The 139,375-nt window shown below is 37.1% G+C and overlaps 19 protein-coding genes across 33 annotated transcripts; 8 read left to right on the top strand and 11 right to left on the bottom strand.

Annotated features, from left to right (window-relative positions):
• Positions 1-4,922: 4,922 nt before the first annotated feature.
• LOC121770838 (queuosine salvage protein-like) lies at positions 4,923-7,779 on the bottom strand. Its single transcript, XM_042167615.1, has 7 exons — positions 7,624-7,779; positions 7,288-7,431; positions 6,985-7,083; positions 6,367-6,443; positions 6,149-6,257; positions 5,692-6,020; positions 4,923-5,354 (listed from the first exon to the last, which is right to left on the bottom strand). Exons 1-7 carry the CDS (start codon positions 7,691-7,693, stop codon positions 5,262-5,264), a joined length of 921 nt encoding a protein of 306 aa, XP_042023549.1. The 5' UTR covers positions 7,694-7,779; the 3' UTR covers positions 4,923-5,261.
• Positions 7,780-11,482: 3,703 nt separating this feature from the next.
• On the bottom strand, positions 11,483-14,884 carry LOC121770916 (actin-related protein 3-like). The gene is made up of 9 exons (XM_042167693.1): positions 14,649-14,884; positions 14,104-14,566; positions 13,604-13,750; positions 13,241-13,333; positions 12,873-12,992; positions 12,436-12,546; positions 12,243-12,368; positions 12,054-12,152; positions 11,483-11,930 (listed from the first exon to the last, which is right to left on the bottom strand). The coding sequence occupies exons 1-9, from the start codon at positions 14,696-14,698 to the stop codon at positions 11,853-11,855; spliced, it is 1,287 nt and encodes a 428-aa protein (XP_042023627.1). The 5' UTR covers positions 14,699-14,884; the 3' UTR covers positions 11,483-11,852.
• A 13,889-nt stretch (positions 14,885-28,773) lies between these two features.
• LOC121769950 (probable N-acetyltransferase HLS1) lies at positions 28,774-30,693 on the top strand. Its single transcript, XM_042166731.1, has 2 exons — positions 28,774-29,256; positions 29,360-30,693. Exons 1-2 carry the CDS (start codon positions 29,062-29,064, stop codon positions 30,398-30,400), a joined length of 1,236 nt encoding a protein of 411 aa, XP_042022665.1. The 5' UTR covers positions 28,774-29,061; the 3' UTR covers positions 30,401-30,693.
• A 1,027-nt stretch (positions 30,694-31,720) lies between these two features.
• Positions 31,721-34,467, bottom strand: LOC121772616 (zinc finger BED domain-containing protein RICESLEEPER 2-like). 2 transcript variants are annotated; one of them, XM_042169789.1, is made up of 2 exons: positions 34,036-34,467; positions 31,721-33,696 (listed from the first exon to the last, which is right to left on the bottom strand). In XM_042169789.1, the coding sequence occupies exon 2, from the start codon at positions 33,687-33,689 to the stop codon at positions 31,896-31,898; it is 1,794 nt and encodes a 597-aa protein (XP_042025723.1). In that variant the 5' UTR covers positions 33,690-33,696; positions 34,036-34,467; the 3' UTR covers positions 31,721-31,895. The 2 variants fall into 2 exon arrangements, with proteins under 2 accessions (XP_042025723.1, XP_042025722.1); XM_042169788.1 differs by having other exon boundaries at positions 34,074-34,467.
• Positions 34,468-35,702: 1,235 nt separating this feature from the next.
• Positions 35,703-39,345, bottom strand: LOC121769822 (BTB/POZ domain-containing protein NPY5-like). 2 transcript variants are annotated; one of them, XM_042166584.1, is made up of 5 exons: positions 39,298-39,345; positions 38,745-38,830; positions 38,297-38,366; positions 36,436-37,599; positions 35,703-36,320 (listed from the first exon to the last, which is right to left on the bottom strand). In XM_042166584.1, exons 1-5 carry the CDS (start codon positions 39,298-39,300, stop codon positions 35,841-35,843), a joined length of 1,803 nt encoding a protein of 600 aa, XP_042022518.1. In that variant the 5' UTR covers positions 39,301-39,345; the 3' UTR covers positions 35,703-35,840. The 2 variants fall into 2 exon arrangements, with proteins under 2 accessions (XP_042022518.1, XP_042022519.1); XM_042166585.1 differs by lacking the exon at positions 39,298-39,345 and adding an exon at positions 39,086-39,211.
• A 12,294-nt stretch (positions 39,346-51,639) lies between these two features.
• On the top strand, positions 51,640-55,240 carry LOC121769698 (formin-like protein 6). The gene is made up of 4 exons (XM_042166433.1): positions 51,640-53,022; positions 53,092-53,282; positions 53,754-53,995; positions 54,082-55,240. Exons 1-4 carry the CDS (start codon positions 51,899-51,901, stop codon positions 54,850-54,852), a joined length of 2,328 nt encoding a protein of 775 aa, XP_042022367.1. The 5' UTR covers positions 51,640-51,898; the 3' UTR covers positions 54,853-55,240.
• A 577-nt stretch (positions 55,241-55,817) lies between these two features.
• LOC121772671 (BTB/POZ and TAZ domain-containing protein 4-like) lies at positions 55,818-58,423 on the bottom strand. Its single transcript, XM_042169860.1, has 6 exons — positions 58,184-58,423; positions 57,617-57,851; positions 57,399-57,535; positions 56,739-57,045; positions 56,346-56,659; positions 55,818-56,189 (listed from the first exon to the last, which is right to left on the bottom strand). Exons 2-6 carry the CDS (start codon positions 57,842-57,844, stop codon positions 56,063-56,065), a joined length of 1,113 nt encoding a protein of 370 aa, XP_042025794.1. The 5' UTR covers positions 57,845-57,851; positions 58,184-58,423; the 3' UTR covers positions 55,818-56,062.
• A 1,297-nt stretch (positions 58,424-59,720) lies between these two features.
• LOC121772670 (putative pentatricopeptide repeat-containing protein At1g16830) lies at positions 59,721-63,110 on the bottom strand. Of its 2 annotated transcripts, none has more exons than XM_042169858.1 (3): positions 60,818-63,110; positions 60,456-60,615; positions 59,721-60,377 (listed from the first exon to the last, which is right to left on the bottom strand). In XM_042169858.1, exon 1 carries the CDS (start codon positions 62,819-62,821, stop codon positions 60,890-60,892), a length of 1,932 nt encoding a protein of 643 aa, XP_042025792.1. In that variant the 5' UTR covers positions 62,822-63,110; the 3' UTR covers positions 59,721-60,377; positions 60,456-60,615; positions 60,818-60,889. The 2 variants fall into 2 exon arrangements, with proteins under 2 accessions (XP_042025792.1, XP_042025793.1); XM_042169859.1 differs by having other exon boundaries at positions 60,463-60,615.
• Positions 63,111-65,586: 2,476 nt separating this feature from the next.
• LOC121772244 (phospholipase A I-like) lies at positions 65,587-73,794 on the bottom strand. 4 transcript variants are annotated; one of them, XM_042169267.1, is made up of 18 exons: positions 72,739-73,794; positions 72,047-72,194; positions 71,818-71,896; positions 71,212-71,365; positions 70,911-71,120; positions 70,588-70,833; positions 70,338-70,500; positions 69,996-70,256; positions 69,760-69,881; positions 69,272-69,433; positions 68,974-69,166; positions 68,722-68,858; positions 68,365-68,503; positions 67,659-67,844; positions 67,099-67,564; positions 66,789-67,005; positions 66,608-66,697; positions 65,587-66,144 (listed from the first exon to the last, which is right to left on the bottom strand). In XM_042169267.1, exons 1-18 carry the CDS (start codon positions 73,357-73,359, stop codon positions 65,701-65,703), a joined length of 4,038 nt encoding a protein of 1,345 aa, XP_042025201.1. In that variant the 5' UTR covers positions 73,360-73,794; the 3' UTR covers positions 65,587-65,700. The 4 variants fall into 4 exon arrangements, with proteins under 4 accessions (XP_042025201.1, XP_042025198.1, XP_042025200.1 ...); XM_042169264.1 differs by having other exon boundaries at positions 69,760-70,256; XM_042169265.1 differs by having other exon boundaries at positions 65,932-66,144; positions 66,613-66,697; positions 69,760-70,256.
• Positions 73,795-78,874: 5,080 nt separating this feature from the next.
• LOC121770990 (cyclin-D5-1-like) lies at positions 78,875-80,345 on the top strand. 4 transcript variants are annotated; one of them, XM_042167785.1, is made up of 5 exons: positions 78,875-79,182; positions 79,253-79,339; positions 79,417-79,696; positions 79,783-79,904; positions 79,968-80,345. In XM_042167785.1, exons 1-5 carry the CDS (start codon positions 78,943-78,945, stop codon positions 80,121-80,123), a joined length of 885 nt encoding a protein of 294 aa, XP_042023719.1. In that variant the 5' UTR covers positions 78,875-78,942; the 3' UTR covers positions 80,124-80,345. The 4 variants fall into 4 exon arrangements, with proteins under 4 accessions (XP_042023719.1, XP_042023720.1, XP_042023718.1 ...); XM_042167786.1 differs by having other exon boundaries at positions 79,768-79,904; positions 79,994-80,345; XM_042167784.1 differs by having other exon boundaries at positions 79,768-79,904; positions 79,971-80,345.
• Positions 80,346-81,055: 710 nt separating this feature from the next.
• LOC121771243 lies at positions 81,056-86,397 on the top strand. 3 transcript variants are annotated; one of them, XM_042168021.1, is made up of 6 exons: positions 81,056-82,121; positions 82,787-83,251; positions 83,333-84,247; positions 84,347-84,373; positions 84,756-84,918; positions 85,239-86,397. In XM_042168021.1, exons 1-6 carry the CDS (start codon positions 81,072-81,074, stop codon positions 86,201-86,203), a joined length of 3,585 nt encoding a protein of 1,194 aa, XP_042023955.1. In that variant the 5' UTR covers positions 81,056-81,071; the 3' UTR covers positions 86,204-86,397. The 3 variants fall into 3 exon arrangements, with proteins under 3 accessions (XP_042023955.1, XP_042023957.1, XP_042023954.1); XM_042168023.1 differs by lacking the exon at positions 84,347-84,373; XM_042168020.1 differs by having other exon boundaries at positions 83,333-84,373.
• Positions 86,398-93,030: 6,633 nt separating this feature from the next.
• On the top strand, positions 93,031-95,900 carry LOC121772575 (mitochondrial outer membrane protein porin 2-like). Its single transcript, XM_042169721.1, has 6 exons — positions 93,031-93,216; positions 93,315-93,382; positions 94,650-94,760; positions 94,848-94,934; positions 95,015-95,223; positions 95,339-95,900. Exons 1-6 carry the CDS (start codon positions 93,168-93,170, stop codon positions 95,643-95,645), a joined length of 831 nt encoding a protein of 276 aa, XP_042025655.1. The 5' UTR covers positions 93,031-93,167; the 3' UTR covers positions 95,646-95,900.
• Positions 95,901-96,709: 809 nt separating this feature from the next.
• LOC121770011 (60S ribosomal protein L26-1) lies at positions 96,710-97,326 on the bottom strand. Its single transcript, XM_042166803.1, has one exon. It carries the CDS (start codon positions 97,274-97,276, stop codon positions 96,836-96,838), a length of 441 nt encoding a protein of 146 aa, XP_042022737.1. The 5' UTR covers positions 97,277-97,326; the 3' UTR covers positions 96,710-96,835.
• Positions 97,327-97,978: 652 nt separating this feature from the next.
• Positions 97,979-100,029, bottom strand: LOC121770004. Its single transcript, XM_042166796.1, has 4 exons — positions 99,774-100,029; positions 98,861-99,008; positions 98,643-98,713; positions 97,979-98,559 (listed from the first exon to the last, which is right to left on the bottom strand). Exons 1-4 carry the CDS (start codon positions 99,951-99,953, stop codon positions 98,332-98,334), a joined length of 627 nt encoding a protein of 208 aa, XP_042022730.1. The 5' UTR covers positions 99,954-100,029; the 3' UTR covers positions 97,979-98,331.
• A 1,313-nt stretch (positions 100,030-101,342) lies between these two features.
• LOC121772030 (peptidyl-prolyl cis-trans isomerase CYP65-like) lies at positions 101,343-105,840 on the top strand. 2 transcript variants are annotated; one of them, XM_042168955.1, is made up of 11 exons: positions 101,343-101,734; positions 101,813-101,875; positions 101,962-102,065; positions 102,839-102,930; positions 103,006-103,095; positions 103,198-103,273; positions 103,364-103,728; positions 104,366-104,622; positions 104,717-105,005; positions 105,208-105,321; positions 105,433-105,840. In XM_042168955.1, exons 1-11 carry the CDS (start codon positions 101,610-101,612, stop codon positions 105,637-105,639), a joined length of 1,782 nt encoding a protein of 593 aa, XP_042024889.1. In that variant the 5' UTR covers positions 101,343-101,609; the 3' UTR covers positions 105,640-105,840. The 2 variants fall into 2 exon arrangements, with proteins under 2 accessions (XP_042024889.1, XP_042024888.1); XM_042168954.1 differs by having other exon boundaries at positions 102,839-103,095.
• A 4,482-nt stretch (positions 105,841-110,322) lies between these two features.
• LOC121772544 (protein SHORT-ROOT-like) lies at positions 110,323-112,366 on the top strand. Its single transcript, XM_042169681.1, has one exon. It carries the CDS (start codon positions 110,688-110,690, stop codon positions 112,074-112,076), a length of 1,389 nt encoding a protein of 462 aa, XP_042025615.1. The 5' UTR covers positions 110,323-110,687; the 3' UTR covers positions 112,077-112,366.
• A 1,197-nt stretch (positions 112,367-113,563) lies between these two features.
• On the bottom strand, positions 113,564-117,707 carry LOC121770525. Of its 3 annotated transcripts, none has more exons than XM_042167239.1 (3): positions 117,429-117,707; positions 116,442-117,076; positions 113,564-114,685 (listed from the first exon to the last, which is right to left on the bottom strand). In XM_042167239.1, exons 2-3 carry the CDS (start codon positions 116,994-116,996, stop codon positions 113,840-113,842), a joined length of 1,401 nt encoding a protein of 466 aa, XP_042023173.1. In that variant the 5' UTR covers positions 116,997-117,076; positions 117,429-117,707; the 3' UTR covers positions 113,564-113,839. The 3 variants fall into 3 exon arrangements, with proteins under 3 accessions (XP_042023173.1, XP_042023175.1, XP_042023176.1); XM_042167241.1 differs by having other exon boundaries at positions 116,442-117,022; XM_042167242.1 differs by having other exon boundaries at positions 116,442-116,944.
• Positions 117,708-123,482: 5,775 nt separating this feature from the next.
• LOC121771899 (pentatricopeptide repeat-containing protein At5g67570, chloroplastic) lies at positions 123,483-130,461 on the top strand. The gene is made up of 15 exons (XM_042168796.1): positions 123,483-123,728; positions 124,734-124,815; positions 124,914-124,946; positions 125,051-125,172; positions 125,641-125,802; positions 125,878-125,968; positions 126,743-127,140; positions 127,397-127,588; positions 127,680-127,761; positions 127,843-128,031; positions 128,102-128,215; positions 128,582-128,675; positions 128,756-128,913; positions 129,138-129,563; positions 129,659-130,461. The coding sequence occupies exons 1-15, from the start codon at positions 123,691-123,693 to the stop codon at positions 130,289-130,291; spliced, it is 2,814 nt and encodes a 937-aa protein (XP_042024730.1). The 5' UTR covers positions 123,483-123,690; the 3' UTR covers positions 130,292-130,461.
• Positions 130,462-130,937: 476 nt separating this feature from the next.
• On the bottom strand, positions 130,938-137,135 carry LOC121772509 (AP-4 complex subunit mu-like). Its single transcript, XM_042169639.1, has 13 exons — positions 136,981-137,135; positions 136,329-136,423; positions 135,701-135,904; positions 134,841-134,957; positions 134,582-134,710; positions 133,983-134,109; positions 133,703-133,806; positions 133,497-133,601; positions 133,310-133,404; positions 132,345-132,432; positions 132,179-132,239; positions 132,006-132,079; positions 130,938-131,250 (listed from the first exon to the last, which is right to left on the bottom strand). Exons 1-13 carry the CDS (start codon positions 137,036-137,038, stop codon positions 131,152-131,154), a joined length of 1,356 nt encoding a protein of 451 aa, XP_042025573.1. The 5' UTR covers positions 137,039-137,135; the 3' UTR covers positions 130,938-131,151.
• Between the last annotated feature and the right edge of the window lie 2,240 nt (positions 137,136-139,375).

Raw genomic sequence — 139,375 nt, 5'->3', positions numbered from 1 at the left:
CATCCATTAGATCTCGGTAAGATCTAATGCTGCCTTGGGGGAGGCTATCGAACCACCTTCTTGCGTTCCCGATAAGCAGCTCGGGAAACAGCTTGCACATATGGACCTCATTGAGACCCTGGTTCGCCATGTTATACTGATAGCGTCCCAAGAAATCATGAGGATCCACTAACCCGTCATAAGTCATCGACGGAGTTCGGTAGTTCTGTGGCAAGGGAGTTCGGGTGATATCGTCCGAGAACGGAGTCTTCAATGCTCCGTACATGGCGAACCCGACATCTCTTCGGTATGGAGGAGATGGAGATCTCCTGTGATTCCGGTACCGAGGAGGAACAGGAACATGTCGGGGTTGAGGATTCTTCTTCCTGGAAGACACGGCACTACTGCGGTAGTGACTTTCATGTCTGGATGAGGAAGGAGAATCCACCGTTTTCGTCTTCGGCTCTTGGCTCTTTTGCAGGAAGGCTAAGAACTCATCCTGCTTCTCAGCCAAGAACAGCTTGACAGCCTCATTCAAATCAGGCTGCTGGGAAGACTCGGTGTGTGGACCTTTTGAGCGGCTTGTTCCTTCATCGTGAAAACTGGAAGTAGATGTCTCCCGAGGCTGTTTTCCGGACCTGCGGGCTGGACTAGCTTCCTCATGGTTTTCACGAACGGTATTACGGGTAGTATGTGATCTGGTATGCATTTTTTTGGGGTGGAAAAAGGGTCAAAAATTCGCTTTATCACAAATTTGGTTCTCTGTTTCCCACAGACGGCGCCAGTGATGGTTTGGCGAATTTTTGATGGTGATGAATGCAGGAAAATACAGATCACGACACAGAGATTTACGTGGTTCGATTTACTGAGGTAAATCTACGTCCACGGGAAGAAAAGAGGGCAGAGTTGTATTGCTTGATCTGTTTTCTACAGCTTACAATACAGACTTGCTATTTGATATTTTATCTCTAGAGAGCTTAACCCTTCTTTATCTGATCTGAGTTCTATTTATACATTGAACTAAGATCGTGGCTTGCATCACCACTAATGATGGTTGTGAATGTCGTGGAGGTCATGGAGATCCTGCATGGGTCCACTATCCTGCATGAGATCCTGCATGAGTCCACTATCTCTGTGCTTGATCCACTATCCTGCATGTGATCCTGCATGAGTTGACTATCTTCCAGTTCGGTCGAATACTGAGACCGAACTTCTGAACTATTGCCGAGCAGCTTTCGCCGATCTGAGAGTAGAGCTTGATTGGTCGGCTTTTACCGAGCTGTAGGCTGGGGCCGAACTCTTTGGTAATGCCGAACTGATACTCTTCCTTGGGCTTTGGGCTGATGGGCCGTCACTGCTATTGGGCTTGTTTAGTACGTACCCCATCAGGCATCTATGTCAAATTAAATAACGTTAATGGTCAATTTGTAGGCACGTCAACGGTTCATTTACGATCAACAAAAACTATTAACGGTTCTATTAGTGAAAAAATTTGGATAGAGGTTATATTATAATAAAATTTTAATAGGTAGTAGTTAAATGTTCTCTGATTTAAAATTCAAAACTGCAAACGTGTGGGCTATTGGTTTGGTTTATTGGTCAAGATGAGTTTGAAGACACTTTAACCTTAAGATAAATTGTACATGCAATTTCTTAAAAGATGAGAAATTAGAAATAAGGCTGTCAATTTTCCTAAGTCTAAGATAAAATTAATTACCGTTCATTTATCTAGAATTAAGTTGTGAAATTCACTTATAAACTAAACATAATATATAATCAATCATATGTCAGATTCATTTTCAATATACGGGCATTTTATCTTATCGTATAGTGTCGCGTCGTGATTGCACAATAGGCAAGAGCAGTACAAAATGAACTAAATTGAGGGGCAAGAAGGTAATTACGCGGTGGTTAGGCGTGATCACGAATTACGGGTGTGTCTAAAATGAAACTATTGACAGTGACTAAGTAGTCAGTTTACAGCGTTAATTAGTCTAACCTAGGATAATGCCACTAATGATGATAATTAGTGGAATCTCTAATCCATCCAAATAAACTACCATTTCGCTTTATGCCATTTAAAAGGACAACTCATACCAAACAATTATTTGTGCCTTTTACTTTACTTTATTGCTTCTCTTATACTACTAATATATTTACATCTAATCATGAATGGTGAATAATCATGGTAGTATAATATTAAAATATATGTTAGAAGTATTTTTCATTATTTAATTATTTGCATTTTTTTGGCTTGGTTTTGTGTTTTGCATTTGTGGGAATTGTTTTCCCCCAACTTGTTTGACTAGTGGATGCTTTGGTGCAGTTTATGATCGTTGGTTGAAACTTCTTTCTTTACTTCGATTTGGTGGGAGAACGATTCCCTTCGATGGATATGATTAGCCGATAACACCATGACGTGACTTTTCTTCTTAAAAAGTTTTGGGTATAATGTTTTTTTATTTGTTGATTTTGTTAATCATTGCTCGTAATGACAAACTTGGAAAATCAAACATAACTGAAATTATTTGAATTAATGAAAAATATAAAATTAATTAAGATCTAAAAAAAATGGTTGTTAAGCTCAAACTTATAATTGGTTACTCATATTAATTAGTTAGAGTTTCGATGATTATGCCTAAGAAATAAATGAAAAAAAAGTGGAGACAAGTTTTTTTTTTTTGCTTTCGCAGTATATAAAAATTCAATTTAGGCAGAAGCATGCATGACTGCAAGTCTGCAACACAGATATTTGTGTGCTCTTACATTTCGAGAACAATGCCTTCTATTCTTTCTTGATTTCCATGAAATTAAATGTTAAAATAATCGAAGGATTCATGCAAAATGTTTTTATAGTAGAAGAACCCAAGACTCAGCTGAAATTAATTAAAAGAGAAAAAAAAAAGTTGAAAAAAAGTTTTGATTGCACGTAGTGCCTGGAGTATGTGATCACTTGTCTTGTTAGTCTTGAGCATTGAAATTTAAATTATTAATTTTATAAGATTTCGATAATGTTGGACAATTACTGACACTTTTACCATGCTTTCTTGAGACTATTACAAAGTTAATTAGTTAGCTTATTACTCTTAACGAAGATTCAAAACCATATGTTTGTTATGATGTACTATTCATCACAAAATTGTTACCAAAGAGAATCTCGAAAAAGGATGATAAATAAATAGTGACCTCACATTAGCAAATCCAAATTATTTAAAAATTAAACAAATAATTGTTTATACAGAATACAAATGAGCTATATTAGCTAATCCACATTATTTAAAGTAGAAGGGTAGAGAAAAAGATTGATAATATATGACATCCACTATATAAAATGTCCCACAATGTCTCTCTATTGAAACATTGGCTGTCCAATCAATCTTTCATAACTTCGAAGTTAATATTGTAAAGTACAAATCTGTGTGTTCAATTATTTTAGAAGCCCATTATCTTCAAAATATTTTTACGTGAATTTCATTATTTTAAACAATTTACCAAAATTAGTCTATTTTTTTCTATTTATCTCTTCTACTTTACCTCCCTATTCACTTTCTTTATCTTACTTTATCATTTGAGAATTAAAACTAGTGCTAGCTTAAACTATCTTCCGTGAACAGGGAGTACCATTTAGCTAGTCGATATATTTAGTTTGTTTCCAAGATTGTGTTTATTGGACATGAAAAATCATGTTCAATCCAAACATTGTGAAAAAATAAAGCATGCATGGACTCTTCTTCGTTTCATTCATTCTTCCATTAACATGTGAGTTTTTTCACATGTTGAGTCCGGAATGTCGTGAAAACATAGTCTAATATGTATGATTTTTAATCTTGACCGTCATTTTTTCCCCATCCAATAAATAAAATATGTATAGTTCTAGGTTCTACACTTAAGAATGGTTCTATCTTTAACACAACCCTATATATATATATATATATATATATAGAGAGAGAGAGAGAGAGAGAGGGGTTTGTGTTAAAATGACATCTCTTAAAGTAATACTGTGACACCACGTATCCTGCAATATTATAAACGCTACACTGCAATAGTATAAACACTAGACAGATTGCTGTCTAGCGTATTGGATATTGCTGGCCGAGAAAAAATTGTTGTCTAGCGTTTTGGATATTGCTGGCCGAGAAATTTACCCTCGAGCATTTTTTATGATTGTCACATGACAGCTGATTATTCGTCCATGTGTACAAATGATTGGCTAGGAATGGTAGTATAATGTTACTTTAAGAGGTGTTGTCATTTTAACGCACCCTGTATCGATATATATATAGAGCGAGAAATCAAGCCCATAAAGTTGAGTTGGAGTCGTGTCTGTTAGTTATTTGTTCATTTTTGTTTTTGATTTTTACAAAAAGAAATATGCATATGCTTAACTTCAAGGCCCGCATAAATTTGGTTTGGGCCGACTCAGCATAATAATATTAAGCCCAACTTTAGTTTCAAATTATTTAAGTCCATAAATGATGCACCATTACTTTTTGAGAACATTCAAGCATACATCGCAATATAACCTCAAAAGCATATTCATGGTATTATGTATCTATACAAATCTTATAGGAGGTACTCAAAATTTTTTTTTTTAAAAATCAGTATTATTGTGAAAGCAGAGAATGTTTTTCAATCTTTCGATTATAAGAACTATGATAGACACAAGATACTCAAATTATGCAAATCTATCATCCATCCATTGTCAAATTCTCAGTATTTTGTGTGAATTATCGCAAGTCTAGAATCACTCATATAAGTGAGGCCAGGTCCGTAGTCACATAGTGCAACAGACTGACTCGACCGAGTAGGTTAGCCGCCAACATGATTTTATAGATTTTCTTATCTTTTTCAAGTTCAATCTTTCCCCATCTCATTTGATAAATTGGATTTTATAAATTGGTTTCGAATTAGGTAAAAGAAAAACAAAACCTGACAAAAAATTCTAACATCAAACAGAAAACGAGATTTGAACAACTATCATTCCAAACCTTTTTAAGTGCTTCCAAGTGATAAACTAAACAATGTTTGTATCATAAACTCACTAAACAGTATTCCCTAAACAAAATTTAAAAGAAAACTAGAGCAAAATGTAACATAATTGCTTGTGTTGTGCTAAAGTTGATGGAACGATAATAATATGGCAAAACCATTTAACATTATTCCACTTTCATCTTTTTAGTACTGTGACAATAATAGACTATGCTGCAAAATTCAAGTACTATAACAGTAACCTCTAATTACGAAGCTACCTCTTAAAACTCCAGCAAACTTCCCTTCAAAACTCAATAGTAAATGGAAAGTGTTCGATGATGTTGAAGAGAAGGACAGGCAATGCCGTATGCCCATAGCCATAGGTCCAACTCTGCACTTAGCACCTGCATCAAAACCTCGTCTCAGACATCTTTTTTCGAATAAACAAAAGTATTCAGAAATTAAATTTACAGTGTGGTTAACTATTGAGCTTTAAAGCAAGAAGATTAACTATTGAGAGCCCAAATACAGCATTACATAAATCAGACTTAGACAAGTCCAACTACTACTTGAGGGTGAAGAGACAAACAACTGTTTCTAAAACGTGGAACAAAATTTTCTTAGCATTAGCTTCCTCGTTCTAAAATTATTTAGAATCAAGATTCACTGTGAACCACTGATTGAGTTGTCGTTTCAATGGAAGAACATGAGAATAGAAAGGAATTGCCTACAAGAACTAACCTGGTTCCCAGTTTTTCTCTGGATCGAATCCTTTATTTCCTCTACGGCATGGATTGTGCATGCTCTAAGTTCAATTTCCTCCTCAGTTCCTGAAGTTATCTCTCTATTGGACTCGATTATATCAGACAAGGAAGGACTATATCGTAAAATTCCAAGCTGCTGAAGAACTGCAGGCACGATATAGTCAGCAAACATTGTCACTGATTCTATGTCCTTGAGTTCACCGTATCCTTGACCCTTAAATGCGCCCCATAAATCGGCAACAAATATCTGAGCCCTCTTATACAAGAAAATCTGGTGACCTTTGTACACCGAGTGATCCCTGAAACCTGCAATACAAAATTATTGTAGCATCAATGATTCAATAGTTACAAATCCAACGTAAACAGGCTTTTGATAAGTTTTTATGAAATACATTATCTTGAATTAGTTTAAGCTTTAAATAATGACTAAGTACCAGGAAAGTGACTTGTGATGAGCTCCACAAGCTTTACAGCTGATTTATCACAGGCTTTCACAAGGTTTTCTGCTTTCCCATCAAAAGACTTCTCGAGCTCAAAGCCCACCTAGCAAAACATGCGAGACATTGTTGTTTAACAAGAAACTACTCAGAAGTAATTAAGTAAAGTAATCACGACAACCAAGTATTTTGAACCACATTAATCAAAGCTATACCTCGTGCAGTAAGCGCACACGTTCATCCTCCAAAGGTAGTGGCCTAGGCCATTTTAGCATTTTGCGTAGTTCGGGACCTGCCATCATCCATAATATCACCATGTTTAGCCCATGACAGATAACGCATAATCACATGTACTACAATATATAGATAGGTAGTTCCCAGAACTGTCTTCAGTCTAATCAAGAGAGAACCATCTCTATATTGCTTATGTACCTTAGTGAATATAAAATCGAATGCTATTCAGAAAGTTACAGATATTCACCTAGTTCAAACTAACATTACTACTCAGCACAAGGATGTAACTTGAACATACAAAAAATCAAACATTAACAGGACAAAACAAGCAAAAATCAAGTCTTCACTATAAACTTTGAATCTCCTAGCTATTAGCTAATGTTGTGTTGTCTAAATATATTTTTATCCAGGATTAAATTAGTCACTTGGGGGTGGATAATCGTGAGACACAATGTCATCTTGGCATTATGGAGACGGGCCAAGATACATAGACACATGGCAGTTTTTTTAGAAAAAGGCAACCAAACAAGAGATAAAAATAAACATGTCATCCATCTAAGTCATTAACAATAGTGGGAACCGGTGGATGAGTTGTATACCAGTGTACTTCTGCAACCGGTCTGCATTAAAAGCAGAGCTATCATTTTGAAGAGCTTCCTTTAGTCCCACAGCTAAATGGTCATAATTCAATTCATCATCTGCCATATTAAAAGTGACATTGTATTCATATTCTAGAGATATGTAAAACAAGTAGTACTATCAACATACTCAACATAGTAATATTAAAAAGGAACAAAAAAAGGGCCTATTTGCAGCTTGAGACAAGCAATCCTTTTTGGCATTCCTAATTCAAAATGCAAATTTTTTTCAAAAAAAGACACCAAAAGAGTAAAATAAAGTACCAGGCCAAAAGCAGAAATTGAGTGCATCCAACACAAGCAGATACTGAACAGTAAGAGGGCCATTGTCGAAATAATGAGTTCCTTCGAAATTCCACTCCACCTTTGGTATCGAATCCTTTATTCTTTCCGCAAATTTCTCGATTCCTGCATACACCAATCACCGTTTAGCTCCACGCACACAGCAATCACAAACCACCACCCAAGAAAGAGGAAAAAACAGTTCAAATTCAAACAATACAATTCAAAGCCATGCAATCATTTGTAGTGTCGTAAAAAACAAAAATTGATAAAATTGTGATGAAGAAATAAGCGGCGGCGGCGGCAATGTGGTGTGACCTGAGGAGTCGAGGGTGACGTGGGATGAGCGGGAGGCGACCCAAGCGGCGGTAGCCTTGACTGCTTCCATCTGCAGAAATGGGCGATTTGATGGTATATTTAAGGGATTGATTGATTCAATGAAATTAAACCCTAGGATTTTATGGTATTAGCGGCAGTGGCGATTGCACGTATATTTATATGGAGATTCGAAGTTCCCGCTTTCGAGGGTGTTTTGGTTTCTTTTTTACTTTTCTTTTTGTGTTGCCCTTTTCAACCACGTGATGTGTCTACGACTTTCCTTTCATTCTTTTCTATTTAAAATAATGTTTTAACCATATTTGTAGAGTTGTGATAAGCCCACGTTTTAACCAAATTTGTAAAGTAGTTGTCAAATGGACCACGTTTTAACCATATTTGTAGAGTTGTCAAAATGGACCACATTCATCAAAGACCGTCAGGTTGACCTTAATGACCAATGCCATACTTAAAGTTATTTTATTTTTTTCTTTTTTTGTTTTCATCAAAATTTTATAAAATAATTTTGTTACGGACTCAATTCCCACATCAGTTGTGAGAACAACTAATGTGGGGTATATAGACTAAATAGACTCTCTCTCCTAACAGGCTAGTCTTTTGGGATGAGTTCTCCTGTTTGGTCTGTATCAATTGGCTCTCTTATTGAGAGCCCAAACGGCTCGGAGTGGTGGCCGGGCAACGAACTCGTCGTGACCAACGAGTGCGTTTGGGACCGCTCGGAGTGATGACCCACGGAGTGGTGGCCGGACAAAGAATCCGCCGTGACCAACGTAGCCGTGACCAACGAGAACTCGGAGTGGTGGCCTAGCAAAGAACCAACCGTGACCAACGTGGTCGTGACCAATTAGGACGTTGGCCCTTAAAGGAGGGTTGAATGTTACAGACTCAATTCCCACATCGGTTGTGAGAACAACTGATGTGGGGTATATAGACTAAATGGGCATGTGGGTCATATAGACTAAATGAGCTCTCTCTCCTAAAGGGCTAGTCTTTTGGGATGAGTTATCCTGTTTGGTCTGTATCAAATTCATAGTCTAATCCAATCCAAAGAGGGGAGCGCCTCAACCCCCGAACCCAATTTTATTTTCTATTTATAAGCTTTTGAAATTTGGAAATTAAATTAAGCTCATACCAAATTGATGAAATTAATTGAATATTAGATATCTACATCCGCCCATGTGATTGCCCTCGAGACAGCCCAACAGCCCAACTCATTCGGTATAAAAGATACTTGTACAATGCAAAACATGATAAGAACACCAATTTAGATAAGATACACTCAAGATAGAAAGAGTTATCTATTCTACTAAATAAATCCTAAATATTGTACCAATGCATGATAATCGAGTTGCAACTTGCAAGCATTTTGCTAGGCACTATTACAATTGGTAATTGTGAAATCAAACAAAACAATTTACTACTACCACATATTCAAAAAGTTAACAAATGTTTATGTATTTAAAAGTTTGATGGAAACCACGGGGTAGCATATGCCATTAGAAAGCAAATGTGGAACTACTTAGATAAACAGAATTAAATGTGCATATGTTAGAAAACTAAAGTAGAGATTTCTCTAATGAAAAATGAATGGATCATAATGAGGCATCCTCCTTGGCATAGCCCTACCATACCCAAACTGTGGTGGTGGCTGTTGCCATCCATACATCCCTCCGTTCCCCATCGGATATTGGTAAGAATAAAACGGCGCCATGCCAAAGAAGCTGCTCGTATTCTCTGCTGGCACGCGGTCAGTAATCAAGCGGCCTCGTGGATGGACTTTGCAGTAATAATCTCTACACACTATAGGACTAATCTCGGGGGGAACATAGGGTTCGCATTTGTGCTCCTCTTCCTCTTCCGCTTTCTTATGGCTGCTGCTGCTGTGGTGACGCCCGTCTCCACAGCAGCAGTTGCTGTGTTGTTTCCCCTTTTCGCCATGAGGTTCGAATTTGTTGTTGTTGCTGCTGTTGTGGTTTGAATCAGCATGGTTCGTGGGGTACTTGTCTGCGGATAGAAGCTGGACCGGTTTGCCTAGCTTCGCGACCTTTCTCAGCAACGTCTGGCCGTCGATTTTGCCAAAGACGTACACAAGATTTTCTTTTTCATCAATCGCAACGCTGTCCACCCCTTAAATTACTCCAAAGGAAAATTAAGAGGGTTAGTCAGTTAACCGATAACCGAATTCAGTTTAGTGTACCATTTCAAATGTTTAATCCAATTTGTATAATTTTTATGTACAGATGCATAAGTGTGTGTGTTTGCCTAAATTGATCAATTAACTTCATGATAGGGAATGATTAACAAAATGCATAATTTAATCTAAAAGTGGCGGAAAACAAATAGTAGTTCTCCGTATTAAGGATTATTCAATTCTTTATAGCTAAACATATAGCCTAACTGAAAAAGTAATTGATGACATCGAAAATCCTAAATTCAAATATTTTATCTTAATGATCAAGCACAATAAATAAAAACTACTTATTCAATTAAGAATTTAGATTAGTATAATAGATAAAAACTCCTTATTCAATTAAGAATTTATCGATAACCAACATTTTTCGGTTCGATTATAGGTTATACTAACACCCTATCAACTATCGAAACCAAAAATTGAGTTGAAAATGTTGAAAAAGAAATACCAGGCAATTTCCTAACTTTGTTCTGGACACCGTTGCGGCATTTGTCACAGCAATTGATCTCGATGAATAAAACCTTTGTCTGCATTTCGAAGAAAAAGAGTTTAACAACTTCACGAAAAATCAAGTAAATAAATAAAGTTTAACTATTAGAAAATATCATGTTATAGTATATGAAAGATACGAACAAAATCTCATCATTTATATAGAAAAAGGTTATTAAAAGGAAGATTATTTTATTTCCTTATATAACTGGCGTGATTGTAGGTTCAATATTTCATAAAAAATTCTCTAGCGTGATTGTATGTGTATATAATGAAACTTTAATATAATTGGCAAAAAATCGTTGTTCAAATAATTTTGTTAGTTTTAATTTTTCATTGATTGTGGAAATATTATGTTCCACGCATAACTTACCTGATCAGTAGACATTGGATGGCTGTGATGACTGCACTATTTGTGAATCTCAAACTAACTGCAAAGCATATGTGAATCAGTCAATTAGATCAATATTACTATGACAAAATAGTACTCCATGAAACACATCTAATTCAAGTCATGAATTCTAAGTTTGAGCATCCAATTACTATGAAATACTGCCAATTCAAGTAAGAAAACTCTCTTCTCTTTCATTACAATTCAATTTAATGTTAGAAAAAAAATAAGATAAATAAAAATTCTTACCAAATTTTCGCAATGGGTGTGAAGTTTGAAGCTTTTAAATTCGGACAGAGTGATACCTAGAAAGAAGGGAAAATAGTGAATCATAATTTATAACTGAAGGAAAATAAAAGAGTAGACAAATAGGTGGGCTTATTTGAGGCGGAGTTTCTAATTTGGGCTTTTTACTTTATTGGGCTTCAAATTAACATATATACTAATAAGTTTACATTAGACGAAAAAACTATGGAAATATATAAGTTTAGTTGCTGGGGTATTTTTGTTATCATTTTTAAAATAAATTTAATTAATAAACAGGAATAAATTAATACGGAATATAAATAATGCAATTGGAGTGTTTTCTTCTTGAGACAACATTTAATTCCGGAGTAGATTGTTTGTAAATTACTATTTCATAAATTGTTTGGATTGCTTAAAAATAAAATACATCTACATAATAATGAAATTTTGATGAATATTAAATTATATTTTAGAGGATGAAAATAATATTTTACTTACAATAAAATATAATGAGTCACATTCTACTAAGCTACGAGTCATTTCACGACACCAACCCGCACGTATACCTAACGGTATCAGAAATATCATGTTAAAAAGAACAATTTTTTTTTGTCATCAGATTGAGACTTCCATTCTGAGCTGCATATATGACATGTAATTACTACTCTAACTTCAACTAAAACAGATTAATTTTCTAACCTGATTTTGTTACTCTTCTACCAACCAAACAATGCTGTAAGCCTACCTGAAAATAAATTTAATGATTCAGAAGACAAAAACCATATTTCACCTAAATCACTTAAACTTTTATGGAAAAAAATATCGATATATCCAGCAAACGCGATCGAGAAGTGTAGCCTAGCCTTCATCGCTTGTCTTCACTTTGTTTTGTCTTCAAATCCCTTTGAATAATGGGTTGGTTCGGCATATGCTTGCTCCATATTCCTCGTACTCAGCTTTTGTGTGGCATGCCTGAATCGAAAATAAAACAAATGCAACATTCATATATTTGTCTACTGATGCTAGCCAATGTTAACATTCACAATAAGGATATATTACGACTCTTGGATAAGCCAAAACGATAACAACATATACCGTGTAAAACTCAGGTGTAGATGCAAGTATAGAGCCGCCAAACCAAACTGCATATCTCTGGATAGGATGGCTAACTACATTTACTTCCAAGAGCTGGGCCTGGAGAAGAACATTGGCCAAAAATCAAGATTGGTGAAAGGCCTCAATTGTCGTCAATATTGTAAATATAGAAGTAGCCTAATAGCCGACCTGTACTCGTCCACCATGCTGATGATCTGATGCAAGTACTCGAACATCAACAATCTTTTTTACATCTCGTTGCAACCTTTTCTGGAAGCCTTTGAACATGGCTGACCCTCCAGATAATACAATATTCTACAATACACCAGATGATTCAACAAATCATGAATCAAAGAGGCAATCAAGAACAAAACAGAATCACCTTGTACAAGGCTCTTCTTGTATCTATCGGGGAGGCCTGGATACATTTGTCTATCACATCAGGTAAAGGGGTTGTGAATTTACTACTATAAATTTCAGGATTGAAGAAGACCTGCACAAGAAAGACTAACAACCTTCAACAACATTTCTCATAATGAAAACTCTTTCATGACTTGACCACAATCATTATTTGAATACACATTAGGTTTATAATAGACTTTTGATCTGTCCCCCTTTTTGTTTAATGAGATGTAGAATCAAAACTTATTCTCATTTGCTTGAAAGTATCTTAAACTCGATAATGAGCAGATTTGTAAAAAAAAAGTGAACCAGATAATCACCCAAGCAGGTCCACAAAAATAGTGATTTTTTGCAAGATAATCATGGAGAAAAAATGCTGCTTGGAGAGCTAGCTTAAAGATGGTTAGGAAAGCAAACCTCCGGGCCAAGGAACCGTTCATAGCCAATATCACAAGAATATGGCGCCCCTGTTTTTGGCTTAGTACCACTCCACTGCTTGACGTATTTAGCAGGTTCTTTATCATGCTTATTGAACTCCTGCACTTGACAATTGATATTAGCTCATTAGAAAATTTTGTACTCAAATTACCGTATATCCAGATTCTGCATATCTTAAGAATGTTCAACTACCATCACATAGATGAAAAGGAAACAAGCATATATGATATTATTCTGTCACGAATTTAGCAAGTATTGGAGTAGCAATAACCAATTCCAATCCGAGAGGGTTAGAGGGGGAGGGGACACGAAACCCAGTCCTCAAATCGGCAATCTATAAGATATACCTTGACAATGTCAGAACAAGTATAGCAATACATCTCCTTCACTTTTCGGGTTACTTCAAAGGAATCCTCAAGTGGAAGATTCTCTCCTCTTTCCTAAACAAAACAATATCAGCAAAACTAAATGTCAAAAACAAGAGCCCTTCAAAAAAGTGAAAACAAAAAAAAAACAGTGGTGGTGAACAAATAATAATAAGAGGATATATCTAAACACTATTTTTGCGAAGAATTATTTATCATCTGCCAGAGAGCTTGAGATTTATGACATTTAACAACCAAATCTAATCGAATTGACGCCATCATAGACTATCTTGAACGTGAAGCAAAAAACTACTTTTCTACAGATGGATATACAAGAAACCATACCTTCATGAGCTGTTGGACAAACATAGTTACATCTTCCCCTGTGATTGGAATTGACCTAATGCTACCTCCAATGACATAACCATCAGCAACAGGCACGACATGAGTAGCCCCATCCCCAATATCCACAACCACTCCTGTCATCTCACGCTAAAAAGTGTTGCAGATACAAAAGAGAAAAATTAATCAACTAATCGAGATACAAACACACAGATAATGGTGCAGTGTCTGTCATGTGATACTGCATTCGCACCAAATTAATGAAAGTTTTCCTTCCATATTGGTACATTACCATACCAGGATTTACTAATAAATTTTCAATCCAATGCATATCTTTTCATATGGCCAAACAAAATGCAATTTGATAGCAGATAAAAGCAAAACACTATCTCTAATGAAAAAAAATTAAGCAAGTAATAATTCAACTCCACAAACAATTAGTGATCACAACTCTCAAGTTAGTAGCAAATCACTTGATATCAACACCCAATACGAATACCAACCTTGGTGTCTGTGTATCCAGCAGCCAAAGCAAGCACGGGCTGCACGCCAATAAAGAGCCCGGGGACGTTAAAAGTCTCAAACATGATCTCACCAGTATACTCCCGATTCTCCGGTGCTGTCAAGGGGCTCTCGGTCAACAAAAAGTAATGATCCTCCGGATCACAACGCAAGTAATTGAATATACACTGCTGCCAGAACCTCTCCATCGCATCCCAATTATCAACCTGGCCATGTCTAATCGGATTAATCAGGTTATAAGAGCCACTAACCCTAGCTTTAGACAATGCCTCTTCCCCAATATAAAAGTCCATATCGGCCATCACCCCCGCACTATGCTGCACCATCCAATTCCCCTTGCCGGTGGTGGTTCGTGCCGGATTGGTGATCGAATCGCTTAGGGCTACCACAGACGGGATTGTGAAACACGGCTCTGCATTCCCAGCAAAACCTAATTTCGTGAACCTAAAAATGAAATTGAAAATTCATTGAGGCATTTCGTCGAGCAGTTTGATCGGAATAGAAAAGAGCGAGAATGATTAATTACCCGGTGCCGTTGTCGATGACTACAGCTGGATTAGAGGTGTAATTGTCCATGAGAGTGAATGGAGACAACAGGAAGCTGAGATTTTTGGGGGGTTTTGATTTTAAGAGGAAAGGTGGTCAATGCAGGTTGATGGTGGCGCGAACGAGCGCATGCATGGCGGTGGAGAAGGGTTTGATTTCACCCACATCATCGGTAACTCGTCGGAATCTTCGCCGTTGGAGTTTGAGAAATTGTGATTTTGATCCTATTTGTGGGGGTGAAGCAACAGTACTGAATCAATATCTATATTTACATGCAGTATATATTTTATTTTAGATATTTATTTAATTCTAAAGAATTAATTAAGTAAATTGAGCTTTAATATTTATAAAATTTATAGATATTTATAATATTTGTAAATTTAATATTAATATCTATAGCTATAAGTAAAAGGCATTGAAATCAAACTAAACGTACAGAATAAAATAAATAATAGTACTATTAAATGTAGTGATTATATAGAAATGATGGTTAATATATATTTGCATATAATCTCTTTGTCCCCACTCAAAGTAACACATATTTTTAAATGAAAACATCACTCATTTTACTTTATTTTGGGTCACAGCTCAAATAACATTACATAAAAGTTTATGCCAAAAAATATTTTACTTTGAATGGGAGAAAAGGAGTATATCAAGAAACACGGTTTTCTGACAGCATTGTTTCATCCAAAATTTCTCTTTCTTCAATTTTAAAATTTGTGAAATTTGTTCCATAAAAGAAGTAGGTCGTATTAAATCACTATTGAAGCCTATATGATGTGTAATGGCCCGCCCAATTTCAGAAACGAGCCCACTAGGCCCAAAGCACGATATTATGAAGGTACTATAAATTCTCAATACACTGTTGTTCATATACATGCCCACGGTTCTTAAACCGGCGGTTCCGAGCCTATATGATGTGTAATGGCCCGCCCAATTTCAGAAACGAGCCCACTAGGCCCAAAGCACGATATTATGAAGGTACTATAAATTCTCAATACACTGTTGTTCATATACATGCCCACGATTCTTAAACCGGCGGTTCCGGCTCGGAACCGCCTGTTTCGGTTTTGAGAAATGTGGAACCAGAACTGAACCGTGAGGCTATTTCACGGTTCCGGTTTTGAACCGCCGATTTTCCAGCGGTTTTTCACGATTTTTCACGGCTCTGAACCGCCGGTTTCCGGCGAAAAATCGCCGTTCAGGCTAGATTTCACGGTTTTCACGGTTTCGGTTTGGAACCGTCCAGAACCGGCGGTTCCGGCACGGTTTCGGTTCATAAATTTTGGAACCGGAATCGGCCCGCGGTTCAAAATATGGAGGTTCCGGTTCAAGAAAAAAGTCACGGTTCCGCGGTTAACCGCCGGAACCGAAAACCTTGGGCATCTCTAGCTGTTCATACTAAATTATTAGCAAATTATTTTATTTATAAAAAAGTTACTCTAATAAAATTCATAGCTGTAGGGATCTAAGTAATTAGCACCGTAAAAAAATTGCAATTTGTCATCTCCCTTTCCAATTTCAATCCCAACTCCATATTTCCAACTTTTAACAAAATAATAAAAGTAATTTTATTTATAAATCACTTTATTTAGGCAACAAGCTACGTATCTTTTACATGCAGTACATTTTTTTCATATTACAGTAAAAAGACAGTGAATTGAAAATGATGAACACCACGATAAACTTTGGAACATAAATATTTAAGTGTCAATTTAGTATCTCGATCGATCATTCAAATTTATTTAAATACAATATCACATCAAAATCCATCAACCTGAATATGACGTTGCATAAATTTATCTGTATAAATGTACATCGCATGTTTGATTCCTGTGATCGGAGATTCGCATTCATCTTTAATTAGTTGTCGGTACGTATGTTGAATTTGAAACAATACATAAGCTTTTAAGTACTTTCAAAATGAAAACTTTCAGAAGTGGCAACAATTTATAAAATCATTAAATGAACCCTTATATTTGTAATTTTGTATGTTGAACTAAATTATTCAAATATTAATTGAAGAAATAGAGAAGACGCATTTACTTATAGGGTGATGAGGCCACATATTTAATTCTTGTCTAGAGCTTAATTACTTTTACGTGAGTATTCCATTTATACCAATTTTTTAAAATAATATAATAAAATAAAATATATCAGTCGAACTTTTGCAGACTGAGTTAAGGATCATTGTCTGAACACTTGCATGTACTGTACACATAGCAAAAAGGGCAAAAATAATAAAAAAAGAGTAAAAGCTCAAAAGGAGTAACAAAACAAAAGTAAATACTATTTGGAAAAAAGAATGGAAAGATGGATTTTGATGGTGGGGATATTGATAGAGATATATCACTGAGCATGCTTCCCCCACTCTCTCAAATCAAACATTTACCTACATACCCTATTTATGTCATATATATACATGCATGAAGACATGTATGTATATACGTGTAGATAGCTTAGTCTAGCTTCAGATTACGTGGGGTTCTTTTCATTCTACAGCTTCTTCGTCTTTTCATCACCAGTTCGTCTTGTCTCACAACTCTTGTTGATACTACCGACGGATCCAGAATACGAAACTCGTCCGAAAATATTAAGATTAGTTTGAATAAAGTAAGATGCTGAGTAAGAAAAATCACAATTTCGATAAATAACAATAGAAATAGCTCTTTCGAGTGAAAGAATCAAGTATATAAAATAAAATTTGAAATTTGAAAAGATAAAATATGTCATTTGTTATGAGAAGCCCTAATAAAGAATATGCATAACTTTGTGACATTAAGTACTCCCTCCGCCCCAAGTTACTTGAGTTGTATTCCTTTTTAGGTTGTCCCAAGTTACTTGAGTCATTTCTCTTTTTGGCTAAAAACAAAACATATAATCTCACCTACTTTATTCTTTCTTTTACTTTACTCTCTCTTCTTTCTCTTACTTTATTCTGTTATCTACTTTATTTAACTCACTAAATACAACTTTCTTAAATCTCGTGCCGAAAAGAAACGCCTCAAGTAACGTGGGACGGAGGGAGTATCAACTATCAAGTAAGAATAAAGGTAGGAATTAAGCATGCGTTTAGCAATTATGAATGATATTGAAGGATGATGGTGGATATGGAAATGCCCAAAATTAAGAGATGGGATTTAAAGAATTTGTTCTTATCCCTAAGGAACAACTCATATCCCATGCTTTTTCTTTGAATCACACCATTTTTGTCTTTTTCGATACTCTAATATTGTGATATGTAATGATCTTGACACCACTTTCCACCTCTCCAACAAATGTTTATTTATGTATGCAAATGTGTGTAGTAATGCTTTTTATAGAGTATTTAATTATATACTGCATAATGCTCCTTTAGTCTTTTTTATCATAATTTTACTAAACTGGGCATGAGAGTTTATGAACAGATACTCTTAAAACTCTCATGCCCAGTTTAATAAAATTATGATGCTCCTTTAAAATAATTATTTTAAAACTCTCATGCCCAGTTTAGTAAAATTATGAAATAAAACTAAGAGTTTTGTGTTTTATTAAATGAAGAAAATAAAATAAAAGATGAAATATAACTAAGAGTTTTGTGTTTTATTTTTGTTGTTTTGAGTGGACGAGAAAGTATATACACTTGAAACATCAATATTTAAATTTATCTTTTATTAATAAATGGGTTAAATTTATTTGATCATTTATATTGTGTATATACACAATGTTAAATTTTAAAGCCACATTTTAGATGATGTGTTTTTCAAAGTTGATTATGCTTGTTAGTCGCAACTTCCAGGCTAACTAATCAAAGTTCGTAAAATAAAGTCCTATTTCGCCTTTTCTTTTTAAGAAAATGAGCAATGCGTTTACTACATCATTTCACTTAACTTTATTATAAAATTAATATGATTTATAGATGGACATAATATCTATCTACTAAAAAAAGGTCAAATAGAAAGTTTACACACCATTTTAATAAAAAGGAAAAGTTGACAAGCCATATTTATCTGATGGACCCAGCTGGAAGGGTCATAAAAATATGATTTGATTAAACAAACTATTAGCACCTCTCTAGCTCCTTCAATTGTCAACATACTTTTTATTTTTTAAACTTTTGTATCGCATTATGTATATAGTAATATTTTGAGTTCCTTCTTCCTATTTATATGGGCCATAGTTGTTAAAATAATTTAAGCACCAATAATCACAATGAAGAGTCGAATATATATAGAATTACATATTCATGCATGGAACATTTATTCCAGTAACCCTTATTCCACCTATAATCACACAAAAACCACTATCGAAAAATTAAATACATATAGTAGAAAAAGAACTACGATTCTCTTAGATTTCGACTTCACTTGTTAACTAATATGTAAAATGCATTAATTAACTCCAACAAAATTCCAAATTACCAAAGACAACATTGAGATGAGGTTTTACAGACAGCTGAAAGCGCAGAAGAGAACTTGGACGACTCCAAGCCCCAAGAATTTATTTTACAAAATTATAATTAAAACAAGTTGTTGTTAATTGACCAAAATAAGGACCCATGGCACATGCATTCAAGCCTAACAATATGAACAAAATGGTCCCTTAATGTCTCCTCTTTGATTTTAGTTTATCATCGCAGTCAGTAGGGACCATGTCTTATTAGGGTTTGGTAGAACCCTAAAGGGACACGTTTGCACAAGAGATCCTCTATTTTGTACATTGCTAATCTTACTAACATATATTTGAAACTCGAATATCATTTGTAACTTAAGAATATATACGGCTGCGATATGGAAATATTTCGGATCTCTGTTACATAAATAGCAAATAGGAGAATTCATCTCAAAAGGCTAGATCTCTGTTATAGGCTTAAAATTGGATCTATATTACAAGGTTAACTCATCCCAAAAAACTAGCATGAATATAAAAATCTACATCTCTTTTATAGACATCTTTGTTATAGTTCAAACATGAGAACTCATCTCTTAAAACTATATCTCTATTACAAGTCAAACATAAGTAACTCATCCTAAAAGACTAGTCTAGACCAGATCTATGTTACAGACCATACATGATAACTTATCCCAAAAGAGTAGTCTGAATATTATGAAAGTATTTTGAATCTTTGTTATAGATCAAACAAGAAAATACATCCTAAAACAATAGTCAATTATGAGAAAGAGCTGATTATAATTTCTTAATATGAGTTGGCAAGAATCTCTGTTACACCAAATATGAGAACATATCCCAAAAGACTAGTATTTTAGGATAAAGAACACATTCGGTTTATAAACCTCACACTAGGCCACCACCACTATGAGTCCACTCCCAAAAGTATGCATTGGTCACAACCATCTTCCGTAGACCACCACTCTAAGTTGTTACGACTATCAATGAAAACACTAACATTACACACCAAATCGGGGAACTCTTCCTAAAAAGTTAGTCCTATAGACTTCATACCAATTGTCTTTCCCGTCACAATCGACGTGAGACATCAGAATCTGTCACGATCTCTCTCAAAGAGAGAGATACTAGATAATGGTTGAACATGTTCAGTGTAGTGCATCCATTTGCGTTTATGCTTGGAGCATTAATTAGAAATATATCTAAAAAAATCAATCTATGGTGAGAAAAATATAAAATGTGACCATGAAATGTGACTTGTAAAGAAGGCGACAGGGAGCATAATAATAGGGATTCGACTAAACGAGGAATGCACCCTAATGTCGGATACTTAGGCTACAAACTGCCCTAAACACACAAAAATACAAAATTATATTCATATATATAGATATATCCAGAAATGACAGCTCCAAATACTCCCCCCCTGCTTCATTTCTCAGACACAATAACTGCATTTATTATCTAAAATATTATTTTTACAACTGTTGTTTTCACTCTGTGAACAGCATGCGAAGCTGTATATATATCCTTCTGGGAATACGAATTGAACATGACGACTAATTACTGAATTATATAAAGTTGGCATTGATGATTTGGTCGAGCAATATGTTAGTAAGTAGATTCGAGATTAGTGAAGTTGATTACGTTGTTGGTTGGGTTATTGCTTGTGCATGCATGTGACAGACCAACTAATCGTGTTTACCAGTTTAATCACTCGATTACTGTGTTTATTTCTACCCTATATATGTCTACTACTATAGGAGAAAATTAAACAATACTACTTAAATAAATAGCCTATGGTAACAAAAATCATAATACAAGGAAACATCAAACTTCAACAATTGATATCATGGAAACCCTCAAACTCTCAATAATAGAAATCTTATGTGTGGTATTTGTTTGTTTCATTTTGAAGCCTAGATATACTGATTGGTCAGTATTTTTTGTTATGGCCCAATTATATTGATGGATTAGTTAAAGTTTCAGCTTCATAGTCGGTGGCATGATCTAATATTAAGATAAAATTGCATGAGATTCGATCTTAAAACCAATTGATAAGTGGAGTAGTTCATTAAATTTGTGTAACTCATTTCCATAATGCGATTGGTTTTCTATGTTGCTTTTGGTTTTCTAGATAGCTAGGGCGTCTTGTTGGTTGGTTTGTTGGTGTTTTGTTATTGAGTTATGGTTATCTTTTGTGGATCGTATAGTCCTAGTATATTTCTGCTATGTTGCTCTAATAGCTCACTCCCGTAGTCCCACTCTAAGTGAACAATTTCCCTTTTTGGGATGTCTCACTCTAAATTACATATTTCTAAAAACAGAATCACCTCACTCTCTACTTTTTTTCCTTTCTCTTATCTTATTCTCTCCACTTAACTCACAAAATCACCCCTTCTTTTGGCTCCAACTATGATTGTCTTTAATTAATATTTATTTGAATTTTTTATTTTACATAGGCCCCATAAAGGATATAAATAGTAATGCTTGTCGCCCAAAGTGGACATATTGCTACACTGTAGCTACGATATCTGAATTCACTATTGTCAAAAAATATCCCTAATAAGAAAATCTAAATAATACAACGAAAGTATGCAAAAATAATTAATAAAAAAAACAATGCTCATGTTCTTGAGTAGTCAATTTTCTAATATGGGGAGACCAGTTTTTGCCGGTCAAAATGATATTCCTGACAATATTCAAGCAACTAGCTAGGTAGAGAATCGACCAAATTCCAGCAACCATATACTTTTGTAATAATTTTTCAAAGCACTAAGAATTAAATAATGTAATCTTTGTGGATTAATTAGATTAGTTTATTAATGTTAATTCCCACATCCCTATAATTAACTAACTGTAATGAGCTCACGCATCATTCATCGAGCCACACCCCCTTCAATATTTGGGGTCGACACGAGATCATTTTCTTAAACAAAGCCTTGTTTCCTGCTAAATTCTTGTCCATTTTAATCATAGACAAGATCCTTTTCTAAATTAAACAAGAAATATTTGATTCTAAATTCTTGTCTACCGTAATTAACATAATCATGAACAATCTCATGGGCCATTATCGAGGAAGGAATTCTGACTGGAGTCATTAGAGCTCTACTTCCAGTTCCATTTATTCAATTTATAAAACATGAAAATAAGATGAAATTTGAAACAATAAAATATTAAACTGGGTCTGTATATTTTTAAATGCAAAAGTTTGATCAAACGGTATTAATAAGTAAAGAAGTTAATTAATACTCCATCCGTCCCAAAATATTAGACTCATTTCTTTTGGCACAAGAATTTATGAGGTGTTGTTTAGTGGTGTAAGTGAGGCTGGTAATAAAGCATATTTTTACTATAAATAGAAATGACTCAAATATGTTGGGACACCCCAAAATGGTATACGAGTCTAATATCTTAGAACGGAGGGAGTACAATATAAGTGTGCGTGCTTTCAGTTTGTTACACAATTTCGTATGAAATGTTATCTTTAATATAAAAAAAATCAATATTCTATTTTTTTTTATTTTTAATAAAAATTATCCCTATGAAAATATACATGGTCTTTTTCCACTACACATGAATACAACATGCAGACGAGACCACTACACCACCGCATAAGATGAAAAATATACTACACCATCAAGCAAATAAGATTTAAACCCAAGACCTCCCACTAAGAACTGAAGAGTCTCATGGTGCCTCATATTTTCCATGTGAACTAGACCTCATTTACACCTCTTTCCACCTTAAAGTAGGAATAAACACTTGACAAAAACTATAAGTATCTTTTATTATGAAAACTAAATATATTGCACTTGAAATGGTTTTTTGTTTACCATTCTATGTTATTATAAGATCGAGAACTATTTTCAGTCATTCAATCGTAAGGATATGCAATGGATGCATATGTTTTACCGGATGAATGCAGACCTGAATTCGAATTCTGAATATAACAATAATATATGTATGTATTTTTTTGTTAAACAAGTTCATGTGAGGGAGAATAATAAATAGGTGACATAGGAATTGCATGATATGAGTGGGCCTACAAATGTTTTGGTGTTTATTAGTTGGAATATGATTGGATCCGTTAGTAATCCATTTTGTAAGGGAACAATATCCCCTCCATTATCAAACCGAGGCTTTTGTCTACCTATTTGTCCCTAATTCTAGCCTTCTTCATATATATGTTTCATATTTAATCCTTTTTATGTGGTCCCTAACCCCTTATCATATTACTATTATTATTTTCCCAACATTTTTTTTTAATTCGGATCATAGCAAATCCTTTTTTGGTGGGTTCACACTTTAAATAGTGTTTCTAATTCTGATGAAAGATTGAAGCCACTCTATACCTCGAGACCATTAATTCCAACTTTTTTGTTAAACATGTACAAACACCATTACCTTTTTTGAGGAACAAAGCCATTATTGATTGTATAAAGAAACATAATTACTCATGATTTCTAGAGGTATCTGTTTATGATATCATCCTCTGCATATTATATATTGTCAAGAACAAATTGACTTGTTTCCTATCTATTAAAGTTTGAAATAATTGTGTAGTAAAAAAAGTTCGAAGTTTAAATATGAATAATACATTTTAAACATCATTAATACTTCACTAGCTTATTCAAATATAAACAAAACATAATCTATATTTTTTTAAATTTAAAATTTCATATTGCAGTAAAATTAAACAATGCAAAAATATAATATCTTTACAAGAATATATCATTGTAAGTAGTATACTTATCAATTATTACTATGTTGGATTAAATAAATAATGTTTTAGATTTTCAAGCTGGCTCTTGATTTTTAATGTAATTATTAGGCTACACGAAAACCAAACAGTTTTATTATATGAACTTGTTACATAAACATAATAAAATTGGACAATAATCTATTGAAGTTTGATGATATAGTATATTATTATATATGTCGTGCTTGTGTTGCATAAAAAATTACTCCGTATAAGATAATGTCTATTGTGAGATTAGTTTTGAATTTAAATTAGTTTATCAGAAAATGCTAATATAAGATAATTAAAAGTGAATCGTTAATCATATCAAACTCCTTTTGGAATCATTATATCCCCCACTTCAATTTCTAATCGATCTATTATGATGGATCGAACACACACGCATCATGCACCTAAAAAATAAATTTATTTATATGAAATAATAAAAAAATGAGTACTATTTCAAAGAGCATTATGTTAGAAAATACAATGCGAAAAATAAAAGATTATTGCGGAAAGTAAAAGACGGGAGAACTTTAAAGACTACATTGTGAATGACTTGAATTGATTATCTCAATGGTTATACAACCTTTTATAGGCTCTAATTCTAGCTATACATGGAAAATATATTCTAATTATACTAATATCCTTTGTATTTGATTTTCCATAATCTTTAATTGCTTTCCTTCTTTATTCTTGTCATATCTTCATCCATTGCCTTCTTGTTCTCCAATTAATTAATTTCCTTATTCCAACACATTAAAAAGTTTTGAGACAGAATCATGATAAAGAAGAAATTTTGGGTGAGAACAAGTGAAGTTGATATTAACCCTCACCATTGAAGAAGTTGCAATCATTGTCAAGAACTAATACAAAGATTAATGGTGGTCAATTATGGTAATTATTGTATTCTTTCGGCATCTTATAAGGGTCGTTTTCGTTTCTTTTTATGGTGTTAGGTCAATTACTATAATCTAATCAATTGCAACAAGAAGGTGTCATGTATATATTTAATAGGAAATGCAATATTGCACAATAGAGAAGTGGGATGGAAATTTCATTAGTCTATATTGGTTATGGATTATTTTGAAGATTCATTAATCTTGTCAAATAGTAGAATTCATTTACCTCTAATTAGTGCGAGCACTACTTAGTACTTTTGAATTATGTTCACCACCATATTAGAAGGGGAGATGCTTCTAGTGTGCATATATAATTATTTCTAATCACGAAATTTAGGCCATTATCTGTTACAAATTTCAATTTTATTGATATCTACGATATCGTAATTAAATCAAAGTCGTTGTGACAATCAACAATTTTATGAATGTATCATATGTTGCGCCAATCAATAATTACTACTGTATTTACTGAGTGTTTAAAACACTCTGTATAAAAAGTAGAAAAGGTTTTTAAAAAAAACAAAAAAAACAATGCTCATGGAACAATAAGTGATGTCCCATTAGGAAACTCCACAATAAACATATAATGGGGTGGACAAGTAGTGTAAAATATAATGATCACACATATACACATCTAATTTCTTAGAAACCTAAAGGCATTAATCATTGAATAGTTTTTGACAATGATTGGGAATTTTAGGAAGTGTCCACGTCACCATTAAATTATAAACTCAACTAATAAAATCCCTAGTTGGAAAATTGACAATTTATTAGTATTTCTTTTTCAAAACTTAGTTCAGTTGCACACTCATTATAGTGACTGATGAGTGGCTGTGGGGGCTATAGTATTATAATTGTTGTTAATTATGTATTTAATTATATATGACGACGACTAAATTAATTATTTATTGTACGATCACTAATGAAATTTATGTAGTCCTTCACTGAAGATGAAAGGAAGCATCTCGATGTGTATAATATATTAGTGTGAAAATAACTGTTTGATTTATTAATTTTATAATACGACTTGATAAAAAAGAGATGCAATTATTGATTGATCGATCGTTGCTTAGCTTATTAAAAAAATATTATGAAACTTTCTAGGAAAATATCTGGAAGTGTCGATCGCAATCTAGGAACTAACTTTTTGTCTGTACTATAATTTTGGACTAGTAGAATTTATTTATCAAATTACAAGCAAAGCTTTTGCGACGTTAAAATAAAATAATCTTAAACTGATTGAGACAAATAGAATATTTAAATTGTTTACGATGTTAATGGATAGATTAACTGGTCGAATAAAAATTACTAGTACTAATTTATACTCCCATGTATACACATAACAATAAACTATATATATCTACGTGAAAGAAAGGAGAAAACTACTAAGTTATTTGTAGTTGCTCAATTATTTGTTTTATTTTTAAATAAATAAAATAGGTGATCCCACCACCACTTTGTAGCGGATGAAATCATAAAAGAAGTTGTCAGTAAAGATAAACAAAAAATCAGATATAATTGAATTACATTTTTTTTCTTGACGTACATAATAATTGTTGTATAATCGTCTACATTTATATTGTAGTACTACAAGACTTTCTTTGATTGAAAATTTAAGAAATTACTTCAAGATGCAGAGAAAAATATTACTTGGTACAATCTCTCATTCTATTTACTTATATGTTTGGAAATTATATTGTAATTGTTATATTAGCTAGTAATTATCAATTAGAGACTTAGTAGTACCGGAATTTATTCTTATTAGAATTCATTATTATATCACTAATCTATAAGACTATTATCTCATGATCAGGCGATTGAATTAAATCCAGTAATAATTACAATGAGAAATTAATAACACCAAATGAAACAAGACAAGCTCCGAAATAAAAAATAATTTATTTTGAACGATAAGAAAAATAGATAAAAATAATCCAAATTAATTTATTTGTCACTTAATAACTTTGATATTTATTTCATATTTGCACACCTAATCCTTTCAATATATTTTATGAATTTATGTCTAGATTAATATAAGAAAATTGAATTTAGATATTGGTAGGATTTGGGGTCCGACAATTTTTGTGCGAGTGGATATTCACATCCACGTTGCTGTTGTTATTGTTGTATTTCCCATCAAATTATGTGATAGTTCTTAGTGGGGTAACGCTGATGTTAACGTCATGGAATATCTATTTTAATCACACCCACATCTCATATACATCAAAAGTCTATCCATATATTTAAATTTGTACATACATATATTATAAATTTATAGATGGCCAACCTTAACTTCTAATATATAAAGTCAGCAATTTGTTTGAACTGCTGTCGTGTCGTGGTCTAATTGTAATAACAACAACAATAATGTCATACTAATATTAAATAAGTCGAAATTTTAAACTAAGATGAAGCTGTAATTTAGAGAATTAACTTATTAAATGAATATGACATTTTAAATACTAATGTGAAGGGATCGAAAATTTTAATTAAGCTCTTTTTAGATATGTAATTAGAATTAAAATTAGTGGAGGGACCCTGGGTAAACGACACTCACAAACAACTGAACAAGTAGTAGTAGTATTTTGGGGCCCAATTGTTTTAGTGTTTGTCTAGAATATGTTTCTTATTTTTCGTTTCTGTTTTTTTTTTCCTATAAAAAATGCGTCCGCTATTTCACAAATATGTTTTCGTCTTAAATAGGACTCAAATATGTTTCATTCACCAAGTAAAAATAAAATAAAACAATACTATTAAAAATTGACGAAATTTTTAAAACTAAAATAAATTGCATTAATAATTGACCAAAATTCATACTCCGTCAATAATAATTTAATTTTACCATAACAGGAAATTAAAGACGACTTCATCACTTAATTACCAAATGAAATCATACGAATCAGATGCAACCTAATTCCGTACACGAGGACAACGATAGAATGGATAATCGAGTTATTACAATCTTGAATTTGCCTAAGAAGATTATTGAGAAATTGTAATATTCTAAGTTTCCCATAATTATAAAGCGATTTATTAGAATCTCGAATTTGCTTCATAAAATTATTGAGAAATTGTAATAATCTAAATTTGCCATATTATAAATCAAGTTACTAAAATCTCAAATTTGCCTCATAAAGTTTTCCATCATTATAAAGTTACTTTAAACACTAAATAAAAAAAGTAGAAATTATGTGAATGAGATTGGGGTGGGGAACACGTGGAACAAGCATAGATATGAGCAGTTTGAAATTTCAAGAATAGCGAAAATCATATGACATGGCCGTTACATAATAAAATCATCATTGATATATATGTATATATGGAAATTGTATTCACATAAAGTAGAGATGCAATCATTCAAATGGGGTCGTGAATCGTGATAGTAACCCTTAATCTCAAGTTTATACACACGCGCACGCACTTAAAATAAGAGAGAGATGGCGCAGCGCAGCCACAGCCGCCATTTGTTTCTACCACTATTTTCTGTAATGATTATCAATAATTAATAGAGGAGTAATTTATTAGATATTATTGCTATCTTGATGAGAAAGTGGGGAAAGGACATGCCCAAAAGAATAGACAGTGACTATATGAGTAAATAAAGCAATGTTAAGAGAAGAAATTTAAGCTGGCTTTGGATTTTTCTCCCAAATCGTCCTAACCAAATTAAAAACCCATATTTCACTTTATTTTTGGATCATTGGATGTATGCAACTAACCAAACAATTTCTGTGATTAAATTCATACTCTCCCCGTATTCCTCCCCTCTTTCTTTCTAATTAGGCACTCAATACACCACATAATGTTTTATTTTTTATCATTTTAAAATATTAACGGATTTCAAATTTTGTTTACTTTTTTCTACTTTATATATATACATTATGAAAATATTGTAAATAGACCATAAATTATTACATTACAAAATTACTGTTATACTATAAAAGTTAAATTCAAATTCCAGTAAATTATTTTTTCAAATAAGCTTCACATTCTTAAAATCCGTAAGAAATGAAAATGAAACATTGAATCGTGATACATTGTGGAGTAATACTCTGTATTTGAGGGGCAGTCCCAGTCACAAATTGAAATATATTTGTATATTCGAGGGGCAGTCCCAAATTCAGGTATAAAAAGTGCAGCAAATGAATCACTTTCCCCACGAAAAAGAGAGGGGGTGATGATCAGTATCGCAATAACAACGCCGCCGCCGCCCTTTTCATCCCGCTTCATCTCCTCTTTTACCTTAAAATCATACGGATTTCCCTCCTTCACCCACACGTTATCCCACCCTCGATTTTAACAACCTTTTCCCTACAACGCCTCTATAAATCCTCATTCCCCATCACACACGTAAACACAAAAAAATGGTGGCAGCAGCCGAAGGAGAAGTGGTTGCCGTCGTCGTCGTCCGGGAATACGACGAGAAGAAAGACTCCTCCGCCGTCGAGCAAATGGAGAACCGCTGCGAGGTGGGCCCCAGCGGCAAGCTCTCCCTCTACACCGACCTCTTAGGCGACCCCATCTGCCGCGTCCGCAACTCCCCCGCTTATCTCATGCTCGTACGTATCTGTACCTGACTTGGCTTAGTAGTAGAGTGGTTAATGTCTGAGACAAATTATTTCCAATTTAAGTACGATCTTTGAATTTATATTCATTTACCAGGTGGCGGAACTGGTGGTGGTGGGCGGCGGCCAGGATAAGGAGCGCCGCGAGATCGTGGGCGCGATACGTGGCTGCATCAAGACAGTCACGTGCGGCACCAAGCTGTCGAGGTCGGCCAACAAATCCATCCCCATCTACGCCAAACTCGCCTACGTGCTGGGCCTCCGAGTCTCCCCATCCCACCGCCGGATGGGGATCGGGCTGAAGCTGGTGCGGCGGATCGAGGAGTGGTTCGGTGAGAACGGCGCCGAGTATTCTTACATGGCGACGGAGAACGACAACCATGCATCCGTCGCCCTCTTCACCGCCAAATGCGGCTACTCCAAATTCCGCACCCCTTCCATCCTAGTCCACCCCGTCTTCGCCCACCGCCTCCGCCCCGACCCCCGCGTCGCCGTCGTCAAAATCTCCACCGCCGACGCAGAAACCCTCTACCGCTGCCGCTTCTCCTCCACCGAATTCTTCCCCCGCGACATCGACGCTGTCTTAAACAACAAGCTCAATCTCGGCACCTTCCTCGCCTTCCCCGGCGGCGCCGCCGCCTTCACCTCCGCAGCCGATTTTCTCGCCCACCCGCCGGAGTCATGGGCGGTGATGAGCGCGTGGAATTGCAAGGATGTTTACAAGCTGGAGGTCCGCGGCGCCTCGCGCGTGAAGCGGGCCTTGTTTAAAACGACGCGGGCCATTGACCGGGCCTTTCCGTGGCTTGGGCTGCCGTCAGTGCCGCAGGTTTTCAGCCCATTCGGGTTTTATTTTCTGTACGGGCTGGGCGGCGAGGGCCCGGACGCGGTTAGGATGATGCGGGCCCTATGCGGGTGGGCCCACAACTTAGCGAAAGACGGCGGATGCGGTGTGGTGGCGACGGAGGTGGCGGATAGCGAGCCGCTCAGGGTAGGAATTCCGCACTGGGAAAGCTTATCGTGCGCCGAGGATTTGTGGTGCATTAAGCGGTTAGGGGAAGACTACAGTGACGGCTCTGTCGGTGACTGGACAAAGTCGCCACCTGGCACTTCCATTTTTGTCGATCCGAGGGAGTTCTGACCTTTTTAGTTCGGATACATCTAATTAGACAATAATAGTAATGATATGTTAATTTTGATAATTATCAGTATTGTGGTGGATTAGTGGTAGTGGTGGAGGAGATGGGATAGGGGGGATATGAATCAAACTTTTTCTTGTCTAGTTGCTGTTGTTGTAAAAAGGGAATATCCCAATCTTTTTCTGTAAATGAATGTAGTTCTTGATATATTAGTAATTTAGTGATGTGGGATTTTGTTGTGGTGTGGCAATCTTTTCGTAATATATTCGAAAGTGCGACGTATCATGGAGATAAATTTGGGCAATATTTATGTATCTCTTGAAAAGTGTCTTTGTTAGTGACATGTTGTTTTTGGATAGTCGCTAGTGACAATTATGCAATGGCGCAATTTGTATTTAAATGAGACAATTAAATAATTATTATCCAAATATACCTATATTTACTGAAATATCATTTATGCCCAGCCACATTATGGCTACGTAACTTTACCATTCTTTCAATACCTATTCAATGGGCATTGAATAATTCGCAGAAGTTTTCTCATGACTAATAAAAATTTTAACATTCTATAGAATTTTTTTTGGATGATTTCATGTCATATGATGTGACATCATCACATACTACAAGCACACTCATGTAAGTAGATTTGTATTAGTATTATTTTTATTATTTGGTTGTTCGTTTTATACTATTCTCTCTCTTACTTTACTTTTTCTCCATTTTAACTATTTATTATTATCTTCGCAAAACAACCGCTAGAAAGAAACGCCTCACTTGTAATGAGATAGAAGGAAGTATAAAATTTGTGGAGTTGACTGGGCCGAATAAATAATTAGAAGCCCCATATCAAAAATTGAACTAGCTCAATCTTTTTTGTTTGAGTAATTACTTTATTTATTTAGTTTGAACTGGAGCAATCTTCAATCTTACGTTACTAATACAAGAAGTCTATTGCTTGAACATCTCCAAAAGAATGAATTCGAGCAGGATGTATATGTTTGCGCGAGTTAAAATCAATGGTAATATGATGATGGGAAGGCGAAATGCATACATCATTAGTCATGTAAATCAATTTATAAACTGAGATAACACACACAAAATGCTTCAATATTTGTGGGTCAAATAATCATAAAATCTTAGAAGCTTCTAAATAATTTGTAAGTGACTCACTGAGGTGTGCCTAGCCCATATTTGATGGCCAAAACTATAGTCTATTTTGGATAGAAAAAAGAGTGTCTATGTCATAGGTGTACTACCATAATCAAATCTCAAAAAAACAGTATTTGATATCAAATCTCATCTCATAAACATAAACATAAACATAAACATAAACATAAACATAAACATAAACATAAACATAAACAGTAATTGACATTCAGAAATTTGAAAAGCAACTTAGATCAAATTCGAATTAAAACATAATGAAATTGAGTTTAACATGCCAATCAAAGTCAAGCTATGACACTGGCTTGATAATAACAGATTAAAATCAACTACTCACTCACCATCTTCATCGTCACTGTCACTGGAACTAGACAACCAATTTTTAGCACATATCAAAGCTTCGATATACCTCGGAGGCAAAGAGCTTCTAAATTCGGATAGAACACGACCCTCCGTGTTAAACGCAACCTTAGAAGCAACACTAGATACTGGAATAGCCATGATATCTCTTGCCATAGCAGACAAAACGGGAAAGCACGAGCCATAACTCGACCACCACTGAAGAATATCAAAATGATTAACCTCACTAGCCCTTGTCTCGTATAGCTCTTCCGCAAAGTATCGAGTGATCTCTGACCCATTGGAGTCATCGTCATCAGGAACATGTATATCAGACATTGGTGTTGCCGGTGTTGGTGTTTGACCCAAAATCAGAGTCATATCTTTCTGGTACAACTCAAACAAGTCATTGATTGACTTGGTCAACTCTTCCATCAACTCATTTGCCCGATTATCACCATACACGGTCTTCAGACATAACTGCACATGTTTCATCTTCTGTCTAGGATCTAACAATGCAGCGATGTAAAGAATCTTGTTCATTTTTGGGTTCAACTCCTTTTCCTCGGACCAATACTTCCCAAGCCTTGTCTTCATCTCCGTTGCCAGACTTCTTTTGGCATCATCTTCATCCCTCTCCAACCGCTTAATCATACTGAAGATAGTGCACATTTCCTTAAAAAATAAATGCGCAGTGACATTTTTGGCATCAGAGACGAGACGGATAAACTGGTGGAACTTTTGGAGGTAACCACTCATCCTCTTAATCGCAAGCCAATCTTCAACTCTAGGCACCCCGATAGTAGTAAGATCATCGTCTTGCATCTCATCGTCCTGCATCTCATTGTCTTGCATCTCACTCAAATCACGGACAAACTCGGGGCTCAACAACTTAAATCCTTCCATGACCCGCTCGTATGGCAAAGCTGCCTCTAGCATTAAGTAAGTTGAGCTCCACTTAGTCGGGATATCCACACACAAATCTCTCTCAGTATCAACCTTATACAATTTTGCAAGATCTTTGAATTGATTAGATCTGCTGCTATAAGCCGTTATCCATTTCATGGCTTCTCTGACTCGTCTCACAGACATGTCTATCTCCGCTAATCCCTCACACACAACCGAAGTGACTATGTTTGCAACACATCGCACATGAAAATATTTCCCATCAGCAATAACCACCATATTCCTCTCATCAAAAACCGACTTCATGTGCCTTATCGCTACATCATTTTCCGGTTTCATGGTGAAGCAGAGAACCCTCTGCAACCCCCACTCCTCCACCGCAGCAGTAACAACCGCAGCAACATCCTCTCCACTGTGAGATTGCAGCTGCGAAAAACTGATTATTTTCCTATGCAGTTTCCATTCCTTGTCGATGCAATGTGCTGTGACAGAGATGAAATCCAAGCCTTCCGTTGAAGCCCAGCATTCTGTGGTGATTGACACTCTTCCCATGCCTTGTGAACTGAAAAACTTCCGCATCTGCTCCTTCTGCAGCAGGAACACCTTCACGCAGTCGGATCCTAGTTCGCGTATAGTCGGGATCTTGAAATATGGATTAATTTCTGTCATCAACATCTGGAATCCTTGTTGCTGTATGGAGCTGAATGGAAGCTCTTGGAGGATAATCATCCTAGCTAAAGCCATTCTACAAGATTTTTGTACCTCAATGTCTTCAAACCTCTCCTTCACTTCTTGTGAATACTTCAGACATTCTTCTTCTGACATCTCAACATCTGAATCATAGTCGTTGCTAGCTTGGGAAAGACATTCAGAATTCTCCATGGAAACACTACAATGGTAAACAATTTAATGAAACCAACTAGGTAATTGAGTAGGAAAGTAAACATTAATCAAGGCAAAATACAAAGGTGGATAATATTACTAGACAATTTTGACATGAAACATCAAAATTCTTGCAGTATATAAAGTAAAAAAACAGAGCAAAAAATAACAGAGTAGTGACAAGAATGTTAAAACTTGTCTTAATTGATTATAATCAAGAACAATTGTCAAAACTTGCAAAGGAATGGAATAAAAATCTGAACTTAAAACTACACCAAGGACTCCATAGAATCTGAGTAGTATTAGGTTTAATTGAGGCTAATTAAATCGAGTATTGAAAACATACACGGAGACTGCGAAATGGGGGAAGGAGAAAAGAGATACCGTTGCAGGCTGAAACAAAGACGGCGGCGGCGAGAGAGGCGAGAGTGATTAGAGGAGGCGAGGGAGGTATTAGTAACGGCGCAGGGTATAAGTAGGGTTTAGGCCTTTAGGGTATGGGTATCGATAATACAATTTGAGGCTGCCAAAATCGGTTATCGGTATCGGTATCGGTATCGGTATCGGTATATCGGTATATCGGTATAGGTATATCGGCATATCGATATTGGAACCTGAACCTGAACCTGAACCGGAACTCGAACCGATAAGCGAAGGTTAGTTCCGTTGTTGTGATTGTGTTCTTGGCATTTGCAGGAAAGTTGGCAGCTACAAAATGTTTGTCTGAAACTTGATTTCATTCACCGTGTTGTCTCAATTTTGTGGTGCAACTCTATTATTAATTTTTATATTGAGTGATTGTTAATCTCTTCCCTCTCGAGTAGTTTATATTGTTCCAGTTATCATTTGTTCACCATTGACATTGTAGTATTATTTTATTAGTGGACTTAGTTCCAGTGTTGGACAAGCTGATATATGCCCAATTGAAGGCCCAAAACTATAGTAAGGCCCAATGGGTAAAATAATCACATGATGTTCAAATTAATGGAGTAGCATACTCTGATAGATAAATAGATGTTGTCTTCTCTTAATTCGTGTCTGGTTGGGATCTTGAAAAGTGGATTAGCTGCTCTCATAAACCGGTTGAATGCTTCTTCCTCTACGAAACTAAACGGAAGCTCCTCATGGATAATCATCTTAGCTAATGACATCCTAGTAGCTTTTTGCACCTCTTCATCTTGAAACATCTCCTCGATATCTATACACATCTCATTATCTTCTTCTGATAACTCAACATCGGAATCTTGATTGATGCTAGAATCGGAATGACATTCACAATACTCCATGGAACACTACAATCAGAATATTCAAAAAATGTAAAAATGGTTAACATTCCAATCACCAACCAACTAGGAAATTCACATGCAATCCAAAAAACATTAGAAGGAAACACTAAACATTAATCAAGACAAAATACACAATATTATCAAAGGTAGCTGATATGTACTGATATTACTAGACAATTTAAACTATAACACCAAAATTCTTGCAGTATAGAGAGGAAATATTAAGAGAGCAATGGCAAGGTTAGATGAAGAAGAATGTTAAACTTGTTTCAATTAACTAAGAACACTTGACAAAAACTTGCTAAGAAATCTCGACATTGAACAAAAACTGCAACTTGAAACTACACTAAGTAGAATTAGATTGTTGGAACAGACAGCAGTATTAGGTTTAAATTAATAGAGACAAATTCAATCGAGTATTGAAAGTGTAGCATACCATCTAGAAGTGTTATTAAAGTGTTATTAGTGAAAATGACTCATCTAATTAGAAATTAAAAAAAAACTTTCTATAAATATATAAAGACTATCTTTAGTGTAGATGACCCAAATTGGTAAAACGTGATTTTTTTAGACGGAAGTAGTATTTATTTTGAAATAATTACAAATACAGTACAAACTCAATAAATCAAGTACATTTGACCTTGATATTAGTTGCCTTAATTTAACCACATTGCTGCCCCAATATTATACTAGTAGTAATCACAATAGAAGCATTATACTCCCAAAATAAGCCATTCATTATTTTCAAGTGTAATTTTTTGTAGAGAGAATTAGGACAAGTTCACCTCTATCTCTACATATGTAACAACATCATCAACCAAAGCCAAAAACTCAAAACACAATACATCCAAGTTTGATAGCAATTCTATGACAAAGGGCGTCTCCTACTACTCCTTGAAGGCGTAGATCTACTCTCCTCCAAGCTCCCCGACGTGTCCGAGCCGCTGTTCTCGTTCGACCACATCTTCGCCACCATCTTCGCTCCTCTGGCCCCGCCCTTCTCTGCTCCGCCTCCTCCGTTTTTCAGCCTCAACGAAGCCAGCTCGGCCTTCAACGACTTAATCTCCTCGGACGTCTGCTCGCCCTCCCAGTCGTCATCAGTGTTGGTCGTGCCAGACCTCGAGCTCCCATACGACCCACCGGGAAGCAAGGCCTTAATAGACATTGTGTGATCACTGCCTCCTCCAGCTGCCCGGCTATGCTCGAAGAAGAGAACCTGCATAACAACCCGCAACGGGAGCCTCTCGTTTTGCACAACATGCGCACACGCCTCGCCCGATAGCTTCCTGCAATCCATCAACCGGCACATCTTCTTCTTGTCGCTCTTACTAATCTCCGGGTGCTCCTGCAACAATCGAGTACAGCTCGTTTTAGCTACAACGGAACGAACAGAAGAGGCAAAATTCTTGAAGTAGTCGTGTTTGGAAAATTGTGTCCCTAAATGGTATGCAGAGACAAACCTTGAGAAACATGTCAATGGCGCGGTAGATTCTGTCGTGCGTCTGTCTTGGAAAGCTCGAGACCATCGCTGCTAGGTCGAGAAATCTGGACAGAGGCAACGAGGCGTCTCGTGCAGCTTCAGCCAGATAACTATCCACAAAGGTAGCGACGTTTTCCTTGGCAGCATCGGAGGGGAATCCCGGGTACATGTCGTTAAACTTGGGATCGAGAGAGCAGTCGCTGTGTTCTTGCATCACAAACTGCTCAACCAAGTCATACACTATGTCTATGTTATATAAGGCCATCTCACCATTAGGCGAACGGATCAGAAAATCAGCTACGGTTGCTTCCCCGAGCTGCAGGGCGATTTTCTGCATCAGCTCCCGTCTCCCAAGCTCTCCACATCCCAACACGAACGAAGCTTGCAGTAACTTGAGCAGGAAACTACACGGTGCAGAGTTCATCTCCGTTGGCAGCAACTCCGTGATGGTTTCAACCAAGTATCGGTACTTGAGTGTGTCTCCGCCTCGTATAGTGCCTTTGCTGAAGCCAGGGAGCCTTCTTGAGACATAAGCTTGCAACGAATCTCCGATCACATCAGCAGAAACTCTCCCTTTAGCACGTATCGTTGAAATCACGCGTTTGTACAGATCAATCTGAAGCTCACAAAGCTCCTCAACCCACCAGTCTTTAGGCACGGTTTGCTGCTGCCTCACACCGTTCCAGAGAGGATCCTGTTCGTTCCCGGACATGAGCTTCTTCCGGTTATAGGTATACGACCAATCCACTCTGGAAGGCTCGATGGAAGCCTTGGAAGCTATGGAATCGAGGCAGTGGCTGACGATCTTCAGCTCCTCGGACCAGGGGAGATGAGACCGTGTAATCTGGAGAAGGATTATGGAATCTTTCCAGCTTCGGAAGATGCTGGAGGTGAGGAAGACGTCAATCTTGTATATGAGGTTTCCTTTCTCGACAGCCTCGTGCATTTCAAGATACTCCGCTGCACAGCGTGCTGCAACAACGTTGTAGGCGTTGAGCGTGGCGACCATGCCATAGCAGAACTTGGCACATATTTCAAGCGCAGTAGGTCCTCCCGGGATGTCGTCTATGCGAATTTCATCGTTTTCTTCATTCGCGTTGCCAACGAGCTTCTGAAGGTGAGAGCTCTTGGAGAGAAGAGGAAACTGCAACAAGAAACAAGCATAAATATTGATGGTTTGTTACATCAAACCACCGGCGGATCCGGGGGGCGACCGCCCCTTCCCGGCCGTTCGGAGAGCCTAAATATCCCTTATAATCGATCCGGAAATAGCAAAAATCGCCCCCTCCATGAATAAAAAAACATGAGTTTTCAATGAATGTTGTATTACAGTTAGTAGCCTAGTGGTTATGTTTTTGGACTTTTAACCAAGAGATCCATGGATCTAGCCTCAATAAGATCATTTTCTATTTTTTTGACCTTTCTTTCTTTATTTTATCAATTCATATAACTTCTTATTACTAAATTTAACCATTGAAATACTTTATGAATATATATTTTTATTAGTTTACACATATTATTTTGTTATACTATTAATTTTTTAGTTAAATATTTTTTATACTATATTTTACTATTTATTATTAAAAAATACTTATTTTATGTAATTTTTATTGCATCTTATTAGTATATCAAAATAAACATTTGAAATATTTATGGAGTTTAAATATTTGCTATTTAATGTAGTATTATTTTTTTATTTTTAATTAAATATATTATTTAATTTTATTCTTAAAATTATATTAATTTTTTAAAATTTAATTCCGCCCCCTCCGTATTGAGTTCTGGATCCGCCACTGCATCAAACTGTATTAGCAATATGTTAAGCAAGAAAATGGATATACCTTGTGGAGATAGAACTTGACATCACCAACATTAATGATCAAATCAGTGGCCAACTCTGTTGCTACATATCTGAAAGAAAATTTTGGGGCAGTCCCATTTTTAGTAACTTTATACATTGATATAGAAAACCAGCAAACTTACCATCTCATCTTCTAATGATGATGGTTTTTGTGTTACAGAATACTAGTAATTGATAGCATTAAAGTAGATAGGAGAAGATAAATTGGGACAAATAGGATACTGTGTTACCAACTTTGGAGAAACATCAAAACTATTTGATAATCTATATCCAATTCAATCAGTAGATTTAGTACACAAAATCCAAACTAAAAACTCAAGATTTCCATGATTTAGGTGGCCATTTATTGACAATATAAGCTATAGAACATAAACAGCATATGCTAATCAAACTAGAACTAAAACAGATCATAAAAGTGAATGGTTAACCTGATATTGTCCCCATCATTCTGAAACTGATCAGGTTTGGAGCCCAGCTTCATAAACTTCATTTTCTTGATGTATATGATATCTTGCTGCAGATTTGTTTAAACAAAAACAACTTATTAGTACTTGTTACTTGAGAGATAAAATGGAAGTAGCAAGTGCAAGCTGTGGAAGAAGATAAAGCTCTCCCAAGTCCAGCCTTAAAAACAGAGGATGACTAATTGTTGCTCTCACTCATATCTCAAACTTATAAATTTACTACTACCAACTTCAATAAAATAAAATAAAAAAAAAGTCAAAACCCCCCAAAATCCACATTCCCCAAATAAAGATTTTCTAACAACCAATCAAGTTTTGAAGCATCAGTCAAAGCCAGCAGAAATCTTGGTAGACAAAAGGCATCAACTAGATTTGGAGGGTAATGGGAACATATCCACCTAAATCACTCCAACCAACAAATTTTGTTCCCATTGCTACATAAAACTACAATTTCCCAAAACAAATTAGTATTATACTCAACTAGTGATAGTAGCAAAAACCAAGATCACATTTTTACCATTGTCACATCACAAAAAAAGCACAACAAAGTTCAACCAAAACCAACCAGAATCATTACAAGAAAAAGAAAGAAACTATAATGATGAATCCGCGAATTTCTGATGTTAGTAAATGCTGGTAGAGAATAAAGACTACGACACAATGAATTTACGTGGTTCGATTTACTGAAGTAAATCTACGTCCACGGGAAGAAGGGAGGGCAAGATTGTATTGCTTGATCTGGGATTACAGCTTACAACACAGACTTGCTATATGCTATTTTATCTCTAGAGAGCTCAAAGGAACTTAACCCTTTTCTATCTGATCTAAGTTCTATTTATACATTGAACCAAGATCGTGGCATGCAGCACCATTTACTAGGCAGTGGATGTCGTGGAGATCGTGGCGATCTTGCATGGGTCCACTATCCTGCATGAGTTAATGACTGCTTGACACCACTAAATAGATCGTGGGTGTAGTGGAGGTGGAAATCCTGCATGAGTCCACTATCTCCTAGTTCGGTCGAATACTGAGACCGAACTGCCGAATTATTGCCGAGCAGCTTTTGCCGATCTGAGAGTAGAGCTTGATGCCGACCTGAGAGCAGAGTTTGATTGGTTGGCTTTTACCGAGCTGTAGGGCTTGTTTAGTACGTACTCCATCACTACCCCCCCCGAAAAGCGAAGTGAATCACTTCGGCATTCTGGATAAAGGTACGGGGTAAGTTGATGTTTGTCCTCGGTCTGATGAAGTGAACTCTTCTTTGACCGGACTTGGTTTGTGTCCTAATTTGGCGAGTTTTATCGCTCGGATCGGACTTTCCGTTGTCCTAATTTGGGGATCGGACTTTCCCTTGTCCTAATTCGGCGAGTTTTATCGCGTGGATCGGACTTTCCCTTGTCCTAATTCAGGCAAGTTTTATCGCGTGAATCGGACTTTTGTTGCAGTTCGTTTCAGACGAAGTGCTTGATTTTTAAGCCGAATTGTGGTCTTGTATCCTCTTTAGAAGCTTGGACTTCACAATCGTTGGCTTATTGCAGTTCGTTTCAGACGAAGTGCTTGTTTAAGCTGAATTGTGGTCTTGTATCCTCTTTAGAAGCTTTGACTCACAATCGTTGGCTTGTATATGTTCTAAGAAGGGGATCAGCCTTCGAAGAACAAGATACCTCAGTAACATTTGTAAGAGACGACACGCACAGAGACAGACAAAACACATAGACAAAACGCACAGAGACAAACAAAGACCAAGCAAACCAAAGAAAGCACAAAGACCAAGCAAACCAAAGAAAGCACATTGACCGAACAGGACTCAAGACTGACTGACCGGACTGTCTCTTACAAATGGAACTTCTTGAGGTTGGAAATGTGCCATGTTCGGGGTACCTGTTCTCCTGACATGTGAGCCAATTTGTAAGACCCTTTGCCGAGGACTTCTGACACCCGATACGGACCTTCCCATGTGGGTTCGAGCTTGCCCAGCTTTTCTGCTCGGCTTACTTCGTTGTTTCTCAAGACGAGATCTCCCACTTGAAATTGCAGCTTCTTCACCCTTTGGTTGTAATACCGGGCTACTTGCTCCTTGTACTTGGCTGCTTTTATGCATGCCAATTCTCTTCTTTCTTCGGCAAGATCTAGCTCGGCTTTCAGTCCGTCGTCATTCATTTCTGCTGAGAAATTTAGAGTTCGGGGACTGGGTATGCCGATCTCCACCGGAATCACGGCTTCAGTGCCGTACACAAGACTGTACGGAGTTTCACCGTTGGAGGTTGTGGGTGTAGTTCGGTAGGACCATAGGACTTGAGGGAGATTTTCTACCCATTGTCCTTTGGCTTGTTCTAACCGAGCTTTTAACCCTTTCACCAGGATACGATTTGTTACCTCCGTTTGTCCGTTTGCTTGTGGATGAGAGACCGAAGTGAACCGCTGTTGAATATTCAGCTCTTGGCACCAATTCTTGAACGTCTTGTCGGTGAACTGAGTCCCGTTATCCGAGATGAGGATGTGGGGTATGCCAAATCGGCACACTATGTTCTTCCAGACGAAGTCCAATGCCTTTGAGCTCGTTATCGTAGCTAATGGTTCAGCCTCCACCCACTTCGTGAAGTAGTCCACGGCAACGATAAGGAATTTCATTTGCCGAGGAGCTTGAGGAAGTGGTCCCACTATGTCTATGCCCCATTGCATGAAAGGCCAAGGGCTTTGCATAGTGTATAGATCGGTCTGCGGCATCCTTGGGACATTTGCATGAATTTGGCACTTCGTACACTTCTTGACGAGCTGCACTGCCTCTTGTACCATGGTTGGCCAATAATATCCCCATCTCAGAACTTTTTTAGCTAAAGCTCTGGCTCCGATGTGGCTACCGCACGATCCTTCATGAACTTCTCTGAGGATGTAGTCCGTCTCTTCTGGTCCTACGCACCGCAATAACGGCTGGAGGTAAGACTTTCTAAAGAGGACTCCTTCATGAAGTTCGTACCGAAGTGCTCGGCACGTGATCTTCCGAGCTTCTCTCTTATCCTCGGGCAATTGTCCTTGATCCAGATACTGCAAGATCGGCGTCATCCAGTTCGGCGAGCTGGATACTGAATGTACCTCGGCTTCATCAATGCTTCGATGCATTAATTCTTCCGCTTTTGAGCTCGGATCTGAGGCCAACTTACTTAAGGTATCTGCTCGGCTATTTTCCGCTCTGGGAATGCGGATTATCCGAAAATAGGAGAAACTTCGGCTGATGCTTTGCGCTTTGTCCAAATACTTCTTCATTCTCTCGTCACGAGCTTCACTTGTACCCAACATGTGATTTACTATGACTTGTGAATCACAATGGACTTTGAGAGATTTGACGAGCAGACTTTGCGCTAACTGGAGTCCGGCCAGGAGGGCTTCGTACTCGGCTTCATTATTAGTAGTGGGGAATAGGAACCGAAGTGAGTAGGTTACCTCGTGTCCGTCGGGAGCGACAAGTAAAATACCAGCTCCACTTCCCATCTTGTTTGAAGCTCCATCTACGAATCCGCTCCAGCAGTCCGGCGGCTCTACTTCGGATTCCAAGGGCTGTGCTAGTTCGGCATTGGCAGAATTCTTCTGTTCGGCAATAACAGGAATTGCTTGATCGAACTTTGCTTCTGCAAGAAAATCTGCCAAGGCTTGTCCCTTGATGGCTTTCCGAGGTAGATACTCGATTGAGTGTTCTCCCAGCTCTATGGCCCATTTAGCGATTCTGCCTGATGCTTCTGGCTTGGTCAAAACTTGCCGAAGAGGCAGATCGGTTAAGACGCATACCTTGTGAGCATAGAAGTATGGCCGCAGTCTCCTTGCTGCATTTACTAACGCCAGAGCAATTTTTTCCAGAGGTTGATACCTTGTTTCTGGACCTCTTAATGCTCGGCTCGTAAAGTAGATGGGAAACTGCTTTAGGCCTTCTTCTCGTACAAGCACCGCGCTAATGGTTTGATCGGATGCCGCTAAGTATAAGAAAATCACTTCGGCATCTGTTGGAGCAGAGAGAATTGGAAGCTCGGCTAAATAACTTTTGAGCTCGTCAAAAGCCTTTTTCTGCTCGGCTCCCCACTCAAACTTTGGTGCCTTTTTTAACACTTTGAAGAACGGTAGTTGCTTTTCGGCTGCTTGGGAAAGGAATCTATTCAATGCGGCTAGACATCCAGTTAGTCTTTGCACATCGTGTATGGACTTCGGCATCGCCATGTTCTGAATAACTTGAACTTTTGAGGGATTTGCCTTGAGTCCGTCCTTTGAAACCCAACAACCCAGAAATTTTCCCGAATCTACCAAAAAGGTACATTTTTGGGGGTTGAGTTTGAGGTTGGCTTTTCGGAGCACGTCGAGAGTGGATTTGAGGTTGTCTTCGTACTCCGAAGTGCTTTTGCTTTTGACAACTATGTCGTCGACATACACTTCAACCTGTTTTCCGATTAGGTGCCGAAAAAGCTTGTCTACCATCCTTTGATAAGTGGCTCCGGCATTCTTTAACCCGAATGGCATCTTTTTATAAGCGAAAATGCCGAAATCGGTAATGAAAGCTGTTTTCGGAGCGTCACTCTCATCCATCAACACTTGGTGATATCCTTTGTATAAATCAAGAAAACAGAAAATTTCGAAGCCGATCAAAGCTTCTACTTTTTTATCTATATTCGGAAGGGGATAGCAATCTTTAGGACAGTGCTTGTTTAGATCGGTAAAATCTATGCACATCCGCCATCCTCCTTCTTTTTTCTTGATCATCACAGGATTGGCCACCCAAGAAGGATATTTCACCTCGAATAGTACATCCGCTTTCAGTAATTGGCGGACTTCGTCATGGATGACTTGGCTTCTTTCTGCCGCAAAGAGTCTTTGCTTCTGTTTTACTGGCCGGATTGAAGGATCAATATTTAACCGATGAGTGATTACCTCGGGGGGCACTCCGGTCATGTCCAACGGAGACCATGCAAAGACATCTTTGTACTCCTTGAGGAGCTGAATGGTCTTTTCCCGGAGTAGAGGCGTTCCTGCGAAGCCGATCTTGACCGTTCTGGATGGATCATCTTCGTATAACTGAACGGTCATTGAGTTCGGCTCTGAAGTGACTTCGGTCATCTCGCTTGCCTCTGACTCCGGTTGCTGTGATTGCTATGCTTGATGGTGCCGAACTGATTGTTCGGCACTTTTAAGCGCAATCTGCAGACATTCTTTTGCTCTCTTTTGATCACCTCGGATGACCGCTATCCCACCTTTAGTGGGGATCTTGATGGTAAGGTGATAAGTAGAGCAAACGGCCCGAACTGTGTTGAGCCAGTCTCTCCCCAGGATGATGTTGTACGGGGACCGAGCTTTCACCACAAAGAACTCGATCATCGTATTGGAGCTTGTAGGCGCTTTTCCCACCGTGATCGGAAGGCTGATAATACCTTCAGGGCGGGTGTCCTCCTGGGCGAAACTTTTCAGAGGAAGTAGAGCCGGACTGAGCCGAGCTGGATCCACTTCCATTTTATCGAAACATTCTTTAAAAAGAATGCTGACTGACGCTCCTGTATCCACAAATACTCTGTGGATCAGTTTGTTTGCCACTCCGGCTTGAATGACAATAGCGTCTTGGTGAGGAGAGATGGCTGGGACGGGATCGGCATCTGAAAATGTAATCACTTCGTCTTTCTTCAGCCTTTTATGTGTTGGCTCCTCTTGATTGGAACCTCTGCGTTCTGCTTTTAGGGACGACTTAGTCTTCCCGGCAGGGAGAGCATCAATAGTCTGGATTACTCCATCATATTGCGGCTCGTCGTCGTCTTCGGGATCCTCATGCCTTTTCGGATCCTGAGGATTGCAGTTCGCACCTCTCTGCCTTTTGTTCTTTTTCGGCTGCTTGCTTTGGTATTTTTTTAACGTTCCTGTTTTCACAAGAACATCAATACCTGCAGCCAAATTTCGGCACTCCTCGGTATCGTGACCGTGGGCTTGATGGAAGGAGCAATATTGATCCTGAGGTCGCCGCGCGGCTGATTTCGTCATCCGCTTTGGTTTTTCGAACATATCGGAATGTAGTTCGAAAATTTCCGCTCTTGACTTGTTTAATGGTACGAACTGAGCGGGCGGCTTCTCAGGATTGAGACGTGGCCCCAATCTGCCTTGTACCGGTGCCCTTTGAATTCTTTCAAAAGGAGTTCGGCGAGGAAGCACCTGGCCGCTTTGATCGGGCTTCTTTTTCTCTTCTCGGGATGAGCTGTCTAAAGACCGTTTTCGACGGTCTGCCTCATCCGCACGGGAAAACTGGTCCGCAATGTCCCACATTTCTTGAGCTGTTTGCGGACCGCACTCCACGAGCTTTCTGTAGAGAGCTCCGGGCAGGATTCCATTTTGGAATGCCGAAATGACAAGTAGATCGTTGAGATCATCTACTTGTAGGCATTCCTTGTGGAATCTCGTCATGAAGTCGCTGATCTTTTCGTCGCGACCTTGACGTATAGAAAGCAGCTGAGCCGAAGTGATCCGGGCTTCCGCTTTCTGAAAGAACCTCCTGTGGAAAGCATCCATTAGATCTCGGTAGGATCTAATGCTGCCTTGAGGAAGGCTGTCGAACCACCTTCTGGCGTTCCCGATGAGCAGCTCGGGGAACAGCTTGCACATATGGACCTCATTGAGACCCTGGTTCGCCATATTATACTGATAGCGTCCCAGGAAGTCATGAGGATCCACTAGCCCGTCATAAGTCATTGACGGTGTCCGGTAGTTCCGCGGCAAAGGAGTTCGGGTGATATCGTCCGAGAACGGAGTCTTTAATGCTCCGTACATGGCGAACCCGATATTTCTTCGGTACGGAGGAGATGGAGTTCTCCTGTGGTTCCGGTACCGAGGAGGAACAGGAACATGTCGGGGTTGAGGATTCTTTCTCCTGGAAGACACGTCACTACTGCGGTAGTGACTTTCATGTCTGGATGAGGAGGGAGAATCCGCCGTTGTCTTCTCCGGCTGTTGGCTCTTCTGCAGGAAGGTTAAGAACTCCTCCTGCTTCTCGGCCAAGAACAGCTTGACAGCTTCATTTAAATCGGGCTGCTGGGAAGACTCGGTGCGATGACTCCTGGAGTGGCTTGTTCCTTCTTCGTGAGAACCGGAGGTAGATGTCTCCCGAGGCCGTTTTTCAGACCTGCGAGCTGGACTAGCTTCCTCACGGTTATCACGAACGGTATTATGGGTGTTATGTGATCTGGTATGCATTTTTTTGGGGTGGAAAAAGGGTCAAAAATTCGCTTTATCACAAATTTGGTTCTCTGTTTCCCACAGACGGCGCCAGTGATGAATCCGCGAATTTCTGATGTTAGTAAATGCTGGTAGAGAATAAAGACTACGACACAATGAATTTACGTGGTTCGATTTACTGAAGTAAATCTACGTCCACGGGAAGAAGGGAGGGCAAGATTGTATTGCTTGATCTGGGATTACAGCTTACAACACAGACTTGCTATATGCTATTTTATCTCTAGAGAGCTCAAAGGAACTTAACCCTTTTCTATCTGATCTAAGTTCTATTTATACATTGAACCAAGATCGTGGCATGCAGCACCATTTACTAGGCAGTGGATGTCGTGGAGATCGTGGCGATCTTGCATGGGTCCACTATCCTGCATGAGTTAATGACTGCTTGACACCACTAAATAGATCGTGGGTGTAGTGGAGGTGGAAATCCTGCATGAGTCCACTATCTCCTAGTTCGGTCGAATACTGAGACCGAACTGCCGAATTATTGCCGAGCAGCTTTTGCCGATCTGAGAGTAGAGCTTGATGCCGACCTGAGAGCAGAGTTTGATTGGTTGGCTTTTACCGAGCTGTAGGGCTTGTTTAGTACGTACTCCATCATATAACAAATGAGCAAGACTCACCTAATCAAGAAAGGTTGAATGAGTGAATGCTGAAAGTGGCTACCAAAATCCCAAGAGTTTTGAGGAAGAAAAGGGAAATGAAGAAATGAAAAAAGATGAGTAGCTGCTAATTTTTGCCAGCCACCATGGTAACATAATGTTCTCACAAAAAGCCAAGCTCAGAATGTTCCCACACTCATCTATCCCTTGAGAATCAGCACCACTGCCCCCACCACTGCTGCCCTCTTTCTCCCCTCCCAAAAATTTATTTCCCTTTTTCCCCACATATTTATGCAAAAATATCAAATTTATTTTTCACTTCCCTTTGAATCAGTAATAAAGATTTTAACTTTTTAATTCAATGAATAAAGAAATAAAAAAGTGCACAGTGCTAGGCACGCCAAACTGACACTGTGGTTGCACCCCATTCATCACATTGCTACATTTTTTACTTTCTCTCTGTTTTGGAGTTTAGTCAAATGTTTTTAGTATATTTTGTTTTGGAATGGAAAACGACTTGCCTTCTTTTATCTCACGTACTTTGATAATAATGGCATCCAACTCCATCCATGTTATTTACGTGAAAGAGAAATATGATAATTTAGTTGATTACAGTCAAAAAAGTTTAAAAAAAAAGAGTGATGCTAAATGGCCATAATATGGCCGGCCATAAAAAGTTAATTTAGTCCATTTACATGTATAAAAAAATTAGAATTATCGATACAAACTTATACGTGTGTGAATGGACTTGTGAGTTGATACTTATCTTTGAATTTCATTACGTAAAACACATTAATATCACGAATTAGTGTATACGTTGAGAAACAATCAAGAAATGACGGTAGTAATAAGTTGAGCAAAAACTACGAAAAAGTAACACTAACATGTTGAGCAACAAATAATGAAGATGATATAAAAGTAAAATCAAGTTGTATTAAACCAAAAATTCAAAAAAATTCAATTTTTTATGTTATTTAATTAATTTATGGCCGGCTATAATGTGGCCGCATAGCTTTATTCAAAAAAAAAATGGTGGTCGGATTTCTCAACAAAATATATGAAAGAGTCATCAATGGAGGGCACGTGGTGTACTCATCACTTATTTTGGAGTTACAAGTTGGATGTCCAATTAAAACACAACCCCAACACTTTTTTTTGTGATTTTTTAAAATATTATATTTAATTCAATTGATAATCAAGGTGGTTTGCTAAAAATTTCTATTGAGATAAAAATTGGTCCATGGTGTAGTAAACATTTAATTCACCTAAGAATATAATTTTACTTTAGATTATCACCGATGCACTAAAAATGTTTAAATAAATAAAGTCTGACATTCATTACTATTTGTAATCTGAAGATCTGTACAAGATATACCTGCGAAATAAATTGTACAATTATTACAGTCTCTGAAATATAATTATACCGGTCACGAGTATATGTCGGTTTAGATATACTTAATTTAGAGAAATAATTCCACCACATGTTAAATGAGTTTAAATTGGTTATCTGTGAAGCCGAAAGTTAAAAATTTACAGGAAAATTTAGGTTACGTTAAGAATATTTGAATTAATAGTTTGTAATTTATGGATATGCATCCGTTAGGATCTGAATCATTGTCTAGCTTTATTCAAAGCAAAATGTCATCATTAATTAATAATAATAATACCTCCGTCCCGCATTAACCGTCACATTTACTTTTTGCACTCATTTTATAAAAATGATAATAAATAGTTAAAGTCTAGAAATAGTAAAATAAAAGAGAGAATAAGGTAGAGAAGAATCTTTTTTACATTATTCTCTCTCTTACTTTTTTTATTTTCCATTTTAACTATTTATTATTATTTTAATAAAACGAGTGTAAAAAAGTAAATGTGGTAATAACAATTACTATGATATGAGAAAATTTGAAATTTGACGTGGACAAAATCTTGATGAATGATTAATTGTGATTGATGATAATACTTAATTAATTGAAGTGATGAGCAGAAAATGTCGTTTGGGATTGTCCGAAATAAAGCATATCTAGAGATGCTCTGCACTCTAAACTCAACCGTGACAGCACGTGCAAAATGAACCAACATATATAGATTCCTTTCTAATTTCTGCGTATTTACATTATAAAACTTTTTATTTATTAAATGGGCCTATAGAAGAACACTGAGGAATCTTTTATTCATTGTTAAAATGACAAGTAGCCCCTCTCACTCTATCAACTACGTCATCTCTTACGACAAAAACCTTAAAAATGTAGGTTTATTCAGACATTGTTCGTCCTCGAATAATGAGAAGAACAATTGAACAGATACAAGTCAAACACAAACAGGTTTATTCATTTAACCGTCCCGGATAATTTGTCTCATTTTTCTATTTCGGTCCGTCCCACATAATTTGTCTCATTTCACTTTTACCATTTTTGGTAGTGGACCTCATATTCCACTAACTCATTCCTACTCACATTTTATTCTAAAACTAATATATAAAAATAAGACCCACATTCCACTAACTTTTTCAACTCACTAGTCATTACATTTCTTAAAACCCGTGCCCGGTCAAAGTGAGACGAATTATCCGGGACGGAGGGAGTAGTTTGTAATGTAGGAGGAGAATTGGGCTAACTCACTCAACTCAAATAGGCGAATTTGAGGTTTAAATTCTGCTTGCAGATGGCTAGGAAACTTTTCTAGCTCGAGTAGGTTAGAAAATTGTACTCCATATATCATAACTAAAAATGTGAGTGATGTAAATGTATATTAATGTGACGACTAAACGACGTAACTTTGAACTGGAAACTTAAAATATATAGCATAAATTTGATCAAATGAAGACAATTGAGAATTTTTTAATCTTCATTATCATTTAAGTTTTGAAAGATTGGATAGCAACTAATTAACCCTTCTTAATTGAGTAGGGATGTAACAATTGGGTTCCAAAATGGGCTTTCTGCAGAAAACTAAGTATTATGATAGAAGACTTATTCGGGAATTGGCCCATTAATCTATTCAAAATGTAACTCTCCTCTCTAACCCAAAAACATCAATCAATATGAAAAATATACTCCACGAGTTTGGTAACTCCTTTTGAAAGTCAAATTCTTTGGACTTAGAAAATATGAGCAAATTAATGTGATTGATGATTGTGAAGGTCACTAATACGTGCTTTGTGATTATGATTAGGACTCTAACTCTTCTATGTGAAGTGTCGATTTTGAAAATTCAAAAAATTAAGTTCTTAAATTAAGTTTCTGCTTTTGGCACCAAGGACATTTCGAGCAGCATAAATTTTGTCTTTTCTATGCTTTTATTTCAACTATAAGCAGAGTATTTTCGTGACCTATACTTCACTTATAGTACTGATTTGATTTGGGATTATTGTCTGATTTCCACTTCTTTTACTTCAGGATTTAATGTGTATGTGTATCCATATTATTATATTGTATGGAGTAGAAATTACGTGTAGACTTTCGAATTATGATTATTCTTCTATAATGGTACGTAGCTAACAAGCAATTATTGTTGCCTAACCCAATTATGTAATTATAATTGGACTTATTTGTTTGCTTTTACCTAATAATCACTATTTACTATCCTTATGAGATGGGACTCTAGCAAATCTCAGCCAATATTAAAAAAAATGACTATCTACACTAATTTAGTGTTTCTTTGAGAGAGCAAATTGAATAAATGGATAAACAGAATCTACACTAATTTAGTACGGAGTAGTATTATTTTGGTGAATAATCTGAATTTTTAAAAATTTAATGGGTCATATAATCCTTCAAACACTCATCATATATTTCATAAATCTAATTTACCTCACAAAAGTGTTAATAATTTCGGACCACATCTTTTATTTCTACTTCGACTTTTTGCTGGAGTAAACTTTACTTTTCTATCCTCTCTTATTTTCTTTTCATTGTATAGTAATGTACAGCATGAGTTGTTGCCATCGTGTAAATAATTTGTTTTTTAAGTGAGATGATATTTTTTTATTTAAATGGTCAAGAAAAACGAAAAAGGTATCGTCTGAGAAATGAGAAATTCATCATTCAACGGTGAAATAAGGCATTGAAAAGGATATATATCGCCTCATGTCGCCATCACTCACTGATTGGCATATCATTTAATTTATTTAGACAAAAATAAGAATGAGCAATCGGTTTCAATTAGAATTTCTTGTGTAAGAAAAATAGATCCACCCTATATATAAAAACAATAAAAAGAATTAATATGTAATTATTAAATATGCCCGAGATTTATACAAAAGCATTCATACTTTAAAATTGGAAATGAATTATTAATTTTGTTATTGTTATCGTTTATTATGTGTAGGATGAGCATCATTACTGCAGCAATAGGAGCTGGATGTGAATATGAATTTAAAAAGTAGGAGAATATTAAAACTATAAAAAAAGAGGAAAATGAAATGTGATAAAAAGGGAATCAACAGGGAAAAAGAATCAAAATGGCGATAACATAACAACAATATATTTTAGACAAGAAAAAAAAGTAAGAGGTGGTCCATTTGGCACTAGGGTTGTGAGGTTTTATCCGGAACGTCGGCGTAGCCTCAAATTGGACTTTCGGTTTTGGTTTCGAAATCGTAATCGGTGTGTTAGATTTAATCAAAACCATCTTATCAGTTTTGTCGATCTAGTTTCAATTTTGATTCCAATATTTTTAAACCGCGAAATGACATTTACTCAGTGGTCGAAACACAATTGAATCGAAAAAAAATATGCGACTTTGGTAATATTGGTTTGGTTTCGAAAACGCAATCAGTGTTTCCGACTAATCAAAACTGTCATAACAATTTTATCAATTCAGTTTCAGTTTTGGTTCCTACACTTTCAAACCGTGAAATAGCGTTAATCGGCGATTTCGGTCGATACCCTGCTCAATAAAAAAAACATGCTGGCTTATATCTAAATTTGAGAAATTTCGTTAAAAATTTGTGAAAATTGACAAGACGCAAGATCCAAAACTGTAACCACGAAAAAGATAGTCGATCGGGTTAGACTTCCAGTCTTCCACTCCCCTTTAGAACCAAAATAGGCAGAGTGTACAAACCATTATTCTACTTGTCAATACCTAAACACACCAAAAACTGTAAAATACTGGGAATATGTATACAAAAAAGTGGTGACTTAAATAGCATTCAGATGTTGCAGCACTCCGAAGCTTCTCCTTCACAGCCTCCTTCTCTCTCTCTCTCTCTCAAGAGATGAATAAGGTGGGAGAAAACAACACAAGAGGAAGAGAGATCACAAGATGAAAGCTCATTGTATCATCACCATTTTCTTCATCCTCTCATTTGCTGCACACTCCAAACTCATCAATGAAGAGAAACACAACAAGAGGAAGAGAATTAGGATTCTGCACCACCCATTCTTCCCATACACTCCCTCTCCGCCGCCTCCTCCCGACCAAGACCGCCCATTCTTCCACTCACTTCCAGCGGATCAGAGCCACCAAACTCCACCCGCACCACCGCGGCAGAGCAATTCGATCAAGAAGCTCGCCATCGCAGTCTCCTCCGCGATGCTGGTGCTGGCGATGGTGTCGGCCGTGGCGTTCGTCGTCTACAGCCGCCGCAGCAAGCAACGCCACGAATCGCAGAAGCTCGTTGGTGGGAACGAGGAGCCGGCATTGCCGCCGCCCTCCAACTTCCTCTACATCGGCACGGTGGAGCCATCCGCCGCGAGCGTGCTCAGCGAGGGCGGGGACGATGCCTCGGCCTCGCCCTACAGGAAGCTGAACTCGGCCAAGCGATTCAGCCGCTACAGGCCGAGTCCGGACCTGCAGCCTCTGCCGCCGCTGACTAAGCCGCCCCCTCCTCCTCCGGCCATCAGCTCGCCGCCGCCGATGCCGTCCTCCGACGACGAGAGCCACGACACCATCTTCTACACGCCACAAGGCTCGTCGGTGAGCCACGAGTCGCCTAGCTCGCGCCACAACCACACCAACAGAGTAGCTCATTCCAAGAGAAGTTCACCTAAATCACGCCTCTCAGCATCATCTCAGGATACAAAGCCGGTCACCATACCCTCCATTAAGCCGCCTTCTCCGCCACCGCCGCCGAATTCTCAAAAAAGGAACAAACTTGCACGTCCGCCACCGCCTCCTCCTCCTCTGCTGCCACCGTTATCATCAATCGCAATTAAATATGGAGATGTACAACATTCCAAACCACCACCATTTTCCAATAAAGTGATAAAACAAGAGACAAAGAGTCCTAGTCCCAAATCAACTTTCACTGACAGTTCAACAGTGAAAGTAGATGTAGAGGACAGTGGTGGATCCAAACCAAAACTGAAGCCTCTGCATTGGGACAAAGTACGAGCCACCTCGGACCGAGTCACAGTTTGGGACCAGTTGAACTCCAGCTCCTTCCAGTAAGTAGACAGATGCTTTCTTTGTAGGTGTGGAAGCCAATCCATACTTATAGATCATGTACTTTGCAGGTTAAATGAGGATGCTATGGAATCCCTTTTCGGGTTCAATTCTGCGAATTCGGTTCCAAAAGATGCAACTAAAAAGTCAGCCACGGAGCAGGAGATCAGAGTGTTGGATCCGAAGAAGTCCCAGAACATCGCCATCCTGTTACGTGCGTTGAATGTCACCAGAGAAGAGGTTGCTCAAGCACTTCTAGATGGTATGTTACACTTCTGTGTACCTATTTATAGCTGTCTCAGTATGAAGTTATAAATGGTTAGGTGAGAAATAAAAGTTTCATAAATTGAATGCATATCCAGTCATAAAAGAGAGATATCAGCAAGAAAAACTAGTCTCCCATTAGTGCCAGAAAATTCAAATTAAGGAGTATCATTCTTTAGTGAGTAATTTATACCTTGACATCTGATGCTTTACAAAGAAGAACAAGAACAAATTCTTTGTAACAAGTATGAATCTTCAAACATACATAATATAGTTAAGATATAAGCACATAAATGGCATGCTGGAAAATTGTTATATATACATTAGGGACAGTGGCGCGTGCTCATAGCAGAACGGTAAGCACATAGCGTAGCGAAAGAACATTTGACTGCGTAGTGAATGAGACGTTACCAAGTTCCTTCGGGTGGATACACAATCATGGAAAGTGAATGTTATTTTGTTGCTGCAGGAAATACAGAGGAATTGTGGCCTGAGCTGTTGGAGACTTTGGTGAAGATGGCACCAACCAAGGAGGAAGAGATCAAACTCAAAGACTGCCAGGCTGAAAGCTCGAAATTGGGTTCAGCAGAGCGATTCCTCAAGGCGATTCTTGATATACCGTTCGCCTTCAAAAGAGTGGAGGCCATGCTTTATAGAGCCAACTTCCACACAGAAGTAGCATACCTGAGAAACTCTTTTCAAACACTGGAGGTAAGAGGATATTCCATTCTTGAAATGTTAAAGGAGTGTACAATAGATGTAAAATCTTCCTACAAACAGCTCATTTTACTATGCAGGAAGCAAGTGAGGAATTGAAGAATAGCCGCATGTTCCTAAAGTTGCTTGAAGCTGTTCTACGGACAGGGAACCGCATGAATGATGGCACGAATCGTGGCGATGCGAGAGCCTTCAAATTGGACACATTGCTAAAACTAGTAGACATAAAAGGCACAGATGGTAAGACAAGCTTACTTCACTTTGTTGTCCAAGAGATAATCAGAGCAGAAGGCACGGATTCGGATCCAGCAAGTGAAATTACAACAAATTTCAAGTCTAAAGAAGAGGAGTTCAAGAAGCAAGGACTGCACATCGTGGCCGGGCTGAGTAAAGAGATCGGCAGTGTCAAAAAGGCAGCAGGAATGGACTCGGACGTACTTAGCAGCTACGTCTCTAAGCTTGAAATGGGACTCCAAAAGGTCGGTTTGGTCATGCAACACGAGAGGCAAAGCAGTCAAGGAAAATTCTTCAGTTCAATGAAAGAGTTTCTTGAAGAGGCTACTGATGAAATCGCGAGAATCAAGGCTGAAGAGAGGAAAGCATTGTCACTGGTGAAAAAGGTGACTGAGTATTTTCATGGAAATGCTGCGAAAGAGGAGGCTCATCCGTTCAGGATTTTCATGATCGTACGCGATTTTCTCTCTATACTGGATAACGTGTGCAAGGATGTCGGGAGAATGCATGATAGCGCAACGATAGGGGCAGGGAGATCGTTCAGGATACAAGCGACTGCATCGTTGCCAGTGCTCGATAGATACCACACAAATCCGAGGGAAGATAGCACCTGTTAATCTACCTATGGGTGAAAAACTACCCCATTTGATCCCAGGATGCTTATGAAGCAGCAAAATCACAGAATGACAGAACAAGCATCATGTACAGCCACATACCACATCCCAACTACACCATGGAAGTGCAAAATCTACAATCGAAATTTACAGAAGGAAAGAACTCAAACAAGTAGCTGGGAAGGTGGAAATTTTGAACGATATGTATAGCTACAATATCTAGCAAGCATGTGAAATCAATAGGAAAGAGGAGCTTTATGAATTAGTTTACTTTTTCTTCTAAACAATAGGGATTCAGATGAACAATCTTCTTGCAGTTTATATACACATATAATGATCTTAAAGCTTATTTTCAATAAGTTAATGAATAAAAGTGCATTCTTTCTTCGTATAAACTAATCCAAACATTCGTTTTCATGCAAATTTATAATTTCAATCTATCAGAAGCAAAATCACGAAAACTGTAGCACATGACCTTAAGGTGTTTGATACAATGCCGCACTTGGAATTGCAGAAAAGCGCAGCAAATGATGACTGAATCAACGTGGAAAATACATAAAGATTTGCTAATTTTGTCCCTTAAAGCATCATCAAATTTGCTATATTATGTTCTACCAGCAATGTTCATATTTTTTTTCACTTTATCAATTGATTACATAAAAAATAAGCACAAACTCATACATTTCCCTAACATTTATTATTTCTCAGTTTCATTTCTAGATTAAATTTTGTTTCCCTATCTTTTAACAAATTGAACTCAGCTTTTAGTAGATGCTTTTGCCTTTTTCCTCCTGTTTTTTGTCTTTTCCTTTTACTACTTTTTAATTTTTATACATGTCGTTTTCAATATTAACAAAAAATTGTTTTCACTCATTTTTTGTAATGTTTTTCCAATTTTGTATAAATAATTATATTAAATAATGTGCCAACATTAGTCATACATTGAAAAGTCACTCTTAAAAGTCATCTTCATCTGCAAAATATTTTTCTCCTTTATAGAAAGTCTTATTAGAGTGATTCAACTATTACAACTAAACAAGAATCTACACCTTCCATTCTAATGTACTCATCTTTTTAAATGAAAAAAAAAATAAAGAATGGATATATACAAATATATAATTGGGAAGGTATGGCATCAATTCTTGATCGCAAAATATGAATCAAAAAATGAAAAATAGAAATGATTATGTATTCTCATCTTCAATTCCTGGTATTATGTTGAATCCAATGAGAGAAAAGGACCTCCAGTTATACTCTTTGATCTCACTATTTTCTTCACCAAAATTCTCCATCTAACATCGTCTTTCTTGCTCTGTCTCCTCCTCCTCTGCCTAAAATTTCTGCAGTACCAAACTCCAATATTAGGACTTGGTGACATACCAATCAAAAAACACACCCAAAGTGGACATTATCAATGCTAATGTGGAGTTTGGGTGTGCATCGACAAACCCTTACAACATCATCTAACATTATATGATGGGGAAGCAAGAAATGACCTGCACAGTGGTACACTGCAACCATCCCGGGTAGGGCAAAGACGCGAGTGCAGTTCCAAGATTTGCCACATTCGCTTGCAATGGATGCATCTACCGGAGCTTCTCATCTTGCATCCAGCAAAGTGGCGGACGAGTGCTTCAAGGCTCTTACAAGCCGGGTATTCACAGGGGCCTTGATCATCTCGTGGGGCCTTATCGTGCGGCCCAATGGTCCGACATCCGTCTCTGAATATGTGAACTATCGCCTCCATTGCTTCGTATAGCTGCATGTATATATTCCTCTCATTCTGCTTCCTCTTCCTGATCTTTCGTATCTGGCAAAAGTTTCAAATGTTCCTTGTTAGCACAGGAAGCAGAAAATATCTCTCATTCTTGAGAATTTCTGATGCTTACAGCTTCATCATCGGTCAAAGACTCGATTAGTTCCTTTTCTAGGGCTGGGTGGCTCATTCTCATGTCGTGCCACCCTTCCGTGGATACTACTGCCTTGATGTTCGACACAATGAAGCGATGGCACATGATGCTCAGCCGGGGAGAGTCACACAGCAAAGCAAGTTGAAAGATATCAACTACATTCTCGATGTTCATCAATTTTGTCTCCAGCCAACGCTCACATAGATGCTTTAGTTCCCCAACGGCATATGCATGTGACAGCGCCAACAAGGGCAGTGCGAATGTCCTCATTTTTCCTTCTTCATAGCTACAAATAGTAAAACAAATTGGTGAGCAAGGTGCAACATGCGCATATCTAACCGGTTTCTTGCTTAGACCAATTTTCCAGTTAAAACAACATACACAAACAGAATGTATGGAATTAAGGCGCAGAAACAGTAAACAGGAAACTACTTGCAACAGCAACCCTATGTTATGAGTTCAGTTGGAGCTATCCACAAAGTAGAAATGCCAATTTTCGATTATTAGATGCAATTAAAACGAAGAAACCATCTAACCAACAAATGCTCTCAATAATCAAAAGTCACTTCATATTTGCACTAGAATGGTTGAAGAAACTATGCATGAACAGCAATAATGACTTGATGTTAAGTTCTTTACCACGATGAATATAAGAACCGGATGAAAACACTAACTGCTTCAGATGGAACTCCACGAATTAGGATTGATCGCGGTTTTCTTTGACCTCGGCCTTTCGGTTTGGTTAGCATAGCCTTGAAGACTGGAGAAGCCATGCCCTGCACTCACCAAATCAATTCAAAAACTTGCTACATTTAACTTTCACTTAACATGTGTATGTGTTCTCCTGAGAAACTCACAAGAATACTGGCATGCGCGTAGATGACGCCACCATCTTCAGTCGAGATGGAGATATCAGCTCGATAAGCCTCATCGAAGAGGCGATCCGAATTATTTGCAGCAGTATGAGCACAGATGCAACCCTCCCTCCTCTTGAATCCACTTGTTAACATTCCTATTTTGTGAGAGGGCAATGGAGGTGGAAGAGGCAATGCCTTCTCCAAACATTCCTCATTTTTGTAATTCATTTCACCTCTGCATAGGAAAAATAACACAACATTCCAGCTTCAAATTATATATGAATCAACTTCAGCTCAAATTGCAATAACAGCTCATACACACATAAATCTCATCTTTTCAACCCATTTCATACATAAGATAGAATTACAAATCATGTGACATTGATTCAATAGAAGATCAGCGTCGTTTGATCCATTGCCACCAACAGAAACAAAATCAAAATTCAAATAAAATCTCTAGATCTGTAATTCATAATCCTAATAAGCCAAACATAAAAAAGGGTAGCAATTATAAAATCACGAATTATTCGGATAATGCGAACAAAAAAGGGGTAATTCCAGCATTACCTTTGCAAATCCTTGCAGAGGAGAAAATGTATACAATGTCAGAATGAGAATCGTCGTTATTGATGATCAATTGATAAATAATATTCAGGAGGCAATCTCTCAAGTAGATTACAATTTTGTGTAATTAGCACTCTATTAATCTTGCAGCAATTGGATAATTTGCTAACTGTTGCAAGAAATAGAGAGATATAAATTGAGTGAGTTCTATATATGAAAGAGAGTTTGATGCAAACTCAAAAATGGTGAGTATATATATAGAAATAAACACAACACACAGAGACACACACACACACATATACATATAGTATATGATTGACGGAAATGCGTTGGCGTGTGAAGAAGATCATACGGATAAATTAAAAAATGTGGAAATGATGTGGCAATTTGTCAGCTCTTTTTCTCCCTTGCACAAAAACGTGCGGTCCAAAAAGCTACTACACAATTTTTTTCATTTTCACATAGTGATTCCAAAAAGAATAATTCGAATTTCGGATTTCTTTTATAAATTATGGATTTTTATTTTTTTAATTCGATAAAAGTAAAATATTATTCAAAAATAGGATGTCAACCAAAATGCTTACATGAAGAATGACAAGTATTATTGTGGATTTAGTCGTAATCCGTGAAAATGTGGAAATAGCATTTTATGATTTTTAAATTTTTTAAAATAATCTCGTATTGTTTTGGTTTGTAGTTCAATTGTAATTGTAATTTTATTAGTATAAGAAACGGCATCTGAAACATTTACTGTACTAATTAATACTCAAGGATTAGTAAGATATTGGTGTTGTTAGGTAGATTGGATAAAACTGAATTTTATGAATGTTGTTCGATTATATAGGTAAATTTTAATATTAATGATAGTGTCATTATTAGTTTTGCCGTTCATTTGGATAATCTCAGACCAATCTAATCTTGCAAAATCTAAGAACAACTAATGTATGGCTAAGTTTAATCAGTTTCGGCATCCAAACTAATCAATTAAAATAAATAAATAAAGAAGTTTGCTCAATTTATTGTGACGCATTTTGCATATGTGAATTTTTAATGCTGAGCGCAGGCCATCAAGTAACTCTGTATATTTTAGTGAAAATGAAAATTTATTAGTAATATCTACTATTAAAGATCATTTTTTATTTGGTTAATTAGGCTACACAACTAATAGATGCAGAAAATGAATTATTCTAGATGGTTGAATAAATTCATGTTATACTTTTCAAAAAACAAAAAAAAGTTGGAAGATTTGTTGAAATAATAATCAACCCTCGTGTTCACTGACGTGGAGCTTATGCATATATGGTGTGTACGTCTCTTGGTCTAAAACTTGTGCCAACTAAAAACTACTCTTTCCATATAAAATTGTGGTAGATTACCATTCAATATTCATCTATTTAAAAATCCAACTCATCTTTCTACTTTTTGTCACTAGTTGAGTAGTAGTATTAAAATAATTCACGTGGGATGCATGAAATAATACATATATATCTAATTGTGTCGGTGGACAATATGCATACATCCACCATCAAGAGCAATTTTGTATGTTAAATTATCATATCAACTCATTAAGAATGGCAATGATAAAATATAGCATTACTACTAAATTATAGTAGTAACATGAATGCCAATAACAGATACCCAATTTTGCAAAAAAGTTATAAAATAGAGCAATCTTCCAATGCTTAAATTCTTCTCATTTTGAATCGAAGTCCCAAATAATCACAGATTCCCTTGCAAAAATGTGCATGGTCTCTGTTTATTCTCCTAGAGTTTGATGTATATTATCATCTCCTTTAATTCAAGAAAGATGGGAGTAGATACCTCGGACGGCCAGCAGCAAGTCGAAGAACAATGCCCTCTCCCGTCTGCAGATTGATCGAAAGGTGGCAAAAATACCATTGATTCGTACAACTTGGTCGCTGACTGAAACAGTTCTTTCTCACTGCCCATACACACATCAGGGTCGCTGACTGGACTCGAGGGTTCATGGTCCTCGTCTTGTGACCACACAATAACTTGATGCGACATCAAAATATCGCATTTTCTCTGCTACAATATCTGATGTAAAAGCTAACCTGGCCATAGCTTAAGACAGATAACTTCCATTGAGCCAGTGGATTTCAACACTCTCAATAGGTTGCATTGCTCCTGAACCATCTGAAGCAAGATTTGAAAGTGCAGACCAAGCTTGTTCGACCTTACATATACAATATAATATCGTAAGTAGGACGTTTCAGCAAAAACTGCACCAAGAGTTTATGAACCGAAAGCATACCACATACTGATGTTCGATGCTTATCATACTTATGACTGCCGCACTGCATTCTTGTCTTTTCCCACCACACGGTTTCCCTCGTCTTGCATTATCTTAGCTTGAGCGGATGCCAGTAAAGGGTAATGGCAAGAGGGAAAACGGAATAAGAACTATTCTCCATCTGAATCAACCAAGAAAAGGAAGGTACAATTAACCTTAAGAGCCTATAGACTTGGTGTGGCTACTATTACTAAAGGCTTCATCATCATACCAATACTGCAATACAAATAAATACAAAAGTCTCTAGCCATATAAATATATATATATGAGAACTTATTAATTGAATACAAGATCAATGATAATTACAATTCCTTTCAGAGTACCTCCAATCTTTTCGTCGACATTGGGGCTCCGTTGCTATTGGTCGCCAATAGCTTATCTGAAAAGTTCCTTCACTAACTCAACACAGAAACAATAGCATCAAATTCCTCATCAGAGCTCGATCTTTCAGAGTCCGTGGCATTCACATTATCATTTGATGCATGCCGATTTACCAACACCACTCCATCGCCTATAGGCGACACCACTTCACCCCCTCTAGGCAACCTCAAATTTGCCAAAGCGAGGTCAGAAAAAACAGAGTCGGAGGAGTGAGAAAAATGTTTTTTAATCAATCTGAATGCATGATACTCCATTGCAATATTTGCACCTTTCATTTCCTTCAGGATGTGTTTAACCGCATGAATATCACTATTCTTGCAGAAACCAGAGAGTATCAGATTATACGTCCGCTTATTTGGCACTACCTCCATCTCCTTCATTTCGTTAAACATACAGTTAGCTTCCTCCATCTGACCAACTCTAATGAGTACATAAATGGCAACATTGTATGACACAGCATCTAATGGGAACTTCTCATCTCTAGCTTTCCTGAATATTCTCTTAACTTGATTAAACCTACCTGATTTTGCAAGTGCGTTAATGACTATAGAGTGGATGCGAGCATCGATACCTGGATAGTTGTGAATAAATCCATGGTAAACATTCACTGCATCATGTAACCTACCCAACCTGCACAACGCACTCAACACTGCCGCAAAACTATATTTGTCTGGTATAAACCCTATGTCTATCATTATATCATAGAACTCGATAGCACCCTCTGGATAAGCAGACTTGCAGAAATAGCTTAGGAGGCAATTGCAGAGCACCAGGTCAGGTTGCACTGCAAGTCCACTCGTAATGGAGGGTAGATGAGCATACTGCCCAGACAGATCCATTAGAGTTACAAGAGACGAATAAGTGTAACAATCCGGCTTTAAATTTAGATCTCTCAAACTAAAGTAAACTTCAAATGCACCCATGTAATGCCCAATCTTAGATAGGCGATCAATCAATACATTACACAGCACAAGATCAGGGAAACAACCTTTGGATATTAAAGTGGCAAGGAGCTTAAATGCTTCTTCAGCCATTTGAGATTCTAAAAATGCTTTGATCAATGATGTGCAAGTCACGATGTTTGGTGAACAACCAACAGCCACCATTTTCTCAAATATATAAGCTGCAACCTTGACTGAACCCGACCTGCAGTAACCATCAATCAATATGCTCCATACATTTACAGAAACAGGTGCACCCAAAACCACCATCATTCCAAGCAGCTGCAAAGCCTCCTCCAACCTCCCGAATTTGCAGAAACAATTCAACACCATTGCATAGGTCTCAGGGTTCATATAATACCCTCTCGACAACATACGCCTAAAGACACTTTTAACTTTATCAACCTCACCGAGCCTGCACAAGTTACAGATGGAAATGTTGAAGCTCAGAAAATTTGGGGCCTGAGTTCCCTCCAAAAAACTGAGGGCTTCGTCAACCTCCCCAATCTTGAACAAGACATCGACAACAATGTTTCTTGCGTAAGTATTCGGTACATAACCATAGCCACACATCACTTTAAAAGCCTGTAATACCATATCGTACTTGGCTCCACGCCAGTAAATTCTCATCAAAAGCAGCAAAGTCTGTGCCTTTGTGAAGCAACCGATGCTCTCCAATTCCTCAATAATGACTCTCACAGTCCCATATTTTTGGGTCAAATTTGATGTCACGCCCACCATGTGATCAAATCCAAGATTATCATGAAAGTAATTAGGCTGACGCGCACACCACAGGAAAAAGCTCAGAGCAACTAAATCAGAAGGGCAGTTCTGCAGAGTCGTCAACACAATTTGAGGCGAGAGAGTTGTGGCTTTAGCACCCTGATTGATTGAATCTTTGAAGACCGATTCTTTGTAATTTGTAACTGGGGGGCAGTGAATTGGTGAAGCTAGTTGGTGTACTAAAGCGAAAGAATGTGCCCGTTTACATATTAACTGAATCATCAGTGGGATTCAGTTGTCTGGGAAACTATCACAGATACGAAAAAAAAAAAAGTGTAAGAAACTGGCGCTCATTTTCCCCACTCTATAACAAGCTTAGCGCAATTCCTATGGCTTGATTCTAACATCAATTTACAACAATAAATTGGAATTGGCAGAGTTTCGTTCATGATAACATTCACTCAACTCATACTAAGCTTTAGCGATGAATTTAATAGATTAGAAGAAGAAGATGTATATTTTCGAAATTTGGAGAAGAAGGACATGGACGGAGGAAAACGGCGGCGGAGGACGGAAGAGGGAGGGGTTAGCTGGGCCATAACTGAACGATTAGACTTATATAGTACTCCCTTCCCTTCGTGCAATCGTACTAAGGCCATCCACAACGCTGTTCCTATACCGTTCCTATACTGTTCCTTAAACCACTATTTGAGGGCCCCACTGTACTTTTTTACTCCATTCCTTAACTAAGGAACGGAACCTGCAACCCTCCGTTCCTTAACCGTTCCTTAAATTACTATTCATTCAATTTCATTTTTTTTTTATTTCCAACCCAATTCAATTTAAATAAACACACTTTAAAAAACAAACACACTTTATTAAAAAAACACACAACATTAAAAAAAATTACAACTTAAACGTAAAAAAATAAAAAGCACACAATTAAAATCCTAAAAAAATAAAAGTACACAATTTTAATAATTTCATCCGCCAAAATTTGCCCAATGTGCTCAATTAGATCATGTTGGAGTTGGGTGTGGGCACTAGAGTCGTGTGTCCTTGCACGAATAGATAACCGTTCTTGTATAGACGGATGCGCTCCACTTCGAGGCGGACTACTTGCGGTTGAGCTTCCGGGGGATTCGTCGTCGAACCAATTTCCCGCCTCGGGTCCTTCGTCTTGGACAATCATGTTGTGCAAGATTATGCACGTATACATGATGTCGACCATGTTTTCCATGAACCACGTACGAGCCGTGGCTTTGATGATGTTGAAGCGCGCTTGGAGAACCCCGAACGCCCTCTCCACATCCTTGCGAGCAGCCTCCTGCTTCTGCGCAAAAAGAGTCTGCTTTGGGTTCGCAGACCCACTGCACGTCTTCACGAAGGTAGGCCACTTCGGGTAGATGCCATCGGCGAGATAGTACCCCATTTTATAAAGTCGGTTGTTGGCGACGAAGTTGATGGCCGACGCTTTACCATCCAAAACTTCGGTCAAGAGGTCGGACTGGTGGAGCACGTTTACGTCGTTGTTCGACCCGGGGACCCCGAAGTACGCGTGCCAGATCCAAAGGCGGTAGTCGGCAACGGCCTCAAGTATAACGGTTGGGTGGGTGCCTTTGTGGCCGCTCGTGTAGGACCCCTTCCACGCCACCGGGCAATTCTTCCATTGCCAGTGCATGCAATCGACGCTGCCGAGCATCCCGGGGAATCCGTGCACTGTTTCGTGAAGGTTGAGCAGGAACTGACAATCGGTCGTGCTTGGCCTTCGGAGAAATTCGTCGGTTAAGGCTGCCCGGACGCCTTGGCAGAATTTGAGCAAGCACATTCGCCCAGTGCTGTCTCCGATGTGGAGGTATTCGTCGAACATGTCGGCCGTTTGTCCAGTCGCAAGCTGGCGGATTGCTGCAGTACATTTCTGCAGCGTCGTGTGGCTGGGACGGCCGACCGCGTCGAACCCTTCCTGGAAGAACTCTTCCCGGGCAGCCAAAGTATTCGCGATGTGGAGAAATAACGGTTTCCCCATGCGGAAACGGCGACGGAAGTACGTATCTCCCCAAACCGGGTTATCGCAGAAGTAGTCGCGTACTAACCTTGTGGCGGCTTCCTCTCGGTTACGATGGATGTACGTACGGGAGCGTCGTTGGGGTGGCGCGGCTTCTTCCGCCTCCCGTCGTCGATCTTCTTCAAGTGATTGTTCCAATATTTGACGCATTTGTTCATAAGGATCCATTAGTTTGATTAAATTTGGGAGAAGGAAAATATAGTTGATTTGAGATGAAAATTGGGGTGGAAATAGAGAGGAATAGATGTGTGTTTGTGATTGAAATGAGTATGAAATAGGAGTATTTATAGAGTAAATAAATAAAATAAAAATTAAAAAAAAACGGTCTCATTACCGTTGCAAAAATTTTTTTTTTTTATTAAATTTGAATTTTTTAAAAAAAAATTAATTATTGCGTCACCAGACGAAGCCCACTCGCGGGGCAGCGAGTGGGCTGCACGCGTCGAATGGGAGGCCGCCACCTCGCCTCGGCGCGTGGCGGAACGTTCCGTTCCGCGTTCCTCTGGAACGGAACGCGGCACGGCATAGGAACGGCGACGGCACGGAACGGCGACGGAACGCACCCCGCAACGCGTGCCGCCGCGGAACCGTTCCGCCGGAACGGCATAGGAACCGCAACGGCACAGCGTTGCGGGTGCCCTAAGTAAGCTGAAACAAACTTTTGGACACTGGTTAAAAAACGGTGTTAAAATGTAGAAGAGAAAAATAAAATAGGAAAAATAAAAGAGAATAATGCGATATTTTATTTTTTATTAAAAAAGAAAATAACTTAACTTAATTGGAACATCCCAAAGAGTAATCGAGACGGAGGGAGTACATAATTAAATTGTACAGTAGTAATGAAATGCAAATTTTATTAGTAGTATAACTTAAAAATGTGTATTTCCTCTGTTTATTCTCTTCCTAAAATTTGCTGTCTATTTTGCTCTTATAATATTTTCTCCTCTAATATAGTTGAGTATGTACAAGTAGATAGTATCTATTTTCCTCTTATAATATTTTCTCCTGTAATATAGTTGAGTATGTACAAGTACATAGTATTACAAAAACGACGGGAGTGGATACCTCGGAGTCACAGAACAGTACCCTCTCCCATCTACGGATTGCTTAGGTGGCACGAATATCTAAGGCTCTTATGTGACGCAAGTACACGCTTTAGAGCGACATCCACTCTTGCACCACCTTGAAACATTGATTCGTAGAGCTTGCTTACAAATTGACTCCGTTCCTTCTCATCGTCATCCCATAAACTCGTTGGCGGCTCCCCATTCTTATCAGGGTCGCTGTCTTCCCAGTCACTTACCGGACTCGAAGGTTCAGGGTCCTCGTCTTCTCCCTCCTCGTATCCTATCTCAAACTTCCCATTCTCGTAACTACTAAACTCACCTGCCCCGTAAAATGATGTCAGCTGCAACTCTTCAGGCTCGGAAGAAGGGCATATCACAGCTTTGGCACCAGAATCAAGGAATGCTTTCGCCATAGCTCGTGTAGGACCATGTATTCCTGTGAAAATTATAATTCTGTCCCTCCAAGATCCAACCTGCAAGATAAACGAGTCAGCATCACTAAGTAGTCTCAATAGTCTTCTCACAGATGAACTCATTCACTTTGCTGGACGACCTCGTCTAGACAATGTTGAATTTTGGACGAGCGATTCTAGGGATTAATTTGGAGGGCTAATGGAGGGTCCAAGACTCCAAATGAACTGATTTTTAAAGTTCTAGAGTTTAATTGGATCCAATAACTTTTTATATGGTTTTACCAAGGAAAATTTGTCAATTAAGTGACCAAACACCTTATAGCCTTACAGAGCTCTAGGGAGAAAGAACAAGAATATATGATTAAGTGCATAATAATATTAAAAATTCTTACTTTGCATTATCATCCTCCAATTACCAAAGGCAGTCTAGATAAACAACTCAATTTCAATTTTTATTACCCATTTATCATTATCAAGCTGTATATTATCATGCTACAATATGAGACAAGACTTATGCACATACCATACATCGAACATCTTCTGGAGTCAAGTGCATGGACGGAACAGTTCGGCGGAACATGTAAGCACCAATTTCTTGATCGTCTTCCATGACCTTCACAATATCATACCAAACATATCAACACTTTCATCCAACGTTAGAAAATTCAATAATTTATCAGTACAAAGAAGCAGTGGACAGATACCTGTGTTTGGCGCCCTATATATCTGTGGACCACACCCCCAATCTGGAAGTATGGCCTGCAAGAAACAAGATCAGCAACTGTTGAGATGTTGGTAATTACTGATGTATACTTCCTCTTCCGTCCCTTCATCATTGATAGCAAGCTGTATTTCACATTCTGCAGAAACTTCTCTGCTAATTCTCCGGGTTCTGCTACCACAAATACATCATTCTGCCAACTAATTTAAAAAGAAGAAAATTAAAGTTTTAATAATGCATCCAACAAGATGAGAACCTAATATAAAGGAGCAATGATGGGTTATAAAATATACCATAAAATGGAGCCTCGTGTGTCATTTTGCAGTGCCAAATGAACTACGCCCACCTGTGGTGAATTTTGTATTTTCTCATGCAAGGATAGAATAGGCATAGCAAGCTGCCTCCTCTTAGGGGGAGACTCGGGGGGTGAAGCAGTTGATTTTGCAGAGTGAAGTCCATCTAAGCTCAAAGGTGGGACTAAATCAATTCTACCCCCACGCTGTGTGCCAGTGTCGGGACTGTAAACTAGAGGAGTTGACGGGAAGCTTCCAGTAAACAAGGGTGATGTAAATGGAGTTGGAAATGCAGATCCTGAAGCAGCCTTCATGGTCCCAAATGCCCCATTGACAAGTGTTAATCTTATTCCATTACTAGCACAAAATGTCTCAAGTGAGCGTGCATGGTGAAAAACTCTACCAGAATCTGGACTATTGGACGCCTCTATAAGAAGTACGCCACGTCTCCAGCCCAAACAGGCATCTATCACATACAAAAAACCAGCTCTGTCTTTTTAGAATGATTTCAAACGTTGAAGAAACTAGAGAATGATTCAGAGTTAAAAGGAGACTAGTACCCTTTGCTCTGAGCTGGGACTTGACACTATCTGGGAATTTATCATCAAGAGTACTCTCGAGCAATCTTTCAGCAAGATTCTTGAATGCCATAGAATTATTCTTGATGTACTCCTCTGTAGCACCCTCTAACTTTAACCAGATTGCTGGATCAGTCTCATCAAGTTCCATATCACAACGTTCATCAACTGCACAATGAATGATACTTTAGAGATAACTATTAAGCAAATAAGTGGAGCTTACTCCTGTAAGAAATATATATGCTTTCATCAGATAATTCAAACATCAGTAGGAAGGATGGATCCATAATTAGCCTTGACATGAATCAGGAACCTTCGATTCTAATTTTCTAATCCTAGAAAATTTCATCTCTCTTTTGTCTGCTGCCTATCCAGAACTCGTTTAATTCAATCTAGCCACGCATCCTTCTTAACACTGTAGTGGCAATGTAGTAACTGGAAAGCAACAAGCTACTTGCATTTATTTCATTATGTATTTTTCCTGAACCATCATAGATCCAATTTATCTAGTGCTTATACAATAGACTTTTGCTCTTTAGGCAAAGAGTTGAGGATATATATTTATGTCAAAAATCTATACTACTACTATTATTTAAAAAAAACATTTCAACTGTTATGCAGGAAATACAAGCTTGCCTCATAATTCTTACTGCAGCCAAGCACTATAAAGCTTCAGTTAAAACATTACCTGGATTGAATCGAAAATATTGTACATCTGGCAGCATAGGAAGCAGTGTAGTTAAAGCTTCCTCTACACGGTCAACAGAGCAAGCACTCTCAATCAACACTTGTCCAGTGTCCAAATAACGCCAGCCGCCCTTGCGAACCTGACAGAGCAGAAAAACAGAGATCTGAATACCGATTGCTGGGAAGGCAACATATTTAAATCATAATATAACTCAACCACAACAATGGAAACAAAAACCATTCTGACAGAAGAAACCATAGAAAACAGCAAGGCAACATGACATTGGGCTAGGGAAAGAGATGGGAGAGGGGGAAATCCTTATCAGTATCTGAAGCAAAATAGTGAGACCTTTTATACCTTTGTTGGAACAGACCCACAGCCAATTGAAACTAAACAATCTATTTTCAAATCAGGCCACAAAAGTTGTGCTTCTCGTATGGCAAAAATTGTAGGGTTATTAGCTACAATTGCCCCATCTTGCCAGCGATAAATACCTGTAGCATAAAAATTTAAAAAAACGAGGAAAATGAAAGCTTCCCTTGAGATCCATCTATAATATGGACAAAATGGCCAAGAAGATATCCCAGAAAGCACAAAAAAGGAAATTACCATCAGAGAAATCATCTAAATAATAAGGTGCTGCAGATGACGCTCTTATGGCCTGCCATACTAGATGCTTGCAACTTCCAATATAAGCATTCCTTTTGTATCCAACCTGAGCTCCAGTAGTTGCAACTCCTTGTCTCCCATTTATCAAGTTCTCAGAAACTGCAGAAGAAAGCTCTGGTGTTCCAACAGGGTACTGGGATTCAGAAAATATTTTTGTCGTGTCAATATAAGGCAACCAAAAGAATTTCCTCAGGCACAAGAACAACCATTAAAAGCTACTAAATGGAAAGCACCAAACCTGGTAATTTCGAAATATAAATGGCTGAGCTGGTGCAACGCTGACCAGAGTAGACACTACAAAAACCTTGGGGACCTTTTTCACAGCTGATTCTATTAGGAGATCTCCATCCTCTTCAGCACACATCTCCTTCAGCAGCTTTTCAAACTGATCTGCACTGTGCTGGAAGAAGAATCAAGTTAATAAATATGGACATGATGAATTCTAAAGGGTACTCGGTACTGAGGTATGGGAGACCATGAATAGAATGAAAAATGAGGATTGCTTGGTGTGGGGAATAATTCAACCACCACCAGTTCCATTCCCCAAGAGTATGAATGGACTAGCAAAATGAAGGACCAGAAGAAAGACTTACAGGAGAGCAACATACTTTCTTGAAGTACAAAACAATGTACATAAGTTTAAAAAAACATTATCTGAATAGCCAAAAAGTATGTTGTGCAAAAAATTAGAGGAACAGACTAGAAGAGAACAGCAGTATAACATACTTTAGATCCATGAACTACAACACGGAAACTCTGTGATGAACTCTTGTATAGTTGATCCAGTTTTTCTCTCCATGTTGCTGCTTCATTTTCCTTAAAAACAGGTTCAGCAAACACGAGTTTCCCTTGAAAATTGAGATTAAGAGTAATTATATGGGAGAAGGAAAATAATAACGATAAAAAAATGGTTGGGGAGCGAAAAGAAAATTTAGGCTCCTTCTGGAAGAAAGAAAAGCTACCAAGTTCTTTGTATATTTCTTCACACTTTTCCAATGACATTGATTTTATTCCAAGAGCAACAGCAAGCATACCGCCTGTGGATGTTCCACAAATAAGGTCAAAAAGCTCATGAATTTGTTTTCCAGTACCCTTCTCAATTTCTTGTAGCATCTTAATCGTCGCCAATCCCTTCATTCCACCACCATCCATTGTAAGTATGCGTAATCCTCGCTTGGGAATCTGTCTTCCTCTTATAGCACGGCGCAGAATCTCATTCTCCCCTACAATGAAAAATGTGAGAGATGTAAGACTCCCTGCCCAAATCTATGTTACATCATTGAAATATTCTTGCAAGAACGCACCTAATATTGCCAAAGCACGGGCTGCAGCTTTACATACACCTGGATCAGGTGCAGTTGTTAGTCGCAGAAGAAGTTCATGCAGACTTTCTGACGTGACAAGTGCACGGCGGTTTTCCAAACAAAAGGCGAAATTTCCAATAGCAAACAGGGCCAACCTTTGGACCTAAAGGAGAAAAACCTTCACTTTGAGCAAAACCATTGGCAAGAGATTATGTAAAACTACGAAGGTAAAAAAACTAGTGAAGCTTGCCTCAGGATTCTTGTGAGCACACAATAACTTCAGCGACTTCAAAATATCTTTTGTCAGCATTTTTTGAGCTACAATATCCGACGTAAAAGCTAACTTGACCATAACTTGTAAGACAGAGATAACTTCCTTTGACCCAGTGGATTTAAGCACTCTCTCAATAGGTTGCATGATATCAGATTTCATAAGTTCCATTGCTACTGAACTATCTGAAGTAAGATTTGAAAGTGCAGAGCAAGCTTGTTCGACCTTACAAAAATAAATAAAATTGTAAGTACAACGTTTCAGCAAAAAGAGCCAAAAGAATTTATGAACCGAAAGCATACCACATGCTGGTTTTCACTGCTTATCATACTTATGAGCTGCCGCACTGCATTCTCGTCTTTTCCCACCACCACACGGTTTCCCTCATCTTGCATTATCTTAGCAAGAGCGGATGCCAGTAAAGGGTGATGGCAAGAGGAAAAACGAAATACAAGAGAAAAGAAGGCACTCAATTTATGCCGAGATGCAACAAAATAAGAACTATTCTCCATCTGAATCAACGAAGAAAAAGAAGGTATAATTAACCTTAAGAACCTATAAGACTTGGTGTGCTACTAATTACTAAAGGCTTCATCATCATACCTCAATCTGTACATCAAGTGTTACCAAGTTATCATCAGCCACAATCCGAATATTTGCAAGGGACAAGTGTCGGAGTTCATTTAATGGCAAAATATCAGGAAGAAATTCAAGGGGGTTCCCGAAAAGTCTCAATACACGCAACTCTGACATAGCCCTGTCAACGAGCTGAAGACAAGTATTAAGCTTTGGAAAATTATCCAAGCTATCCCCAGGGAAATTTGTATATATAAAGCATGAAAATGAATGATCATGTCCCTGGCCTGTACTTTTTAAGTGTTTTTTAGAAATGGTATGTGTACTCTTATTTGTTGGAATTAAGCCATATACTACTAGGTTACGTGTTAAAACTCGAGTCCCCATACTTTTGTGTAGTATTAAGTTCTTGTGCTACACGAATAACATTGGAATTACTTTAAAATATTACTCCGTAAAAGTAGAGGGTCTAGGTTTTTATGAGCAAGTGTGAAGGTTGGAAAAGTGAAAGTATATAGCCGTATAGGGGCTCAATGTTTGCAATAGAAGTAAATGGACCCAATATTACAATAATAATTTTACAGACCGAAATATAATCCTTAAGCAAAGAAAGCTGCAGGTGGAAAAATTGACCTGAAATCAAGAATAGGGCGAACCAACTTGTTGTGTTCCAAGGACAACTCAAGAAGACCAGCACACTGCCTTAACTCAACTGCTTGCATCCGAACAAAGAATAGAATGGATATTAGATTGCTTGTATCAAATATGATAAATTGTTTTACATCATCTTGATTAGTTGTGGAGGTAACCAATTCTCCACTCATAAAGAAGAAAATTACTAGGAAGAGAATCCAACACTTACCAGGCACGGAAACGAGCATGTTATAATCTACAGCAAGAACTTTCAAGTGTTTCAGCTCACCAACCTCAGGTGGCAAAACTGAAAGCTTATTGTTATCAAGATACAGTTTCTCAAGAAGAGGGAGACGGGTTATCTCGACGGGCAATGCCTGAACATAATACAACTCAAGTAAATAACTAAATATAAGAAATTACATTCCAAAAGTTTTTCTGAAGAGACACCCCTACATGCTTAGAAAGAGTAATCCATAACTGACCTCCAACATAACTGGGCCTAAATTCAATGAGCATAAGGATATTTTAACATACAGGTATATGATAAAAGAAATGTCCAGGATTGTCCAGAAAGTAGAACTATTAACCAAAGCATTAGACATATAGAGGTACTGAAGTTAAACACTATTCTCAAACACTACAATGTCCAGTATAGACTTTGAAAACTAAGAAACACAAACATCAACAATTCCCAACGCAGTCAGATAATAAGTGGAGAAGAAGACTAAAACTACGAGATATCATCATTGGAAAAAACAAACTTACACAGTATGACAGAAACAAAAAAAAACACTCATCAAACAATATAAAATGATCAGTCTATGCCTCAAATCACTCTGGACCTAGATGCGTGACTAATAGGAAATAATCAAAAAGCATGACTATCGTAAGGTTTTTTATATCAAAGAAAGCACTTACGGATAAACCAAGACCACAGAGGCTGACGACAGATACATTCCGCCAATGATCAGCACATTCAGACCCCACAGCCACCGCATCAGCAACCCCGTTGGCAAAATTCAACCTCATTAGCTTCACCAACACCCCCATTCCTCCATCAGTCTGTTGCCCCGATCCCGCCGCTTTCCACATTATAACCCCCTTCAGCGGCTCCCTCCTCTTGACCACCCTCATCTCCAGCCCCACCGTCCCCATTCGCTCGCCTTCACCGTTCTCCAAATCAACCTCGTAATCTCCGTCCCGCACCCTCTCCGTCAACTCAACCTCCACGGTGTCCTGCGGCGTCGGCAAGGCGACCATCACCTGCGATTGCAGCTTCAGCGCCACTTGATCATCGCCGTCGCTGGCGTTCCATTCCAGCTCAATCTTAAACCCTAATTGATCCGGATTGGCGCTGCTATTAGCAACGAGAGCCGCCGCCGCGGCATCCTCCTGAGACGAGGGGGACGAGCCTGAGAATACGGATGACGACTGCGATGACCTCGGCGATACTTCCTCGATCGTGTCGACATCCTGGCCGTAACTCAATGTCAGGTGGAAGGCCTCCGTAGGTCGCTTCCAGCCCAGCCCCCACGACATTGACGTCGATTTTCAGATCACGCTAAGTTTGAATTTCTTCGATTAGCACCGCCGCGATCCGGCGAAATTGATCCAGCAATGCCGATCGGCTGATTCTGCATTCGATGAATCCAATGCGATACGATCAACGATGCAACGGCGTCTACAATTCGAGATTTTTCATATACGTATATGGAGATACAGATTATCGACTTGTGAGTGAAGAAGTTTCTACGTATATCCAGAGAAAATCTCCTCGTAACGGAAAAGCAGCAATGCGATTATATATTACAAAATACGGCAAATTGATAAAAAAAATTAAAATTGTAGAAAGCTAAAAGGGGAAATTTGTGAGCATTTACGATGAAGAAAAGGCGGTTTGAATAATGAGAAGAGTAGTGTTGCAGAGGGAAGGAGAGCAGGTTGGTTGTCCCTCCATTCTTTTTCTTCCTCTTTTTCCTTCCATTTCCAGACGTCATTATTCATAAGTTGGATTAAACAAAATCGATTTAATATAATTTAATACTACTATTGTTTTATTTTTCAATAATACTTTGAAAAGGGAAAAATAAATAGAGAGAATCTAGAATTGTAGTTGAATAAAAAATAAAATATATTTTTAAAGTTGGACTTAAAAAACAAGTTAACAACCAAGTCAAAGCCCATTTTAAATTCATCAAATTAAAGTTTAATTTTCTACTTTTCACTTCTACAATATGGTCATGAAATTGTGCCTTCACAGTATAACCGACTTATAAAATGTTGGGATTTTACGGCCGACCTAAATTCATTTTTTTCACTAGCATCATCGTTGAGTTCAAAGCAATTGACTACATCAATGACTATTGTAGTAACTTATTAGCTTCTTTTTAGATAAATAAACAAAAATTTTAAAGATTGTGTCAATATAAACACGAACTTGAACCCTTTCACATTAAATATCGGACATTAATTACTTCATTTTCTTCTTTTTAGTTCATTTGGAAGATATGTTGTGTGTTTTGAGATTGTTGTTTAAAATTTTCTTTAATCTGAAGTTGTTCTGACACCACTTTTCTCTTATTGATGAGGTTGACGAATATTGTGAGGCTATGTGCAATTATGTGATCTACTTACTTATGTTTTATTGTATTTGTTCATAATTTGTCCTTGTGTTGTGAATTTAATAGAGTGTTTATTTTTGTTTATATATAACTATATACTATACGATCTTGATTCAAATAAGAAAGCATTTAAATTTAGAAATGAAACCAAATTGTGTCCTAAGTTATTTTTAAATTGTCAACACTATGGTATGCTTCTATTCTACTACTTGATGTTTCCCTATAGACTATAGTTAGCAATATAGAATATAAGAATCACCGATGGCATTCGTGGCCGTCGCAAAACCCAGAATTTTGTGTTTCTTAGATTTACGTTAATTAATGTCCTGTGCAAGTATTTATTCATTTTGACATCTTAGCATCTGAAAACATACCACCAATTTTCCAATAATCTCAAATTCAAATAAAAAATGAGTTGTCATAACCATGTTGGATATTTTAGTGTAATTGGATTAACTTGATTGTTCAATTTGATCATAATGAGACATCAAATAAGTTGGAAGTGCGGAATGTACACTTATTTGAATTCCTTATGATTAGACGGGGGTTCGGGGGCAGCGGCCCCGAGCAGCGGGGTCCAAGGGGCAGAGCCCCTGGCTGGGGTCGATCTGTACAAAAAATTCATCCGGAAACGTAATTTTCAAAAGTTGAAAGACTATTTTGCAATTTCCTATTCCCACAAAAACTGTGAAAAACAGTTGTGAAACGAAGAGACGCGACTCTTCGTTTTCAGCCTCTTCTTATGATCAATTTCTGGGTTCAAAGTTTGACAGAATCTACGTACGAATATATTCGAAACCTGAATTGTATCCGATCAAATATTGGTAGAACTGCCAAATTGATTTGATCTGAAAGTGTTTCATGCCTTTCAGGACATCCGATTTGTTCACGTTTTGTTTAAACTTCCTAACAAACCACACGGTACTGCTCAATACCCAACACAAACTTGTAAATTACAAGTTATAAACACTATGTAGTAAGCACTGCTACAAAATTTATAAAGACTTGAAAGTTATAAAGACTATGTAGTAAGCATTGCTACAAAATTTGACCATTGACATATATACCCAATGTGCATACTCTGGATGGTAAAAAATGAAACTTTGAAATTTATATAATACTATCTATAAACTTAACTCACTAACAAAGATATTTACTTATTGATTTTTTAGAGCATTCGCAATGGGGCGGACGATAGGACACCCGATGCCTCGGGCGCGCCATCGTCCGCCCACTGTGGGTGCGTGGACGATGCCCGATGCATCGTCCGCGCCCTATAGATCGTCCGCGGACGATAGGGCATCGTCCGCCCACTGTGGGCGACGCGGACGATGCAACGCGTTTTTATTTTTTAATTCTGAAAAATTTATTTATATAAATACCCCCTACCCCACCTTCATTTGTAACCTTTCCATTCACTTTTTCACACTCAAATTACACTATAAAATGGATTCCGGTGAATACCCAAGTCCGAATAGTCCGATGTTTGGGGTGGTGCACGTTGGCAGGGTACAGACCCTGACGAATATCGGCCGTTCGACTCCAACACGCAGTACGATCCCGAATTCAGTACGGATTCGTACGGTATGTCTGACATGGAGCCGTCTCCAACTCACCACGCCGCCCCCTCTGTCGCCAACGCCTCTGCCAGAAAGAAGCGGAACCTGCACCGAGCGTACAAGGTGCCACCTCCGGAAACAAATGAAGAGTACGCCTCCGGAGGACGAACTACCAACTGGATGAAACCCTCGTCTTGGCGAGGTGTTGGGTGGATATTTCGGAGGAAGGTCAACCGGATGAAACCCTCCGAAAATGAATGAAGAGTACGCCCCCACTGCTAATGGTCTTAAATAGTGGCCTTCAACCTTTACGAGTTCTCATCTCAAAATCAATCGATGATTAAAAAAAAAGGTCATCCGCTAAGTATTTAACGATAATCTTCTATTACTTCACATTTTCAACATGACTAATTTGTCATTAATTATGACAAGATTTAAGAGGGTGGATAGAGATATAAAGTGTGGACTTTTTGGGAGTGGAGAAGGAGCGTTGTTTGCATGACTTAGGCCCATAGGCCGCTCCTTTGTTATGATATTCACGTGTATATACAAACTCCATATTATAAATGCTTTTCCTTCATCGTGGGCCTAAATTTCATTGCTTCTCTTCTTAATTCTTCTTATTTAAACACAATTTTATTTTCCTTCCACTACTAAACCAAGTTTATCGTTTGATTTCTACATCATTTTAACTTGTTTTTTCGCATGTACTACTATAATTCACACTTTTCTATTTGATTGTAATCATTTAAATTAATATTATCAACATGAATTTTATAAACTACATGAAAACCAAAGCTCTGTTATTATTTTCCCTTTAAATTTAAACAAATTAATAAAAAAAATAACGCAGCTGTTTTTTTTTCTTGGATCTTGCGCCCGTCCGTCCCCCTGTGCATATAAAATTATGGCAATACAATCAATTATGGAAATTTTGGATTTATAGAAAAGCAGATTAGATCTATGGATGTATATAGTGTTTGATATGTAATTGACTAATTCTCCAAGTTGGGATCCATTAACTAATTCATCAAAGTAATTAAATTATGTAAGCATACATGTTTATGATCTTGGACAACGAATTTGGTCTGTCAAACACTCTCATAATTTATTTAATGATGATTACAATGTTTACAAGTATTAGGACCACGACTGACTTACCAGTAGTTTGATCAAATAATTACAAGCATTTGTCTGGTTCAGTTTTATTGTTTTAAATGTCAGCTGTATAAGATTATTTATTTATTTGAATGTGTTTATATAAATGGACTAAAGGAGCAGGCTCCCTGGGATTCCTCTTAGCTAGGTAATTACTTGTTTGATTGTTTGTAACCACCTCTATCAGTGTCTTAACTGTTTTCTACTGTATTTTAACACTCATTTTTAAGTAAGTCACTCTGCTTGAATAATAAGTCATCATATCATTTTCAATCATACAAATCTCATTTTTTTATGTAAAAAACTTCTAAAGTCGTACTGCAAATCCATATTAAAATATCTTCATTTTTATCCCTCATCGAGTTGCTGATGATCCTATATTATCTATATTAGAGTGGATAAATCTATCTCCTTATAAGACTTTTTAAGAGGATGAGTGATAGATTCCAACCAATGGGTCATTCCAGCCCACATGTGCGGGAGACGTGTTACAACGAGACTCTTATGGCATAGTTAATTATGAGAGCCTAATTCCCAATTTCTCCAATAATTATATGCAACTAAATATATGTGTCAAATATAATGATTTCACCAAATTAAACATTGACCCTATCCCTACGACTGTCTTGTAACTAAGCAATTGAATAAGTACAACAATGGTGGTGCCGGTAAGGGTCCTAGGACACCAAGGTTTCTATCACAATGATTTACGTGTTACACTATAGTTTTCATATATAAATAAATAATTATATTTAGAAGCGCAGCTCGTGGGGAGCTCATAAATTATTTATTGCATAATTATAATTTTTTCTATTATCACGCCTCTTAACTTTGACATTTAAAAAAAATCATCACCGACAATAGATTGTTACCTTAAAAAAGAAGTTTGTGGAGTTCTATTTCGATCATTACACTGTAAATAAAAAAATATATTTTTAATATGATTTCTAATTGCTTGCATCTTGGTCCATGGATATATATTGATTACGTATTGAAAACTTTCGAACATGTCATTTAAATCTCATAATTTCGAAGTTGAATTGTGATTGTTTATTACTCCACCTCCTTGCCAACTAACACATTTTAGAACTTTAGTCTAGTTATATTTTTCGTGTATTTTCCCTGTTTTCGTTATTTATTTATATTATAATATTCAACTTTAGTTGCCTAATTTGAGTAGATTTTATTGTTTGCTGCAAAGACATTGACTGAACTGTTAGATTGATATAGGTAAGGAAATGCAAGGAAATTGCTATTTGTTGGTTTTGTTAATATTTGTATTATTATCAATATCATTGTTACTGTTCCTTTCTTTTTTTAACCAATTCTCGATTTCAAGCATCTTTGCATTCATCCAAAAATGTGAACTAATCTTATAATGGCGGTGAATTAATCTTACACAGTGGCTTTGTTTATAAGTATTCTGTGCCATAATGAATACTATTATATTTGAATGATGACACGAGAATTTGAGATATATTATTTTGTTATGTTAAATGGAAAAAAGAAAATATATTTTTATATATTACGAAATTTTCTATAAAAAATGAATATTGGACACTTTTTATGAGATACTAATCTAAAAGGAAAAGTGTGATGAGCCAAAATAGAGTAGAATAGTTTTTTCTAAATTTAAAATTTGACCATTTTTATAATCACATAATTAAATAATTGTGACAATCACTATAAACTCTCCCTCCACCGCATGAATTTGGCGCCACCTCTCTCCCCAGTCTCCACGATCTGCTGCACTTTCTCACTCTAACTACGTCTCCAGAATTGCAATGAAGCAAGTTTCCCAGATCTCGCTACCCACCCTTCTCTGCGGAGAAGATGAATCCTGTTTCGACAATTTCAACGACGAATGTTTCAATATCAATTGCAATTTCTCCCCCGTCTCCGAATTTGATTCTGAATACATCCAAATGTTAATCCGAAAGGAAACCATCTTCCAATCGAAATATTCAGCAGAAATCGAAGGAATCTGGTGGAAGCGCCGAGATGCCGTCGAATGGATTCTCGATGTCAGTTTTCTTCTTATTGCACTTTCGATTTAGGATTATTTCTAGGTTTTTAATCTTCTTCTTTTGACAGAGAACGGTTCATTTCGGATATAATTGCCGCACGGCCTATCTCTCGCTGTTTTACTTGGATCGATTCCTTTCCAGAAGATCAGTAGATGTAAGTGTGATTTTATAAATTTCTACACAATTGAGCTCATGATCTGATCTGGAAATGCGATCGGCGTTAATTGATAGGAGGAGAAGCCATGGGCTATGCGATTGCTCTCGATTGCGTGTTTGTCTCTGGCTGCAAAACTGGAGGAACGCGAAGCGCGATCGTTGTCCGAGTACGATTCAGATGGATACAGCTTCGGTGGAGGCGTGATTCAGAGGATGGAGTTGCTAGTGTTAAATACACTGGAATGGAAGATGAGCTGCATCACTCCATTCACTTATCTCAGCTATTTTGCCACTCTGTTCTCCTCTGAATTTAGGCTAAATCGAGCTGTCGAATTGATCTTGTCAATAATGGCAGGTATTAATGCATCATTAACTAAGGAAGTTGGTTTACTGAATCTATTGATCTAGATCCTGATTTGGATGCAGAGATAAACGTGACAGATCATCGGCCATCCGTCGTTGCTGCTGCAGCAGTGTTAGCAGCTTGCAATGATCATCATTTGACGAACGAAACGCTTGAGATCAAGATTGATGCTGTTCCATCATGGGGGCCAGAGGAAAAAGTGAGCTTCTCTTTTGCTTTTTGATGCTGTAGTTTCATAGATAGATTGAAACTTATCTTCTAGCAGGAACACACACTCTTCTGCTACAGTCTGCTGCAACAAACTGTGATGTCGAAGTTCGATGACGATGATTGGATGAGGGGATCCAGCAGGAAAAGGAGATTGACATTCATTGGTGGTGATCAAGATTGCCCACAGCCTAAGACTCCTAAACAATGATTTTCACTACATCTTGATTAAGTTAATGATGTTGGAAGTTGGAAGTTTTGCAATAAGAGAAGTGTATGAATGCAAAGTATGTATACCTTTGAGAGATTAGCCCACACAAATGATGAGTGGGAGCCTAAGAGAATGTCCAAAGCTTCTTTGGATGATCACTTTTTGTACTATTGTATTTGGGTGTGCATTTTTGTCCTTTGAGAGTTGTTGTTTATTTGGAAATGGGATTCTTTCTTTTTGGTGGAGAAGGGTTGAGATCTTGCAGGGGAACTTGCTTTTGGTGATAATTGTATCAAATACTTAATTAAATAATACTCCTACTTAATATTTATTTTATTTAAAACATAGTCACATTATCATTTTGGTTAGGCAATTAAACATAATCATGGGGTTTAATTGGAGAGATCGAATATTTTAATAGGAATGGAAAAAAGTGGTTGGGTGTATTAATTGGAGAGAGAAAGTTTCCAAAAAAAAGAAATGTGTCATGTTAGTTGAGACATACTAAAAAGAAAAACGTGCCATCTTAAGTGGGACGGAGGGAGTAGTATACAAGTGAGACCAATACTTCATTAACTTTTTTCACTCACTTTTTTTAACATTTATTAAAACTCGTATTGTCATGGAATGAGACTCGTAGCCTCGTAGGGATAGAACTCCTAGGGATAGAGGGAGTAATTTATTTATTCATAAGAAAAAACAGAGGGAATAATGATTTAATCATGGGAAAAAATGAGCTGAAAATGGTTTTGGGCAAAAATCCCAGGCCAAAATCAATCGACCGCCAAAACCAGTTTCGAATATTAAAAAATGCCCAAAGAAAGCCGGCTGTGACGTATCACAGGCCCCTTCATTGGTCCGTTATGCTGTGACCAACTCAACCTTAACTAAAGCAACGATGCAGCAATAAGAAGCACAAGCAGACCGGAAAATCACAGAGAAACATCAATGGAGAAACGACTCCGTTCGTCGCTGCAATCCTCCGCCGAAGAATTGCTCTCTTTCGTGACCAAATTGCCGCTTAAATCTTCCAAAGCCGCCATCAAAAGCTCGGTCAGCACCTTAATCAAACCCTCGTCGGATCTAATTTCCACTCTCCCCCTCACTCTCCAAGATTCCATTTCGCGCTCCATTTCCAAATTCAAAAGCCACTCCGATTCCTCCTTCGCGGCGGCATCTCCATTGACGCCTCCGGCGAAGCGTGTCCGCAGATCCGCCAGGAACAAGAGAGACGACGGCGACGAGAATGGGGGACAGACTACCGCCGAGAAGCTCCAGGTTTATACCTACGTCTTGCAACTCTGCGTCTTCCATCCGAAGAATGTGTTCACCGTTTCTGATTTATTGCCCGCCACGCAAGAGCTGCATGATAATTTGATTCTGTTCGAATCCGACTCGAGTTTGCTTTCGGATATCGCTAATCTGTGTGAAGAGTGGTGGAAGGCGGGTCTATTGGGGAAAGAAACCCTAATTTCTCAATCCTTGCCAGTTATTTTGTCGCGCTCTTTGACTTTGAAGAAGAAAGTGGATGTCCACAGAGTTTATAGTCTTCGAGAAGCTTTCTCGTTGTTTGATTTTGAGGACGAGAGCATCGAGGACTTGAAACACTTGCTAATTCGCTGCATGATTTCACCTCTGTATTTGAAGACAGAGGATGGTAGGAAATTCATCGCTTTTCTGTTCGGTCTTAGCATGCAGCTCATCAAGGAATTGTGTGCGATGATAAAATCGCAGATCCCATTTGGGCGAAAATCAATGTTGGAGGCGTATGGCGAAATACTATTTAGAGGATGGAAGACGGTGGAGAGTGAGCGCAAGAACGAGATTGAGAATGGGTTCTTACAAGAGTTAGTGGAGGGTGCTATATACGCCAGCTCGCCAGATTTAGCAGCATCGATTAGAAGGATTTTATGGGGCTTTGTTCAACAGAGAACGACAGAGGGAGTAGAGAAACTGATATTTCGTCTGGCGGAGCCAGTGGTTTTCCGTTCACTACAGGTACTGAAGTCTGTTTTCTGAATGCGTATTTCAGTTCATTTTGCAATATTTATGTAGTCCAATGTAGTTGTGAATTACTATGAGATTTATAGCCTTCTTAAGCTTAACTGGTTGTCTGCATAAAACTATACAAAGCTAGAAGATTAGAAGTTGCCAACACAGCTTAATTCCTTATTCTGTGATAATTGAAGAAATAAGGGGTACTAGGTTATAATTCGATGATCACAAATGTTTGATGGAGGGGTGCGATGATGAATTTATTAATGAGGGGAGTGTAGTTAATGAGAATGGGAGGATAGTTTATGATTTGGGTTTTGAATCTGAATTACCAAGCATTATCAATGGGGATATCACTCTACTATTGCTATTGCCTAGTTTCATTACCAGCCTCCAAGCAACCTGTTAAAAGCTAGTTAGGTTGAATGTCTGCTGGAATGGTGGTGCTTATAAGATAACCAAGCCTGCCTTCTTCTGGCAATCTGTGAGTAGTAGAGATTTAGCTATTAACATAGATTTTAAAAGTCCTTGTGCCAATATTTGTAGCTATTCAATTAACAAAGACATTGACATCCTTTGACTCCTGTGAAAAAAACAAAGGACAATTTGTTACTTACGAGGCGCTGCTGTTTACTGTAAAACTTCTCTCATATTTGCTTCTTATGCAGGTTGCTAACTCAAATGTTCGCCAGAATGCGTTGCACTTACTTTTGGATCTGTTTCCTTTGGAAAATCCTGATGCTACTAAGGAGGCTAAAGATACACTACTGGAAAAGCAATTTTTTCTGTTGGAGAAGTTACTCTCTGATGATTGTCCAGATGTGAGAGTTGTAGCAGTAGAAGGCATTTGTCGAACTCTTCACCTGTTTTGGGAAGTTGTTCCTTCACCAACCATTACAAAGATGATTACCAGAATTTTTGATCACATGATTTATGATGCTTGCACTGAGGTCAGACTCTCAACAGTGAATGGCGTTATATATTTGCTTGGCAATCCTCAGTCTCATGAGGTCCTTAAAGTGCTTTTACCAAAACTTGGGAATCTGATTACGGATTCCACATCAGTCGTACGTGCTGCTGTTGCTGATCTCCTTCTCCTGTTGAACGACATTCGGAATTTTCATTTCCATAAGGTTATAAGCCTTACACACTGAGCTCACTTACTCTCCATTAGATAGTTGTCTTTTTATTAGTGGTATGTTCTGCTCTTTCAGGTAGTTCCCCTGGATGTATTGATTTCAGCTCTTGTCTACGACCAAGCAGTTATTGCAAGGAAAATCACAAGACTTCTTGTACCATCTTATTTCCCCTCCAAAGTGACCGAGGAAGAAGCATGTAAGCGTGTTATCACTCTTATGAAAAGGTCTCCTACGGCTGGAGCAAGATTTTGCGAGTTTGTAGCACTGGAAGGAGCTTCTCTGAGATCTCTTATGAGACTTTTTAAAGTATTTATTGGTTTGAGTGTCTCATCTGCTAAGCTTAGTGAAGAGCAGATAGAGGGTTTACTTGTTGCCTCCTCTCACCTTTGTACTGTTCTTTCGAAGGATGCATCTCTCCTTGCTGCCCTCAAGGAAGAGCTGTCTGCAAAAAATTTAAAGGCCCTTTTTGCTGTTGCTTCCTCTACACGTGCTCAGTCTTCTGTCTGCAACATTATATCCCTTGCATCTCCAGATGCTGCAGGCGACCTTTTTGAAGACTGCATGGGCTTGATCAAAAAATGCAGCAGTTTACTAGACGATACCGAAAAGCAAGCTGAAGTGAGGCATGCCCATAAGATGATTGTATCGAGTGGTTGGTTTGATGACATGTTTGAAGATGTGGTTGGATTTCTGCAAAGAGCTGCCCACGGTTGCCATGTAAAATTTGGAATAGGTTTAGGAAAAGAAAGTACAAAGTCCACCACAAGAACCAAGAAAGGATCTTCTACGAAAATTTCATCAAAGTCGAAACATGGCAAAGGTAAAAGACCATCTGCCACTGGTGAAAACAGATTTTTAGAAGATTATGCTCTTGCTGTTGGGCTTGCATGGCAGATCAAGGACTTGCTTCTGTCTGACAGTACAAGGAAAGCTATATTAAGTTCTCGAAACTTAAAACGTGCATACTCAGCGCTGAAGGTCATTTCTGAAGTGAGTATTCTGCATTCCTTGCAGTATGAAGATTTAAACACATATCTTGTTTCTGCATACACAGCTCTGACTCTGCATATGTCTCTTCATAATGTCAAGGCAGATGTTAGTGGGGATCCTACTCAGGCAAGTGATATTCTCATCTTTCAAAAAGAAAATTCTTGAATGATGTGACTCAGATAATCGGGTACATTTGTACTACCTTCATGTTTACCAACTGGAATTTCACATGTTTTTATGTTTATTGATTACCAAATCTAAATTTTCTAAACTTAGATAGTAGTATAATTTTTTTCTGTGATTTTTTGGTCAGCATCTGTTTTCTGTTTGGAAACAAAAGTATAGCAAGCGCATAACACAGAGACTAGAATTTCCCAGGATTAACATATCACAATTTTTTAATATCAATTATCACCCGTTACAGTAATCTCTCACAGTTTGTAGTTTAGAAATTAACTTTGGTAGTATATAAAGTTGTCTAAACTTATATTGACATTTCTCTTACCAGGATAACCCCTCGGAATTGACGCTGAACCATCTACTTGACTGTGCATATAACCTATTCAAATCCAAAAATGACAAGAAGTCTGGCAAGTGTACTTCAGGTTCATCACCTCACACTAGAAAAATACCACCTGAATCCAGTACAAGTACAAAAGAATGTCAAACCGGTATGTTTAGCTGTTTAGCCTACAAGTAACTTAGTTGTTGGTTTGTTTTTGTTTTTCTCAAGGGTGAGCATTGAAAAGTTATTACAGGTCTATTTTTCCTTTAGTGACTCTTGATTATGATAGACACCAGTATGTGAAGTGAGATTTCTTTACAACTTCATTGTTTACAGCAATCCTTTATCCAGCTCAAGAATTTTATTTGTCTAGTACGGAAGTTATCAAACAGAGAAACATCTGGGATACATATAATCCCTCACTTTCTTTGTGTATTTGCTTCTTTTGTTTCTATGATCTCTAAAATGTTTAACTGTTTTGTATAGGTACCAGTTTGACAAAACAAATAAATATAAATGCAATTAAGGGGTTAACTTCAATTCTAAAGTTCATAGTTGATGCAACTGCAATGGACCTTGTTCCTCGCTATCAAGAAAGATGTTTGACTTTCACCACTGAAAATCTGAGATTCGTCATTACAAATTTGAATCAAATATCCATGGCTGAGTCACAGCTCTTCCAAGATGATCTGAAAGATCTAATTATTTGTCTGAAGAGTTCATTCACATATGGAGCCAAGTTAGTTAGCGTAGTGCTTAAAGCTGGTGAAGTTTCATCTCTTCAGCGAGGAGCTTACTCTCTTGCGAATGAACTTTTCAATCTCCTAGTCGCAGTCGAAGAGCATCTTGGGTACGCATGCGCTGCTCGTTTCTCCACAGTTGTTGAGCCATGGCTTCCTGATCTGGTTCTAGCTCTGGGATCCAGCTGCTTGCTGGAGCAGAATATCGATGAGGGGTTAACTTTTGATTTATCCGAGAATCCCACGCTGCATGTCCCTTCTTGGTTTCACAAACTAGCAAGGATTGAGCTTTGTGAACTAAGAAGCACTGGCTCAGATGAGGAGATTGAGCATCCAAATGACTTTCTAGCATTCAAGGGACTCGTTGAAACAATGTCAAAGCTACTGGGTGTGAATGCTGAAATACTAGATGCTGTGGGAGTTACGTTCTTAACTGGTTCACTAAGTGCATTACGAAGCAAGAATCTCGACACGGTCTTTGGTGTTTTGCATTTTGTTTGTAGGAAACTAATCAGAGCCCAAGACTGGAAAGAACTCAAGTTCATGCTGGCATCTGTCGAAAAGTTCTACAACGAGTTGGAGAGGGAAGCTGACAAGGAAGATATCAGTGAGGATGATAGGCACAAGTTAAATGGTGCAAAGACATTGCTTGAACCTGTCTGGACTTCATTTATTTATGAACAAGGGAGGCATTCAATGGAGGAGGAATGACACCCACCAAGGTTCAACATTATTATTATTATTATTATTATTATCGTTTTTATAAATGTTAGTTGTGTGTATTCTTACAGCGTAGTTTAATTTGTTACTACAATTTTGTAATTTGTTTCTTAGGAAAGAATTCCATGAAAGTTTTTTAATCCAAAAATGATAGTGTTGTAGTTAAAGTTTAAAACCTTCCATTGCTTTGGTAATTGTTTTAGGCAATCGTGTATTATTCCCACAAATAACGAACCATGAAAACAATACAAAGAATCACATGAAATCAAAAGCTGACTGGTTTAACATTAGTTGTGATTCATTTTACTATATTGTAATTTTTATTTTTATACTTAATTATTGCTATATTCATATATCTATTTAATAAAAAAAATTAATAGGAGTATTAAATATACAAATTGTAACTTGCGGGAGTATAATTGTATATGAGATTGAGAAAACCATCTTAAACCTACTTAATTCACAATTTTTATTTTTTTCGAAAAAAATGATCAATAAAGATTTCCTATTTATTCTCGCGATGACCTGAATTCCTAACCTATTGGATTGAGAAAAAACGTTTTATCAACTGAGTAGTGTTTCATCGTCTTCTTATTTTAGTAGTATTTTTATTGTACGGAATGTGTTCAAATAAACAATAAGTTTGATTTTTGTAATTAAAATTTGAAGATAATTTATAATAGAAATATTTAGGAAAAAATAGAATATATTAAAAAAAAAGTAGAGAATTCTAGAAGAGAAATAAAACTAATACATATGTAGTCTATATTTATGCCTATTGTAGATATTTGGTATATGTTAATTTTCGCAAGTTTAAATTTTTTTTTTTAGTTTTGAAATTCAAGGAATGATAATATGATATATTAAATTAGTTTTTGTAAAATTAATTGAACCGTGCAATACGGTACAACAATTTTAAAAGGAGTGTCTTGTTTTATTCACCCAATTCACTAACACTGTCATCATGTCATGCAAAAGAAGATTTACTAATATCAGGATTCTTAGAGATAGTATAAATCGGATGTACAAAGACCTATATTAAAGCGTGCATTACTTTTTCAGCTTTTCTCTATTAATACGATTGCTATACACAAACACATTAGCTTATAAAATAGAGAAACGTAGGTATGTCGAAAAGGTCTACAGCGAGTTGGAGAGGGAAGCTGACAAGGAAGATATCAGTGAGGATGATAGGCACAGGTTAAATGGTGCAATAAATAATAAATAAATATAATTTATCTTCATATTTCATCAGTTTCAAAATTTTAATTTATTAAATTGAAGATAGACTGGGTGAGTCAACAAATTGAAAGTGTATTACCTATATAATTGGATCAACAAATTAAAAAGTGTATTACTAAAAAAATTATTAGGTAAAACATTTGTCTCTGACTTCTTTTTGTCTTCCAATGAGCCTTCATCTCTTATCATTTCCCCCACATCTTTTATCCGCCTCCATCTAGCTCGGGTGCCCTTCTTCGTCATCGGGGTTATTGTCTCATGCACTTTTCCCGTCCTGCATTGGCACAATCTAATTCATAAGCCAGTTTTTCACAATCTATACGTAATAATTTCAAACAAAAATCAACTACATACCCTATATTGCAACTTTTGCCATTTCGTTGATTTTGGGTGCTCTTTTTGCATGAAATATGTGAAAGTGACGAAGTTCACGATGAATATGCGATGCATTAACTTCAAAATATTATAGATAGTTAGTTTCTATGATTTATTCTATTTGTAAAAAAATTATTATAGCTATGACAAAAAAAATAAAAATAAAACTAACAAAAATTAAAAAAAATAATATTAACAAAAAACCTTAAATATGGACTAATATCAAACAAACTAATATTAACAAAAAACCTTAAATATCGACTAATATCACTCAAACGAAACATGATCCCAAAATAAGATTTAAAACTGTTATTTTCCTTTCGTCTTCTCTCACGCGACTCTATCACACTGACTCTAAATCAGCCTTATTTTCCTCTCCAATCTCCAAATTGATGATTTATACATGTACGTGAAAACAATGTGAGTATTTTATATTCTACGTCTTCTTTGCTTCCTTTTGCCATTTCGTTAACTTTGGGTGTTCTCTTTGAATGAAATTTGAGGAAGCAAGTTCGAGATGAATATGCCATGCATTAACTTCAAAATATTATAGATAATTAGTTTCTATAATTTATTCTATTCGTAAAAGAAATATTATAGGTAAGACAAAAAAATTGAAACAAAGCAACATTAAGAAAAAAGCTTAAATATAGACTAATATCACTTAAACATAACATGATTTTCAAAATAAGTTTTAAAAGTAATATTTTCATTTCACCTTTTGTCACATTACTCTCTCTAGTCTCTACAACCTCCGACTCGCGTCTTTGGCTCTTTGCCTTTCAATCTTTGTCATAGGACTATATCTCCACCGCCTATGTCTTCACATGTTATTGCAGGAGAACAATAATGAAGGCCACTTGAATTCTTTCTGGAAACAATAATGAAATTTATCTAATATTTGCATTTTGTATTGAAAAGATAATTCCATAATGAAAGAACATGTATTTATTTTTTTCATACATTTTTAAATAGTTAATTGGTTAATTAAAATATGAAAATATAACTATATAAAATTTAAAAATAAAGAAATTTACTATATAATAATCATTCAATAAATATACGCTCCTCAATTCATTTTACACCTACAGACATAAAATTAAACATATTTGAACTGGAATCAAGATAAACACAATTATTTGGACAACAATACTATATCAAGTGTTGACACTTTTAAAAAAATAAGTTTAAAACAATCCTTCATATTTATCTACTAAAAATAATGTAAATCACACATTTAACAAAATAATAAATCGATAACTCACAGTATTCAGAATGTCAAAATTATGACCATAAAAAATTCAAATGATAAACTACACAAAAAATACATTAATTGGTTGAATTAACACTATTATATCAGTGAATAATGATAGCCCTTTTGAATGTTGGAACGTTTATCTTTATTTATTATACTTTTAAACATGGCTTGTTGGAACATGAAACATCTATACTATTTTTTATGCTACTTTACAATTCTCAATACTGTAAATTTTCTTTTTGTAAAATATATTTAATATAATATAGTATATTTTACCCAATATGATCACCTACAGATAAGTTAATTAGATTCTCTATATAAAATCAGTTGTATCCTAGAGAAATTAAGTGCTAAGTCCTAATTTCAACAATAGTATTATTAGTAAACCAAAATTTGGTAGCAGACTATTTTATTTTGTTTGAACAACTCAATTTTGATAGGTTTAATTTATCTCACTGCAAATATAAATACTATGCACCACTTATTAATTCATCATAAGTCATAAAATATTAATTTTTGTGACACCACTAAATATAATTATAGCGGAAGTGACAATATAAATATATAAAAATAATAAATTGTATAAAGATGGAGATAAATATTACGCATATTTGAGTTAAGGATATTACAATTCTTCCATCTCTAAGAATTGTAAAAAATATTAGGATACAATTCTTGGAATCATATACACACAGTACTCTAACTATTGTAATCAAAGAAAAAAATATATAATAAATGAAATGGAAATTACAATGAAAATTATAAAAATAAACTGAACTATAAGTCTAGTCGAGAAAAACTCTCTTTCCGCAAGACAAATTACATCACGAGTAAGTGCTCTCGAATTGACGTACTATCCCCGAAGATGAATCGACTTCCTCCTAATGTATATAACATCTCATACATCTCAAACCCGCTAGGCACCGATGAACATCGGAGTTTCAAAAATTGAGCATGTTCATAAAATATACAATAAAATGTTGAGAGCTTGAGTGAGAATGGAAAATGCTTTTGTTGGTGTGTAATTCATCTATAACTCTATGATTTTTATAGCCACAAAATTAGGATATGAAAGATCATGGAATTAAAACATCATAAATTTTAAAATTAAGAGAATAGGTTTTTACAAAATTTGTTAAATGTTCATTATCCTATTTAAAAATTTATAACCGCCAGTTACTCATTATAGTACTTTAAAAATTATTCAAAGTGCTCATTAAAATATTTAAATAAATATTCATGAGAATTACATTCTATATAGTCATTATAGTACTTTAAAAATTATTCAAAGTGCTCATTAAAATATTTAAATAAATATTTATGAGAATTACATTCTATATAGTCATCTAATGCACATTCTAACTGCATAACACAGTTGTCAAACCAAGAAGGGTCAATCACAATTGTAATAGCCACATTAATACAAATTCATAAACATTTATAAGTAAAACTTCCACACTCTAACTATTATAATGGGACGAAATTATAACGGCCACATCAATACAAATTCCACACTATAACTATTATTACAACTTCCACACTAAAAAGATTTTGCTAAAAAGTACATGATAAATAAATCTAAAGTATCTACTAATTATAAGTTATTATGAATTAGAATTGATTCATTTAAACGCATAGGCTAAATTATTGGAATAGATGATCCAATTTTATAAAATAAACAAAGTACTAATTGTTTAACTTTAAATTTATGTGTTGTTGCCTCTATCGTGCTTTTTCATGGATTTCTTTCTCATCCCCTTTCCTTCTTTTTTTTTCTTATTTTTGAAATAAAACTAATTATTAACATTAAAAAAATCTAAAATCCTAATCTTGTGTGTAGTTTTTTTATCATTTAGTTATATTTTTGGGTTAAAGATAAAAAAACAAATAAATTAGTAGTATATTGTATCCTAGTTGAGTTTCATTTCATGGCAATATAGTGACTTTATACACTAAAAATCCAAACCTTGAAACCTACACCCTTAACATTAAATATACTCATCATGACCAACAAATGAGCCAAATAGCAATAAAATTCTCCCTCTGTCCCAGTTCAATTTTACTTTGTTGATCACTTTAAAACAAACTTTAATAATAGAAAAAAAATAAAAAAGAATATCGTAACTTCATGTTAAACAATATGAGGAGTATTGGAAAATATGGAGGGAGTGAAAAACGTGATGAAAAAAAATATGTGAGTGGATAAATTACCAAATGTCATATATTTATAGTCCCAAAAATAGAAGATAACTCTTCAAAACTTTTTCACTTTCTTCACCTATTATTAAAAAATTTAAAACCTTTTAATTTCTCAAAAATTAAAACCTAAGCGTTACATTGTTTATCAAATTTTGGAAAATGAATGACAACAATTTCCGCCATTGTATTTCTATGAAATGAGTGACGAATAAATGTATAATAAATTTTAGAAAATGAAATGGAAGGCCATTGAAGTAATAATCTCAAATTTACTTTACTACTTTTCGGTTAATCCTCATACTCATACAACAAAAGGTCGTTATTCCTCATACTTATAAATACCAATCAATGGCAATATTAAATGTCCGTAAATATCATTATGGATTTTATAATAATTGTATAAAATACTTCAACACCAATGTAGAGACTTAAAGATCATGGGGATATTGAAACCTCAATCAAAATTCAGTATAAAATAATTACAAAATGTGTATTGCTTGTCTAACCGAGATATACAAACTAAGTAGTCACAATTACATTGGAATTTATACATATCAGTAGCTTTTGATATTAATGACATTATACTTAAAAATCAAGTCATTCGAGTAATTATTCTATAATTAATTTTCAAATTTTAACTGAATCCACGAATACAATGTTGTAATCTGTTAACAAATTTTAAAGAATTATTTCGTTTCTAAATGTGAAACCTAACAACAATTTGAATTCCATAATTATAGGGATGGTTCCATAATCATAGGAATAGATTGTAACCGATTTATATCTATCATCATCTACAACAAAATATACGAAATAGTATATTCAAAATATGAAAATATCATGGCATTACAATTTTAAACTACAGTATATATTTATTAGCTATTTCAAAATTGTATTATCCTAATTAAATCCTTAAATTATGACACTCTTCTAATGAAATAAAAGAAACATAAGCCTCCTGCAATCTCCATCTTCTCTTTATACACTCTTCCAATGAAATGTCCCTCTTCTCTTTATGGAGGTAACAAAAATATTAATATTGGAATGCGATGTCATGAAAAAAATTACATTAGCAAACAGTGTATTCCAAATATGGAGTTGCATTGCTCAAAAACCCATCGGCTATAGCATTAATCATTTTAGTTGTTGAAGTTTTGATTGAAAGAAGTTATTTTTTGAATGAATGTTTATAGAGATTTACTTTGTTTCTACTGACTCTACGTTTTTCTGTATTATTAGGGCATATGAAAAGATGAGTCTCTTCGCTTCAATAAATGACCCTTCTTATTTCAATGTTAATTAGCATTGATAGTATAATGAAGATTGTAGAATGAAAACCGTTTACTCTCTTCTATTGTTACGATACTTATAATAATAATTATTATTATAATAGCATTGATTGTAGAATGAAGATTGCAAAATTAAAACCATTTGATTTCTTCTATTGTTAATTTTTTTATGTTATTTTATTGCAATATTCATAATGGCATTTTTGTTATATATGTATAGATTATGAAATAATATTGCAAATCCAATCATTTCGGAGTATTATTCATTAAAAGAATCATCATGTCAGCAGCTATTTGGATTTAAATTTAATAACGTTGACCTGGCTGCGATGTGGTACGCTACGCATCTCATCCGCATTACTATTTGACGAGATCAAGGCCGTCGATGTCGAATACCAATAAATCAACGGTCGAGATTGTCTCATCAGAATCATTTTCAACATTGGAAAATTCCTCAACAGTAGCCCTTCACCACGAAAAAGAGACCTCCAAATTCTCCTCTCCTCCTCCATTTCTGTTCGCAGGGTTCTCGATTCGCTCTCGCTTTACGCAGCCGATTCTAATTTCTGAAATTAGCTGAGAAGAACTGAAAATGAGCAAGGGACCGGGACTCTTCACAGATATCGGCAAGAAAGCCAGAGGTCAATTGATTGTGAATCCGGCATTTTGGTTTATTGATACTCGTTTCCTTTTTTTGTTTTCCGTGAATATTTGTTGATTATATATGATTTATTTGCAGATCTGCTGACTAGAGATTATCTATCTGATCACAAATTCTCGGTTTCCACCTACAGCGAATCTGGAGTGGTACGATTTTATAAAGCCTTTTGAATTCAGTATTGATGTGCTTAGGATTAGTTTGAATCAGTATCGCAGATTAGCGTGTTTTGTATAATCCATTGCTGGTTGTATTTTAGGGTTTCAACTTCCAATTCTTTGGTATCAATCGACCTTAATAAAGGGATTGGATGTAGGATATCATCAACCCATGGAATACATTTCCTAGGCTTATTCGGTGCTGGATTTACGATTGTCAATGATAAACTGGTTAATTAGTTAATACTCCACTATGTTGTATATGTGGTCAAATCATACTAAATAGTTTACTGTGGATATTTCATCTAACAATCAAGCTCACTAAGTTTATGTAAGTCTCTTCTATTTCCACATATATCTGATTTGGCTTTAAGAGTTTGAACGGGGCCGGACCTTTTAAGTTCCCCTCACCGCACTCAGGTTTCATTATTTATGAGAAGCTATCATGTCTCTTCATTTCTCACTTTTGCTTCATAAATGATAAAAGATAGGATGTTGTAATTTGAAATCTGAAGTAGTATATATTTTGAAGTACAGTGTCCCTCCTGCTTTATATATGCCTTTTGTTAATTGACTCCATTAGTATTGTAAGTTTATCCCATTGAAACTTTTGCGTTTACTATCCGGTGCCTCTTTCTTGGGTTATTTCATGGTATATTCATGGTTGCTATGTTTGTGATGTTGTAATGAGTTTGTAGTTCTGTGCTTCTATAGACTTCTGTTGGATGATTTTCTTGATTCACTTGTGTTGGATGTCGATGAGTCACTTATATGTGGATGTTCCTTAACCAATTTTTGTTTTAAAAATTTACTAAAATTGCTTTTAATTAGCAAGTATGCAGCTATATGTCTGTCATATAAGTTTGTGAAGTAAGACGCAGAAGGTTTTAGGATGATAGGATCAAAGGAATGAATAACCATTTATCTTATGAAATTAATTAATCTCTAGAATCTGTGCCATCTATTTATAGCAATTAATCCACTGGTGCTTTGTTACTTAGAGATTTCCTGAATATTGTATGTTCATATCTGACTAAACACTGCTATTGATTGCGTGTATATCTTACATGAACTGTTTGTAATTTCGATATGCTACTCCTCTCATTCTTGCTTTAGATGGATATAGTATCTTGCACTCTCTTTTTTGGTCTAGTCATGCAGTTAATTGTTGTTTTGGTTTTTTGCAATGTCAATTTCTCACGTGAATTCTCTGTTCTGTAAGTGAAAATCTAATTTCTATTATACTTTATCAATTCAGGCCCTCACAACATCAACAGTAAAAAGAGGAGGTTATTCATCTGGTGATGTAGCAGCTCAGTACGCATATAGGAATACTTTTACTGATCTGAAAGTTGATACCGAGTCCAATGTATGTGACATTAATTCATAACTTCTTCACGTAAGAAATCCTACTTCATTGCAACTTACACTTTATCTCCCTTTTTTTCCTGAAAAGATCTCAGCCACCTTCACTGTTGCTGATATTATTCCCTCATCAAAGACCATTGCCAACCTGAAGTTTCCCAATTATGAGTCTGGAAAGGTGCTGCAGTGCCTTTTTTCCGAGTAATTTGATATTCAGATGTTTCTTTGTACTAATATATTCTCCGTTTTCTTATACAGCTAGAATTTCAGTACTTCCATCCTCATGCATCCCTGACTGCAGCTGTTGGTCTGAACCAATCCCCTCCACTTGATTTCTCAGTCACCCTCGGTACTCCCACCTTTGCTTTGGGTGCAGAAGCAGGTTATGAAACTGCTTCTGGAAAGTTAACGAAATATACGGCTGGAATCACTGTAACAAAACCAGATTCATCCGCTTCAGTGATTCTGTAAGCTTTTACATGCATTGATGGCTTTAAGTATAACAGTCTTGATAATCTTGTACACAGTTTGCTTTGTTTCGTTGAAAACTGAAAATTTATCACCTCTCCGTTGTCAATGTAGTGGTGATAAGGGCGATACCATAAAGGCATCATACATACACTACCTTGATGAATTTAAAAGGAGTGCTGCTGTGGGAGAAATCACCCGAAAATTCTCCACAAACCAGAGCACATTCACAGTAGGAGGATCATGCGCTGTTGACAGCCTGACACTAGTGAAAGTGAAGCTTAATAATCATGGCACACTAGCGGCCACTTTGCAGCACGAGGTCATTCGCAAGTCTCTTGTGACCTTTTCCAGCGAATTCGACACAAAGTCCTTGGACAAGACTCCCAAATTTGGTGTATCCCTCGCTCTTAAGCCATGAACGCTGCCTGGTTTTGAACTTTTTTAGGGTTGCATCGGAAAAAGTTGCCAAATAAGTAGTTTCAGAAATGTATTGTTCCCGGCGGTTGACATATCATCATGCATTGATGCACGGGGAAATTCTATGTTGTTTTGTGGGTTTTGAACACCCTTCTGTCTTCCTTCTTGAGGCTTTTTGACATGAGAAAAGTATTACTCCATTTAAATTCAATTATTTTTGCTGATTTTAACAAATGAGAATGAAGTTTTGGTTTCATTGGGATATCTTCATCCGTCTGTGTAATTTTGTTTATTACTACCATTCTGCAAATACTAATTTTTATATCAGGATTCTCCAACTTCTTTAAAATTCACCAATTTTTACGGTTCCTTTACCTACTTTTTGATGTTTTATTCTACAGACTTTTTATTGTACTAGATTTTGTTGAGGTTTCATTACATTTCTACGACCATATGATTTGCTACTCTTCCATGCTTACAATCATTTATATTATGCGTTCAATAGTTTTAATCAATTATTGGGTATGATCTGAAGAAGCAAATAAAAACTTAATCTTACTTTTGTATTAGATTATAAAAGTAAATGAAGTGTAAAGATCGCTTTTCGAGTAATTTTATACTCCATAATGCATTATGTTCGGAATGAGACATTACAATCGAAATGAAAAGAATTTTTTAAAAATATGCCAAAATAAAACTCTTTAATCTATTGATGTATACGGAGGTGTTACGAAAGTGGATTTAGAAGAGTAAGAATCCTCAACTTTGATTACAATAAAGAGAAAAAAAATTCATTTAACTCCCTTAATTGCGCTTCGATTTAACAATGATAATTGCTTAATGGAATCTAACCTAGGAACAGAACTACAACAGAAAAACGAATAACATTTGTTTTTATTATTCGCAGCTGAGGATTTTGGAAATGATTACCAACGATCAAAACATGAACGAATTAAACGTTTACGCAAAACCAACTCTTTCTTCAACCCGTTTATGCATAAAGAAATTCCAAATGAGGTACCAACAAAATAATTCCAACACAATGAAGAGTAATAAACCGATAAATTAAGATGCATAGCTATCAGAATTGCATTCAAAAACAAAATCCAATACACAAAAGTATAGCGTACTCTGCTTTTGCCCCAAATAAAAAACATTAAACATAAAAAGCTCAAATTAGATCGAAACCTATCAATCGATGTTCTGCATAATGTCATCAGCAGTGAACTTGGTGCCCTTATCCTTGTCCGCAACAGCACGGCCCTTCGCCTTGCGGTCGAGCAGCGACTTGCGATCCTTGTCGAGGCGGAGCTTGGTGATGACGACCTTGGAGGGGTGGATGCCGACGTTGACGGTGGATCCGTTCACCTTCTCGCGAGTGATGCGCTCGATGTGGATCACCCACTTCTTGCGGTAGACCTGCACAACCTTGCCCTCGCGCCCCTTGTAGGTGCCGCGGACCACCTGCACCTCGTCGTCCTTGCGCACGGGCATCGACCGAGCGTTGTACTTGGAGCGGAGGTCGCCGGAGAGGGGCGCGCTCATCAGCACGCGGCGAACGCTGGACGGCGCCGTGAAATGAGCCTTGCGGCTCTTGCGCCGGGAGGAGGATACGCGAGGGTTGTACTTCATCGCGGCTGGGAGTGAGATTTGGGGGATTTCGAGCTTCTAGGTTTAGGGTTTTTGCAATTGGCTCTGACAATTTATAGTGGTTGATTGGACTCGGGCTCGTTTAATTTGGGTCTTTATAGTAATTGGGCTCTTTATTTGGGCCATGATATTAATTGGGCTCATTCAGTTTCGATTAAGTTTATATTGTTTATTGTATAAGCATTTTAATTTTTTTAATACTGTTATTGTATCAACGAGAGTAATTTGTCTGAAATTTTCTAAACTTTAGCAAGAGTTCTGATTTTGTATTCTTAAAATTTTCCTGAAAGTTATGGAATTATTGATTGCTTCTAATGTTGCAATCAAGCTATTGATTTCATTTGATATTTCAACTAATGACAATTTTAGCTCTGTCATAACTTAATGACTTATTTATGTAGTACTCTCGGACATTAACCAAAACGAAGACACAAGTTGTAAGCAAAGACATCGGATGATACTAAATTAAATAATTTTATTTATTGAATCATGGTTTATATTAAGAAAAAATAAGCTGGAATGGAGAAAATGAGGAGAATTGAGATGGAAGGAAGTAGAGCAAATGAAATTATTTAATTTGATAATTTATAAATTAATTTTAAAGTTGGTTGCTGAATGAGAATTTGATAAATATTTAGAGGAAAATACTCCTATCCACAATAACATAAATTGTTTTAGCAATAGTTGAACTAGGTTAAGATAATTTATTGTTTTATGAACAACAAAATAAATCATCCAAGTGAAGCAATACACTTCAAATAACATATGCAGCCTCATAAAGCAAATATAAAAAGCACAATATAAATAAATAAAGCCCATACCAAAACTCAATATTGTACTAGTAAACTACGCTGTTTCTTCTTCTACACTCATCTCACCTCAAGTTCTTGACCTTTTAATCTAAAACTGTTTCATTTTCTCACCATGTGATGAAAGGTTGTCCACTTGGATGCAATATGTGATCACAACAATATGAATTCTCCAGACCAGAAGAGAGATAAATGGTCTAACAGCAGCACATCGAAGGCCATGATAAACTACCTTCGACTCTGAGCATTTACCCGCATTTCTCTGGCTATACTAGGAAGCCATCTTTCTCCTCTAATCTTTTTCAGCTCAGCCACACGCTCCTCCTCTCGTTTTGCTGCTGCCTTGGCAGCACTTTCACGTGCTTCACGTTTAGCTAAGGTCTTCTGGCGCTGTCTACTTGCTGCAGCAATTATGTCCGCTCCATCAACAGCTACGGATTTAAGTTGCTTCCTAAACTGTGAGAATTTGAGAAATATACTTAGAAGCATGGAACAACAAAAAGAGACGAACAGTTGACAACAGAAGTATATGTGCGTGCCTCTTTTGATTTCTCATCCAGCTCTTCTCCAGGAATGATTTTTGGTCTCTTCTTCGGTCCATGCAGCTCTTCTGGTAACGTGGAACAAATATGGGGAAATAAGTTGGATTACAGGAAGAAAAGAAACAAACATTGTGCCATTGATCAGACGATTTCAGCTGTGGTTTGGTTGTAGAGGATGGCATTGTTTTACTAATGACAAGCTGGCATGTTCTTACCTCTTTTATCAAACACTATTCCAAGAGGAGCAGTTCGGAAAAGTCGAACTCCAGCATCTTCTGGAGCTGGATCTTCCTCCACAATAGGAGCTCTTTCTGAGACCACTTCGAGAGTCTTGTCTAAGAGGTCTTCCAGTAACCTTCCTGCCTGGCATAGTGAACCCGTCATTCACTCACACATTAAAGGCATATCATTCAGTGTCAAGTAACATGCAATCTTTTCTCTTCCATCATTTTAAAACATGAACCACAAGCTTCGGCCAAAAATGGATAACCCAATTCATGGAAGAGATAACTATTGCAAGTGATAACCAAAAAAAGAGAGAATAATAACTCAACAAACAGACCATTAGTAGCACACACAAGTTGCCCAAAAAATCCAGCAGCCATTTCAGATGTTTTAAGGTTGTTCAATCTAAGCCGCCAGAAGAAACATTGGAAACAAACGAATGAGGCGTATACGTTTCCAAGAACCATGGTTTAGAATTGAGGAATGCACATCTCCAGTTTTAAAAAAAAGGTGAATTGCAAAGATATCAAGCTTTTCTCTACTTTGGTTAATGTTGAATAGGAGTTTAACAGATATATAAACCCCTTGCTTAGTTTAGCTACAAATATGGAGTAATAAAGAGTTCTAATTAAGTTCAACCACAACAAATCACCCTTCGTTTATACATTAGCAACTGGAGTAATAATCAAGCAAGTGCTAAAATTAAGCTGATGAACAAATAGGACAAGTAACACTCATCAACTTTCAATAACAAAAAATTGCTAAAACGCAACCTGCAAGCTGGTCATTGCATTACACTCTAATTTGACAAAAAATATGCACAATCTTTTCCTTCTGACACTTAGAAACTTGACAAATCGTCGAATAGAGGAAACCGGAAGCAGTGGATTAAAAGAAAAATACCTTGATTTGGTAATGCTTGAGACCTTTGGGTTTGTGCTTTTCATCTTTCTGTTGATGAGTTGCGCCATTAGAGGCGTGCACTTCCGAGGAGATCACCGAGTTTATGGCCGCCATCCACTCGGCATCTCCGTCTTCCTCCCCGCTGCTGCAGCAGCTGCTCCGATCGCCACCACCACCCATACTGAGACTGTGCGGCGGCGGCGAAGTCTTCTTTCTCCGATTTTGAATCTGTAATGTAAGCCCATCAGGCCCAGGCCAAGACCCAATAATAGAATTGGATATTTTCTTTTTAGTCTCTAGAATTATAAATTTGCCCCTACATATAACAAAATTTCCGTAAAAATGTAATTTTGCCCCAGCATTAAACAAAGCTTCAATAAAAATGTTTAGTATAAGTACTATACTATGATATTCGACTTGATCTTACATAAACCCATAAATATTATTTTGATTGACGATCAGTGTTGATATACTATATGAGCCTTGATCGATTCCTCCAAATCAATCTTGAACGAATTCAATTTCGAGTAACTTTAAAATAAAATAATTATTAAGTGGCTAAATATATTTTAAATTAGAAAAATTACTGACTTCAAATTTCGTTACTATATTTTGCAATTGTTTCATAAAACTGATTCTTTTGCGATTATATATGACACTTATGTTGTGATTATATGGAGGGGAGTAGAATCTTTTTTCACAAATTTCACTGAATATTAATTTTGTAAATTAATATAGTGAAATTAGTAGCAGTACGTAGTTTGAAAATTACGAAATTAACTATATATTTTAGGCCGGTAAATTCGGGTACTCGTGGGTATCCTAACCGAAAATTCGGATACCCGAACCCGAAATCTAAAAAATATCATACTCAATACCCGACCCGTAAATTCGGGTACCCGAACTCGAAATCTAAAAAATATCATACTCAATATCCGACCCGTATGTGAATTCGGGTACCCTAATACCCGATGCGGGTACTCAAACCCATCTAATCGGGTACCCATAAACCCGAAATTATTATATTTCAAATTTATTATTTTATATAGATTATATTGTGATGAGAATAGAAATTATTAAAAATAACACAATAGCTATTTATTGACTATTATTAAAAGTCTAAACTTCAATTCTAAATTTCTAATGTTTTAGTTTTGTCTAAATTTCTAATATATAGTATAAAATAGACATTAGGCAAATAGTTCAATAGACACTACTTAATTTTAAAATAAAGAAATTTTTGGCATAAATTGAAAGATAAAAGAGATTAAATAAATTTACGCTAGATTTACCCTACGGGCATATGACCCTATACTAAATAAAAATATTTATCTCAAATACATAATTAATCGGGTATTAGTCGGGTACCCTAATATGGGTTTCGAGCACCCTAAATCCGAAAAATTCTAACATTAACTACCCAAATCCGTACCCGAACGCATAATTTTGGGTTTCGGCCTTTCGGGTACCCAAAACCCGTCGGGTATTGGGTCGGGGTCGAGTATACCCGAAACCTGCGGATTAAATTTGCAGGCCTAATAAATTCAACTAAATTTAGTTAGCGTTTGAATCTTGGTAGAAGAACTGCTTCTCTCTCCCTCCGACGAGGAAAACAAGTGCTGAACAATTTAGGGCTACCAAAACTGGACCACCAGCTAGATCTCGCCGCCCCTCCGCAGTATCTCCGGCCGCCGCCCCAGCTTTTAGCAGTCGTTCGCTGAGGATATTATTCTCAAAGCATTCCGAATTCGAGCTCTATTAGTCTCCAGCTGTATCCTCTGAAATCCTAACCTAATCCTTGATCGACCAGATTTTGAGACCGATTCAACTCCAATAATGGGGAAAAAGCAGCACAGTAAGGATCGGATGTTCATCACGAAAACGGAGTGGGCCACAGAGTGGGGCGGCGCCAAGTCCAAAGAATTAGCCCCGTTTAAACGGCTTCCTTTCTATTGCTGCGCGTAACTATTTTAACTTTTGGCTTGTCCGTTTTTCTCGCCTGTATAATTAGTGAACTGATTTATGAACTTCTGATGCAGACTCACGTTTACGCAGTTTGAAGTCCCCGTTTGCACTTCAGATGGCAACGTATTTGACATCATGTTAGTGATTTCAACTGTTTTTTGATAGTGAAATTGCTTTTGAAATTGATGGAATGTTGTGCTGATTTTTTGGTTTTCGAACGCAGGCACATAATGCCATATATCAACAAGTACGGGAGACATCCTGTAACTGGAGCTCCATTGAGGAAGGAGGATTTGATCCCACTCACTTTTCACAAGAATCAAGAAGGTACTTGCGTGCTATCTTTGAAACTCATAGTACTTCTATTGTTAATTTAAATAAGAGAATAGCTTATGTCATCTGTTCATCGCGGCCAAGGCTCTTAGTATTTCCGATTCCGCATATCATACAGATGAGATAGGAGCTGTCTGAAGCTTGTCACTAATAATGTAGGAAATATGACTTTTAAATAGAAGTTATATTCAATAATCATCAGGGAGAAATATGCATAAAAGCATTTAAAATTAGTTACTGTATGTTTCTTTTTGGAAATTAAAAGTTTGTAGTTGAACATGGACCTATTATTGTTTTCCGGATGTTGTTTCAATCACATGAAGAACCTTCATTGATGATGCAGCTATAACATATTTTCATCAAGAATTCCAGTCTCAGATTCATAAGAACTGGTCCAGTGTCGCTGCAACTTAATAGATATTCCCTCCATCCCCAAAAACTATAGCACAACTACTAGCACTTTCCTTTTTTAAACATGACCTCACACTCTACTTTATATTTCAACCTTAAACACCCACATATTTATAACAGGAGTCTTAGTAATACGCTTTTATCTACTCAAAGTACATCAACCAACTATTTTCTTAAAGTGTGTGCCCATCCAATGCGCTATAGTTTTTGTGGTGGAAGGGAGTGTAATTTATTCTTCATGTGCTAATGCATTACTATGCTTGATTGATAATTTGATTGATAATCTATGCATAGTTCTCTATGCATTAATTGCTTCATTTGCTTTAGTGGATTTTGACAAATTTTCCCTTGTGTAGGAGAGTATCATTGCCCTGTCCTAAATAAAGTTTTTACGGAGTTCACACACATAGTTGCGGTTAAAACCACCGGAAATGTGTTCTGTTACGAGGTACATTCCAGTCCTTTCGTGACTGTCCTCTTAATTGTATACTCATTTCATTACATGGAACTGTTGCTTGCTCAGGCCATTAAGGAGTTAAACATTAAAACTAAGAACTGGAAGGAGCTTCTCACTGATGAACCATTCTCTAGAGAAGACATTATAACTATTCAAGTAAGGATCCATTTTTCATCCTTCTATTTATGATTGTGGTTCATGCATAGTTAAATTGTGGAAGTGAGTTTATTTATTTTTGTTCATTTTCTTTGGGTCTAGAATCCTAATGCTCTGGATTCCGAGGCTCTTGTGGACTTCGATCATGTCAAGAAGAACTTAAAAATTGATGATGAAGGTGAACAGCATACCTTCAAAATTTGCTTCAATATTCTACCTATCATATAGCTTATAATAATTTAAAATAATAATACTTGTTGATTGACAGAGTCAAAGAAAATGGAATCTGACCCGTCTTACAACATAAATGTCATTGGGGATATAAAGCAAATGCTTAAGGAACTTGGAACTGAAAAGGCAAAGGAGATTGCACTACATGGTGGAGGAGGAAGCAAGGCAAGGGATGAAAGAGCTGCTGCTCTTGAAGCCATTTTGGAAGCTAGATCACGCATCAAGGATGACAATGGAAAGAATGGTGATAAGCCCAAGCAGGGCTTCAGTATTGTGGATGCTGCATCTGCAGCAGTCCATGGGAGAAGCGCAGATGCTGCAAGGTCTGATGCTAGTAATAAAACTGCTGCTCGCATAGCGATGCACATGGCAGGGGAGAGGACTCCAGTAAACGCAAAGCTGGTAAATTTTTTACTTTGTGAATTTCATTTTGTTTCAACTTTCATGTCTAAGGTATCTGGAAAGTACTTAGTTCTTCATTACTAGCAATTGTTGCTTGCTTAGTAATATCTATTGGCTCATGTAATTGTTGGATGAATTGTGTTTAATTGGAACATAGTACTACATACTGAGGGATTCTTGTTTACAATTTCTTTGTTAGCATTTCTCTATGATATCTGTATTCTGTAGGAAAGCAAGATCATTTTTGGTGACTTTCACAATAATGGGCATAGTCCATCCGAAGAGAGCCAAATCTGTCATTAGTACTGAAACTTGATATGAGAGTAGTAAACCATATTATTGATCCAAACTACACAGTTAGGTTTTAAGCACCCTAGCCGAAACTTGATATGAGAATCGAAACCATTATAAGTAGTAATTTATGGTTTATTCTTTCTTGACTGTTTTGTCTGTGAAAATCACCTTAATTTTTTGTCAACTAAAGGCATTCTACTAAAAAACTATTGTTGACTTATGAAACTATTGCATGTTATATTCGGTTGCCATCATGAGATATATTTTTGTTATATTCTTTTCTCCCTGGCCGGTGGTTATTTTGTTAACTTTTCATTTGATTTGTTTGTTCGATAATTCTCAGGTTAAAAGTCGTTTCACATCTGGTGCTGCTTCACGATCTTTCACTTCTACATCTTATGATCCTGTGACCAAAAATGAATACGAGTATGTTAAAGTTGAGAAAAATCCAAAGAAGAAGGGTTATGCACGGCTGCAAACAACACATGGTGATTTGAACATTGAACTGCACTGTGACATCACTCCAAGGACATGTGAAAACTTCATCACTCTTTGTGAGCGTGGTTATTATAATGGAATAACTTTTCACAGAAGTATAAGGTACTTGAACCTTATTTGCTCCTAGCTCAATATAAATATATTGATGGTTTTTAATGAAGATGTTTACATTGACTATTGTTGTGCTGGTATATAGAAATTTCATGATTCAAGGTGGTGATCCTACCGGAACTGGGAGAGGAGGTGAGTCAATTTGGGGAAAGCCCTTCAAAGACGAACTCAACTCCAAGTTAGTTCATTCCGGACGAGGTGTTGTTAGCATGGCAAATTCCGGTCCTCACACAAATGGTTCACAATTTTTCATCTTGTACAAGTCTGCAAAGCATTTGAACTTTAAGCACACAGTTTTTGGAATGGTTGTTGGAGGTTTGACAACGCTTTCAGCAATGGAGAAAGTACCTGTTGATGATGATGATCGACCCCTGGTTTGTACATTACTACCTTTCCTCTGTTTATCGTCTTCGGTAGTTAGATTATTTACATTAAAATAATCTTGTCATATCCACATCATGGAACTTCTGGGAATTTTACTATACAAGTTCACCCTCCACCTGGTTCTCATCCAGAGTTCTGTTTATGATAGCCAAGTTCTAATTTTATATTTGTGTCATTATGTTGCCCTCGCAGGAAGAGATCAAGATTATAAGTGCTGATGTATTTGTCAACCCTTATGCTGAATCTGACGATGAGGAGGAAGGGAAGACAGTCGAAGAAGACAAAAACATCAAGGATGAAGATAATGTAAGTTTTAGACTCCTGACACGGCTATAATAATTCTGCTACTTTAGCTGCCTTGCAAGTTTACATCCCTCTCTGCGTTATCTTAATAACACCTTTCCGAACACTTTCCAGGAAAAGATCGGTTCATGGTACAGCAATCCGGTTACTAGTTCAGATACCCCCTCTGTTGGCAGTGGAGTCGGAAAGTACTTGAAAGCAAGGATCACTCAGCCTGCGTCTGTTGCTCCTCTCGATGGTGATATCCCATCTGGGTCCGTAGGGAAGAAGAGAAAGGTGGGAGGGTCACGTGGTGAACTTAAGGATTTTTCTTCTTGGTGAGATTTGTATTTATTTTGCAAGAGACGTTAAAAAATCTTGGCTATGGCAGGCACCACAATGTATGTATTTGATAGTTGAGTTTTGAATTTTGGGGTTACAACTAGTATATCCTCAAGTTCGTGTTCGTACCCTTGCTTTGAGAAATTTTATTCCATGCTTTTCCGGGTCTGAGATGAATATTTTGACTTATTTCGAGGTTTAGAACTTGATGGTGGTGATTTATGTCTAATCTAATGGCGTTTTCTGACAAAACATCATCGTCATCGTGTATTCAATGTCGATACATATGTTGTAACTTGTAAGTTGTAACGTTATTTTTTTCAAATCAAAGAGTTGGCATTATAAATTACTCCATCCGTCTCTGAAAGTTTGTCTCATTTTTTAATTTCCGTCCGTCCCACAAAATTTATCTCATTTCACTTTTTACCATTTTTTGTAGTGGATCTCATATTCCCCTAACTCATTTCTATTCACATTTTATTATAAAATTAATATATAAAAGTAGGACTCACATTTCACTAACTTTTTCAACTAACTTTTCATTACATTTCTTAAAATCTGTATCGGATCAAAGTGAGACAATATTTGAGGGAAAGTAATACGTACTATAAAAGTATTATCTACATTTCATTATTTTTTTTCACTAAATTCTTTTATTTTTCTTAAATATAAAGTCGGAATAAGATATTTAATATCGGGCCGGAGGATTGTATAAAAGCCATGTCGAAGAAGGAAATGGAGTCAATAGTCAATGTTGGTGGTGAATTAAATGACAACGATGTGAATAACATAATCAATAAAGTGGTCAAATTAGTAGTAGGAAATTCCCTTCCACATTTTGTACATTTATTAATATTTGATTCCTAAACCGCGTTGCATCATATGATATTTTTTAGACTTCTCCATATTTATAAAAAAAAAAAAAGGTCATCAATCATCATTATCATATATGATGCCGACTTTGAAGCTTAGCCAGCATTAACTGAAGATAATTTTAAGATCCCAAATTCATTTAGAAAAGCAATGCATTCATTAGAATACCTTCAAAATTTGAAGAGTGAAAATAAATTTTAATTTATTAGTCTATATGGAGTATTTATTACTATTATATGTTATCCTTAATAGTAGTTAATTTCCAAGCACCACATGTTTGATGTATGCTAATAATTTCCACCGGAGAAAAATATAATGGTACTATACGCTAAAAAAATCAACTAAATATAAGAAATAAAAAAGGAGACTTCTAGTTTAGGAATATATAAATGGAATGAATATATTGGAGATGACATATATAGCGAAATAGGTGAAATCACAAGACGGCCCCCTATATAACAAAACTGAATGGAATGATTAAATTTGGATGGTTGCAAATATATTTATTTTCTTAGATTTTAGGGAAATTATGTCGCTTTGTGCACGTTTTGTCTGCAACTTTAACTACACGTATCTTCTCAATTCTCAAGAAAAGACAACATCAGTCCAACAACAAGTTTTTATTTTCAATCATTACAAACATTTTAAGATTTCTTTCAGCTAATAGTACTATACTACGAGATAGGAGTATTTAGTTGCTCGGGGTTAATTTATTTGATATTATCGATTGGAAATTATCTACGATTTAATTTGTACCAAAGCTCGTAAATATTGGTATTATTTTGAAATTAAGTATAATGAATAACATTCATAAGACTTTGTTTTCTCTAATTTATCAAATTGATACCACTATAAGATAAGTTGGTTTGAGCTTTTATATATAGTACGATCAGAACTAATAATTGACATGAATTTTAAGAATTCATTCCCCTTTCTCACTAGCTCACTCAACTAATTGTGCTCTAAATCAATACTTAAGCTAAGGGCCAGGTCGAAACACCATTATCTTTGAGCAATACTCCATTTGATATTTCTCATATATTTTTAATTTATTCTTAAAAGTCATTAATTTTATGGGCTTATAGGAATAGTTTGGTATAGTACCTACTCGTTCGTCGTAGGTCTATAACAAATTAATTAACTTATGAAAACATGAAAGTCAAACTTATGATTATGAACTGCTCTAATTTATCAACTTCAAATATAGTGTAGTTATTTACCAAATGTTATCATCTTCATACTCCACAACAGTTTGTATGGAGCAGTATTTATGGGTTTGGTCATGAATTTGCTATAATTCAGATCATATCCCATCCATTTTGATTCCTAATCCACTACATATATTTACAACTTTTTTTTTAAATTTTGTGCTAATTATAATTAATAAGTTTAGTATTTTGATTTGAGTTTAAAAATTGGAACTGACCTTCAAATAATTTCTGTCATTTCGGCGAGTCGCCTGAGTTGCATCCATATTCTTCGTCGTAATCATTTCAAGCCAACTGAAAAATATATCTATCTCAATTTATTTTGAATATTTCGTGTTTTGATTACTTTCAAAGAAGAAGAAGAATTCGACCTCGTCTTTCGATTGGCTCCACGTGTACACCTAGGATTTATCATCGAGCTTTGTTCTTCAATATTATAATATTGATCCCTTGCTATATTTGATGGATTAGTTTTGAGCAATCAACTTTTACCACTTTTATTATATTTATTTAGTTTAGAGTAGTATGATTATTAAATACTTTTGATTTTATAACAATTTTATCATCAAAGCTCTTCTATGAGAAATCAGACAATCAGTCGTGAATCGTGATGTGCCATGTCGGATTCATCAAAGGATTAGGGTGTGCATGTGGCAAAATTATATATGACCCTCGAGTGTGTCACATATTTAATTAGGAGTGATGCTAAATGGCCATAATCTGGCCGGCCATAAAGATTTAATTTAGTCCATTTACATGTATAAAAAAATTAGAATTACCGATATAAACTTATATGTGTGTGGATGGACTTGTAAGTTGATACTTATCTTTGAATTCCATTACGTAAAATACATTAATATCACGAATTACTGTATACGTTGAGCAACAATCAAGAAATGACAGTAGTAATAAGTTGAGCAAAAACTACGAAAGAGCAACACTAACATGTTGAGCAATATATAATGAAGATGATATAAAAGTAAAATCAAGTAGTATTAAACCAAAAATTTGAAAAAAAAATCAATTTTTTTGTTATTTAATTAATTTATGGCTGGCCATAATGTGGCCGCATAGCATTATTCTTTAATTAGAGTGACAAAATCAAATTAAAATTAAATAATATCATGAATTTCATAAATACTTGGTGAATGTGTCGAAGTATGAATAAGGCTGCGAGTATCTAAACAAAATCTATGGGTAGTGAAAGATATAAAGTAAGAAACACAACCTGTAAATGCCTTAATAAAAGTACTACCAATATAACAAGAATAAAGTTATAAAGCTATGCAGATTTATATTTGATTGTTGAGTTACTTATATTTTGATTAAAATTTTATTTTTCAAGCTATGCGATTTCATTTCATGATAAGCTTTGCACGAGATTTCAAATAAAATACCAATGATTTAAAAATACATAGCTCGGGCTATTTATTTATAAATTTTGTGAGTAAATTCTGACAGTCTCAAGGATCAAAGAAAGAGCACCAATTAAAAGAAGATTTAATTTGGAACCCAAAAGCAAAAAAGAAAATGGCAGATTCATCTTTACTTTTGGTTCCCTTTTTAAATAAGGTTCACTTTTCTTTACTGACTCGAAAATAATCACTTTAATTTATATACCTGTCTTTTGGTCTCAATTATAGTCTTATAGACATACTAATATAATTATTTATGCACACCACTTTATTTATTTAAACTAGTATGCACGCACTTCATGTAATATCATTATTAATATAAGTGCCATATACATGATTAATAAATTACTATCAAAATATGTTACTGAATATACCTATAAAATTTTAAAAAGTACTGGCACTAATCTTGTTCATTTTTTATGGATAAATGAATTTGGCACTAATCTTGTTCATTTTTTTATGGATAAATGAATTCAAATTTAAAGTCCGTGTCACGAAGGACTCGAATATGAGATTTTTGGCCTCAGGCATTAACCTCTCTACTGCTTGCCAACTCACACACACAATCTTGTACCTTTATATATATATACATGGAGGAGTCTTAAATTCTTAGCTAATAGAGTATGTTCTATTTTTTGAAGTGACTACAAATTAGTGATGAAATTAGTCACTAGATTCGTAGAATAAAACCCTAGTCACATATAGTAAAAAAAAAGAAAATGAAATTGTAACATGAATTACTTATGATCTATAAAATTTCATCTTTAAAATCTCTATAAATATTACTTCCTTCATTCTACATTCTATTTCTTTTAATATATCAATTTATGTACTTTTTTCTATCACATACTCAACCATTTTCTCCTCCCGACCCCACCACACATTATTTGTGACTATCAATACTATACACAAGGTGCATGAATACTATTTTTCACTTAACAACAAAATAATCGTTTTTATTAAAACCTCATATTATTTCATTAGAAGAATGGATGGAGTATATACAAGTTTATTTGTAGAATAGAATTAAATGATAAAGTTGGTGGTGCATTATATAATGATGAAATATAAGCACGCCCCCCACCCGCAGCTTTTCCTCCACTCACATTACAATATTCACAATCCACCTAGTTTCCTTAACTACAAAACCACACCCACTACTCCCACAAACAACACACACACACACACATTTAGAGGAAAAAGGTGGAGGGGCCACAATTTTCTTGACAAACACTCACTCCTCACTTTCTTGCTGCTTTTTTCACACAAATTTTTCTATCCTATGTTTTATCATACAAATTTGAGTCTTGCTCCAAAAAGACCTCTTCAAAAAAAACTTTCTTGACCAAGAAATATATACTTATACTACCCTACCCACCCCCACCATCCCACTCCACCCTTCTTCCCCATAAAGAAAAACACACTTTTCCTCATCTAAAACATTAAACTAAAGAAAAAGAAAGCTTATCCAACTTGAAAAATTCCCTCCCCCTAAAAAATTTATTCCATGAGTTAAAGCAGAAGATTTGTTTTGTTATTTGATGTTGATTAGATGGATACCTTGTTCAGACTAGTCAGCCTTCAATCTGATCAGTCCAGCACCACCACCAGCTCCAAATCCTCTAAGCAAAACCCTAATTTCGACGAAGAATGCTTCAACCTTTTCATGGATGACGAGGATTTCTCTTCTTCTTCCTCCAAGCACTACCATCCTATACCACCTCCTCATCCTCCTCCTCCTCCCGATGTCGCTGTCGAATTCGCTGCGGCCTTATCCGGAAACAACACCAATTGGTCGAACGACATTCTTCTGGAAGCGTCTAGAGCCATCGAGGATAAAAACAGCGGCCGTGTGCAGCAGCTGATGTGGATGCTGAACGAGCTCGGATCTCCTTACGGAGATATTGATCAGAAGCTCGCTTCGTATTTTTTGCAGGCGATTTTCAGCCGGATTACTGATTCCGGTGATCGGACTTATTCGACGCTTGCGGCAGCTGCGGATGGGAACTGCTCCTTCGAATCGACGCGGAGGACGGTGCTGAAGTTCCAGGAGGTGAGCCCGTGGACGACGTTCGGCCACGTGGCGTCGAACGGCGCGATCATGGAGGCGTTCGAGGGGGAGAGGCGCCTCCACATCGTCGACGTGAGCAACACTTTCTGCACGCAGTGGCCGACGCTGCTGGAGGCGATCGCCACGCGCGCCGACGACGTCACGCCGCACCTCCGCATCACCGCCGTGCTCGCGCGGGGATCGTCGTCCGCGGCGGCGCGGAGGGTGATGAGGGAGATCGGGAGCAGGATGGAGAAATTCGCGCGGCTGATGGGGGTTCCGTTCGCGTTCGCCGCCGTGCACCACGGCGGCGATCTGGCGGATCTCAGCCTCGCCGATCTGGATGTGAAGGAGGACGAGGCGCTGGCGGTTAATTGCGTCGGAGCGATGCGATCCGTGGCGGCGATCGGCGATCGGAGGGATAATTTGATCGAATTGTTCCGCCGCCTCCGGCCTAGGGTTTTAACGGTGGTGGAGGAGGAGGCGGATCTCGATTTAGGATTATCGAATGTCGAATTCGTCGACGGATTCAGAGAGTGTTTGCGGTGGTTTAGGGTTTACTTCGAGGCGCTGGAGGAGAGCTTCCCGCGCACGAGCAACGAGCGGCTGATGCTGGAGAGGGCGGCGGGGAGGGCGATTGTCGATCTGGTGGCGTGTCCGCCGCAGGATTCGGTGGAGCGGCGGGAGACGGCGACGCGGTGGTCGCGGCGCTTGCATGGCGGCGGATTTTCGCCGATCGCGCTGAGTGACGAGGTGTGCGACGACGTGCGGTCGCTGCTGAGGAGGTACAGGGAGGGGTGGACGATGGCGCCGTCGCCGGATTCCGCCGGAATATTCCTTTCGTGGAAGGAACAGCCGGTGGTGTGGGCGAGTGCATGGAAGCCTTGCTGATTGAGACTTCCACCAAGCGAAGCCAAGTGAAAGAAATTTGGAAAAAGAAAAAAATAGGTATTAATTAATTAATGGTGTTAATTTCTTTTTCTTCTTCATGAATTTTCTTATATTTTTCTTCACTTTGGATATTTTGATAGAATTGAAGTGACTAATTGATCTTATTGAGGTTGTTAATTTATCCATTTTTCTATCTAAATAGAAAGATTTAGTTATTAGATTTGGAAGTGAATTAATGTACATATATGTATGTATTGACTGTCTATTTCATGAAGTGGGTTTGAGCTAAAGGTTGAAGGTGTTGGGACAAACCAAATTCTAATCCTACATTGATGAAAAGGAAAAACATCATTTTGAATTATGGTTACATGATTGCATGTACATGCTTGGTTTATTTCTAGTTATGATTTGACATCTAATCTAATTAACTTGTACAAATATATAGTTTTAAGTATTTGATATTGGAGTTGGTATTATTGTGGGGTTAAGTTGATATCATCATCATCATATTATATGTATGTTAAAAAGTTGTTTATTAAAGTTAATTAAGATAGAAAAGGGTCATTATCTTGTTTGGGACCATAGAATCATAGGACGGCCATCGAGTTAGGTTGTGTTTGGAATCTCTTAAAAATCTTATAATGTATTTAGCCATAATTAGTGGTGTAATATCTTTGGTGCCAAACACACTTTGTAGAATATTAGTTTTTTTGTCTGCATCATCGCAAAACAATTACACCTAAAATTAACCTAAAAATTAGAAGTTCTACAATAATACTAATGAAATAAAATAAAATAAAAAAGTATGACGCGTTAGAGTTTGTGACCAAAGATCTTTCTCATGGTGACGTTGCATCATAAATAAAGAAGAGGAAAAAGAGTAATGCTTTAGGCCCACATATATACTATAGTGGGAACTTCTTTTAAGAATCATATTAATCTATTGACGAGACTTGCTACCTCCACTTTAACATTACCACTATCTTTTTTTTTGCACCTTTTTGCATCATCTTTTTCATTTGTATATAATCCATACATAGTACTACTACTTATCTTCAAAATATTTGATTTTCACGCACACATTTGTATATGTGTGTGTGTAATATGTACAACAAGTCAAGAATGGGGTTCATGTGCAAGTAGAGTAAGTGCATAACACGATTTTTTGAATTACATAATATTGATAAATCTTTAGCACAAAATATTATAAATCATTAGGACCCTTATGAAATGTATGCTGCAATTTCTATTGGAGGCATTTTTAAATATTGTCTTTTTCTTTAGGTCAATATATGATTTCAGCTATGGATGGTGACTATTCATCAATATTATAATTTTACCAAGTCCAGAAATGAAAAACTAAAAAAGGGCCTCTGATTTTTACTGCATCCATGTATTTATAATAATCGGTATGTACCATATATATATAATAATTATCATAAATATAACGAACAAAAACCGATAAAATAAATTCAATGCACGGACGATCATGAAAAGAAAAGATTTATTTCCTTCTAGCTAATGTTCTAAATATATGGAAGCGGGAACCTTACAGTGACAAATGACAAGTGATGTCTTTCAAATGTGATAGAATTAAAATCAAGATTGTCAAAAAATATAAAATACTCCTGAACTATATTAACATTCCCGTAGCAAATACATCAAAATTTACATCTAATCTCTATAATTCTAAAATTAAAGTCTCCTAATCATAACCCAGTAACATTATGCGGCAAAGTATTAAAACCTTTGTAAAAAAATATCTAAGCACTCCACCGTGAAGGAAGCCTCCATCTCTTATGCCAGTAAATAGACACTCTCGACCACAAAGGAAACCCAAAACTATAATCAAATGGCTGATCAGCAGCTCCTCCTACTGTTAAAGGCAGCCATACGTACCTCGAATCCCGTAGATCAGCTGGGTTCCACCGGTCCGCCATGAAGATAAACGAACCGGGAAGCCCCGACAGTGGCAGCACGAACGTGCTCTGAGCGAAGAACGTCGTGGCACGAAATATCTTGTTTCCACCTATGCAGGGATTCCCCATGTTCTCCCACGGACCCATGATCGATTCGGCTGCGTGCGCAAGAGCCTCGTTCGGAGCCCAGCCAGTGCACCCGGAAGTGATCATGTAGTACGTCCCCTCGTGCTTGAATAGTGCCGGCGCCTCTCGATGCTGCCCTATGAGGATTCTTTTCATCACATGTGTCACATCGAGATACTCCTCGTTGAGTGGCCCGATGTGGAGTTCGCTGTTGTCGTCGGACGAATATATGAGATAGGCAACACCATCGTCGTCTTTGAAGATGCTCATGTCTCTGCTGTCAAATCCGTGGGGGCGTTTACTGAAGAGGTAGTCAAATGGACCGGTGGGGGAATCGCTAACGGCTACACCGACTGAGGCTTTTGTGTAGTTAGCATCGTCGATGTGCATCCACATTACGTAATTCGCTGTCTTGTCGTTATAAATTACTTTTGGCCGCTCAAGTACGTTGGACTTGTGGAGGTCATGAGTCTCGTCATTTTCTTCTGCAGGAAGCACGATACCCTCGTTTTTCCACGTCCAAAGATCCTTCGAAGAATAACAACCTACACCAATGACATCAACCTGAATGGAAGAAATTGAGTTTAGTTTCAACAGATACTAATGTTATCTTCATCAAAATCAGCAACCATATGCAAATGCGACAGAAAACTGCCATGAGAATAAATTCCTAAGGAACGTAGCAATTATTAAGCAAGACATTCATCTACTGCAAATTAACTGCCAACTATCAAGGTAGTTTTGCATTCATGTAACATATCTAAGACGAAATCAGTTGTTTGTTTAATTCAGCCAAAATCATACATTAGGGTCCGAACAAGTTTCGACCTTAAGAAGTCAGACCAAATATTTGAAGCATATTATGCTATATATCAATCATCAACACACAGACCAAGTAAAAGCTATGCAGCTGCCTCATCTTTTCTAATATCATTTGTTCATGCAATTATTTTTGGAAATGGTTACATCAATTGGTAGACTGGCTTTTCATATCCTCATGAATGTTTTCATATGATAAAGTTTCCTGACCGAGAACTTTCCAATGAATCTTCTAGAAGTTACATTCTTAATCTTATACTTCATATCTTGGTTAAAAAAAATAATATTTCAAACCAGATGTGCAACTGGGCAAGAAGTAAGCACAAGAAAATGTGTAGTTGCAGAAACAGTAAGTGGTGGACCTTATTCTCTTGTTAGCTAACACGCCAAATGTGTGGTTTCACAACTTATTCAGAATAAGCATGGTCTCTAAGAAACCAACATGCATGAAGTTGGAACGGATTTGAGCGTTTTTTTGGGTAACTCTGTCTTGATGACATCCAATAGATTTCCACTAAAATTAAGGGCAGAAATTTGCAAGTTTCACGAGCACCTAGTTTTCCACAAACTATTCCTTGAGCTGGTCCAACTTGATCATTCTGAATTGTTTTAGCTACGCTAAACATCTAACTCGCCAGAATTTTTAATTTTAAATTCGACATTTTAGGAATCAGCACCTGAAACTAAGGTATGTAGGTGGTCAAGTTATCTAATTTAGAATATTAAAGAAGTGTTGTAGCATTAACAATCAAAGGTAAAAAGGAGAGACAAAATGACTAATGCATAAGTAGAACATTAGTCTGTTTAAGAGTATGCAAAAGGAATTAACTCATTCAATACGTCCCTTGTTTAGTAGTAGTTCAATCAGAAGAAACATAGCCTACTCACATGATTGCTTTTTGAGGCATAATTTGACAGAGTCCAACAATGACAGGAAGGCATAAGGATGCAGAGGAGGATAAGTGTAAAACCGCTGAGGGTTGCACTAAAATCAGAGAATAATCTATTACTTATCAGTATGTGATGGCAAGGTCAGCCTGAGTTTTCATTACTTTTACCTAGTTTTGGGTTAATACATAAACAATGAACAATGATCCTAATCAAAACCGAAGGGATTGTAAAAGTGATGGATGAGGATGCATCCTCATTACAGCCTCCAAAAGGATTTCCGGTTCAGCTACTATTACACTGGTTATAACAGGATATTCACAAAAAATCTCATCAACAGACATATAAAGTGACAAAGGCAACTCTTCCTAGAACAAAGTCTGGATCAAATTTTAAGCATTCTACACAGAGTCGCACTGTTAACAATATCGTTGATCCATCCTGGGGAAATATGCTCAAAGAAAAATAGCTATATACTATGTCACACATAAAGAAAACAATAACTTAAAGCCCAATGTACTGATTCAACAATGATGTGCATTAGTATTTTCTGATGATTGCTAATCAATGATGTTTAGGATCACACATAAATGTACCAAGATCAAATATTTACCCGTGCTGCTCCTTTCTTGTGAGCATGGTAAGTTGGGCCGTCTTTATACTCTCCATACCAATAGTAAGTCCTGCTTATCCCATCATATAAAATACCGCCTCCGTGTGCTTGAATAGGATTTCCTTCAGTGTCTAACCATATCTGCCCAGGATGATAGTACAGACTTTCATTTCCAACAGCATTCATAGGATCTACAGCCGTCTTCATAGAAGGGAAAAATATGTGCCTTATTTGGGAAGACTCGTCTAGAAATTCATCAATCAAGGTAGTAGGCTTCTTTGGTTTCCTTTTAGCAGCACGGGGAGATCGCCTTCGTGGAGGAGGCATTTGTATATTTTCCTCCTCAACCTCCTCAAGCTCACTTATCAGCGGATTGCGGCTTATGCTGCTGCTTCGCGCCACTCTACTTTGCACATTCGTATGCGAAAGTAGGGTGTACAAATGAAGCATAACAAGGAGGCCTACTAGGCTCCACACAACATTCGACATCAAGCATCTACTCCCTGCAATGCAACGTAAAGCAGTTGGTTTTCTGTATTTGTTCCTTATCCTCATTTCGCCGTTTTATCTTCAACAAAATGCTGCATTTTAAAAACACGCAACACGTCGATCGGCAAACTAGCACATCAATATTCCTACACAGGATTTGCAGATGACAAAATCAAATCAATCAAAAAAGTTGGAGAATCCATTAAAATAGCGAATCATGCTAAAAAAATTAAACAGCTCATTGCAAAGCACAGCCTCACAACAACTGATCATAATCCCCTCAAAACTTGACCTAATCGAAATCACCCGATTGCAGATGAAGAAGTGAACTTCAAATTCAACAATAAATCACGAGTAATTGAATAAATTCCACAATTAACATAAACAGACGGATCTACAAATTACCAATAACCCCAATCCAATTCTATCTAAATCAATAAGAACTAAGCAACATAAGCTAACAACTGATCAAGTCTACTGAAGTTCAAAGAGAGATACCTCTTGGCATCGGTTTGCTGCTCTTAGCTCTTCCGAATCTCCCAACCATTCATTCAATAATCCAAATTGACAGCCCGCCCTAAGTTGCTAGAACTATGCTGAGCTAGATAGATGAGTAATTTCGACACACGGGAATGGTGTGGAGTTATTCCGACCAGAGACGTGTAGAAGAAGGGAATAATTGAAGTTAATTAATGAGTAAAGTGGAAGAGGGAGAGAAAGATGGAGGTGGGGATTGATTATTTGTTGGATCTAATGTTTCTGATCGCAATAATGAAGGAGGCGACTGTGTTGTGACCTACAAACTCTCTCTCTAGTTTTTACCATAGTGCATCCCTAGTGGGGCGGAGATCCCGGCGGATATCTCAAAAACATCTCCTGCCATGTCATAAGAACTTTTCATTATACTGCCACGTCATAAGGACATCACAATGGCGGACATCCCAAGGACATCCCGACATACTTTCCACAATAATAAAAAATTCACAAATTCACCAAATTAAACAATTTACGGAATTAAAATTTCGACACAAATACGGAGAAATTGCAACCACTTTATTTTAAAAAAACATACATAGTACCAAAAAAATACATAATTATTAAAAAAAATTACATAGTTAAAAAAACCCGTCGTCTCACTACTCGGATTCCCCGCCGCCAGTACCCTCGTGGTCCCCGCCGGTTGTCCCCTCGTCGTCACTCTTCGCCATGTCTCCCAACCCCAAATCGCGCCGCATACTGTTGATGATATCCTTCAGCAACGACCTGTAATGGCGATCGGCCGATGTCCACCATTCAACCATTGCACGTATCAGGGTTTCATGTTGCGCGACGCGGGCTAGTGAGGGGAGCTTGTGATCGTTTTGGGTAGGAGCTGCCGATTGGGCCTCGGCGGACCCGCTGGCTCTTCCACCGTGCGACGGCGGCGGGCCGACGATGAAGCTGTCGGGAACTCTGCCTCGATGAGGGGGAGTTCGTGGGAACCAGCACTGCTACTGTACTCCCCAGAGGCGCTGATCTTTGTCCGCTTCGGCCAGCCATATTCAACACCCGCAGTAAATTTGGCCGAAGACTGCACCACAAGATACACCTCCCAATATTTGAATTTCCCGAAGCACTCTGCAACGTCTATGAACTGATGGTGAGACAGAAGCTTCACATCCTCGACAGACATGCCGCGGTTGCCGAGCGGAGGTTTTTTTGTAAATGCCGACGAATCGGCTGAGCTACCTCTTCAGCCGCTCCCACTGTTTCAGGCATTGCTCTCCGTTGTGAGGCTCCCCCCTGGCGGTTTGAATTGGAGGTAGCTTTGGCTAATGCGCTACCACATCTTGTCGATATGTTGGTTAGCCCCGATATATGGATCCTCCACTATACTGATCAACGCCTTCGCAAGCGCGATGCACTCCTCTGTGCTCCAGACGGTAATCTTTTTCCCGCTGGATCCCCCCTACCTCATGGCCACCGCCTCACCATCGTACCCCGCCGCAGGCGTGGTAGTGCCCCATCCCTTGCCCCTCCCTTCCATTGTCCTCCCCCTCCTCCCTGTCGCCATTGGTGCGTCTGTGGGAGAATCCCGGATCGGAGATAGCCTCAACTCCTCCATCGAGAACGTCTCGATGCCAGTGAACTGAGTCTCGAAAGGAGTACTCGGGGGGTTTTCCGTCGACAGTAAATCCATATAGGGGCGATAGACATTGTCCACCGGTGATTGGGGGACCCCCTGCATACTCCCCCCGCAACGACAGGCGAGCCCTGCATCATCCCCGACATCATCATCCCGGGCATCATCCCCGGCATTGGGGTCATTCCGGCACTCACCCCGGGCATTTGGGGCATCATCCCATACCTAGGCGGGTACATGTTGTAGTACCCGGACATCATCCCCGCCGTCATTTGGGGTTGGGGCATCATCCCCGCCATTCCAGACATCGTGGCGGACATTGGGGTACTTCCGCCAACGGGAAAGATCGGTCCATGTGACTCGCTCGTGGCGGGGGAATCACTATCGCTGTGCTCCATTTATCTTCGAAAGAAAAGTATTTAGAGAGAGAGAGATACTCGTTAATACAAGTGGGGCGAATGAAATGAAATTCAACTAGCTGTATTTATAGAATTTTCGAAAAAAAATAATAAAATAATCGGGACGTCCGCGCGGAAGTCTGTTGGGTCAACGCAATGGCGGACGTCCCGGGAACGCCGCGGAACTCCGGTGTCTGCAGCAGACGTCCATATCCGCGTCACCTTTGCACAATGGCGGACGTCTCGCCCGGATATCCGCCGGGACGGGCGCCATTGCGGATGCTTTTAGCAGGGGACTTTTATTACAGAGCAAGAAAAACAAAGGACACGAAAATGGTGACTTTATTCCCCATGTGTCACTATTTAAATAAGTTTGAAATTTTAAGATAAAAAAGAAATACACATGATCGAAGCTTCATTATAATTTTATAAATATAGCAATTTAATCATATTAGTACTCTTTTATCTACTCAAACCACTGTTATAAATAATTTTCTCAAAAGTCACTCAAGTCCGAGTTATATAAACCTAAATTACCTAATTGGGGAAGAAATGACACAATCTAGGTTGTACTTCGATTTGTAAATAGTCATTAAAACACAAATTGACTTTTAGCATTTATTATTTACAATGACAAGCTTGATCTATTTCTTTTACTAGTACTACTCATTTATGAGATATAGCAATAGTTTAGTACAGTTTCTCTCCTTTTTATTTAAAAATTAAAAGATGACTAATAATGATTCTCCATCCATTCTCGTGATTCGAACCTCAACCTATTGAATGGAGGAAAGGCGTCTTGCCAATTGTAGTTGTGCTCCATCGTCACAATAATTCAATATAGTTGTACGTACAAATATTTACAGTAAAAATAATTTTTGTCCAAATTCACCTGTGATTTTCTTAAAGGCTCCATCGTCACAATAATTCAATATAGTTGTACGTACAAATATTTACAGTAAAAATAATTTTTGTCCAAATTCACCTATGATTTTCTTAAAGGCCGAGAGCTGATCAACACATCATATAAATTTTGATTGATAATAATAAATATCTATTAAATTAAAGTTTTGATAATTATAAAATCTGAAATATGTGATTTATTGACTTTAAAAAATTGTAGAAAGACGTGGAGAGGTAATCCATAGTTATTGAACAGTTGTGTAATAATAGAAACGGAAGTTAGAGGTAAAGTATGATTAGTTAGAACATGTTCTTTCTATCAAAAAGAATAAAGTTGGTAAATGCCTCCTTTCCCACCAATCTTTCTCTTTTCGTCCCTACATACATATGCGTCCCACACATAATTTACGACTAGTTTTTTTGGGTCCAAAGACATGTATGTATTACACGTTTTGATTGAAAAATACTAGTAATGATTAAGTTGTCCCAAAGAGAGGTGGATCCGGGATATGAAATTTGTGGGACTGGATACCGTGAAGAAGTTATTATGGGCATCGGAAGACAAAATCAATAGATTTTACCGTGTAGTGATCGTTGCTGCAATGAATGGCAGACGAAGAATGAAAATAAACCTCAACCCTAAAGAGCTGAGAAGGAACCGTCACACCGAAAGTGGCGACAACTATAATGACTTTAATGGAATTTCCCAACTTCCATGAGCTAATAATAGGATCGATCAACTCCTTTCTCACCTAAATCCATCATTGGTCACAAATAAGTCCCCCCAAATGTTAAATTCAAGTCACGTTTTGAGGGATTTTCTTGTATATGAAAATGCATACTGAAAATGGAAAAGTTTGTTAAATACTTGGAAGGTTGTCGAGTTTTATTTATTTATTACTATTCTTTTGAGATTAAAGACCTTCTAAATTAAAAAATCAAAAAGTTTAGGACATTTCTCGTACTTACTAATTGTCTAATCGATAGTAATTTAAAATTGTCGACCAAAATTAATCTATATTAGAGATTAGCTTGCTCGTATATATTAATATGACTCTATTAACATTTACTTGATTTTATTTTTTTGAGGGATCATTAATTTGAAATTAAAATGGAGAAAATTAAAATTGTATGGGCTAAAATTAGGATCTTGTCTGAGCTACTAAAATCAAACGAGAGATGGCTTTTTCTAATGGATCTGTTATGATATTGGGCCGAAATAGTTGTACTTAAACTTATAGGATACATAATTTTGATATTACAAGGATATTAGCAAATAATATTGGTTAGTGAGGAGAAAACTTGTTACTCCTACTTGTTAGTATAATTAACTCAAATTTACTGAATAGTAATTTAGTTGATTATAATTAAAATAACAAATTTATTTTTATATTTATTAGAATATACTACAATTCAAATTACTCAATATTTTTCTTCCATAAAAATATATACATTTAAAATGATACGGAAAAATGCACAATCGGTAAAGTAAAAGTAAAGAAGAAAATAGCAGTTAAAATATTATTAGTGCAGAGTGGGATCCACATTATTATTAATGTTTAATGTTTTGTAATGATGGGTCATAGTGGTATAAATTGTACTCTAGTAAATAAATTGATGTAATCAGGGATAACTTTCCATAAATGGAAATATTCATATTTTTAAGAGACGGACAAAAATGAAAAGACACATATATTTATGGGACAGAGGAAATATAAGTTAGTATGTAGACACTTTTCATTTTAGGCTGTAAATTTGAGATTAATTTTTTAGGATAATTAAATTAGTACACTAGAATGCAAGATCACTTAAATAAGGAATTATTTCTATATTTAAATACTAAAACAACTATAAAATCCAATTAAACATATAAATTTAATAACTACTATAGATTACGAATGATAATCGCAATACACGTCATACCTATCTAAGGAATTTATATAGAAAAAAGAGATATTCAAATTTCAAAAGAGATATTCACAATGGAGGCTAGCGGATGGGCTAGCCGACCGCTAGCCTCCATTGCGACAATTTAGGCTAGCCGATCGGCGAACTCTAGCCGATTCGCGGGCGCTAGGCGATCCGCTAGCCGCCATTGCGGGCTCGGAATCGGCTAGCCGAATATTTTTTTTAATTATGTAATTTTTTTATAATTTACTTTTTTAATTTAAATAAAGTTATTGCATTTTCCTGTATCTGTGTTGTAAATTTAATTCCGTATTTGTGTGATTGTAATTTTAATTATGTAATTCCGTAATTCGTGTGTGGAAGAAGAGTTTTTTTTTTAAATTAATGTAATTTTTTATTTTAATATTATTATTGAATTTTCCTGTATTTGTGTCGTAAATTTAATTCCGTATTTTGCGTGATTGTAATTTTTAATTATGTAATTCTGTAATTCGTGTGTGGAAGAGGATTTTTTTAAAATTAATGTTATTTTTTTAATTAATGTACTTTTTAAAATTTTAATATTATCATTGAATTTTTCCGTATTTGTGTCGTAAATTTAATTCCGTATTTTGCGTGATTGTAATTTTTAATTATGTAATTCCATAATTCGTGTGTGGAAGATGAGTTTTTTTTTTAAATTAATGTAATTTTTTTAAATTAATGTATTTTTTTAATTTTAATATTATTATTGAATTTTCTTGTATCTGTGTCGTAAATTTAATTCTGTATTTTGTGTGATTGTTAATTATTTGTTTTTATAATTTTGTTTATTGTGGCTAGGCTATGACTGAGCTATTGCTTGTCCAGTTGCTTATCCTGATAATGTGTCAGGTGGAGTTTTTAGGGCTGTTGATGTGGCATGAGGAGTTTGTGGCTAGGCTATGGCTAGACTATTGCTTGTCCAAAGTCATTGAAGATGCTCTAATAGCAAACGGAGAAGGAAAGCATTGGGCCACCCTTTACACCCTGTAGCCAATCAGAAGCATCCAGCAAGACACGCGGCACACGTCAGCGCGTGGATTCACACCTCCAACCAATTGAACATGTACTCGCAGTGATCACACGCGCTTGAAGAGCGAGTGAAATTGGTTATCTGTCACCCCATTCGTCTAATCCTAGAGCGAAAATTACGCGGGGCAGAAGTATAATTATGGAATAATAGAGGGGCCATTGTGATTTGTTGGAATAAATTGGTTGCAGCGTTTTCCTAATCCTAGTTGTGGTATGCAAAGAATCCCATGGCATAAATCGTTGATGCGAAGCCGGAAAATTGTTCTACTTGTTGGTTAGGATTCCACAGAAAGAACACAAATTTGTTTGGGGAGAGCTCAATTGGGAGAAGACGGATTAGAGATCTGTTGAATTTTCCGCCCCATCAATCGTAACAATGGGTCTCTGGGAAGTTTTTCTCAATTGGCTTAGAAGGTGTGTACGTAGAAACAAATATGAATCGTGGACGAATTTGCTTTGCGTCTTTGGATGATTTCGGTGTGTTTTTCCTGAAAATCAATGTGTGTGTGTTTTTTTTTGAATACTTGGCTTGCTATTGAGGAATTTATCCATAGCTCCAGCTTTCGCTTGTTTTTAGCTTTGTTTGTGGCCTTTTTTGCATTTTTACTCTTTTTAGCCTTGTGTTTCTTTTGTTAAGATTGAGGCAACTTGATTGCATTATCAGTTGTCTGCGAGTTATAATTATGTTGATTTCTTTTTTTGGAATTCAGTATTTCTACAGCTGTTTTGCTATGGTCTTTGTATGGTACATGTTGCCAATTTGCGGTGGGTATACAATTACTCAATTGGATAATCTGGTTTGCCAAACAAGAATTTATATGTTTTGCCTTTCTTCTTTTATTGAAAATTCTTCTGCTTATATATTCATATGTACATAGCTTATATCCCAAGGATGTTGGGATATTGTTCCATAAATTCTTTCTTGATTAAGAGTACATTCAACTTTTCAATGATTATAATCCTCGTTCAAGTGCGAAACAATGCCTCTTATGGTTTTGATCCTTAGATCATATGAAAGACACAACCTTTTAATGTGATAATAAATGCAATTATTGAGTTGTCTAGTGGCTTGCTTAACTTACTCTTGGAGCATTAGTGGCCATTGGCCAAAATGTTAAGCATCGTGGTTTGGAAACTTCTTGTAGCCCATGCAATTCGGAAGTAGTTTCTTGTAAAGCCACTGCAATGTGGGCTGGTTGGAAACATGCTAAGCAATTAACTTCTAGTATCGACATATCCTCAGATAATGCTGTGCTGAGTCTCTTGAAATTCAGTTTCTTGCACTTATAGGGTTTCGAGATAGTGTCTTTAGTCCTTTGATGAAGAATTTAGGATAAAACTCTTGTGGTTATTTTTGAGATTTTTCATCACGAGTTACTTTTAAAAGGATGTTGACTCACGTACAATCTTGTGTTGCAGCCTTTTCTTCAAGCAAGAAATGGAACTGTCTCTTATAGGTCTTCAGAATGCTGGGAAAACTTCGCTTGTAAATGTTGTTGCTGTAAGTATATATAGTATCCTTTCTTTGTGATTCGTTCTCTTTGATAATTCTTTATTTGGTCAAGCACTATTCATTTATTTTCCCCTTTCCTTCTCTAGACTGGTGGATACAGTGAAGATATGATCCCAACGGTTAGTTTACTTCTTGATTTCTTAAATATTTGGTTTTTTTGGGTTCTGTCTGGAACACCTACAATTTTCATCTTTACTAATTATATTCTGTTGTGGCACTTCAGGTAGGATTTAATATGCGGAAAGTCACTAAAGGGAATGTTACAATAAAGCTGTGGGATCTTGGAGGTCAACCCAGATTTAGGAGCATGTGGGAGAGATATTGTCGTGCAGTTTCTGCAATTGTGTATGTTACCCGTAACTCTTTCTCCGTTGTTTATTTTCTTTCAGAAGCATTGTTTATGCTGGTCTACATAATTATAAGTTGCCTAATACTACATGATATAAGCCTACCCTCTTATATCTGTTGTCCCTTTGCTACTTTGTGCTTATTATCTAGAAAAAAATCTTTTTAATACTATAATTCAATAGCACCTTAATTATATCGATCCTCAAATATATATGTGAAACCCCTATGCTCTGTTATCAAGGGTGGAATTCTGATGTATCACCTATCATTAAGTAGAAATATTGTGCATGAGTGAGGACCAAAATAGAAAGGAACTCCTATATAGTAAGGGAACGAAATTATCGCAGATTGTAAGTCAGATCTGCCAAATCAATTTAACATACATACATCAATGGGCTATGCTAGCACTAATTGGCTTCTGTTCACAATGTTAATGTTGTCACTAAATTTTGCATCCTGGTGCAGTTACGTTGTTGATGCTGCGGATCCTGATAATATCAGCATCTCCAAAAGCGAGCTTCACGACTTGTTGAGCAAACCATCACTAAGCGGGATCCCATTGCTGGTTCTAGGGAACAAGATTGACAAGCCTGTTGCCCTGTCGAAACAAGCATTGACTGATCAAATGTACGTACAACATGACACGAATCCGACATTCATTTGCTGAACTGTGTGTTTAATTTTTGGATGATGGTGGTGCAGGGATTTGAAGTCGATCACAGACAGAGAAGTATGCTGCTACATGATCTCTTGCAAGAACTCAACGAACATCGATCAAGTGATTGACTGGCTGGTGAAGCATTCGAAGTCAAAGACCTGAACAGAAGATCAACTGCAAGTGCAACCTGTTGTGTTATATAATTTTTTGTGTCTGGGAGTTTGCTATTGTTGATGAGTGCATCAATTTATTTGTGGCCGATGGGTTGCCTCTGCTTTCATTTAAAACTTTTTCTGTATTATATGTTAACTCACTTTTGCTCTATATTCTCCAACTTTTGTCACTCTCTTTCTTTGGCCTTTAATTCCAATTTTTTGCTCTTTAATTCTACCATCTTTGTTTTGTGCAGACACAAAAATGTTTAGCTAAGTTTAGGCGCATAATCTACCCAAACAGAATTTATTTTGTGCTTTTAAACAAAATTACCATAATTTTTTTGCACTTTGTAAATAAATGCGTCGTGACTACTGGGAAGTTCCAAAGATGATCAAAATTCATAAAGTTTTATTAGTAGTACAAGTTTCGTGAGAAATATAGAATTCGATTTTAGTTCATGATAATAGGGACGGATTTTTTAAGATTTAAAGCTTATTTTAGAGATAATAAACTTTTTATATTGCTAAAGATAAAGAAATAAACACACAGACGGGAATGGTTGGCGCTTCTCTTTAACAGAAACCTTAAACCTTGATAACTTCCATGGAAGCTTCAATAGCTCCTCCAAACCTCCCCGCGCTCTCACAAGTTCCTCCAAAACCTCCACAGCCAGACCTCCAGAAGATCAGCCGCAAGCTCCTCAAACACGGCGTTCAGCCCACCCCCAAAATCCTCCACAACCTCCGCAAAAAGGAGCTCCAGAAAATCAACCGCCGCGATGCCAAACACGCCTCCGACCTCACCGACGCCCAAAAGCAAGCAATCTCGGAAGAATCACATTTCCAAGCAATCAAGTTCGAGTACAATAGATTCACGAGAGATGAACAGAGCGCGAAGCTGGTCGGCCGCCCCTGGGAGAGGCTGGACCGCCTCCGATTGCGAGAGCTCTCCGGCGAGGGCGCCGAGCACGACGGGGCGGGGCTGAATCCCGACCGTTTGAGGGAGCTGAGTGACATAATCGAGTGCGAGAGGGATCGTTTCTCGTGGCTGTTGGATGACGATGTTGAGGTCGAGGAAGGGTTGCTCGAGGAGAGGAGTTGGGCGCCGCGAAAGAGGACTGAAGCTGAATCGATTAAGCTTCTCATTGATAGGTATCGAGCTTCTATTTCTTTTTTTTCTTTGTTTTTTTATTCAATTGATTCAATTTTGGTTGTAGTGAACTGGAATTAGGTTTAGGCATTGAACATCTAATTCTTCTTCCTCTGGTTTTTTCAATTGGTTCAGTTCTGGTTTTAGTGAATTGGAATTAGGTTTAGGTATTGAACTTCTAATTCTTTTCCCTCTGTTTTGTTTTCAATTGGCTCAATTCTGGTTGTAGAGTGATTGGAATTAGGTTTTGCTTGATAGGTTGAGTGCAACTGAGCTGAGTGTGAAGGATTGGAAGTTTACGAGGACGATGAGGTACTCGGGCTTGCAGTATACAGAAATGCAAATGTTGAGGATAGTTGAAGGGCTTGGGTACAAGGGGCAATGGAGGCATGCCTGCTCTGTTGTAGAGTGGCTGTACGACTCAAAAGAGCACAAGCATTTTAAGAGCAGGTTCGTCTCTCGACTTTTTGCTTCCCTCCAAGTGCTTGCTTGCTGCAGTTTCTTGAATTTTGATTTGTTGTATTTGACTTTGCAAGTTTAGGTATGTGTATACGAAGTTGTTGACAGTGCTAGGCAGGGCCAAGAAGCCTCGTGAAGCTCTTCGAGTCTTTAATCTGATGCGAGTACTAGTTTTCTTGCAACTATTTTCTTTGCATTGCATTAGATGACTGTGTTAATGGAAGATTAATTATGAGCTGTTTTAGGGAGACACACATATATATCCTGATATGGCAGCATATCATTGTTTGTCCGTTATACTGGGCCAAGCTGGTTTGCTGAAAGAGCTGCTGAATGTGATTGAAACCATGAGGGAGAAACCAAAAAAGATAAAAAATATGAGGCGCAAAAATTGGAGTCCTGAACTTCAACCAGACATTGTTGTATTCAATGCTGTAAGAGAGTTTGGCACTTTCTAAGAGATTTTATGTGTAAAATTATGTTGCTGAACTGGCTGATCCCTAGGTTTTAAATGCTTGTGTTCCGACTTGCCAATGGAAGGGAGTATCGTGGGTCTTTCAGCAGTTGAGAAGGAATGGTCTTAGACCTAATGGAGCAAGCTATGGGCTGGCAATGGAGGTAATTGTTTGTGAAACAGAGAAACAACCTATATTCGAGCATTGCTTTAATTAATTGGACAATTGTTAGCAAAAGATTGTTGCAAGAAGATGCTATGGATGTGTGGCTCTTAGAAATGCGAACTGCGTGATGTAGTTTCTTTTGTAGTGAAGATCCTAAATTTTGTTAATGAAGGCTTAATTTCAATGAAATGAATAGTAGAGAAAAGCTGCCGTGAAAAAAGTTTGAGTGAGCAACTACTTTTTTCATGCTCCTTTTTCCTACTCTGACATGTGATAGCCCTACTTACCAGATTAATTTATCAAATGTAAATGTTATGCTCCACTATATTTATAGTTGATCCTTACCGGTGGTTCTTTTTTGAAGGTAATGCTGAAATCAGGGAAGTATGACCTTGTCCATGGAATTTTCGAGAAAATGAAAAGGAAAGGGGAATCTTTAAAAGCCCTGACGTACAAAGGTAGTAGCATTATCATCCCATCACTAACATTTTTCCTAATAAGTATTCATTACTGGATTATCTACTCTTTCCATTACCAGTTCTTGTCAGAGCATTCTGGGAAGAAGGTAAAGTTGATGATGCTGTTCGAGCTGTCAGGGATATGGAAAAAAGAGGGATAATTGGAACAAGAAGTGTTTACTATGAGCTAGCTCGCTGCCTTTGTTTCTATGGCAGGTGGCAAGAAGCAATTCGTGAGGTCAGTTCTCACAAGGATTTTATATATAACTTTTTGAATATGAGTCAGCATTTGAATGGAATGGTGTTGGTTTATCTGAATAAATAGCTCTTAAAGGTAGATGATTTACATTTGGGTGTAGCCGTATAAGATGAGAATCATACATGAATGAACGTTCTTTCTGGAAAGGGGTAACAATTTGTTTCTGGTTTCTTATTATTTGTTCTTGTGCATTATTTCTGTAGGTTGAGAAGTTAAAGAATCTTCGTCCAAAAAGGCCTCTTGCAGTAACTTTTACAGGCATGATACTTTCGTCCATGGATGGTGGACATGTTCAAGATTGTATATCGCTCTATGAACACTGCAAAACACGCATGGCTCCTGATATTGGTCTGATAAATGCCATGTTGAAAGTTTACGGCCGGAATGATATGTTTCTTAAAGCTAAAGAGTTGTTTGAAGAGACCAGGAGAAATGATTCAGGTTCTCAAGTTGGTGAGCATGGTGCGAAAGCAGATAGTTTCACTTTCAGCTCCATGCTCGAGACATCTGCAAGCGCTCTCCAGTGGGAGTACTTCGAGCATGTGTACAAAGCGATGACCCTTTCGGGTCATCAAATTGATCAACGTAAACACTCTTCTCTATTAGTCGAAGCATCCGAAGCTGGAAAGGTACAGCTTGTTCACTTTTACCTTAACAAGCCTTGAATTATGTGACATTCTAACTTTGATTGTTGTTAATTAAATTTTTATCCTTGGTGATTTAGTGGCATTTGCTGGAACATTCGTTTAATTCGATTCTTGAAGCTGGTGAGATCCCTCCTCTAGCATTCTTCACTGAAATGGCTTGTCAAGCCATTATCCAATGTGACTATGAAAAAGCTGTGAATATTTTCAACACGATGGGTCATGCTCCGTTTCAAGTCAGTTTCGAAGATTGGATTGACTTCTTTGAGAGAAACAGAGACAGGTTGGATCAGGCTACTCTTATAGAACTTCAGGAGGAACTCACCAGACATGAATTACGAAGAGAACTCACAGTCTTGAATCTGTCACGAGCGTTGGAATTCATGTGTGAGGACAAGGTAAATTCAGTAGAGAAGGTTTCTGAAGACTTGGGCATAAGCAGAGGCACATTGCTTGATTACCAATCGAGTGGCAGCAGAATCGAAACAGATGGCGCGTCTAGTACGCCTGAGTTGTGCGATGAAAACGGTCGTGTGAGGTCCCATCCTGCCCGGATGGCTGAGAATTTCGACCGTAATTTGGTATCAGGAAGTTGGAGTGATGACACAGACTCTGAAGATGGAGAGTGGGACTCTGACAATGATGAGTTCAACTCGGAAAAATCAGATACTCCTTCAGCCTATGAGATTCTCGAAATTTGGAATAAAAAGTGAAGCATATCTTTTTCAGCTGTGTTGGATTTTATTCCATTGCTGGTGAGAAAGTGTATTATAGTAGAGAATTTCCTCGAGAGAGATTTAAATGGGATTATGGATACAAATGAAGATATTTTGTCTGCTCTCAGTAGCTACATATGAAAATTTAATTTGGTTCTTATTAAAAAGTGAATCCTCCCAACTTCACTCTCGTCCATAGTCCATACCTTCACAGCGCTTCCTTTAATTCATATATTCATTTGAACTATACACACTGGAGTCTTATCAATGTTGTTCACTTACATAAATAAAACATGATACTACTTGGTTTTGTTAAAATAACACCACCTCACTGTGAGACCACGTATCCAGCAATATTATAAACGCTACACAGCCGAGAAAAATTAATATATAGTGTATTGGATATTGCTGGCCGAGAAAATTTACCCTTGAGCATTTCTTATGATTGCCACATGACAGTTGATTATTCATCCACGTGTACAAATGATTGGTTGAAAATTGTGGTATGATGTTATTTTAAGAGGTGTTGTCATTTTAACGCACTCCTACCGCTTAATATTGGAACAATACCATATATTGGCATTCACACGGGCCAAACTAATATTGAGTAATTTTGGAAATTCAATCCAAGGACAAGTTAATCTTAGAACCACGAACAACAACATAAGTGGCGGCTACTTACTAAATTGGTATAGGTAGCACAATAAGTCAAGTAACCACACCAGGTACGTTATTATTATCATAAATACAATGCAATAAAACGGGGGGAAATGAAAGGAAAATTATCTAATAAAATTGATCTCGCTGTAGTAAACATGTCGTGAAGAAAATTAACACATGCAGAGAGATGTCTATTTTCAAATGCGAGCAACATAAGAATTAGCTTGAGTCACGTATCTCACCCACCGATATGGGTTGGTAGTTTTGCCCTTCTTAGCTATCTGCAAGTACTTCACCTGTATTCACACACCAACTTGGTTACAATCACCGAAAAACTATAATCTTTACCATTTTACATCGTCCGTTAAAAGTTAATATGTACAACAATCAAAATGCTTGAACTAAGGGTGTATGTGCAAGTATATAAACCACTCAGCATCAACAGAGGACAGATCCTTTTGTTGATGGCGTGTGGTTTGCAATCACGTGTGTGTTTTCCGATTCTGTTAATGTCTATGTTGTGTGTAATTTCTCAAAAGAAAAATGCTTGAACTGAGAAACGACACTAAAAATGGTGACTCGAGTAATAACATAAAACATGGGCACATAATTTAGTAAAAGGAAATGCTGAGGAGACTATCATAAGACAATAATGTAAGTTCTCACTAGAAACGAATAGGTAAATAATGCCAATGCAACAAACAAGAGATTTTGTATGCATGGGTTGGGAAATTTGAATGAACACTGAGCCAATCATTCTGGGCAAGGTTAAAAAAACTTAAAATGAATACTATTTCATTTTCTTTTTCTTTTTTTGGCTGAAAAGAAGTCCTGAACACTTTTTTAGTAAATACTCTTTTATTTGTTTAGTCACTGAGCTTTGACTCCTGTGTCATAAGAAATTTATCAAATCAATCCACTTGGGCTTTATTTTATTTATTTATCTGTGTGGACCAATAGCATACATAGCACGAAGCACTTATGAAGATTAGTCCAACAACTATAGATCAGGAAGCATCACTTCGATTTTAAATCATAACGTCAACTTTACCTGTAGTCTTGAAGGGTTGTACATAGGTATTGTGAATGTCAAACTCACAGGCCCAGCTTCTTTAGTGATATTTCCTGTGAAACCAAGCAACAATGGCATTAGATATAAGGCAAGACAATACAAGATCAAGCAAACAAAATCAGGCATAAATTTTACAAGTTGCACAAACATACCATGCAATTCCTGTGAAAAATTTAACTTTGCTCGTAGAGTGTGTTCTGAACCCCCTACAATCTGTTGAACATGAGCACTTATTAGCAACAATTTTGAAAGATGAGACTACTAGTAAACACAAAAACATAATTCAAGCACGAATCATTCAGTAGCAGGAGATGTTACCTTCTTGATGTTCCATTCAAGTTTCTTTTGCGATTCTTTGAAATCAGCATTCTGACCAACTATACCGCGATCCAAGTCAAAATTGACTCTAAAATGCAACACAAAAAATAAGTTTTTTAGTATTTCACGAGCACAAATAGGACTGAAACTGTATAAAAGCAGCTAGTAGATGCTCACAAATTCATTCTACAGATGTAGGTAAAGGAAATATCCAACTAGATCTAGAATGCCATGCTATTGTACAGAACCACATATGCAACTGAAATAATTATCGAGTATTTTGGGTTTGATAAGCAGTAGACTATATAGAATCTAAGCATGACACATCTGGATACTAATAACCATAACACTCAGCAATCGTTAAATCATGTAAAAAAGGAAGAATGAACGTGAGAGATTTCTTTTCAAGTGGTCAAGTGTCATCTCAGATTCCCAATTTAGATTTTTTTTAAAAATATTTATTTATAAGGGCATGCAGTGCCTTCAACACAATCATTACCGAGACCAACTGCAAACTTCAATTAGGCATAGGTGCAACATCAATAGGTTTGATGCATACCGAACCAGAACTTAAACAGCACAGAGATTTGTACTAAACCACACGCGTCTTTAGATATTTTAAATCTCAAGATGAATTAGTTAAGCTCATTCCTGAATTACAGCTTGAAACCTAATTTGATGGCCAGGGTCTGTAGTGTGTACCTTCTTTACTATTCAATCTAGATGGAGATCAGGTTATCAATTAAAAGTATCTAGGAAAGCCAAGATATAAAAAATATCAGGTTGTGCGACTCCTCTAGATAGGCTAGAACTGAGAAAATGATCAGTGAGGTCAAGAATTTCCCATATATCTAGACAAAGAACTGTAATTATGCTAAAACTGGAGGACCAAAAGAGAAACAACCAAGATTTAGTACCAGTAATGAACAACACTGTCATAGAAGTACTAACGGTCAAAGTTTTACCTTGTTGTATATGTTGGTAATGGCATTTCTATTAAAATAGTGTTAGCAGTGATGCTTGAAGGAAACTCAGCACGTATCTTCAGAATCACCTCAGCCTAACAGCAAAAGAAAATTAAATTAAGTGGTTACATCACTTAAATAAGCTCATGATGTATCCACAACATAATACAGTTCCAATTAACAATACCTTTAGTGATCCTGCTTCTTCAATTAAGGTGTTGACTGTAAAGGGTGGCTTAAATTCCTGAGTAATGCGATAATTCATGACAGGAAACTCCCCATCAGGTGGTACCTAAGTAAAATCAAACAATAAAAAAACACCTCTTTAAGGAAAATAAATTAAAAGACCACATCAAAACAGTAGAATTTTGCAAACCAAACTACAGCTCTTACCAGACTCAGTGTTCTGTCTATATCGAAATTATCCATATGTACAGATTCATGAAAATTGCAGTCATCCAGAATAACTGCTCCTGTCCCTGAAGAACCACTATAGCCTATTGCAAAAAAAGGCAAATGCCCTGATGTCACAGACTCACACCACATGAAGGTACTGACATAAAAAAATATAAAAAGCTGCCTATCAAAACAGGATTACGTTGTAAATGAATCAGACGACATAAGATATACAAAATCAAAACTGGTATTGCCAAAAGATCAATCAAGAGAATACCAAAACTCGGTACGCTGCCTCTTCCAATGTGTAGGTCATCATTGAGAGCTAATCTGATTTCTGGGTTTCCCGTTAAATAACTCTTCATTTGAATAGTACCATCAATTTCAGAAGTCAATACATATCCCTGTTCATCATCATTTGACCTAGCTTAGGTCAGTACTTAAGTGACATAGCATATTTAAGACTTTCACATTGAACAAGAGATGATAAAAACCCTAGAACAAGATGTTAAATGTACTAAATGTGGACTAATAAAGAATTAGTAGTACAAGATTAGACCTCTATCATTTCATCTCTGCAGCTCAAATTCCCACAAAAATCACTATATACATATACAATTATACATACATTCAATTCTGGATGTAATCTATATGTTACTTTAAATCTAGGCAGCTCCTATCCTTCCATCAGCAAATGAGAGTGGATTAACTAGTTATTTAGTTATTGAGGAAAAGTAATAATAAAAATTCATAATCTACAACAAATTACAACATTACACCAAGTCTTTTCAAGATGCTCCAAGCCTCCAACAAATAACAGTCAAGGGTATCAGCAAAAGAACATAGGCAAGCTGAAGAGATGGAACTGTAACTTACACTGGAGCTGAAGGTAACACTTATTTTCTCAATGATATCTACAAAGATTTCCTCCCTTTTCCTGCCGCCGGGATCATTTGCCACGACTGATTTTGTAACAGCAGTACCAGGCATTCTTTTGTTTCCTTGCTGAATAAAACAAAAAGTTGCCGTCAGACTCATGAATACTTAAACTAGGCCATATTCAACTGTCACATTAAACATTAGTAAAAACATGTATTTTGAATATTTTACACATATTTATCATAAAACCTAATACCATAAATAAGGCTGCAGGGCCCAGAGTCGGCAAGCGTGCAGCGTCAACCACAATCGGTTCGTTGAAGACATATGACTTCAATACCTCAGTAGATGTTGTTTGAACATATCCAAAATCCTGCGATCAGAACATAGGTATTGGCAAACAACCAGAAATATAAATTGTAGGGATCATAACTCCTAAGAATGAAAAGAATTTTTTTTAATAAAAAACTATGAAAAAATATAAGGAAGATTCACTGGGAAGTCTATGTCGTATATTAAATTGATATAACTTCTACATCACGGACAAAAATAGGTAAAAATACATGAAATACTCCCTCCGTCCCCAAAGAATATGCACTTTGGGGTCGGCTCGGATTTTAATGTAAAATTGGTAAAGTAAGAGAGGGGTAGAGAGAAAAAGTAAATAAAGTATTGTTAGTGGAGAATGGGTCCCACCTCATTAGAGAGAAAAGACTTTCCAAAATTAGAAAGTGCATATTCTTGTGGGACGGACTAAAAAGGAAAGAAGTGCATATTCTTGTGGGACGGAGGGAGTAATTATTACTCCCTCCGTCCCAAGATAAGCGAAGCGCTTCTTTTGGCCACAGGATTTAAGGAATTGATATTTAAATAGTTAAAATGAAGAGAGCAAAGTATGAGAGAGAAAAGTAGAGGAGTGAAGAGGGTGGAAAATAAAGTAAGTGAGATGATTTTTTGCTAAAAAGGGAAATGACTCACTTATAGTGGGACATCCCAAAAAAGAATATGACTCGCTTATCTTGGGACGGAGGGAGTATAAAAATGCCCATAGCATATTATTCTTAGGACAACATGCATCATTAAACTACAATACCATATATTTTGGTTCATACTTACTATAACTTCATCAAGAAGCTCATAGACTAGCACAAAATTTTTTCGCATAGACTCTTCACTAAGAACTCCAAGGTAATCTTTGATGGCACGCGCAATCCTCTGCAAAAGCTCTAAAGCTAAGGAAGGGGCCAAGTTGGTTCTTGTGGTTGCGACAAATAGCAGGCCAACGACCTTCACATGGAAATAGTTTACGCCATCCAGATTCTGTCCATGAAGATGTGAAACAAAATAAAATTAGTAGTCCAACTCTAGCATTACTTTCATGTGCTAGCAAGTCATTCTAGAAAAACAGGATATGGTCGGGAGTGATAAATCTTGATGTTTGTGTAGCATATAACAGAAATTAGGCCATTAGAAAAATAAGTGTGATTTAATAAGCATATCAACCAAAGCCATGAAGGCATTTTGTATCATCTAGCCCAAAATGATAATGCAAGTTAAATGCAAAATGTTATTGAAAATACAACTGAACAAAACACAACTAAACCAGGGGATGAAGTTTTTCACTTCAAAAACACTATGTTAGGATAGATAAAAACAACTGATTCATGTAAATATATCAGTCTTTATTAGCAATGTTAATCAATAAAAGGTGTGAAAGTATAAATATGTCACTAAAAATACCCACAAAGACAGGTGGTGCTTCCTCTTTGCCATCTTCTTTCCAGAACTTTACTTTGCGGAAGAATATCTCTGCACTTCCTTTCTGTACATCACGGCGATCTGCATATGCAACATTATAATCAGCTCAAAGTAAAAAAAAAAGCAGAAAACAGTAAAGATAGGCTACTGAAATATGGCCCAGTTTACAACCCTCAAAAGGTCATAGCCAATCAGATGGACTGATCATACTTACAACTAACTTCCATCAGGTGCGAGTAGAAGATCAAATCAACAATTCAGGTCCAAATATATCAGAGATTAATCAACATAAGACATTCCTTAGAAGATCACTGAAACTCCAAATAATTACAGGCATGCAAATATAAAACCCCCACCTATACGGATATACCTATTAACTAAGATACCACTCTGATTCCTCTCTAAGTAACAGATCTGCATAGAATTTTAAAATCAAACGAACTTCACTAAGCTGAATCTGAAAGTAAGGCAAGAAGTTCAAAGCAATCACCAGATGAAAATATTGATAATAATAATAATAATAATTTAATCGGACAGTTGAAGCGTATAGAAGAACTACCCTACATTGAACGACTTAAACATAAAATTGAAACAAGGCAATCTGTGCGATTTTGTAAGAGAAAGAGAGAGGAGCATACAGTCTCGGAAGACGATGTTATCGCCTCTCTGCGAAAGCACGAAGAACTGGGAGATCATCACGATGAACAGCTAACAGCTACAATTCACGGCTCGCTCAACTCGATTCCTGAATCGAGTAATGTATGAAGAACATCTGTTATTTCAACATGTATTTCCTTAGAAAGGGAAATTGCAATTTAACCCCTTCAGCATTCTAGTTTTACAATTTAACCCATTTCAACATTTTAATTTTATGAGCATCCGCAGCGGCGGACTTCCCGGTGGACGTCGGACCGGCGTGCCAGACGTCCGTCATTATGCAGCATGCATACGGATACGGACGTCTTCTGAGGACACCGGAATTCCGGGGACGTCCGTCGTAACGTCCGCCATTGCGATGACACGACGGTCGTCCCGGCGGACGTCCTGATTTTTTATTATTAAAAAAAAAACTCTATATATACGCCTCGTTGAACTTCATTTCATTCACACCACTTGTTTTAACGAGTTTCTTTCTCTACTTACTTTTCTTTTAAAGATAAATGCAACACCGCTATAGTGATTCCCCCGTTACGACCGACTCACAAACGCCGACTTTTTCGTTAGAGTTGGGGGAAGTCCCGACGGAAGTGCACCGATGTCCGGGATGATGCTGGGGTACTACAATATGTACCTCCTTGGTGTGGGATGATGCCCCAAATGCCCCGAGATGATTGCCGCGATGACTCAAATGCCCGGTTAAATCTCCTAATTGATCTGCAATGTTCTATCTTCATACTGTACAATCTCCTAAATCTCCTAAATGTGAACGAATGAGATCAAATTTAGCCATTAGCTTTTAACTCATGGGTTTTGGTGCATCAGGTTCAAATCGGATCCCATTCGTTCACATTTGACTACGTCTTTGGTAGTAGGGGATGTCCGAGTTCAACAATATTTGATGAATGTGTTGCTCCACTTGTTGATGCCCTATTTCATGGATATAATGGAACGGTACTTGCCTATGGTCAGGTATTTAAAACAACTTATCCTGAGTTTAGAAAATTTTAAAACAAGTTAGCTCATTAGTTTTTATTTTGATCTTAGACCGGCTCGGGGAAGACTTATATACTATGGGCACAAACCTTATCGGGCTGGCCCTATTGAGCTGTCGGGTCAGCCCAACGAGTTATAGAAAAAAACCCTAATAATTAAATGCCTGCAGTGACTCTTCATCTTTTTCACTTCAATTTTGTTTCCTTTTTAGATTTTAAAGACGGTTCCTCTTTGACTCTCAAAAAATTACTTTCACCCTCATAATCTTGTTCTCACTTCCTTCATTCCATCAGGTGAGTTTCCCTCTCCCTTCTCTCTCTTATGCGTGAATACTGTATTTGATAGAGGTTGAATGCATTCAACCAAATTTTATGCGTGAATACTGTAATTTGTTCCACTTTCACTCTCAGAAAAATGCGTCTGTATCTCAGATGCATATGCTTTTATTTTGGAAAATATCTTATTGTTTATGCTGCTGTTTACTTTGATTAGGTGCACATATTTTGAATCTGTTTGCTACTGTTTATGCTTCATTACAAGTAATAAATATCTTATTTTGAATCTGTTTGCTACTAACGTTTGCTACATATTCAAAATATGCACATATTTTGCTACTGTTTGCTACATATGTGCACCTAATTTGTTTGCTACTGTTTATGCTTGTAACACCCCGACTTTTTCTACCCTTTTATTGTGTTTTTGAAAGGACCGTTGTTTGTACACTTGAAAATTTTTCGATCCTATTTCTTTTGTCGAGAGAAGAATTTTACATTTTGGGCTTAAACCATTATTCTTTCCTAACCCAATTCTCTTTAATTTTCCAAGCCCAATTCTTTTTATTGAAATTACATTTTGAAGCCCAATTGGAGATGAAAACCGCTGTAGAATCTTCTCAATAATCGGTTACCAATAAATCAGGCCACATGATCTGCCATGAGCCATGAAATCTGAAAAATAGCAATGAATCGGCAACTACCTACATACATATATGCATTCTACCTCGCAAATCAGTTTTCATCATCACATGTCTTTCTACTTTTCAAAACTGACTCCTGCGAAGAGAAGTATGGAATAACTGAATTAGAGAAGAGCAAGCGTGAAGGCGCTATGACAGAAATTGAGACGGAAGAGATGGAGGGTAACGGCGATTTTAGAACCGCGACATCGATGTGGTGGCACGACCGAACAGCGAGGCAGTGACAGCAGCGGCGCGAGAAAGACATTGACGGAGACTCACCGTGATTCAGATCTGGCCGGCGACAACTCCTAAACCGATCAGCAGCCTCGCAATCAACGGACAGCAGCAGCAGCGGCGACTCTGGAGCAGCGGCGGCTGGACTTCGGCAGCGACGGCGTGGACGTGACAGCAGCAGCCCCTCC

Source organism: Salvia splendens, chromosome 16 (genome assembly GCF_004379255.2).
Source record: "Salvia splendens isolate huo1 chromosome 16, SspV2, whole genome shotgun sequence".
NCBI classification, from domain to species: domain Eukaryota; kingdom Viridiplantae; phylum Streptophyta; class Magnoliopsida; order Lamiales; family Lamiaceae; genus Salvia; species Salvia splendens.
This window is presented reverse-complemented; position numbering and strand designations above follow the sequence as displayed.

Bases quoted from the DNA above. Each gene is read 5' to 3' on its own strand.
- LOC121770004 (XM_042166796.1), bottom strand. From the start codon at position 99,953: ATGGGTGGTGGTGGCGATCGGAGCAGCTGCTGCAGCAGCGGGGAGGAA. The intron at 99,009-99,773 runs GTATTTTTCTTT...TCACTATGCCAG, and splicing joins TCAAGCATTACCAAATCAAG to GCAGGAAGGTTACTGGAAGA. The intron at 98,560-98,642 runs GCACGCACATAT...AAATTCTCACAG, and splicing joins TGGATGAGAAATCAAAAGAG to TTTAGGAAGCAACTTAAATC.
- LOC121770990 (XM_042167783.1), top strand. From the start codon at position 78,943: ATGAAGCAAGTTTCCCAGATCTCGCTACCCACCCTTCTCTGCGGAGAA. The intron at 79,183-79,252 runs GTCAGTTTTCTT...TTCTTTTGACAG, and splicing joins CCGTCGAATGGATTCTCGAT to AGAACGGTTCATTTCGGATA. The intron at 79,905-79,967 runs GTGAGCTTCTCT...CTTATCTTCTAG, and splicing joins CATGGGGGCCAGAGGAAAAA to CAGGAACACACACTCTTCTG.
- LOC121770916 (XM_042167693.1), bottom strand. From the start codon at position 14,698: ATGGACAATTACACCTCTAATCCAGCTGTAGTCATCGACAACGGCACC. The intron at 12,993-13,240 runs GTATATCTTATA...TGTCAAGTGCAG, and splicing joins CTTGTTCTGACATTGTCAAG to GAGTTCAATAAGCATGATAA. The intron at 12,369-12,435 runs GTGATTCTGTTT...GGTGTATTGTAG, and splicing joins CAAGAAGAGCCTTGTACAAG to AATATTGTATTATCTGGAGG.
- LOC121769698 (XM_042166433.1), top strand. From the start codon at position 51,899: ATGAAAGCTCATTGTATCATCACCATTTTCTTCATCCTCTCATTTGCT. The intron at 53,283-53,753 runs GTATGTTACACT...TTGTTGCTGCAG, and splicing joins TGCTCAAGCACTTCTAGATG to GAAATACAGAGGAATTGTGG. The intron at 53,996-54,081 runs GTAAGAGGATAT...TTTACTATGCAG, and splicing joins ACTCTTTTCAAACACTGGAG to GAAGCAAGTGAGGAATTGAA.
- LOC121769950 (XM_042166731.1), top strand. From the start codon at position 29,062: ATGGTGGCAGCAGCCGAAGGAGAAGTGGTTGCCGTCGTCGTCGTCCGG. The intron at 29,257-29,359 runs GTACGTATCTGT...TTCATTTACCAG, and splicing joins CCCCCGCTTATCTCATGCTC to GTGGCGGAACTGGTGGTGGT.
- LOC121772575 (XM_042169721.1), top strand. From the start codon at position 93,168: ATGAGCAAGGGACCGGGACTCTTCACAGATATCGGCAAGAAAGCCAGA. The intron at 94,761-94,847 runs GTATGTGACATT...TTTCCTGAAAAG, and splicing joins AAGTTGATACCGAGTCCAAT to ATCTCAGCCACCTTCACTGT. The intron at 94,935-95,014 runs GTGCTGCAGTGC...TTTCTTATACAG, and splicing joins CCAATTATGAGTCTGGAAAG to CTAGAATTTCAGTACTTCCA.
- LOC121772544 (XM_042169681.1), top strand. From the start codon at position 110,688: ATGGATACCTTGTTCAGACTAGTCAGCCTTCAATCTGATCAGTCCAGC.
- LOC121770838 (XM_042167615.1), bottom strand. From the start codon at position 7,693: ATGGAAGCAGTCAAGGCTACCGCCGCTTGGGTCGCCTCCCGCTCATCC. The intron at 7,432-7,623 runs GTCACACCACAT...TGGTGTATGCAG, and splicing joins CGTCACCCTCGACTCCTCAG to GAATCGAGAAATTTGCGGAA. The intron at 6,444-6,984 runs GTATACAACTCA...GGATGATGGCAG, and splicing joins CCGGTTGCAGAAGTACACTG to GTCCCGAACTACGCAAAATG.
- LOC121772244 (XM_042169264.1), bottom strand. From the start codon at position 73,359: ATGTCGTGGGGGCTGGGCTGGAAGCGACCTACGGAGGCCTTCCACCTG. The intron at 70,834-70,910 runs GTATGCTTTCGG...TATTTTTGTAAG, and splicing joins GCAGTGAAAACCAGCATGTG to GTCGAACAAGCTTGCTCTGC. The intron at 68,504-68,721 runs GTATAAAAGGTC...CTGCTCTGTCAG, and splicing joins GTGGGTCTGTTCCAACAAAG to GTTCGCAAGGGCGGCTGGCG.
- LOC121770525 (XM_042167239.1), bottom strand. From the start codon at position 116,996: ATGAGGATAAGGAACAAATACAGAAAACCAACTGCTTTACGTTGCATT. The intron at 114,686-116,441 runs GTAAATATTTGA...TCTTCCATTCAG, and splicing joins ACAAGAAAGGAGCAGCACGG to GTTGATGTCATTGGTGTAGG.
- LOC121772030 (XM_042168954.1), top strand. From the start codon at position 101,610: ATGGGGAAAAAGCAGCACAGTAAGGATCGGATGTTCATCACGAAAACG. The intron at 102,066-102,838 runs GTACTTGCGTGC...TCCCTTGTGTAG, and splicing joins TTTTCACAAGAATCAAGAAG to GAGAGTATCATTGCCCTGTC. The intron at 105,006-105,207 runs GTTTGTACATTA...TTGCCCTCGCAG, and splicing joins ATGATGATGATCGACCCCTG to GAAGAGATCAAGATTATAAG.
- LOC121769822 (XM_042166584.1), bottom strand. The intron at 37,600-38,296 runs GTATATCCATTT...TTCTTGTTGCAG, and splicing joins TCAAGTTCTATCTCCACAAG to TTTCCTCTTCTCTCCAAGAG. The intron at 36,321-36,435 runs GTTTGTCTCTGC...CGATTGTTGCAG, and splicing joins CCATTGACATGTTTCTCAAG to GAGCACCCGGAGATTAGTAA.
- LOC121771243 (XM_042168020.1), top strand. From the start codon at position 81,072: ATGGAGAAACGACTCCGTTCGTCGCTGCAATCCTCCGCCGAAGAATTG. The intron at 83,252-83,332 runs GTTATAAGCCTT...CTGCTCTTTCAG, and splicing joins GGAATTTTCATTTCCATAAG to GTAGTTCCCCTGGATGTATT. The intron at 84,374-84,755 runs GCAAGTGATATT...TTCTCTTACCAG, and splicing joins TTAGTGGGGATCCTACTCAG to GATAACCCCTCGGAATTGAC.
- LOC121772509 (XM_042169639.1), bottom strand. From the start codon at position 137,038: ATGATCTCCCAGTTCTTCGTGCTTTCGCAGAGAGGCGATAACATCGTC. The intron at 133,807-133,982 runs GTATTCTCTTGA...TTTTTGCAATAG, and splicing joins AGGCAGCGTACCGAGTTTTG to GCTATAGTGGTTCTTCAGGG. The intron at 131,251-132,005 runs GTAAAGTTGACG...GTGTGAATACAG, and splicing joins ACAACCCTTCAAGACTACAG to GTGAAGTACTTGCAGATAGC.
- LOC121772670 (XM_042169858.1), bottom strand. From the start codon at position 62,821: ATGATTCAGTTAATATGTAAACGGGCACATTCTTTCGCTTTAGTACAC.
- LOC121770011 (XM_042166803.1), bottom strand. From the start codon at position 97,276: ATGAAGTACAACCCTCGCGTATCCTCCTCCCGGCGCAAGAGCCGCAAG.
- LOC121772616 (XM_042169789.1), bottom strand. From the start codon at position 33,689: ATGGAGAATTCTGAATGTCTTTCCCAAGCTAGCAACGACTATGATTCA.
- LOC121771899 (XM_042168796.1), top strand. From the start codon at position 123,691: ATGGGTCTCTGGGAAGTTTTTCTCAATTGGCTTAGAAG. The intron at 127,589-127,679 runs GTTCGTCTCTCG...TTGCAAGTTTAG, and splicing joins CACAAGCATTTTAAGAGCAG to GTATGTGTATACGAAGTTGT. The intron at 128,032-128,101 runs GTAAGAGAGTTT...GCTGATCCCTAG, and splicing joins ACATTGTTGTATTCAATGCT to GTTTTAAATGCTTGTGTTCC.
- LOC121772671 (XM_042169860.1), bottom strand. From the start codon at position 57,844: ATGAATTACAAAAATGAGGAATGTTTGGAGAAGGCATTGCCTCTTCCA. The intron at 57,046-57,398 runs GTAAAGAACTTA...TACTATTTGTAG, and splicing joins CGGTTCTTATATTCATCGTG to CTATGAAGAAGGAAAAATGA. The intron at 56,660-56,738 runs GTAAGCATCAGA...AACTTTTGCCAG, and splicing joins CTTTGACCGATGATGAAGCT to ATACGAAAGATCAGGAAGAG.